The sequence below is a fragment of the Urocitellus parryii genome, chromosome 12, assembly GCF_045843805.1.
Source record: "Urocitellus parryii isolate mUroPar1 chromosome 12, mUroPar1.hap1, whole genome shotgun sequence".
Classification (NCBI taxonomy): domain Eukaryota; kingdom Metazoa; phylum Chordata; class Mammalia; order Rodentia; family Sciuridae; genus Urocitellus; species Urocitellus parryii.
The window spans coordinates 8,835,904-8,980,082 of NC_135542.1; the positions used below are offsets into that span (position 1 = coordinate 8,835,904).

At 39.6% G+C, this 144,179-nt stretch overlaps 2 protein-coding genes across 3 annotated transcripts; one reads left to right on the plus strand and one right to left on the minus strand.

Moving 5' to 3' along the window:
• Nucleotides 1-9,401: 9,401 nt before the first annotated feature.
• On the minus strand, nt 9,402-10,275 carry LOC113198566 (small ribosomal subunit protein eS4, X isoform-like). The gene has a single exon (XM_026411333.2). The coding sequence runs from the start codon at nt 10,256-10,258 to the stop codon at nt 9,524-9,526; it is 735 nt and encodes a 244-aa protein (XP_026267118.2). The 5' UTR covers nt 10,259-10,275; the 3' UTR covers nt 9,402-9,523.
• A 26,188-nt stretch (nt 10,276-36,463) lies between these two features.
• On the plus strand, nt 36,464-93,511 carry Mrps9 (mitochondrial ribosomal protein S9). 2 transcript variants are annotated; one of them, XM_026411343.2, is made up of 11 exons: nt 36,464-36,627; nt 47,495-47,674; nt 63,936-63,998; nt 64,083-64,113; nt 72,116-72,195; nt 82,735-82,820; nt 83,588-83,663; nt 86,021-86,189; nt 87,076-87,184; nt 90,885-91,054; nt 93,288-93,468. In XM_026411343.2, the coding sequence occupies exons 1-11, from the start codon at nt 36,493-36,495 to the stop codon at nt 93,377-93,379; spliced, it is 1,191 nt and encodes a 396-aa protein (XP_026267128.2). In that variant the 5' UTR covers nt 36,464-36,492; the 3' UTR covers nt 93,380-93,468. The 2 variants fall into 2 exon arrangements, with proteins under 2 accessions (XP_026267128.2, XP_026267129.2); XM_026411344.2 differs by lacking the exon at nt 90,885-91,054 and having other exon boundaries at nt 93,288-93,511.
• The last annotated feature ends 50,668 nt before the right edge of the window (nt 93,512-144,179 follow it).

A 144,179-nucleotide genomic window follows, 5' to 3' on the forward strand; every position in this document is an offset into this window, starting at 1 on the left:
GGTGCTGGCGTGTCTGGTGGAGCCCAAGCTGAGTTGGTGACATGGGTGTTGTGAGAAGGATCCTAAAGTCCATGCAGCTGAGCACACCCAAGGTGGGGTCAAAAGGCATCGGAGGCAAATACTCCTCTCCTTCTTTCTGCTCTAGGTAAATGTTCTCTGTGAGCATCCTGTGTGCAAGGTGCTTCCTGAGGAGGAAAATACCAAGAAGAGGACAGTGTTCCTGCACAACCACTCCCCACCAAAAAAAAAAAAAAAAAAGCATCATATTGGGAAGGCAAGATATGTACTTATGCAAAGATAACTAACAATATGAGCTAACACAGTGAAAAGATATGTCACTGCAAATAATGAGTGCAGAAATACTTGCATTTATTCTTTTGCATATTCAAAAACATTTATTGAGTGTCTATTATCTAGCAGGCAAAGGGGGATTTGAAGATTCATGGTTTCAGAGATCTTAGAGCACAGTCATGCTTTCCATTAACATTTGAAATCATTAGGTGCTTTTAAAACATCTCAGTTAGAATTTATATAATATTTGTACAATAAGATCTAGATTCACTTCTCTTGAAGAGTGTAAAGAGGTGGTTTTTCAAGAATATCCATGAGTGAATGAATGTTAATTCTTCCTTGAAATACTTAATATCTGGTTGGGAAAAACCCAGGATGATATTTTGTGGGTATGAATAATATTGTAAGTGTGTCTCACTGGCAGCCATCCTTAGAACCATCCCAACTGAGTAGGGGAAGGGAATGGGGAAAGAGACAAGAAGGCTGATTTGGAATCTCTGGTCCTCCACTTACCAGCTATATGATCTTGGGCCAATCCTAATCTTGTGGATCTCAATGTCCTTGTGTACAATATGGACATATGTCACACCTGTTTCAAAGGAATTGCATTATAATAACACCTTGCAACTGTATAAACCATTTTACAGTAAAAAATCCCTTCCCAACATTTAGACCAATGCATTTTGTATAACACTTGATCCTCCCAACCATGAAAGAAATGAATATTAGAAAGAAAGTGCTTTGTAAATTTTGAGGTCCATTAGGTTATTAAGAGGCTCTTTTAAAGTCAAAATAATAAGTAATCTAATTTAACAGCAACATGATGTCTTGCACTTATAAATCATTTTTTAGAGTGCACAAATTTAGATGTGGATCCAGGTCCCCATGTGGACAAGGAAGACAGCATATGGCAGAGGTGGGCCCTGCAGTCTTCACCCACTAGATCCATGCTCCAAGTTCCACATCCACCACTCCATTCACCTGCTGAATGTATATTAGCACTTTGAATTTAAACTGTGAATTTCTTCCTTGCATCTTAATTCTGCCTTTACTGGCATTCCTTTATAAAACATGACAACATTCTTATGAAAAAGTAATAATTTTTCCTCTTCATGCTTTATAGTTTTAAAACAGAAGACTGTTGGGAATTCCTTGAAATTTCAGAGCAAATTATTGGCACAGGCAGAAGGGGGAAAGACCCAAGACAAACAAACAAAATTCCTTTCCACCAGATCACATTGCCAACTGACTCTAATGGCATCATTGAAATTCCACTGTGAAATCAAGCTACATAAAATTAAGAATTCTATACTTATAAAGAGCTTGGGAAAATTAAGACACATTTCTCACTACATTTCAAAACTTCCTAAATGCAAGAAATTATATTTTATAAAAAAGGTTTAGCTCATTTTTCATTCAGTGGGTATTAAAAGTAGGACAACAAATTGATACAATCAAGCCATCGACTCAAAAATACAATCTCTCGTGCCTCTCAGGTTTTGCAGACACACTGCATGGGCCCCCTTAATTACCCTTTGACACCTAGGAGAGCAAGGGTTTAATGCAAATAACTAGCTTTCTTTCTGAAGAAAACAATGTTTACTTTACATTTCAAGCTGCAGTATAATACGAAGGTTATATTTGCAGCAATAATCCTTCTACACATTCTGACTTCTTTTTTTTAATGTTGGAGAGGGTTTTAAGAGCAGTCACATATTTATCCTTTACTGGTACAAAAAAAGTCTCACTGGGCATGGTAGCCCACATCTATAACCCCAGTGGCTTGGGAGGCTGAGGCAGGAGGATGGCAAGTTCAAAGCCAGCCTTAGCAACAGCAAGGCACTGAGCAACTCAGGGAGACCTTGTCTCTAAATAACATACAAAATAGGGCTGGGGAGGTGGCTCAGTGGTTGAGTGCCCCTGAGTTCAATACCCAGCACTCCCACCCTCCTCAAAAAAGGGTTTTCAGTTCAGGCAGAGGAAATGAAGAAATTTTTGCTTCTGTTTACCCATCCATTCATTTATATAATAATTGAATGCCTACTCTGCAATCTAGGCACTGGGGATGCAGCTGTGGGAAAGATAACTTTGTCTCATGCCTTATATTCTCACTGGAGGTGAGACCATAAATATCACTAATAAGCCCATAATCAGAAGGATAAATGTTTTGGGTAGCAATGAAATGGAGAAGGAGGAAAAGAGCTGGGGTCGTCCTTTAAATAATGTGGTCCAGAAAAACCTCACGGAGAGGGAGGCATTTGAACACATTCTGGGGGTAAGGTGGCTGCACTAGTGTCTGTGACCAGCTGTGACTATCTAGTGCAAAAAGAACACAGGAAGGAAAAGGGGGTGAAGGAAGAAGCCCGACTTGGGGGTAAGTCTAGAATGTTTCAAGAATCGCACAAGAACAATGGAGCCTCACCGGAGCCGAGGAGCGTGACAGGCCTCCAAGAGGAGAGGTGATGCAGGCGCACGATTCAGGGGCGACCAGTCCTGCGGGGCTTTGCCAGTGCTCAGAGTGAGATGGGAATCACTAGGAGATTTTGATTAGAGGAATGACATGATCCCACTGACATTTTACGATAGTAAGAATGCCAGCAGGGATGTCACTTGGGAGGTTATGGCCACAATCCAGATGAGACAAGAAAGTGGCTTGAACCAGGGCGGGTAAGCAGTGGGCATGGTGAGAAATCGGAGGATTCTAGATCTGTTTTCAAGATAGGCGCAACAGAGTTCATGATGGGTTGAATCTGGAGTGTGAGACGGGGGCAGGGGTGCAGGTCAAGGATGACTCTGGTTTTGGTTTGTGCACTGAAAGTCACAGTTGCTGATAAGAGACAGAGTGGGGCTGGACTGGAGCTGTGGGAGGAGCAGACATCATTAATTCTAATGGCACATTAGAGATGTCTACTAGACACCCAGGTGGGGGGACAAGTAGAGAGCTGGGCTTACCCGTCTGTAATTCAGAGGGGTCATCAGGATTGGAGATTTAATCCCAGAGGCTCAGGAGGCTGAGGCAGGAGGATCACAAGTTCCAAGCCAGCCTCAGCAAACTTAGTGAGGCCCTAAACAACTCAGTGAGACCCTATCTCTAAATAAAATATGAAAAGGGCTGGGGATGTGGTTCAGTGGTTAAACGCCTCTGGGTTTAATCCTGGGGACCAAAAACAAAACAACAAAACAAAACAGCATGAGATTACCAAGGGAGTGCTAAGCAGGTTGACAAGTACAGGGCGGTCCCAGGGTCACATCTGCACACTCCAACATGAAGAAGGGAGATGAGAAAAAACAGGAACAAGGAGGAAAAAGAAAAACCCTAGGAACCTGTGAGCTGGAAGCCGTACAAAGAATGGACAGGTCACCTGTGATAAGTACTGCTACTAATAGGTCAAAGGAAGCAACCACTGAAAATGAATACTGTGTCCAGCCACGCGGAAGTCACTGTTAGCCTCATCGATAGAGTGAGCTTAAAGCAGGACAGAAGACCATTAAGAAAGCTTGAAAGAAGCCTGAGAAACAGTGGGCAACAAGAGGCAATGCTGTCCATGTATGTTCTTCCTTCAGCTGGAAGACTGTGTGTATTTGAATTTAGATCTTCAATCACTATGAAGTGTTACTATGTTACTATGTTATGGCCAGAGCAGAAATGTGACCTTGAAATATATATATATAACAATGTACATTATATGTAACATATGACAGATATGATTTTTAAAAAACAATTTACCCAATCCTGTCGTCTACTCAGATACAAGTGTAGATAAGATTCAGCCAAGTACCGTTAAAACCTAAATCCAAAGGGTCACGTTTCCATCGCCATCTTCTATCACATTATCTTGCTATTTCAGCAATGATATTGGTGATTACATATTGGCCACCTGCCTAAATGCTGGTTTGAATCTATAATTTAAATACATATTATAGTAAATAGCATCATTGTGCAAAAGCCAAGAGGTATTTAGTGGTTGGTGTTTTCTACCTTTCCAAAACACAAAGAAGCTCTTTTTGGTCTCCAGGATGCAGGTGTAATGTTGGGAAATGCCATGAAAATTCCACGGGTGCACTTGCCTGGGAAAAAATAGCTAATTTTTTAAGTTATAAAAACATGCTTGCTCTTCCATCTGAGTGGGTGGATGGAAATGGGTAGAAAAAAAAATATACCGTTTCCAGCTGATCTGTTTATGTAGTAAAACCTTGAAAACATTTCAAAATAAACAGTCCTAAATAGTTAGACTAATTTAAATTTTGCTCTGAAATGTTTATGGGACTTACTTATTGTTTTGCATTGAACCTTGACCTGTACATATGAAAATTAGATTAAACCCATTTCAGTACATTTAAAATTTATCTTTTCAAAGAGTCACTTGCTATGGATACGCGGTCAGGAAAAACTCAAATAGCTTCTTAAAATCTTAAGTGCAATGAATTTGGGGCAATAAAAAAAATTTAGAAAACATGAATGGGAAATGGTAATTGGGCCACATATATACCTCCCCTGCCACACTGAGTGTCAGACAAATGTGGATTATTATAGAGAACCTGCACACAGTATCTGGAGTTGAACTTGACTTCACAGTGTCTACTACTGCAAAAATGGTTTCAGTTACAGCTGGAGCTGTTTACAGAAAGCTATTTCAGTTTTCCTGCACTCAAATTAAACAGTTGTAGAATGGAGTGCTTTCAAACAGAAATGAAAAGGCCTATTTATTTGATATCATGAGCCAAACAGAAAAGATAAAAGTACCGTTAATTACCCAAATGTCTAGTTTCACTCCCAGGTCCAAGTGTGATGCTCTGTATGTTCTTACTGGTGGTCAAAGAGGTTCATGGTCTCTCTTATAGACTGACGTAGCCGTTGCTGATTCCCTACTTCTGCTACTTGGCTTGTTCTTCTAGGGCATTGACAAGAGGTATTTAAATCCTAAAGCACCATAGTAGATTCCTAAAGGAGCCACTTATTTGCAACTCTTCTTATTTCCCTACCAATTAAATCTGGGCTGCCCTGTGACCTGCTTTGCACAATAGATAGCAGCAGAAGTGACATTGTGTGTGTTTAAGCCAGGTGTCATGAGTTGGTTCCCGTTTCCAGTTTTTTCTCCATTCCCAGAGCATCAGCGTCATCTTAGGTCCTCTGAAATACCGACAACCAATTGGCTGACATCTCTCTTGACAGGCCCAAGTGCCCTCACCACACCAGGACAGGCAGTACAGCACACACAGCAATAGCAAAGAGGTGGTATCACGACTCTCTTGCTTTCCCATAGATTTCTCATTCATTTGGGATGGGTCATAAGAGACCAGGCTCAACAGGTGTGGCCCAGCTGACACCTGGAGGCCATCAGCTAGGTGGACATGCAGGTCCCTTTCTACAGTACAGCTCTATTTCATCAAGACTGGTTACTCACCACTCAATAGCAATCTCAACAATGAGGCCCAGTTTCCAGGACAGCTGGGTAGTCTTAGGTTGAATTCCACAAGTATCTTTCAACATATTCCTAAGTTAGCAGTATTGTAAAGGGGGCTCAATCAAAGGTCGTCTAGCTAAATAAAGGAAGTCAGAGGAGGGCCACATGGCCAGCTGTTCACCTCTTCTTCTAGCATCTCAATGGCATGCAATGACATAAACTGATAGCTGTCAAATGTTCAGAATTGGGCTGTGCAATCTGAATCTGTTTCAATCTGAACTCTAGGATATACATGAGAATGAGACACTAGCAAAATAAAAATGATCAATGCCTGAGGTCTAGGGAAATATACATACCCTGCTCATGGTAAAAAGCAATTCTTGGCTGGTTCTTCTTCTACAAAGAAAAGTTTAATATATATAAACATATATTACATATTAATTAATATCATTATATATTAGTTATGTAACAATTATATAATATATAATATCAATTATATGTTCTATATTAATATAATAAATATTACATATTAACCATTATTATTATATATTAATTAATATATATTAAACTTTTCTTTGTATATGTATATATACACACATATGTATATATATATGTGTGTGTGTGTGTGTCTATACATACTTTTTATTGCTCATCAGGCAATATAGAGCATCTTCCAAAAAGACAGAAGGAAAGCCTATATCTGAAAATGACTAACTATAGAAATCAGAAGAAAGATTAACTAATGATTGTGCATCTTTCTTAATGTGAAAAAAAAAACAATTGTGTTCTCCATGACACAAGAAAAAATGAAATAAAATGCTGTGTCAAAATGAACAGAAAGCTGGGAGCGATAAGAAAGTGTTAAAGGAAATTACAAAACCAATAGCGCACCTATAACTCTGATGTAAAAGTGGTGGCAAAAAGGGCAAGGGTGGCCCTTTCCTCCTCAAAAATCACCCTCGATCATTAAGAGAATAAGACACAGAAGCAAACCCATTTTCAGTGAGCCTAGAGGACATCTGTAACCTGAACACAGCACAGAGAGCAGGGTTGCAACAGTGGGAAGGACAAGCTGAATTATTGCACTAGAGGGATGCCCCAGCAGCAGGTCTCTCGGGATCTGGGCTGAGCTCCCCTGCCCTGAAGCTACCCTCCCTCAGCCTGAAACTCTCTCTTTGGCCATGGGGACTCTGAAATCACACCATTCCTGCTGGAGCCTGCCAACAGAGGGTGCTACAGGGAGAAGTGGACCGGTTCAAGGTGGCAGGCAGTTCCTTCCACCAGCAGCAAGGGGTTCCAGGAAGAGTTAGTTCTTGTTTCCAGTTTGTCCTACATCCCAAGAGCAGCAGCCTGATCTTAGCCCTTCTGGAATACCAGCAACCACTGGTTGACATCCCTCCTCACAGGTCATGGTTCCTCCTGACCCCCACCAAGCTGCCAGGTTCTGGTGATCTCAAATGCCCCCCACCCACCGCCTTTATTTCTCCCGTACCAGGAGTGGCAGCCTCCTCCTATTAACTCCGTGTTAATTCTGTGGACTCTTTTGCACTTTCTACTCCACAACAACTGTTCAATAATTTCTTACATTAATTTTGATTGAGTAAAATTACTGTTGGGGTTTAATTTTCCTGACTGCACCTTGACTTATAAGAAAATCACCATCCTTAGAAGGAAGGAGCACGTCCTGAGAAGCAAAATTAATAATTCCCAAGGACCAGTGGATGAAATTTCCCAGGGAGAAGTCACATCTAAGAGAACATTCAATATACAAGGTTCAGTCCCAGGAATTCTTGCCATCCCGGGAACAACCCTGCCCGTGCCCTGACTTGTACCTCCTAGAGATAATTAGTCCAGGGTTCATCTCATTCAAAGGTGATCAGAAATCCAAGGTGAACTTGATATCAATTATATGCAGATACATACTATATCCCAGATAAGAAAACAAGAGCATAAAAGTATTAATTCATCAGAGCATGGGAGCCATAGCAAAGGGTGAGGTGAAAGGGTACACAGTGAGCCTGTACAGCATTCCCAGAAAACAGCAGGGAGAAGCAGAAAGATGAGGGGCTTTGACCCACGCCAGACAAGCAGGTATCTGTGTAGATTGTTAAACGAATTAGACTAGACTGGGGTTATTGGGGTTGGAGTAATTTTTTATTTGCATTGCTTTTAAGAATTGAATGTGAGAACTATCAAATTTCAATTAGGCTTAAAGGAAAATTGCAGACCAAGAGCCTTGGCCCCTTACCACAAGAGAATTCAAGACATCTATTTACTGGTAAATTAAAGAGTTAGAAGAATCTCAGGGCAAGCTATCAGTACCAACAGTACTTATAAATGGCATTAGTCTGAAATACACACATTTTATTTGTTTTAGAAAGTATATGTTAAAAGCTTACATCAAATCATAATTAAAAAAGACAAACTCTTAAAAAACCAAATAGAGGTATTTTGGACTAGTCAGAGGGGAGTGAAGTAGGGAGAGGGAATAGGGGTAGGAAGGACAGTAGGATGAATCAGACATTATGACCCTATGTGCATATATGACTACATGACTGTGTGACTCTACATCATGCACAACCAGAAGAATGATAAGTTATACTCCCTTTATGTATGATATGTCAAGATGCATTCTAGTGTCATGTGTAACTAATTAGAACAAAATTTTTAAAATAATATAAACCAGAATACTGTCTCTTGGACATGATAAAGAATATCTGACTTAAAACAATGACCAACACCACATCTCCACTAATTGCCCAAGAGATGAATAGATCGTTGCCATTGACAGATGATTTATCCTCATTTGAGAGGAAAACAGAATATACTAAACAACCCTTCCAAATGAATTCCCAGACCATAAGAATTTGAGGTAAGTATAGTATCAGACATGGATTGCCTGTGTCCATACATGAATACACGTGAAAGTCCACATAGTGTACAATTACAGGAGTGGGAGCTTGATTATGTATAATAGGTCAAAATACACTCTATTGTCATGTAGATCTAAAAGGAACAGATAAAAAAAAGTGAAAAAAATAAAATGAGCATAGCAGTATTAGTACAAAAATTTTCCCTTCCTTTTTGTTGTTCTTATTTGTATCAGGGATTGAACCCCTGAGCCATATCCTCAGTTGTTGAGAGCCACAGCCAAAGGGGCCCCAGCAAACTTCCAGCTGCCAGCAAACTTCCAGCTGCCAGCTGATGATTGGCTCATAGCGGCCCCAGCAAACTTCTAGCTGCCAGCTGATTGGCTCCTCTGCTGTGATGCTCATTGGGCTGTCTCCCCGCCCTTTCAGACCACGGAGCTGCTCATTGGGGGACTTTTTTTGGCTCCGCCCACAAGACCCAGCCACTCGACTCTAGAGCAGAAGGAGTGGGGGAGGTTGAGAGGCTTGTGGGGAAGCCAGTGGTGGCAGTTGGGCTCTGAGAGTTTTTCCTGAGGAGCTGTTTTGTTTGGCGTGTGTGGTTCTAAAAATAAAGTTTGTTTCTTTTAACAAGTGGCTCCTGAATTGTGCCCAGCCAGACTGCGGCACTCAGTCCTTTTTATTTTTTATTTTGAAACAGGATCTTATTAAATTGCTGAGGCTAGCCTTGAATTTGCAGTCCTCCTGCCTCAGCCTCTCTAGAGGCTGGGATTACAAGCATGTGCCACTGCACCCAGCTCTCTTTATTTTTTTATTTTTTTTTTCAATTCATCCTGCTATATTTTCTTTAATTAAGTACAAAGACCTCTACTCTCTAGGCATATCACCTATAGACCATTTATTTCACCCACTGCTCTGTTTGGCAGCCAGTCTCTTGTCTCTTTCTTCAGCAATGGTGAGTCAGATTCCTTTTCCTCGGGGAAGAGAAATCCATGGTTTGTTGCCTTTGCCAATAACAAAAACGTTGGAGAGCCGGGTGGCAAAGCTGTTGCCATGGGCATCTTTCACATGAACCACGTCAAAAGAGCCAGGATGTCTCTCTCTGTTGGTAATCACACCAATTCTTCCCAAGTTAGCACCTCCGGTCACCATACACAGGTTACCAGTGTCAAACTTATTGAAGTCAGTAATCTTGCCAGTCTCCAAATCAATCTGAATGGTATCATTCACCTTGATTAGGGGATCAGGGTATCGAATGGTTCGAGCATCATGAGTCACCAGATGAGGGATTCCTTTTGTGCCCACAAATATCTTTCTCACTTTGCACAACTTGTACTTGGCCTCCTCAGGTGTAATGCGATGAACAGCAAAACGACCCTTGGTGTCATAGATCAGACGGAAATTCTCTCCAGTCTTATCAATGCTGATGACATCCATAAAACCGGCAGGGTAGGTGATATCGGTTCGGACTTTCCCATCAATCTTGATGAAGCGTTGCATGCAAATCTTTTTTACTTCATCTCCTGTCAGGGCATACTTAAGTCTGTTCCTTAGAAAAATGATGAGAGGAAGACATTCTCTCAGCTTGTGGGGACCAGTGGATGGACGAGGAGCAAACACACCAGTCAACTTATCCAGCATCCAGTGTTTTGGAGCTGCTACCCGCTTCAGATGCTTCTTGGGACCACGAGCCATGGCTGCTCTAGGCACGGAAAGAGCCCAGCTCTCTTTAAAATTGTCCAATTTTGCTATCCTGTATTTAGAAGCAGTGTTTTACTATCTATCCTGAGAACTCTTACAAACTGAGGTCTTGGAATTATTCTACCTGAAGACTTCCATGTTTCTTTTATTCTTCAAAATATATTATTAAATTCCTTTGAATAACAAGCAAATATTAAAAGAAAAATCGAGTAGTCAAGATATTGTTTAAAAATGGTAACTGCTGGGCTGCGGTTGTGGCTCAGCAGTAGAGCGCTTGCCTCGCTGGGTTTGACCCTCAGCACCACATAGAAATAAATAAATAAAATAGAGGTATTGTGTCCTTCTAAAACTAAAAGATATATATTTTTTAAAAATGGTAACTGCCGACGTAAGGAACTTGAATATTAGAACAGATTGCACTAGAGGAGGATCATGAGCAGACCAGACCAACCCATCTCCCTGTAGGGCATCAGGATGTAATAAAAAGCTAACTTCCAGATAGCAGGGATGCCAACATGAAAGGTGAAAGCAGAGGGGGCAAGCATTTGGGGAAAGCTGATAATGACTGAAAATTCTTAAAACTTGCAGACACAAAGCAAGTCACAAAGGGCCAAAGATGGACTTCTCCATAGTGCCCCTGGAATCCTGCAGACAGCAGGGAGACTCTAGAGACCCAAGGAGGGTCGCCAAACGGGTCTGCACAAGATGTAAAGAGGGGTAGTTCCTGCCTCTGAGAGACACTGCCATGGTTTGGACATGGTTTCTCCCCCAGAACTCACACAGAAGCTCGATCCTCCAAATTTTATGCTATTGTTAGTAAGAGGGTTAAACCTTAATCCAACTGTGGTGACCTTCTAAGGAGGGGGAAAGAGACCACACAGAGAGACACATGGGCTCCTACCATGATGGAGCGAGTACCTCAAAAGAGCCCAAGCCATGTTGTTGGAACCTTGTGCCTCCAGAACTATAAGCCAAAATAAATCTTTTTTTTCTTTATAAAATAGCCTGCCTCCAGTACCTCTTTATAGTAACTAAAAGCTGGAGAAGAGAAAGGAAAGAAGTGGGGATAGAAGGTAATAGTGGACAGTGAGAAGGTCTGAGGCTCAAGACTATGCAATAGATGCAGCCAGAAGAAATCTCCCAGGAGGGAAATAATCAAAGAATCTGCAAAGGCAATTTTCAAAATTTGATTTAAGGCAATATACCTGGCTAGAATGTAAACTTCTCTTCCATGCATTTCCCAGCTTCCCACAGGATGGTAATGAAATATTTCACTCTTCTGAATGTGTTTTATGAGAGAGAGACAAAAATAAATAAATAATTTGTGGAAGAGGCTGAGTGTAATATTTGGGATTGGACCAGAGGTGCCCTGATGAAACAAGGAATCTGGAGACAGAAGGTGAGCCAAAGGAGATGAGCCCCCAGGAATTTGTAGAAACCTTGGAAGACAGAGGAGGTTGGTTGGACTTGCACAAAATTCTGAGCCAAGCCCATCTGGATGGGCAGGGCCTGGGAGACTCCATTCCAGCCGACATCTGGGTTCCCCAGCACTCCGCGTCCAGGACAAAGGCACTCTCTCCAGGGCAGCCTCTGCACCGGGGCTCTTCCCAGATGGTCCCTCTGACAAATGCTTCTCTACCTCTGGGTTCTCAGACCTGACTCAGTTTCCCGTATTCCTCCTCCTCTCATCCCCATTAGCAGGTCCTGATTCCCTCCTCTGGAGAATCCCCACATGTCCCACCAGCTCCCTAAGCATATCTCTTCTGATTTCCCCAGGCCACTGACTCACAGGGGCATCTCTACTACACACATAGTTTCACTTTAAGTTTCCACAGTTACCCTGAACTCCAGGGGCCTGAACATCTATCTGCAAGTCCTTCATGAATTTAGAAAGAAGGGAGACTTTGTTGTCGTGTTTTGCAAAACTTTCCAAACTTTTTCCGTAAAATTTAATAGCCATTTTAGATTCTGCAGGCCATCTGACCTCTGTTACAGCTATTCAGTTCTGCCGTTATGGCCTGAAAGTGACCATGCACAATATATAAACCAATGGACATGGGTGAGCACCAGTAACGTTAGATTTGCAAAAGGCTGGATTTAGTCCACAGGTCTTTGTTTGCTAACTCCCATTCTAAACAAGCATTTGACAAAGCGAATACCAGCCCCCTACAACGTGAAGTACAGTGAAGGCCTATGGGCAGCTGAATCTGGCTACCATCAGCCTGATCTTCCCGTGGAGGCCCAAATCTTTCCCCAAGCTTTTGTGGACTTTGAGTTTTCTTGAGGTGATTTTTCACTCTGAGATTCTGCTTTTGCATGGGCTGCCTCTGCTCTGTATAAGCTCCACCCTGACTTATGCACAGAAACCATTTACTGATTTATGCTCTCCCAAAGCTATTTGCACTACATTTCTGTGAGTGTATTCATGGGTGGGGGCTATCAAAACAAAACACCAAGAGCTGCTTGGCTAACACGACAGAAGTGTGTGTTCCCAGCATTCTAGGAGCTGAAGGTGCAGGGATCAGCAGCTTTGAGGTCTTGCTCCTGGGTGTGGAGACGCCATCTTCTCCCTGTGTTAGACCAGGATGCAAGAAAAGACCACTGACTCCAATTAAAATCAAATTAAAGCAAGCTTATTATTTTGACCCACCAGGCTGCCTCTCCCACCAAAAAACAAGACAGCAGCTGCAGCTTTCCTGCAGCCCAGCTTATAGCCCAGAAAGTGACACAAAGCTGGGTTACAGATAACAAAACTCTGACAAGCATCACACAAAGGCTAGTGTACATTTTTGCTGGCCCCGACGTCAGAATTTATGAAGGTCATTAGAGCCTCAGAAAGGGTTGGTATGTGGCCAGGGAAGGCCAAGATTGATAAGGCATCACTAAAGTTTCACAGAGGGCTGCTATCTGGTCAGAAAGCCAGGAATGGGTGAGTTCAAGGCACGGGCAGGCATTCCAGCAAGTTCAGAATTTGCAGTCATTGATAGTAAAGCCGAAATTGGCTTTTCATGGCTTTGTGGCAAAATGGCTCCCAATTTTAAGAGAAAAATCAGGCTGGGTCTATCACCTGTACCTTCCCCTAGTTGCTCTGCTGTGTGTTTCTTCATTCTGTTCTCTTCTTAGAAGAACACCGGCTGTGTTGGACTTGGAGTCCACCCGAAGGACTTCATTTTAATTTAATTACCTGTTTAAAGACCGTTTCTCCAAATATAATCACATTCTGAGGAACCGACAGGTAGGACTTCAGCATTCCTTCTATACACACTTGGGAGAAGCACAATTCAGCCCATCCCAGTCTCTATAAAGACTGTGTCTATAGGAAGGGGCCGTCATATATACCATGTAGGAAAACTTCCAATTCGCTTGTCGAACGCCTTTTTGCCCCATGCTCCCACTGTGAGCTTTAGTACATTTCCATATCCCAAGTAGTATCCAGATTTCTACCATCGAGCCAGCAAGGCGTTTGTCTACCTCCCTTCTCAAATCTTGACCTCCCCCTCTCTCTCGATTACACTCACACAGTATTGGCTGACCTTGAGGTCCAGCACATGGGCAATTCATGGATCATCCTTATGTGATGAAGACCTAATGACAACTCTGGGCACCGAAGCTTGGGTGAGCACTTCTGGTTGGCCATCCTCTATGCATATCGTCATGTGCCAATGACCAAAGGCTGAAGCGTCCTGACCACACAGAGAGAAGACAATGGACTCTCCATATTTTGTACCTTTCTGGACTCTGTTCCCTGGCGGATTCTTGTCTGTATCCATTCCTGGTAATAAACTATAACCATGAGTATAACAGCTTTTACTCAGTTCCATGAATCTTCCTAGAAATTACTGAACACCCGAGAGTTGTTTCAAGAACCCCCTGAACTTGTGCTTGTTATTGGAAGTGCGGGTAAGAGAGTGTGGCTAAAACTTTTTGTGTGTCATGACACTCGTACTTCTTTTAGGTCAGCTCAGAAAGAATTAGTCACAAGGGTTTTGAAAGAGGATACTCAAAATAATGAAAGGATACTATTAGAAATTGAGATGCAATAATTTTTTTTGGTACATCTGAAGGGAAAGAGAGTCCTCTGGCTTCCCTAACCCCTAGATTCAGAAACAGCATCATTGGTTATCATGAGATCAGAAGCTAAAATGTTCCAAACAAAGTGTAACCAATGTGTAACTCAGAGATCAAAACTGGTTATTTCAGAAAAAATCAATAAAATCAATTAATCTCTAACCATGTTGATCAAAACAAAAATATAGAAGACACAAAAACCAGTATCAGTGGGAAAAAAAGATGAGACAATCATCATAGACCCTAAGGTAGGGAATAATGTAAAAAAAAACTTATTTTCAAGAATAGTGCCAAGTAAATTTAGCAGGAAAAAGATCATCTTTTCACCACATGGTGCTAGAACAATTAGACAGCCATATGCACACAAAAAAGTTATCCTGTACTTCAGACCATATAAAAATTAGCTTGAAATGGATCATAATATAAAAACAAGACCAAAAATGAAAAAGTATCCAGAATAAAAAACAAGGCAAAACCACGGTAACCTTTGATTCAGCAAAATGTTATGACACAGAGTATGAACTCTAAAAAATCAAAACAGTAGAAAATTTTAAAACTTTTGCTCTTAAAAAAATAATGTAAAAATTAAAAAGTCAAGTCACATGCCTGAAGAAATTTTTCAAAAAATATGAAGTTGTATGTAGAATATATCAAGAATGCATACAACTCAAGAATATGAAAGTAAGTCAATTTTTTAAATGGGCAATTTTTAATTTATGTAGATACTCAGCCAAGTAAGATATACACATGATAAATAAGCATCCATCCATCCATCTATCTATCTATCTATCTATCATCTAATCTGTAAAACATAGTTTTTGGAAAAGCTCATTTTAAATGAAAGTTTCTTTCAAGATAGTCGAAGAGCCAGTGGTTCTTTGGCTCTGAAGGTAACATGTAGTTTCAGTATTCAGTATTCAGTATTGACGTGTAGTTAAGTATTCAAAACATTTTTCTTTTTGAGGTATTGAAGATTGAGTCCAAGGATGCTCTGATACTGAGCTAGGTTCCCCGGTCCTTTTTCTTTTTTTGAGACAGGGTCTCACTAAGTTTCTTAGGGCCTCGCTAAGTTACTGAGGCAGGCCTCAAACTGAGATCCTCCTGCCTTAGCCTCTGGATCCCTGGGATTATAGGCAAGCACAGCCACACTCAGCCTCAAAGCATTATAATATAAAGTTTCTCCTTTTAGTTATGTAAGAATTTCATGCTCAAGTAAAACATATGCAATATACAGGAAGAAGTAAACATCTCCCATACTCATGCTGTACTAAATAATTACCATGAATATCTGGGTGTTTACTTGCAGCATTTTAATGCATTCCTGAACATAGTGATGACAAAATACATAGAAAGTTTTGCTTCAAATGAAGAACATCTTTATGCCCAGCAAAGTAATTAATTAAGTGACCTGGAGAATTACATCTACTCAAGTAGAAGAGATTTATCAGGGTATTATAGAAAAATCATCACCTACCACAATGAGTTTTTTTTTTTGTGTGTGTGTGTGTGTGTGTGATGTAGGAATTCATTTTATTTTTCTACCTGATATCATTCTCATATGGATGTTTGTTTAGATGGACAAAGGACAGAAACCAAAGCAATATTAGTTATATACAATATTGAACATTAACTTAATAATAATTACATTAAGGTGCTTCATTTAAAGCTAGTGGAGCTAATGGAGAAGTAAGCATTAGCAAGTCTTGTTTGGAGACTTAGAAAGCTTCCTGAGAGTCAACTTTTAGGTTGAAAAGGTTTTTCTATGGGAATGTGTGCATTTGATGAATGCTAATTACATGGTACCAAATCTTCTTTAGCCAATCCGTTTGCAGCTGTTATCCAAGTTATTTTGTAAATGTCTGAAGCAGCTGTCAACATTCTGTGGGGGAGGCTCTTCAATCAATGGATTGACAGAAATGCAATACTAAGATTTTTCTGAGCAGAAGGCAAGAGAACATAATATACATCTATTTAGTGATGTAGCCAGCAATGAAATAGAACGATTGATACTGCCATTGTATTTTAAAGCTTTAAGAAGAATTTTCATGCTCATGGGCATGGAAAAGATATTATAAGAACACACTCCTTGGGTGGGAGAACCAAAAAGTCAAATGGGGCGTTCAAGTGTCCTAAGGATACAAACAAAAGCAATCTTATTTCCCATCAATAAGAGTGCTTCTAGTGGTATATAGTAACGTTGTAAATCATATTTTAATTAAAATTTTAGTGCATGTTGATGTTATTTGTTTATTGTCTCAATAAAACATTTTTTAACAGATGACATATGGACATTTTGCTTAATTTCTCCCTCTCTCTTCTCTCTATAAAATTCTTTACTAAATTTAATTGTCAAGAAAGTCATCAGACTGACAGCTTTGGGAAATGGAACCTTTTATTCAGTGCCACATCTTGGAACTTGAAAGTTCCCCTTGTTAGTCAGTTTTCTGTCACTGTGACAAAATACCTGAGAAAATGGACTCAGAAAAGGAAAGGTTTACTTTAGCTCACAGGTTTAGAAATTTCAGTCTTTGGTCACTTGGCTTCTGGGCCTGTGGTGAGGCAGAACATGGTGGGAGGGAGCATGTGGTAGTACAAAGCTGCTAATCTCATGGAGGCTGGGGAGCAGAGAGAGAGAGAGAGAGAGAGAGAAAAAACAGGAAGGGCCCAGGGACAAGATATAGCCTCCAAGGGTACATCCCTGAGGACCTACTTCTGCCAACTGGGTTCTACCTTCCAAGTTCCCACCATCTCCCAACAGCCCACTACATTTTCAAACCATGAAGGTATTAAACCATTGATGAGATCATAGCCCTTGGGATCCAATCACCTCTCAGAGGCCCTCAAAGGCCCATATGAACACTGCTGCATTTGGGGTCAAGACTTCATCACATGAACTTTTGGGGGACACTTCCTATCCAAACCCCAACATCCCCCAGAGGTTCATGTCTTACAGGCTTGGTCTCCAGGGTGAGGTACTGGGAAGTGGTGAAGTCTTTAGGAAGGAGGTCCTAGTGGGAGAGCTTCAGGTCAGTGAGGGCCTGCCCCTGAAGGGGACAGAGGGGCCCTGACCCTTTCCTCTCTCTCTTTTTTCTTCCTGGCCATGAGGTAAGTGCTCCCTCAAAGATGTGCTGCCTTCCCACAGGCCCCAAATGACAGGCCCATCCCGTCATGGAATCGAGCCTCCAAAATTGTGAGCCCCAACAAACCTCTTTTCTTTCTAGGTTGATTAACTCAGATGTTTGCTACAGCAATGGGGAGCTAATGCACTTAGCCTCAGAATCAGTGCATTCAGCAAAGAACTGTCAATGTGCTGCTGTTGGCCTTGATTCTGCATGAGAGACCACTTCCTAGAGAAAGCTTAGGTTGATCTAGTATTTACTTCTTGGCTCAGGTTGCAGCCTGAAGTGGAAAACAATCATCTGTTAGAGCAACACTCAAACAGAAACTAAACTGAATCCACTGTGTCTTTCCATCTGCAAGTGGTCCCCAAATGATTCTTGAAATACCATGACCTACTTAGAGTAATCCAATATTTTTCTTGCAAAAACAGAGAAAAATCTCATCTGTTCTGGTTTCTCGTGTAACCATGTCCCTGCATGGGCAGTCAGAACTTGTCACACTCCAGTAACCAAAAGATGGAATCAGGGTGTGTAACTTTGGTAGAGTCAGCCTGGTTGAAACTCTTTCTGATGACCAAATATATGAAAACATTTTGCTTTTGATACTGTTGTCTAATAGATGGAAAAGTCAATTGTTGTGGCATAAATTGTCCCTGGGCAATTTTTAAAAGCATACAACATAATCTTTTAGCTTTCAAATGAAGATTTAAACTAGAAGATCCTCTTTGTTGACTTTAAGAATAATCATTGGTGAATATGTTTAGTTACTTCTTCACAATTAATGTTTCATTTGCTATTTTCTCTTTCCTCCTCTAACTAACTGACTTCCAGGGTTAGTTACTTCATAGGACTATCAACAAACCATGACCCACTTTGGGTCCCCAAAAGGAGATCTCGAGACAGGACACATTATAAGTGATCAATTCAGAAAGTGCTCCCAGGAGAAATCAATGAGGGAGTGAGAAAAGCAGGATAGGCAAGGGGGGAAGGCCAAGAAAAGTTGTGATCTCAGACAAAGTTCCCTGGATAGAAGATTCATTTTGATCTGACTCTTGAGTTTCACCTGAGTTTTCCTCAGCTGGAGGCCAGAGAGCTGGGATTTCGTGGGCTGCATCCATTGGCTACTGGCTAAGTGCTGGCCAGTGAGGGATGGAAACTCCCAGGCATTTCCTGCTTTCTGTGCCTGTACACATAGTGGCTCCAATAGACACTGGGCAGACCTCCAAAAAAGACACAGGTGTAGACAGGAGAAGCAAAATCAGAGGGCATAGGAGGGGTACAAAGGAATAAGAGAGATTCAACAGAACCAGGCTGAACCCTAACTGTGCCCACAAACATGTATGTGTGGCATATGACAATATGCCTGGAATCATAAAGTATGGATGAACACTCACAAGGAAATCAGGAGCTCTATCCTAACAGAAGCTAAAAGTCTGAGCAGTCTATTCTGAGTCGCCTTAGAGAATGTATAGACCAGAGACTCCTATTCCTATTAGGATCACCTGGGGGAACATTTCGAAAATCCTAAAGCTGGCCATACCCCAGACCAAACAGAATCTCTGGACCTGGGACCAGGCATATGCTTTTCAACATGGAGCCAGTGCTGTTACCAGCTTAGTGCATTCTTCTCTCCATCAGAAGAATCAGATATCAAAGGCATCACTCTGATGGGAACCAGACTCTTTTCTTGGCACTTCTTGGTAGAGCAGAAGGGAGACAGCATGGATCAAGAGAGCGTTCAGGGGTTCTCAGGACAAAGAAGAGGGCTGTTTGCACACATGTGAAAGGGTGTTAGGGATGGACTCGAGTTTAGGAATGATTATTGACTTTAGGTACATGCTTTTCTTTTCCTGAGGAAGCACTTCAACTTCAAGGGAGGAGTAGTGAGTTGGTCGTCCTGGTCATTCTTGGACCAAAAGTTACATCTCAGATTGATGCTGCTCTTGCATAAACATGCTTGCCTTTTAATAAGGTTGAGTTGCTAAAGCTGTTAAGAGAACACACGGGGTGGGGGTGAAGAGAACACAAATCATGTGATTAACAAGTTAAGGGTCCTGGGAAGTTGCTGTTTTAGGTGGCTCCCAACAGCGTCCCTTCATGTCCTCTGTCCTTGGAGAGTCATGGTGAGGGTGTCCTGGCTTTAATGATGCACCTGGTTCCTAGGCTGGTCGGACTGAGAGTGGGTGAGTGAGGCACACACCAAGCTTCTGGTGTCTGACAAACTGTGAGTTTAGGTGGAAAACAGGAAAAAGCACACAGCATCTTTTAATGGCTGCCAGGCCGTGAGTCAAAGCCCAGGAGTGCATTTGCCCTTTTCAGTGGGGGTGGCTGACTGTGCCACTGTTAAGAAACTTTATCATACAGCACAGTCACAATATTGACAGCATTTGCAAAAAGATGTGGTTGTTTTTATTTTTTTTAAATGAAAGTTTATTCTTAAATTTACAACAGATTCCAAGACAATGGTTCTTTGTAGATCTAGGTGGCAAACATTTTGGCAGGGACTCGGATGTTTAAGAAGGAATCGTCACCATTCAGTCACCATCATCTCAGGTACAGGAACGGCTTTCTTTTTGCCGGATTTCTTAATTCCTGGGGTCCTTCTGGGTAGCCTTCACTTCTACCTCCTCAAGTTTGGGTGCTCCTCTTTTGTTTCTGCTCGATGGCCTCAGCTTCCTCATTCCTCTCCTTGGCCTGTCTCAGGGGACTCTTCTTGCACCTTCCTGGCCAGACGTGGTGCCTGCGCCTGCCACCCCCTTCCACTTGTCCTTCTTAAAATGGTCTGTAATCTATAAAATGAAACATATCATATGTTTGAGAGTCTATGTCCATACGATTCATAACGTATTAATGCAGGAAAGTATGATCCATGCAAAGGAATATAAAACCCAAACCAAAAATCATCCCTAAGAAAATCAGATGGCAGAACTTCACCAGGCAAGGAATTAACAACTGTTTCAAAGATGCTCAGAGAATTGAGGAAAGGTGTGGAGAAGCACAAGAAAAGAATACATGAGTGTTCTGGTCTGGATCTGTAACGTCCACAGGGCCCATGTGCTAAGGACTTGCTCCCCAGCCAGTAGCTCATTTGGGAGGTGGTGGAGCCTGAGGAAGGTGGGAACTCGTGGGAGAGTCAGGTCAGTGGGGGGTGCCCTTGCAGGGGGGATTGGAAGGTGAACTCTGTGCTCTTCTTTTGCTTCCCAGCTGCCATGAGGTAAACTTTTGTTCTATCACATGCCCCCCCCCCCCGCCGCATGATGCACTATGCCCCCACAGGCCCAAAGGCAAGGAGGACCAGCAACAATGGGCTGAAACCATGGGCCAAAATGAAACTTTCCTCCTTGTAAGTTGATGATCTTAGAAATTTTGTCCCGACTCTGAAACACTAACATAAGAAACAAAGTGAAAATAATGATAAGGAAATAGAAAGCCTTGAAGAATGAAAAATAAAAAGAAATTCTGGAGTTAAAAAGGACCATAACTGAAATGAAAAATACACTAGAGGAATTGAAAGGATAGAAGCAAAAAGCAAAAAGAATCAATGAACCTGAAGAAAGGCCCATTGAAATGAGCAAGTCTGAACAACAGAAAGAAAAGGGAATAAAGAAAAATGAAGAGAGGCTGAGGGAACTATAAGACCCCCTTAAGCACACCAGCATATGAATTACCAGGGTCTTAAAGGAAGGAAAGAGATTGGGGGAGAGAGATCATTCAAAGGAATAATGAACAAAAATTTCTCAGATTTGATGAAAGGCGTAAATATAAATGTCCAAGAAACCCAATGAACTCCAAATAGGACAAACACAAACAGGACCATGCCACAACAGATAGTCATGTGAATCTTGAGAGCAGCAGGATAGAAGTACTTTGTCAAATATAAGGATTCTTGATAAGACTGTGAACATATTTCTCATCAGAAAACTTGAAGGTCAGAGGGCAGTGAACTAGTAAGTGCTGAAAGAGAGACCTTCAATTGAAATTCAGCAAAGTGAGACAGAAAGTAAGACATACCCAGGTCATCCAAAAGCTGAGTGAGTTCATGATCATCAGACTTGCTTTGTAAGAACTGATAAAGGAGCACTGCAGGTAGAGATAAAGGACACTAGACAGTTTTTGAAGTCACATAAAGAAATACAGATAAGTACATGAACAATTATAAAAAGCAAATCATATTGCAAGGCCAGTTTGTAATTCTGCTGTTTGTTTCCTACTTAATTTGGGACTGATATTTGAAAAAATAATTATTAGTTGAAAAGTTGATATTATCGTAAGAGTGGTTTGTAAATCTACATTTTGTTTTCTATGTAATTGAAGAGACTAAGGCATAAAAATCACAATTGTTGATTTGTTTTTGTACAAATAATGTAAAAACATATAACTTTGTGACATTAGTAAATGAAAGGGGTAGAGATTAAGACATTAAGGGAACAGAGCTTTATTTGTTACTGAAGTTAACCTAGCATGAATTTAAATCAGTGTGATGACTTTAGCATATTAAAACATGAGAACCACAAAGAAAATACCTATAGAGTGTACAAAAGAGGAAATAAAGGTATTAAATATTTCACTGCAAAAAAATCAACAAAAAAGACAGCAATGTGAGAAATGGGAAAAAATCCAATAAATAAATAGCAAAATGACTGAAGTCTCTCTTTATTAGTAATTACTTTGAATGTAAATGGACTACACTCTAATCAAAATGCAGAACTTGGCAGAATGCATAAAAATAAAATGATCCAATGATATACTATTTATAAAATAATCACTTTAGATCTAGAAACACTAATAGGTTGACAGTGAAAGTCTGGAAAAAGATATTCTGTGGAAATAGTAATTGTGTTAGTCAGCTTTCCATTACTGTATTAAACACACAAGATAATCTGATTATAAAGAGAAAAGGTTTATTTTGGGTTACAGTTCTGGATGTTGGCTTGTTGCTTTTGGCCTATAGCAAGGCAATGCATTTTGGCATAAGCATGTGGTGGAATAGGCTGCTTATCTCATGGTGGCTAAAAGCAAAACAAGAGAGACCAGAGTTTCACAATCCCCTTCAAGAGCAAGCCCCCAGTGGAAACCTCCCACAAGGACCCACATCTTAATGGTTCTGTTGCCTCCCAACAGCACCAAACTAAAGACTAAGTCTTAGCACATGGGACTTTCAGGGACATTCCAGATCCAAACTGGACCATTAATCACACAGCATCATTATTTATAGTATCTAAAACATGGAAGCAACCCAATGGTCCATCAATCAAGGAACAAGCAAAATCTGATACATACTTACAATGGAATATTATTCAGCCTTTAAAAGGAAGAAAATTCTGCACATGCTACAACATGGTTGAACCCTGAGGATATGGTGCATTAAGGGAAATAAACAAGTCACAAAAATACAAATACTGTTTGATTCTCCTTATGTAAGGTCCTCGAGTATTCAAATCCATAGAGACAGAAAGTAGAATGATAGTGGCCAGAGGCTGGGAGGAGAGGGACTGGAGAGTTACTGTTTAATGTTCAGTTTTGATTTTGCAAGATAAAAGAATTCTGGGAAAGGATGGTGGTGACGGTTGAAAAGCAGAAGAATGTACTTAACACTACTGGGCTATGCACTTAATGTTTAAGACAGTAAACTTTATGTTATCTCTATTTTATCACAATTAAAGAAAAAGAACAGAGACATTAATATTAAGCAAAGAGAAAAAAAGGTTTTTGTGGGAGGATAGTGGACCAACAAAGGAAAAGCCAATGAAAGGGTGGAAGAGACATCTCAGCCAACTGGTTGTCTAAATTTTTATTTCCTTCCTCTTATTCTAAATTTGGAGGACAAACTTGATCCTTCCCTGGCCAAAGGAGCATTTCGAGAAATCTAGAAACCAATACTTAGAGCAAATTACGTGCGTGTGGTGATAAAGTATCTCAAAAACTATTAAAAGAATTTTCTCATGCTTTTTAGGATTGTTAGATTTACTCCGTTTGTGGGTGTGTGCATCTATGTGTGAAAAAATCAAGAACATTTAAGAAACTTGAGGTAATTTGGTTTTCACAACCAGTTTAGCTGGATAACATTTTCAAGTATTTAATTATCATTGTGTTTAATATGTGAGTTCTCCTCACCTTTTTTTTTTTTTTTTTTTGTACTGGGGATTGAACCCAGGGATGCCACATCCTCAGCACTTTTTTACATTTTATTTTGAGGCAGGGTTTAAGTAAGTTCCTTAGGGTCTCACTATGTTGCCAAGGCTGGTCTTGAACTTGTGATTCTACTGCCTCAGCCTCCCAAGCTGCTACGACTACATGCATGTGACACCAAGCCTGGTTCCACTGTTTTGTTTTGTTTTGGTTTTGGTGTTAAAATAACCTTTCCATTGTTAACATTTACTTTTTTAGCATTTAAAATATGCAAAACTGTATATTGAAACTTAACACTGTTTCTGGTATGCTTAAAATCTAATTTTCTCAGAATCAAATAAGGTAAAAATATGTAAAAATACCTTGAAAAACATAAATTATTGAATAAATATAAGGTAAGATTTTTGGTTTAGGTATAGTTTATAAGTCCAATTTTTTACAAAAAAAAAAACTTACCAAAAGAAAATTTGTAAAGTAAAACATGGAGTTGTACATAATGTGCAATAAATTCACTTTAATTCCTAAAAGGTACCGATCTTTGGGTACTTTAATTAAATAATAATTTCTATAGTTCATTTATAGAAATTCACAGACCTGGGTCTGCATGCAAAATAAAATGTAGGTTTCTACAAATAGCTAAACAGAAGAGGAAACACCAAAAAATTCCTTTAAGCAACTTTTTTGAATAAGTAGAAAAACCCACATTATGAAAATGGTAACAAAAGAAGGAGGCATTTACCAAATAACTAGCAGATCTCCTTATCATCCTTTGCCCCACCTCACAGAAACAGAGCCACATCAAGGACACGCTGTTTGGAGAACTGTCATAATAATATTGTTCTCAGATTAATCATGCTGTATTTGTCATGCTTCAGGAGCTAAGATGCTTTTTCTAAGCTCAGAAGGAAGGTGTCTTCTGAGGGTTAAAAGTTTGTGTTGGTGCTTTCCCATACAATAAAGAGATAAGGCTTTGGGTGTAGCTCAGTGGTATAGCTCTTGCCTAACTTGTGCAGAGACCTGAGTTCAATCATCAGCACCTCAAAGGGAAAAAACAGGAGAGATGGACCCATCAGACAACCACACAGGTTCTGTGATGCTCAGTCCTACACGGAGTTAATGAAGTATCAAAGTCTAAATAGAAGGTGCATGTACGTACTCACTCATCCACCATTTAGAAACAGGAAATCAAATGGCCAATTATAAGTGAAAATATCTATACAACGTAAGTGGAGAATAAACAGTATATGAAGGTCCACCACTGAAAGATGGCGGAGATAGGAGAAACACATGTTTTATGTCATCACTCTATTGACCAAGCATTTATTGATTGTTTCCTATGTGTCAGGCATAGTAGTGAGCTGAGGATACAATATGGACAAAGAGGACATTGACCCTGCCCTCAAAGTTTTTCAAAAGAGACCTCAAGTCATCTCATCTAACTATCTAATGGATGCTTAAGCCCTTGTTGCAATATCCCCGTGAAATGTTTATTGAAAAAACTCTGAATTGGCTTCCTGGACATCCATTCCAATTTCCCTTCCTCAATGAACATTTGAGTTCCAGGTTCCAGGTACTGGGTACTATGGGGAAAACTGTGAGGAATAGAGAGCAATGGGCAAAACATTTTTTCCCCTTAACTTTTATTTAACATAGAAGTTTCAAATCACTTGCTTGGAATTAACATTTTTGCTGTGAGACTTTAGCAAGTATTTTATCCCTTAGATAATTTCACATACAAAAGAAATAAAATAACCTCAAGGTTAAGATGATTAAAAGAGAAAATGTTCAAAAATCTTAACAATATCATTAAACAGATACAACCTCATGTTTATACACAATAGAAAATTTCTGTTCAACTTCACCTCTCATCAGGGAAACGCAACATAAAACCACAATGAAATATCACTTCAAACCTTTGAGAATGACTATGACCAAGAAAGAGAAATGTAATGGTTGGTGAGGATGTGCAGAAAAGGGAGCCCTTACACTCCAATAGAGGGAATTAGTACACCACTGTGGAAAACCATGTGAAGTTTCCTCAAAGAAGGTAAAAGCAAGAACAATTATGTAACCAGAAACCTCACCACAACATATATATCCAAAGGAAAAAAGATCAATATGTTGAAGAGACACCTGCATCCACCTGCAGCACCATTCGCAATAGCCAAGATGGAAGCAACCTAAGTGTCCATCACTTAATGAATGGAAAAAGAAAACGTGATGCTACTCAGATTTAAACAAGAAGGAAAGCCTGTCATTATTGTGATAACATGGGTAAATCCAGAGGATTTAATGCCAAAACGTTTTAAAAATTACTTTTCTTCTATGCCACTAAAGACAAAGAGTTAGAGTTCTGGGTATTATTTAGTTTCTGCTAATATATAGAGACACTCGTATTAGACTTGAATTTGAAACTGGATCTAATGAATTTCAGAACAGATAGGCAGAGTGCAAGATATCTACTTGGCCGGTTCAGTCAATGAAGTTTGGGGATGTGTTCCCAAAGTTCAGCTACAGCTAGATCCACCTTCCCTTTCATTGATGTTGTAGGCTAATTAATACCTGGTAATGAATCTTTTTCTACTGAAACCAGTCAGAGTTGTCTCTGTTTTCTACAACTGACCACACAAACCGAGATAATGTTGTGAACCCAATGGTTTTGTCCGCTGTTTAGCGGGGATCACTCTCTCCAAGACTAGCAAGGAGTGCATCTACAATACTGATTTCTATTCGTGTGATCACAATAAGCACCAAAAAAAAAAAAAAAAACCATGAAGGCCAAAATTCTATAGCTTTTCTCATGACCTGATTTTCCAATGTGTGCATGTACGTGTGTGTCTATCTTTTAAAATCTAGAAGTCATGTTAATGCGATAAACTGCACAAACTTGTTGAATTTCTAAATTGAGCTCTTGATTTTGACAACATAAAAAGCATATTGCACTGATTAGATAAAGAATTATAAAGAATATGAATATTTGATGCCCTGAGGTCAGCAATCTATATCCCAAATGTGTTGGACATATCATTAAATGATAGGAAAACATGGATTTATTATATAAGCATATATATTTCGAAGCTTCAAAGGTCATCAGAATACAACTGTAACACTTGGTTGAAAAAGTGATAGGCTTATTTCAGGAAATCTATATTCCCCAGGATAAAATGTTCCTTTGAATTTAAAGTCAAAATAGCAACGTGCAGGTGTTTACAATTTAATCACAGCAAACTCTATTCATAAAGAGATGAGATAGTTTAATCATACACCAGGCTATGATGTGCTCGTCGAAATTGGACACAATTTCAGATATCAAATATGATACCTGATTTTAGAAAACACTTGGAAAATGGGCCAGGAATGTTCTTTTCGTGCAAACAGACAAGGTATCATGCAAATGCTTAAGAGTCATTTAAGGATATTAAAGAATAATTTTTAATCACATGATTTGATAAATTGAGAGAGAAAATTCTACTTTGTAGGTATTATAAAACAGGGTAGGTTAATTACCTTCAGAGAGAGTTTAGAAGTAGTTCTGCATAAGAGTAAAAAAACTGAATTAGATCATTTATTTTGATTTGCAACTCTATATAATGGTTAAGAAACAAAACCATCTTGATCCATTTGGCAAGAGGCAAGGTTTCCCCTTTTGTTTCTTAAATTGCTCTGTGATACTTTTGTGACTTATTATGGTCTTCCTAGAATTATCATATTCATGTAAATATCTTTTTCCCCTATATGGTTATAAGCCCCTGAAAGGTAGTATCATCTTAATGCCCTGATGCTTCTTGTCATCAGAACATTGTGAAACATCAATAAATAGTATTTGATAAGGATAAAATAGATTCTGTGTAGATTAAATTCTTACTTTAATTCTTAAAATGCCAAAAGTCAACTTTCTAGCTGGGCAGTAAAGCCAGGATTTCCCATGACTCCAAATCAGGAACTATCCAGTAGCTGGCTGATCTTTCTAGAGTCCTAGATCCTAGCTCTGAGTAAGATTCTATTCTGAGTAAGCAAAATCTGAGCAGTTGTGTGAGGTCCATGTCTGTATCAGGAAGTATATCATATGTCAAATGTGTGCACACAGCACTCATTGTAGGTGACATAGAAAGCAAAACTGTAATATGAACTTGGGGACAGCCTTATATAGGACACTGGGGTGGAGGCAGTGGAAGAAGTGCTACAGGGTGATGTATGATGGACTGAAAGCATCCCAGTTTACATTTCACACATAGACTCCCCAAACACTGGGCAGGCCAAAGAAAACATACCTGATTGAGGGCCAGTTTTTGACTTCTTAAAAGCAACTGGGACCTGGGCAAGGTGGCACATGCTTGGAATCCCAGCAGCTCAGGAGGCTGAGGCAGGAGGATTTTGAGTTCAAAGACAGCCTCAGCAACTTAGCAAGGCCCTAAGCAACTCAGTGAGATCCTGTCTCTAAATAAAATACAAAAAAGAGGTGTGGATGGGGATGTGGCTCAGTGGTTATATGCCCCTGGATTCATCCCCTGTACCCACCCCCTCCTCCCAAAATAAAGCAACTGGGACAAATATAATCTCGTGTCCTTATACAGGAGAGGGATAGAGGATACTCTGACAGCAGTGAGCTGAGCTGCCTGGGTTTGGGTGGTGAAGCCAAAAGACAAGTGATCGTGGGTCCCTAAAAAGAAGGGTAACAGTGAACAGATGCTGTGGATAAAGGTCATAAAACACACTTGGTAAAGACAGGGTGTTAAAGAGGATATTGGTCAAGTTTTGCATGCTCCAGTGCCATCACATGCTGTCTGGCTCCACCTCTTCCTAGTTTCTTTTTAATATTAATATAATTTTAAAAATATATATTTTAGATGTTGATGGACTTTATTTTTTTCATTTATTTATACAGGATGCTGAGAATTGAACCCAGTGCCTCACACATACTAGGCAAGGGCTGTACCACTGAGTCAAACTCCAGCCCCTAGTTTGGGGATCTTAAGTAGCTTATTTAACATTAACATTTCTGTACCAATAGCATACCAAAAGTATAGAGATAGTATTATGATTAAAAGAGATAAAACTTTCAAGCTACTTAGAACAGTGCTCAATTAATTCCACATTATATAATCCCTTTTAAAGTTTGCAATGTTATATATAATGGGCGTTTATGTGCCTATGTACACATAATTCATGTAATTTTCCTTTTATTTCTTAGACTTGTGCCTCCTGGCCCTTCTAAATCCCCACCTTTTTTTTCTGATAGAGACACACATACCATGCTTTTATCTTTGCTTCCTTAAAAGATTAAGAATGAAAATTACACTTCAGAACCCTTCTCACTTTTCAGGTCTGGATCACAATCTTCTCGTACTCATTTACATTTTCAGGCAGCATCAGCTTTGAGGCAATGCACTTTTTAAGTTGCCGCCCTGCTGTGTAAAGTGGTACTTCTTCTATTTGTCCTAAAATAGTCTCTTTCATGCCTCAAGGATTTTCCCTTTGGTTCTTGTTTCCTGGAATTTGATTATTAAGTTGGTATTTATTTTTGCCATACTCCTAGTGATTGTATTGAATTCAATATACCCATTCTTTTTACTATTATTATTATTATTTTATATTCTGAAAGTCCTAATGTCCTAAACGTGCCCAGCCTATAGCCTCAGTCATTTAGTTCTCTTTTGTTTGATCTTCTTTACCTCCTCTCAGCATCCATCACAGGGAAGTCTCAACGGGTATTTGGTGAAAGAAATACCCGTTGAGACTGGGAGTGTAGCTCAATGGTAGAGCACTTGCTCAGCATGTGCAAGGTCCTGGGTTCTATGCCCATCACTGAGGAAAACAAAACAAAAACAAAAACTACCCATGATGCCACACAGAACAATTTTTTATACATTGTTATTTCAAATTTCAAATAGAGGAACCACAATGAATCCTGCCACCTTACTGCAATAACTACTTTTATTGTCTACATGTAATTTTTTAAAATGACAAAAAACCTGTGCAAAAACACTATAAACAGGTTCAAAGAAGCACTGGCCCTAAGCCCATTGTCCCTGAAATCGTGCACATTGGAAGACATTTTCAATGCACAGCAAATGGTGTGATTGATCCACCTTTATGTTCCATGTAAATTTGTTTTATTTTTGATAACTAAGCCTGGAGAAATGATGCTTGAAGCATCACAACAGCTTTGACTGACAGCTCCCTAAGTGTGCTGTCTTTTTTAAAGCAAACATAATTGACAGCTCATAGGTAAAGAGCATATGTGGATGGATTTAGTCCACATCGAACACAGTGAAGAACGTCAAAGAAGATACTTGTTCTGTTATTTATTAAGATTCAATTAATACAGTAAAAATGTATGCATTTTGGAAAAATAGATTTACTTGTAACCTGAGAAAGATTTTGCTTTTAAGCTTGATTGATCTACAGCAAGGAAATACTGAAATTACTTCCCACTTTACCATTTCAGAGAAATTTACATTGCTCATTTTCTTACTGTATATAATGTTTATTTAACTGAGAGTGGTCTAAATAATTAGAGATTTTTCAAATTGTAGATTTAAATACCACTCAAAATTTCTTTTTTGAAAACCTGCCTATTGTGAATAAAGTTAAAAATATGTGCACATTAAAAAGGAGAATACTGCAATTACATTTCTAGGTTTATGACCAAAAGAATGGAAAGCAGAGACTTAAAAAGATATTTATACACCTATCTTTACAACAGAATTAGTCATAATAACCAAAAAGTGGAAACACCCCAAGTGTCCATCAACAGATGAATGGATAAACAAAGTGTGGTATATATATATACTGTAATACTACTATTCAGCTTCAAGGAAATTCTGACACATGCCGCCACATAGATGAATCTTAAGCACATTGTGCTAAGTGAAATAAGATAGCTATAAAAATGACAAATATTGCTTGATTCCCTTATGAGGTCCCTATAGTCGTCAAATTCACAGAGACAGAAAGTAAAATGGTGGCTTCCGAGATGTTGTGGGGAGAAAGGAATTTGGAATTAGGTCCAATGGGTATGAAGCTTCAATTTGAAAGAATGACATAGTTCTGGAGGTGGATGGTGGTGATGGGTACACAGTGAGAATGTCTTCAATGCCACTGAATTGTGCACTGAAAAATGATTAAAATGGTCAAGTTAATGTTATGCAGTTTCAAAATAATAATAGTAGTAATCATGAGGATGATGATCTACAGGAACCTGCCAGATGAACAATATGTAAACGGGCACTGCCAGTGGATCAAGTGTAATGGAATTTGACCTATTTCTAAATAGCATATGGCAAACTCAAAACAACAACAAAAAGAATCCCTGAGGGATGTATGTGCAGCCTTGTGTCCAGATAGAATAGATCTGGATTATGATCCAGGAATTTACATCTCTGACATACTGTCATTTTCTGTGTACTATATAATGAATTACTCACACTTTAGTGGCTTAAAACAATACTATTTATCTCTCATAGTGTTCTGGACCAAGAGCCAGTGGCTCTGGTGCAGGATCTGTCCTGAGGCGACAGTCAAGATGTGGCAAGAGCCATCGAAAGGCCTGGCTGGAGGAGTGACTTCCAGGATGGCCCATCTGCATGGCTGTTAGCGAGAGACTCAGTTCATGTAGGTGGGCTATCCAGGGGCTGTCTCGGGATGCAACATCCCAGTTCTCCCAGAAAGGGCCTTTTGAGAAAGATAGACAGCAAGCAGGAAGCCATGGGATCTTTTGTGATTGGAATCCAATGTTGTACACCAAGACTCCCACTGAATTATCTGCTTCCAAGGCAGGTCGTGAAATCCGGCCTACTCTCAAAAGGGATGGTTCTGCCTTTAGAAGAAAGGAGTATCCAAAAGCTGTTGGGCATTTGAAAGCCAATACATTACGTATATTCCTGGAATGGCTGTAAAAATGTTCCATAAACGGAGGGGTTTAAGCCACAGAAATCTTTATTGTCTCACATTTCAAGAGGCTGCAAGTCCAAGATCAAGGGGTCAGCAAGGTTGGTTTCTTTGAGAGCTGTGAGAAAGACTGTTCTGGGCCTCTGTCCTCTGATAAGCTGTAGGCTTTCCCTAGCTGGCAGATGGCTGTCTTCTCCCTGTGTCTTCACATTGTTTTCTCTATGGGTCTGCCTCTGTTCCAAATTCCATTTTTTTTTTCCAAATTCCATTTTTTAAATAAGGACTAGCATCATATTGAATTAAGCCACATCCTCATACCTCAGTTTAACATGATGGCTTCTCTAAAAACCCTATTTCCAAGTAAGGTCACATGAGGAGGTACATGGCATCTGGACTTTAACCACTTTTTTGAAGAATGTGATTCAACTCAATTCAACCAGGGAAGGCTCCACATTGTTGAGAACCCACTGGTTACACCCATGAGAAATGTAGGGAGCCCATCAGCTAAATATCAAACCATTAAATATCAAAGAGCCAGGCCGTGGCAGGGCTTGGTTGAGAACTCTGCTTTCATGAACCACCCTGTTTGGTCATCTTTGATCCTCTGCTCTCTGTTGATCCCAGTTATCTGTGGAACCCAGTAGACGTGTACAATTTTTTTTTCCTGGGCTAAGGATTTTTACATTGATCCGCAAGGCCCTGCCATTCCTGAGACACTTTCTAGGAATCCTTTGAAGATGGAGGGCATCAATTTTCTGAGGACGACATGTAGTATTTAAGCCATACACACTGGGCAGGAGGAGAAGAGAGTAGTGATGAGAGGTGGCAAGAAAGCAGAGAGAGGAATAAGAAAATGAAGTATAAGGAATTTGGGGGGAAAATAACAATTAAGGCAATTTACATACCAGCCACAGCCAACCACCCCTTTCAGTGTGAGTCAGGGTGAGACAGAAGATGAAAATAAATTCTTCATGTCACATGTAAAATCATCCCTCTTTGCATCCAGGCCCTGCTTTAGATACCCAAACGCCTGGATGCTCAAATCCCTTATATAAAATAATGTAGTATTTGCACACAGCCTGTATACATCCTCCCATATCCCATAAGTCATCTCCAGATTACTTATAATACATAATACAATATAAATTCTATAACTGTTGCACTGTATTAAGGAATAATAACAGAAAAAAATGTTCATGTTCCATACAGATGAAATTTTTAAAAAAGCTATTTCTGATCTATAGTTGGTTTCATCCATGGATATGAAACCCACAGATATAGAAGCCAAGTGTATACTTCTCAGGCCTAACAACTGACTTCTGTGACTAATAAAATAAGTGGTCAAAAATATTTGAGGTTGGTTTGAGACTTATCCCCTTCCATTTTCTTTGGGGACCTATTTAATTTGGGGCCTTTCTCCCTTCTTCCACTATTTGGGTGAGGGCAGGGGAGGAGGAAGCACTAGGAAGGTGGGGTTTTAAGAATGCCTGGATTGGGCATCAGTGGGATGTTCTTTTGTCAGCCACAGCCAGAGGAGTCTGTATCAGTATTATTTCACCACCAAACTCATAGTTTTCCTTCTACTTAAAAGGTGATTTCTTAACCACTTTTAAAGCAGTAAAGATTTTGTAAAAACTAAATATAATATTCTACCTGTGTACTTCCTCCACCAATTCTGAGCCCCAAAATACCATTAAAGAGATGGTATCAACCGTCATAAAGGATCAGATTACTACACTTCTACTATGGGAACTGAAGTCTTAAATCTTAAAGAGCCAGCATTTGGCTTGCTGGAAGCAAACAAGATCTGTTGCTATAGGATACAGGTGATAGACAGGTTACAGATTGTTGGGAACCCTAGGCTGGGCTTGAGGTGACAGTGAAAGCCAGAGGGAGTCTACAGAGGTGCATCAGAGGCCTGGGGGTTGACAGGATGGGGATTCAAGCTCAGAACATTTGCTTTAACAGATCAACTCTATTTTATATGTTGTATATACTGGTTACACATAAAAGGTGTGCATGTGCGTGTGTGTGTGTGGGTGTGTGTGTATAAGTCCAACTGCAGACACAATGCATATGTAGAGTTTCAAGAATAGTAATAAAACATCTACAGATGGAGAACGCTGGCATGAACACTGCCCTCCTCTGTGTTTGCTCATGTTCTCCCTTCCCTGCCTCTCAGGGGTATTTACTATCCTGAATTTTTTATTTACCATTCTCTTATTTTTCTTTATGGTTGTATTACCTAGTGGTTAAACTCTTATGCATCTTGCTGGGTCTTGCCTGTTTTTGGACTTTATGTGAATAGGGTCATATTTTGTGTATGCATATGTGAATCTTATTTTTTTCCTCCACCTGGTGAAACTCATCCATAGTCATATGTGTAGTTGCAATCCATTTGTTGTCATTACCATATGGTGCTCTCTTATCCATCCTCCTATCAACAGATAGATTATTTTTGTTATTACAAAAACGTTGCTATGGGGGCTGTAATAAGCCAGGCCTGAGCACTCTCCACACTGGCTCTGAGACTCCCCTCCTCCTCCTTTTCAGTTTGGTTTCCTATCTGTCCATGACACAGGGAAGCAGAACCTTCTGATAGAGACTGGGATTAATAACTGAATGAAAAGGCTCTGCTTTTTCTCAGTCGCCTGTAACTGGTGCTGTCCCTCCCCATCAAAGGGTTGGCCTTCTCCTTGGTATTGCTCTCTTCTTCCTGTGGGCAGCCCCCACATACCTGCTACTCCCCAGGAGCTGAGAGCCAGGGCCCTCTTATATATGCCTCCTAATGCAGTGCATAAGAATACATGCAGGTTATATATCTAGGCATTTAGTTGATGGATTGTTGGGTGTGCTCATCTTAATTTTAGTAGGTCACTGACTAGTTGGATCATTTCATTAAGATTTTATCAATTTATACACCAGCAGTATCTAACAGAGCCTCCTACTCCACATCTCAACAACACTTGATGTTTGTCCAACATTTTGACTCCCTTGATATTTATATTACTTCAGAACCAAATTTCACATTGTACATGACCCTATTGTATTAGAATTTTGGTATCTAGGATGATGATCCATGCCTATGACATAAGAGGTGCTCAATAAATGAGAGAAAAATGAAAGGAATCCAAGTCTTAGATATCTGGTAAACCAGGGTATGTGTGTGTGTGTGTGTGTGTGTGTGTGTGTGTGTGTATTCTGATCTTTCCTTCTATTCTCCAAATTACATACCCATCATCAATCTATAATAACGTATTTGTTCACAAACTTGAGACTACACAGGAAATTCAAGGCAGCAGTATAAGAGTTGCCCATAGAGGTGGGCAATGTACTATATTTACTTTACTGATTACAGTAAAAGACTATAACATAAATTTTAGAAAAATAAAAGGAAAATACACAATTCGTCACCCTAATGTCAGTCAGAACTACATTCTCATATGCTCTAACATCAATTTTTTAATGGTTTAAGTTCTGCTTTTGTATACTTATTTAGTGTTTTCTATTTGGTTAATTTTCCGCCATTAACATTTCATTCTTTTAAAAAAATGTTGCAATATATAGGGAACTGATATTTAAATGTACCTATTTCAGTGAGCTATAAAGTCTTGGTTCCCAAATGTTAGTTCATGGACCTCTGCCATTTTCTAAAGAAATTTTCATTAGGTTAAAAGGTTATAAAAAAAAAAGAAAACTAGGATGAGTTCGTCATACAAGTAAATGTATTACATTTAAAGGATCGCTCTTTATTCTGAAATTATTCCATTTCTATTTTTAAATTTTTTGTTGTTGTTGTAGATGGACAGAATACTTTTTATTTTTATATGGTGCTGCTGAGGATTGAACCTGGTGCCTCACACATGCTAGGCAAGCGCTCTGCCACTGAGCTACAAGCCCAGCCACCCCACTTCTACTTTTTCAATGTTAAAATTTTTGTGCTTTGGGAGATGATACTTATAAGTAGATGGCATGTATTTGCTGGACCACTTTATATGATTTCAGATTTTCTGTGAATGTGTATGTTTTAATTTTACTACTCCTTCAAATCTAGATATTTGGAAGTCCTTTTAGAATGGCTTACTAAATCACTTGATTTGTATTTGATAGAAAGTACCCGGGGAGTTACTGTCAAAAGCGCACAAGTTTCAAAAAACGAGGCATATGGGCTGGGGTTATGGCTCAGTGGTACAGTGCTCGCCTAGAACGTGTGAGGCACTGGGTTCGATTCTCAGCATCACATAAAAATAAATAAATAAAATGTATTGTGTCCATCTACAACTTTAAAAAAATAAAAAGCAAGGCAGACTCATCTCTACTCGACAACTACTCACTTCTGACTGGTTTCATTGAGGCTCAGTACCAATGCTATAAGGAACCCTCTGCAAAGACTAAGGCAGTGTTTGCTCTCAGTCTGTGTTATAACAGTGTGGGAGTGAGTGCCAGGGAACCTAGATTGGTTGGGCAGTTGCTGGAGAAGGGTCTTTACCTGGATCCTGAAAAATGCGGAGAGTTGGGAGCCGAAAGCCCATTCTTGCAAGGCAGACAGGAACCAAGACTGGGGGTGAGCAAAGGGCTGCGGTGGGGCCCCCGGGTGTTGGAGAATGAACTCCCACCAAAAGAAGGCAGGCTCGGCAGCTACAAAGGGTGCCTAAACGCGAGGTGCAGGCAGAGCCAGCTCGAGGTGCAGCAATGGGCCTGGGAAGAAAGACGGATTGAGGAGTCACGCGGAAGTCAGCACCAAAAAGAACAGGAGAGCCCCTGGACTTGAGCACCTGAAGAGGCCAAGGGGCCAAAGTAAACATCGACTAGCCACTCCCACGAAGGGGTGGAGTCAGACACGCCCCGCGGGCTCACGCACCCAATCAACCGCGAGCCTTCTCGGGCAGCAGGACACGCCCCCGCGGCAAATGCCGGTGAAGCTCCTCCTCGCGAGAGCCGGGGAACCCGGCGCCCATCCGCGCCTGCGCAGGCCCCAGGCCCCGCCCCTCGCCCCTCCTGCCGGGGTCTCCTACCGGCAACATGGCAGCTCCCTGCGTGTCCTGCGGTGGGACGCTTTCCTACCGCCTCTTTCTCGTGGGTAGGGTTAGCCTCGCCCGGAGGCAGGGACTTTGGCAAACCGCGGCGGCCGGTTTACAGACAGGTGCCAGATCCCAGGTAAGGCCTGGGAGAACTGGAGAAGGTGGGAATGTGAGGAGGTGCCACCGGCGCTGCCACCCGCGGCGTCTCTCGTGTCCCCAAGTGGGGGCTTTAGGGTCTTGGATATTTCGTAGAGCCTGAGTTTAGGACTGGGGAGGTGGGTCTCGGCTGGTAGCGGTCCCTCTGGAGGTTGCTTGGGGTATTTGGGAGTGCAGTAAAGCAAAGTTACCTTCAGACGGAGCGGGAGCGAGCCCTCCTTGACTTGCCGAAGAGCCGAGGTTCTGTGTTCTGTTGGGTCCAGAGGGGAGGAGGGCCCCACCACAAGAGAATGGAAACTGGACTCTTGCAGTGGCCTGGAAGACTAAATGGAGAAAGTCACACTGTGGGGAGAACAGCAACTTTTATTTAAAAGTGTCTTGCAACTGCAGTTTGATTTCTCAAATTTCCCCACACCTTGTCTTTGGAGAGACAGAGGCCAGAATTTGTACCTTCACTTAATTCGGAGAGTGGTGGGGAACTGTCATGCTAGCTAGCTGGTTCGCTGACTATGCTAGTTCACTGACAGAGCGTCCCAGGAGAAGGAACCAGATTTAAAAGGAAAGAAACGAATTTATTTTTGGATATAATCGTGTTTTAGGTATCTGTGGCATTTCCAATTGGAGATTTTCACAAGGCCTATAGATATGCCTGTCTATAACCCAGGAGAACTGACTTAGAAGTCCCTTGTTACCTTGTAGAGGGACAGATAGTAGCCTAAAGGACAAACAAATCAGGAATTGGCCCCAGGAGATTGAGAATGTGCTTTCAAATAAGTAGGAGTAAATCAGTGGTGTCATGGAAAGCAAGACAATGTTTGAAAGAGATAAAGTACCAAATATTGCAGAAAAGCCAAATACTGTGTCCCAAAATCTATTTTGAAAAAAAATACTATTTTTTGTATATTCTTTGTATTCTAGCTTAAATAAATCAGTTCATTCATTTATCCATCAAACTTTAAAAAAAATTATATTGGAAAATATGCTGGAAATTTAAATTATTCATGCATGTCTTGAGTCTGTCTTTCCTGTTTGTACATAAATATGTTTGAAAGGGACCCTAGCATACAGAACATTTGTTTTTGACAATGTGTATGTAGGAGATGGGAACTTTCTTTACCTTCCCCACAACTGTAAACAGTCTCCTTCTATGTATTTTCTCATGTTTTTAAAATCATGTATTAGTATGTATATCAGATCACATTCCACTTTTTTGCTTTTCTAACACGTGGTAGAAATTCCATTAGGTCACTTACATCTGTAAAACATTTTTAATTGCTGAATTATATTCTGATATGAATGTATTAAAGTTAATGTAACAATTGGCGGGCATTGACTCTTTCACTTTGTTCCCACAGGTTTGCAGTAAATATCCTGGTCTGGTCTTTAGGTTCTGATACTTTTATTTCTGTGGTAGAGATTTCCACTTGTGAGGTTATTATACGAAGGATGCATACATCTTAAATTCTAATGGATTTTTCCATTTAGATGTACAAAAAGGCTATAGTGGTTCACATTTTATAATTATGAGAATGTCTCTTTTCTACTTACATCAAGATCAATTGATTGAGTGAGTGGAATGAGATGGGTGAAGACTGATTTCTCCTAATTTTGATCTCCCTGACCACTCTTGAAACATAACTCCCCCCACCCCCATGGCAGATATTTACTGATCACATCACCTGAGGTAACCAAAATATAATCCAGTAATTACCTGAAAGTAGCAATCTTAGCACTTTCAAGGAATGGCTCTGAGGAGGCTGTGTCTCAGAATTCCTGAACACTACCACAGCATATGTTTTACCACATGGGGTACAGCTAAGATATAACTGAAAAGCTTAACTGACCCCTTTAGATCCTTAATGATTCCATGTATATAGTTAAAGCCATTTTTAAAGCTATTTTTTTCTGTTATTGAGTTCATATGTCTTAAATATTAATATTTTAAATATTCATATTAAGAAGTACCTATTGCCATGTTAAATATTAATAGCTATGTTAATAAAATTTTTAATTTTTACTCACTTCATGAGTGACTAAAATACTTAATGCTCTCCCATTTTCTTTTCCCCGAATTTGGGCCATAACCTGTTAATTATGAAATCTCAGAAGTTCAGACAACTTGAAAGGAGTAGAGAAAATAGAATAATTTATAATTAAAGTGCATCTTATACAGTTAAATATTTTTGCATTTTGTATATGTGCATTAGTATGTACTAGGTGGTTGATTATAAATATTTACATAACTAGGTCACAGTCAAAAAGTTTGAGAAACATTCATACAGCAAGAAAAAAAGAAAAGTTTTATTAAACTGCAACTCCTGGGTTCTTAGTTTTGACCCTCACTGGCTGACTTCATCTTGCTCACCAATCTAGTAGAATGTGTTTCATATGATACCTTAGTACAGTAGCAAATAATCTGAGTCTCCCAAATTTTGGGTCAAGTAAGTTAATTTTATGAATGGCCAAACTTTTCAGATAATATGTCCGTGAATGTAATGTGAGATTGACAGAGATCAATCCAGAAGAGCACAGAAGTGCAGTGCCTAATGCAGACAAGAGCTGTAAAGGATAGAGACTGTATGGGCAGCATCCCAGAGCAAGTGGTGATAGCAACGTGGAGCCATTTGCAGCTATTAGGTGATAGCAAAGTGGAGCCATTTGTAGCTATTAGTAATGAAAAAATGGAGGTATTCTGCTCTAGAAATGTGAATAGATGCATAAAGGCATAGAGATGTGTAGAATAATAGTGGATTCTGGCAATAACTAATATTTGGTTATAGCTTAGTTTTGGTTACTGAACCAGGCTATGCATTATACCTAATCATTGCAAGAAGAGTTTTGCAAAAGAGAGGTGATTCACCGGGCAGCCAAGGAAGTAAAGCATCTCCCTAGGATAAGGAGATAAAGAAGCAGAGTAGTCTGAGGTTTGGGGAAACTTATTAGAGGTAGGGTATAGTGAAATAATCAGTGGTCTATGTATGCTTAATCAAGATCATGGCTCTTCATAGGATACATGTTCAAAAAATGGCGGAGTTGGAATGCTCTCAGGGTAGAGTTTTGGCCCTCTAATGTCAAAAGTTGACCTCTTAGATACTTGTATAGGTCCAAGGGAAGGATGGGTGGTTTCAACCCATTGGAGCTGCGTCCAAGTTTTGAAAAACAACTTAGGTAACTATTACCATTGTGAGCCTGGTCAGTTATCTATAGAGAGCTAATGGGAATATATTGCTTAGCAGTGTGACCTCCAAATTGGTGATAAAAGCAAGTGAAGCTAGAGAGTTTTATGCAGGCTTTCTCTTAATTTCAATGGTAACAAAAGGATTAGAAAGTTGGGCAGGGGACAGAGGTGATCTGCTTTGCTATGCTAAAGTACTTGAATTTTTTTTTTTAACCTATGACAAATGAAAATAGCTCTGGCATTATTATAAGCAGTGGACAGTTCTGTTTCATGATGTTCTACAAAGATTACCCGTGAATTCTTAAATCCTCTGTGACTGTAATAACAGTAGTGCTAATTTAACTTTCTATGTATTTATGATTTTTGTGAATAAGAAAAAACAGTAACAAGTTGCTGTTTTGAAATTATTGCTAGGATATTAGTAGGGTTTTTCTCTTAATTTTTATTTTCTGTACACTTGCTTAATGCTTAAACTTTCTGTTTTTAACCAAGCCAATATGCACTTATTGATTTGAATTGTCTGCCAGAGAAGAATGATCAATGATATTTGATGGCTTAGCTTTTGTTTTTGATTTTACTGTAAATACTATAAACATATTTCTGCCTTTTGTCTGAAGTATATTCTTTTTTTTTTTTTTAATCTTTGATGGATTCTGGAAGTTATTACATTCTGTAATTATCACAGTACCCTTTGGTCTACAATAAAGGCTTAGTAACTTTTTTTTGATAAATGTCTAAAAAATGTTTTGAAAAACAAATTTTAAAATTGACTTTCATTTTTATCAAATGCAGTTGTATAAAATGCAACTCTGTAAATTACTTATGACCTCCCCCCCCAATAATTGTTGAAAAAAAATCTATATGTATTTGATCCTAGTTTATTAGCAATGGAAAAGAAAACCCCTTGGGTGGGATAAGTTGCTCATTTTGGGATCCCATCTTGTCTTCATAATGATAGAATTTAATGTGATCCTCATTGTTTTAATTATTAAAATACCTCAACACTAAAATTTTCCTTAGGTAGCAATTTATAAATTTTTTATTTAAAGAAAACTTGATAACATATGTTATTATCATCTCCATTTCTCTTTCCCTTGTAAAACAAGATAAGTAAACTTCCTTTTATTGTGCTTCATTATTGTAATTAAGATGATGAAGTAATTATTTAGAAGCTTAAAACAACAGACATTTGTCATCCCACGGTTTCTGGGCATGCAGAGCTCCAAGTCTACCTTACTTACTCTTTGTGTCAAGGGTCTCTCATAAGACTGAAGTCATCTGTTTGCTGTAGCTACAGTCATCTCAAGTCTCCACTGAGGGAGAATCCACTTTTGAGTTCTTACTGTAGTCATTATCAGGATTTGAATTCCTGCAAAGTTTGGTCCTGGTTCTTTGCCAGCTGTTGGTCAGAGTTCTCCCCCAATTCTTGCCCACATGGTCTCTGTAGCACAGCTTGCCACATTTGGCTCCATCAGGTTGGTCAAGAGAGGTGAGCAAGCGAAAACTGTCTTTTTCTAACCTAACCTCAGAAGTGACATCCATGTTCTTAATTGATTCCACTCGTCTGAATCAATGTAGGAGGTCCACCCTGCTCTTGAGAGAGAAGGCCATTACACAAGACATCAACGTCAGCAGAATCAACATCAGCAGATCATGGGGAGCTGTCTTGAAAGTTGCCCATGGCAGCAGAAGACCCACATATACCTCTTTTGTTGATGTCTGAGCGTCTTATGTATTTGCAGTTTTACCCTGAAGTAGTTTTGTAAAACTCTTGAAAGTAAAAATATAATACCCATGTATCACCACTACAATTCCTAGTACAGTGTCTTAAAAGTAGCTCAAAAGATGTTCATTGTTTCTTAAATACCTGGCCTGGGTGCCGTAGTAAACCTGTAGTCCCCGCACTTGAGAAGCTGAGGTAGGTCACTTGAGCCCAAGAGTTCAAGGCCAGCCTGGGAAACATAATGAGACCCTTTCTCAAAAAACAATGTGAATATTTCTTATGTATGGGCATATATGTGTATATATGTAAATACTTGCTATATTATTCTTTTTTTTCAAGTAGGGTTGAGACATCTTTATTATGTTTTATGTTTTTTTCTGGCAATAGTCGTATTTTAACATAACTCAGTTCTGCCCTACAGTTATTTCTCTTAAAATGTAGCACAGAGCCTGGCCCTTGGTAGTTGCTCAAATTTGTTAAGTGAACTTATAAAATAGTTTATTTTTTAGAGTTTTATTATGAAAAATTTCAAGCATATACAAAATATAATGAGCCCATGTATCTGTGAATTTCTACAGTTATTAAGATTTTCCCAGTCTTATTTCACCTCTATGTGCATCTTTCCCCAACACTACCTCCTGGAGGCACTTATGTAAATGTCAAACATTGTGTTATTTTACTTGTACTTGAATATTCATCTCTACTGGATAAAGATTTTTAAAAACATAACTTCCATGCTACTACCATATCTTAACATAACGAGTGGTAATTTCTTTTTTTTTTTTAAAGAGAGAGAGAGAATTTTTTTTTTTAGTTTTCGGCAGACACAACATTTTTGTTTGTATGTGGTGCTGAGAATCGAACCCGGGCCGCACGCATGCCAGGCGAGCGCGCCACCGCTTGAGCCACATCCCCAGCCCAAGTGGTAATTTCTTAATGTCATCCCTTATCCATTCCATGTTCAAATTTTCCTGATTGTCCCAATAAGAACTTTTTATAGTTAAATTGTTTTAATCATTATTCAGAGTCCGCTTATGTTATTTAATCTGTAAGTATGTTAAGTCACTTAATTTACAGTAGTTTGGGAATGAATATAAATGGTGAATTTTTTTCAGCAATGTAGTGGATTTCCTAGTTTGTTTAACCTAGCATCCATTTCCCTTTCATAATAGCACCTTAGTTTCCTCAGGAAAAATTAGATCTTTCCCATTAAATGTAATACAGAACTACAATCTGAGGCGCCTAACCCAAGGTAGTCGCATTAGATGCTCCCTCCCTTGAGATCTTGGGTATAGCAACAAGATAGTTTGACTCTCATTTTATCTTAATAGCCACATTTTATTAAAGAGAACTTGTGGTAAAGATCACTGGAATTCCTGCTTTGCGGCTGCCAGAGAGATTCCATAGGCCCTGCCTGTTTTCAAGCATTGTTCTGTGGGCTCCTAAATAGCCTTTTAAGAAAAGTCCCTTCCGCTTAGGTAAACCAAAGTCTGTTTCATTTGCTTTCATCCAGGGACCTAATTTATACAAGTAACTCGTAACACTCTCTTGGAGACCATAGAGTCTTCCTATTCACATTTTCCCTTATCTGACTTTAGGCTTTACCTTTTTAAAATTTCTTCAAAGTTTGTTGTTTTTTGTTTGTTTGTTGTTGTTGTTGTTGTTTTTTTGCCTTTCTATTCAAATTAGCAGCACATTCTTCTTTGTTCCATTTTATCCAATTAAACCGAAAGGAAACTCCTTAATACTGCTGTAATACCATTGAAGTAGTGTTAAGCTGGCATCTGGCCAAACTTGGGACATCACTGCTGTCAAGATGTGTCTGCATCCTTGGCAGCCTGCTTTATTGAAATTATAGTTGTCTGACCCACTGATTATTTTTAAAAAGAAACAAATCTGTCAGGTCGTATCTGTACTATTCCACCCTCAAAAGTCTGATGAAAATTCTCTTATCATAGCTTTTTAGCTGGAAATGGAATATAGAAAATTTTGTTGGGAATTATTCAGTTGGAAAGTAAATTTTCTCCAGGAATTCTTGGTATGTTTGGCTAAACATCTTGTTTCTTCACTCTCTCTGTTTCTTATTTAATGGATTGTACCAATGAATAATGAGCTCCTTTAAATGTAAATATTTTTGTATGACTTCCTTGCTGGAATAATTCATAACATTTAATAAATATATTCAGTAGCCTGGTACTAATGCTGTGATAATTTTGTAAATTTAACAAATATATGAATTTCCAGGATATCATATTCTTTTTAATTAATTTTTTATTTATATATGACAGCAGAATGCATTACAATTCTTATTATACATATAGAGCACAATTTTTCATATCTCTGGTTGTATACAAAGTATATTCGCACAAATTTGTGTTTTCATACATGTACTTTGGTTAATAATGTCCATCACATTCCACCATCATTAGGATGTCATATTCTTAAGCAGTGTGTATGTCTTTGAAAAAGATCCTAAAGAGCTTTTATGAAAAATAGTAAGTAAGGTCAATTTTAAAGCCCTTTCTAAATGAATGATAAAAATCCTTGTGAATATATTTCCACCTTACTTATGTTAAAAGTAGAGAAGCTACCATGTAGTGTTACAAACTCCAGAGAACAGAGATAGATGTAAACTTTTAAATCAAGTGAAGAAACAAATCTTCAAGTCAGTGATCATCTGTTTTGCTTGAGGAGATGCTAAAATGTAGGAACCAAAGAAGAGAAAATGGAGAGATAGAGAAAGAAAATACAAAGGCATATTTGTTTAATAAAATAAAATAGAAGAATTACAGTACTCTCCAACCCCCATCCACAGTTTTGTTTTTTCTCTAGTTGCCTTTGTTCATGTTCAACTGTAGTCCAAATATTTGTCTTAACTCTCTCAAGAGAGACCGTGTTCACTTAACTTTTATTACAGCATATGGTTTTATAATTGTTCTATTTTGTTATTAGTTGTTGTAATCTCTTACTGTGCCTAATTTATAAATTAAACTTTATCAAAAGTATGTAAATACATGAAATAAAGTGTATATAGGGATCTGTTCTACCCATGATTTCAGGCTTGCACTTTGAAGTCTTGGAATATATCCTCTAACAACTGTGTTTTACCACAGCTATGCTCACTGTGAAAGATACCATTAAAAGGATTTTAGAAGGGAAAAGACAAGAAGATATGATTAAAAGAAAATCTTGAGGCTTGAGTTTTGAAGATAGTGATACAAAAAACAAAAATTCACAGTGGCTGCTGTAAGCAGAATTGACACTGCAGAAAGGAGTAAGAATTCTACTGTCCCAAGTGCAGAATCAAGGGACAATAAATCAGAGAGAAACTGATATGAATGGAGAACACAACAGTGGATCATTGCCATGGGTGGAGAGTAATTTGGTGAGAAGTCAGTGGTATTGTTTTCTTTCCAGAGTTGAGAGTAAAAGTACCTTTAAATGTTTTACTCAGAGATACACTAGCAAAACAGAGCAGGCTGTATCTTATTCAGATTGCTAGATAAAAGAGATTAAAAACAAAAGGCAAACCCAGATCCTTCCATATAGTGAAAGAAAGAAAATAGGGAAAAAGTATGAAAAATATAAAGGTAAGATGACTGAATAGCTAAACCCACATATTTTCATCTATTAAAGATTTAGATTGTCAAACAGAACCTAAATTTTAAATGAAAAGCATGGGCAATGTTATCTCAGGGACATGTAAGTAGGTAGTGGAAAGGATTACAGTTTTATGATACAACAGAATTTAATTCAAGGTAAAAATGATTTCATGGGAGTGGAAAAACTTTGTAATGCTTAACTGTACAATCTGCCCTAAGATGTAACTCTCGGAACTGAATAGTGTATTGAATGTACTATTGAGACATACAGAAAAAATCTACAGGAAAGGAAAAGATAACTGACAAAATATTGTATGGTTCTAGATTCCTTTTTCTTGCTACACTTTAAACCACTGTATCATTGCTCTTTGAATATGAAATATTCAGTCCATTAAATCTATCACCTTTTGCTCTCAGTGGACCATCTCATCTCCTACTTCTCAAAGAAAATAGTGGCCACATAAGACAAGTAACTTTACTTTTCTGATTCCTTCCCTCATATGTAAATGATTTTGTTCATGTAATAGAAGAGACAATTCTCATTCTAATACCAATGCCTGCCATCTTCCCACCGCTAATGGTGTCTGCTTCGTGTCTCCTTCGGGTTTTAACATAACCTGTACCTGTATCTCAGATCTTTCCCGTGTGCCCATGCTCAGAGCCATCTGCCCTTTGGGATATCCACCAGATATCTCAAACAACATTCCTAAAATTGAACTCCTCACTTTCCTCCTGATCTTGCTGTTCTTCTACAATCCTTTACTTCAGTGACAGAGCCGTGTTCACTGGGAGGCTCATTTCTCCTAAGGTCTATGGGTGGTGATGGCTGGGGATTGTGATGGTAACCTAAAACAGTGTCTTAAGGAATTTGTTTGAATTGTGGGTTCACTTGTTTTATGAGTGGATTGTTTTAGCCTTGGGCAAAAATATTTTGTCGTATTATTTATAAAACCAGCAGCATAATCATAGTTTGTCAATGAAACATTTGGGAGAATTACCTCTAGTGTATGGCTGTTATTTTTTTGGACCCAGTTTATATCTTTGACAGATTCTTGGGTCAACAAAGCATTTTCTCTTCGCTGTGAATATGAGAAGCAGCATCCTCTTGCTCACAGAAGACATGGAATCATAACAAAAACAAATACCAGAAAACCCCTGTACTCCTGTAAATACATGAGATGATTAAACTACTAAAGTAAGGAGTTGATGGCAGTGGGGATCAGAGGTATAAAAACAAGACCTGTCTGTAAAAGAGTAGGCTGACTATAGGAGCCCCCTTATCCACAGGGGATGCATTGCAGATCCCCAGTGGATTACTGAGACCAAAGATAGTACTGAAATCTGTACTGTTTTTTCCTATAACATGTATATTTCAGAGAAAGTTTAATAAATAAATTAGGTACAGAAAGCAATTAGCGATAATAAATAATAAAATAGAATAATTATAATAATATACTATAATAAAAGTATAAATATAATATCAGTGTGGTCTCAAAATATCTTTTTGTACTGTATTGTCTTTCAACTGCTAGGATAACAAATCAAGGAAAGCAAAACCATGCCATGGGTATAGGAAGCCACCATATACACAAGCAAGTTGTGGTCTTGTTTTTATTCATTGATAATAACAGTGTATCTTTATATAGCACTGTAAAAATTATAATTCTTGATCAATTACATATTGAAAAGGGAGAATTCCTCTGTGCTCTCCAGAGGGAAAATAAAGTTTTGTGCAATTTGAAATCTCTCTTTTTGACCCATGAAAGAATAGAAAGATCCTTTTTTAAAAAACTCTTTTGAAGCATTTAAAAACATAAGTTTACCATTAATTGGATGTCATAATATTTTTCCTGTATTTTTTTCTTATATTTCCTGTTATAACTATAGTGACATTACTGCTGTAGAGTCATCTGACTTTAGTATTCTCAGAGGAAGGGGAAAGCTATGGGAAGGATGGATGTTTATGATAAATAAGGATATGTAGCATACCACTTAAGTATTTTAAATGTTCTGAAATGCTAGTAGTTTAATCTGCTTCACAGATAAGCTTTTGAGCAAGATCGGTTTTTACCATCTTACTTGTTTGCTTGCTTTGTCATATTGGGGATTGAACCTGGGGCCTCCTGCATGTGAGGCAAATGCTGTAGCTCTGTATTCCAGAGCTGTATTCCCCAGTCCTCCTTTCTTAAGGAGCCCTCTTACTTGTTTCTGGACTCCTTGCCAGCTGAGTATGATAGTTTTAAAAAAGTCAACTGTTTAGATATCCTCTTTTATTTAGAGATGCTGGCCTGTTGGATCAGTTTAATTTAAAATATTTTTTCTTTCCATTTACATTTTCTGTTAGATATTAAGGTTAATACATACCACAGTTGTAACGACAAAGAAAAGTGTTCCAGCCTCAAGACGTGAAACATACACAGAGGACTTTATTAAAAAGCAGATTGAAGAGTTCAACATAGGAAAGAGACACTTGGCCAACATGATGGGAGAAGATCCAGAAACTTTTACCCAAGAGGATATTGACGTAAGTACAGTTAACTCAGTTGGAAAAGTAATTGCTGTAGAGTTTTAGACATTTACAGCACTTTTCTTCAGCATGAGCCCCTTAGCTCTCTGTAAATTTTAATCAAACTGTCAGAGTAAGGAAAAATGTCACTGTACCTTGCAAGTTGGAACCATGATTTCAAAGAGAGATGCCACTGTGTACTTGAAGCATCACAAAGTATAGTGTATTTTAGATTTTAACCAGAAATGGATACTTTTCCTGATTCAAGGTCAGAGGACCTGGACTTCTATGGATGCTTATATACCATTTGAAAATGTTTTCAAATGGTACTCTTAGGCTCTGCTTTCTGACAAAAATGATAAAATAGATGGTAATATTTTTAAAATGAAAGCATGTTGCAGGTGTTTTGACAATTAAGGTCAGAATTCAGTTCCTTCTGTGCTCTTGAATTACTATATTCCTGATAAAAATAGTAATAGTTAATAATACTTTTGTGTTAGAAATTCCAAAGTAACTAGCTGAGGAATTTAAATTTAACAGCTTTAAGATTGTGCTGATTTTTAAAAAGTAACATCTGACATCTCCTAATGTTTTGTATTTAACTGAAAATGACATCTTCATATAGATGTCACATTTTTATATGCTTTTTAAATATAGTAATGTTTTGCTGAATGACCAATGTATGTTTTGAGAAATGCTTCCTTAAGTGGTTTTGTGGTTTTGTGAACATCATAGAATGTACTTATATTAAGAGGATAACTATGTCACTAGCCCATGTAATCTTATGTGATCATCACGACTGAAACAGTTATTAGGTGACATGATTGTATATAGTTGTCCTTTGTTATCCTGGGGGCTTAGCTCCAGGATATCCATGGATACCAAAGTCTATGAATGATCAGCTGTCATATTAAGTGGTGTAATATTTTCATAAGACCTGCATATATTTTCCAGTATATTTTAAATCTTCTCTAGATTACCTATATAATATCTAGTACAATATAAATGCTATGTAAGTAATTGTCATACTGCATTATTTAGGGAATAATGGCAAGAAAAAGTCTGCATATGTTTAGTATAGGTGCAGTTTCTCTTTTTTTAAATATTTTCAATCTGTGGTTATTGAATCCACGAATGGAGAGTACACAGACATAATTATCATTTTTAATGAATTAGTTTAATTCCCATTTTTAAGTATACATTTTCTGTTTGTAAATGGTTCTGAAGTATATTTTTAATGTCTCAGATCAACATTTTTATCTTAAAAACTTTCTATTGCCCTTTTAGGTCTTAGTGATTCAAGTTGTAGACCTTGTAACTGCTGTCCTCTTTATTAATCTTTTGATAATATGGATTATATTAATAAAACTATTTTTAATACACTTTAATTTTATCCTAGGTAGTATGGGTTAAGTATGGTTGCTTGCTGCATTTTTTTAAAAAAAGGAACCTGAGGCACAGAAAGACTTAGCATTCTGTGTAAATAAGTATGCAAAAATGGAGGAGCTGTAAGATTTTAAACTTTAAAGTTCTTTTTTCATATCTGCCTCATTTCATAGATCATGGTCACCTGAAAATATCCATAATTTTTAACTAAGATATCTGTATACTCAAAAAATTATTATTTTCAAGAGAATTAGAAGAAAAAACCCACAAAAATTAGGTATCTATGTAGTCAAAAAATATGAGTTTTTAAGAACTGAAGAAAAGGTCAAAAATAAGATTTTATTCTTCCCCATGTCCCCTTTTAAAAGACAGATTAGTGAGCAATTTGGCACAAATTGTCATACTGCAGTTTTTTTCTAAATAGGAACGTAATCTCTGCTTCCCTAGTTATTTGTCCTGAGATAACTAACATTTTTGCTGTTTCCTTTTTTGGGTGGTAGCGGCTGGGTTAAGACATAATTCATGAATCATTTAGGGTGTACGATTTACTGGTTTTTAATTTAGTCACAGAGTTGTACAGCCATGACTGTAATCAAACTTCTGAATATTTTCATTATCCCAAAATGAAACTTCCTACTCTTTAGTGTGCTGTACTTCTTCCCATCCCCCAACTCTAGGCAGCTATACTTTCTACATTTTGTCTGTATAGATTTGCCTATTCTGGCTATTTCTTATAAATAGAATCTATCCATCCATTTGTGGTCTTCTGTGACTGGCCTCTTTCCCAAAGCATGTTTTTAATATTTATCCATGGTGTAGCTTATATCAGTATTTATTAATTTTTGTTCCTGAGTAATTTTCTTTTTTTTTAAATTCACTTAAAAATTCCATTTTAATAGAGTAGGAGATAAGTAATAAATATCATACACTATTTTTAAAAAGTTTTACAATTGAAATATTTGAACAAATATAACTAAGTATATTTTAGATTCCACCTGTCTCAGTCTCCTGAGTCACTGGGATTATGGACATACTCTGCCATACCTGGCTACATATTCAATTTTCATGTCAGAAAATTTTAAAAAAGAAAAGTTGTTCTTGAGTAATTTTCTATTAAAAATTCAGTCATCAGCTGAGTGGCATATGGATTGTTTCTGTTTTAGCTGATTGTGAATAATGTTGCTATGAACATGAGTGCTATGAATATCAAGTTTTTAGGTAGGCATGTTTTTAGTTCTCTTTAGTATACACCTAAGAAACTATTGCTAATCCAAGGTCATGAAGATTTGCCCTTGGGTTCTTCTAAGAGTTTTACAGTTTTAGTTATTGCATTTAGGTTTTGATCCATTTTGAAGTAATTTTTGTATATAGTGTGAGGTAGGGGTCCAACTTTATTTTTTTACATGTGGATATTCAGTTGTCCCAGAATCATTTGTTGAAAAGACTTGTTTCCCCCATGGAATTCTTTTATCTCTGTGTGTCAGCTTTTTGTTTCTGTGAACAAAATAGCTGACAAGAACATCTTAGAGGAAAAGTTTATTTGGGGCTCACAGTTTCAGAGATTGAATTCATGGTCAGCCAACTCCATGGCTCTCAGCCTGTTGACGCAGAACAGCATGGCAAAGTGGGTGGTGGAGGAAGGCTGCTCAGTTTATTGTGCCAAGAAGTAGAGAGAGAAAGCAGGTGCCAGGGACAAAATATAAGCCCCAGTGACCTACTTCTTCCTGTAGTTATCAACCTAGTACAGTGTAGTTCTTTCAAATTATTAATCTGTCAAATGGATTAATCCACTAATTAGGTTACAGCTCTCATAATCTAATCATTTCACCTCTGAATATTCTTTCATCATCTCACACATGAACTTTCAGAGGATAGGTCATGTTCAAACCATAACAGTCATCCTTATCAAAACCCAATTGACCGTAAATATTACGGTTTATTTCTGGACTTATAGTTTTTTCCCTTTATCTATTTATCCTTATGCCAGTAACTACTGTTTTGATTACCATAGCTTGGTAGTAAGTTTTGAAATTGTGAAGTGAACATACTCCTATTTGATTCTTTTTTTTTTCCCCAACATAATTCTGACTGTTCTGTGCCTCTTGAATTTCTGTATGCAGTTTTAGGGTTGGCTTATTAATTTCCGCAAAGAGCCAGGTAGAACTTTAACAGGGACTCTGGTAAATCTTTAGATCACTTTTGTGAGTGATGCCATCTTCATGCTAAGTTCTAATCTATGAGATGAGATGCTCTTCTGTTTTCATTTATATCTTTAATTTCTCTCAGTGATGCTTTGTAGTTTTCATGGTTTGACACTTCTTTTGTTAAATTAATTCCTAAGCTTTAGTTTCTTTAAAAAAAAATCCTACTATAAAATAGAATTGATTTTCTAATCTGGATTCTCCATTGAAAGGGTGCACAGTTGTTTTTTTGTATATATTTTGTGTGATTTTGTTTATCACTCATGAATCGAGAACCTTGCTGAATTCATTCATTAATTCCCATAGTTTTTAAATGGATTTTCTAGATTTCCACATACAACATATTGTCACTGGCAAATAGTCCAGTTTTACTTCTTTCTTTCCATCTGGATCCCTTTTCTTTCACTCTTTTTCCTCACCTAATATCCCTGGCTAGAACCTCCAACAATATTGAACAGAGATAGCTAGAACAGACATTCTCAATTCGTTCTGCTCTCGAGCAAAAGCATCCATATTCATTCACAGTTAAATGTGAGGATGGTGGCCACAGGATTTTGTGTGGGTGAATGTATCAGCTTCAGGAAGTTCCTTTTCATACCTAGTTTGTTGAACTTTTTTTTCTGGTGGTGGTGGTTGAGTGTTTTATCATCAAGGGGTGTTAAATGTTGTCAAATATCTTTTCTGCTTTTTTACAATCATGATTTTTATCCTTTATTCTGTTGGTGTGGTGTATCACATTTAATTTTTGAATGTTAAACCAACCTTGTGCTTATGAGATAAATTTCCTTTGGTCAGCTTACATAGTACTTTTTATATATTTCTAGATTTGGTTTGCTACCATTTTGTTAAGGATTTTTGCATCTAATCAATATAGTTTTCTTAGAATGTCTTTGTCTGATTTGATATCAGAGTAATATTGGCCTCATAGAATAAGTTGGGAAATACTCTTTTCTATATTTGGAAGAGATTATAAAGAGTGGATATTAATTATTTTATAAATATTTGGTTCAATTCACTGGTGAAAGCCATCTGGGCCCAGGCTTGTCTTTGTAGGTAATTTTGTTTTTGTTTTTTACTTTTTTACTGTTTGATTTTTTAAAATGGCATTGCTGTCTCCTTGTGGCCTCTGTGTCCTTGAGTAACATTTTGCACTTCCAGCTGAGTTTGCCACTGAAGTGTTTTTGAACAGCTTTTAACTATCTTTTTGGATTTACATCAGGTGTATTTAGCTTACTGAGAAAAAGAATCAGTCAGTGGTTTTGTAATTCTATCTGAAAGGACAAACCTTTTCACACTGTACATATTTAAATGAATTGCGTTGTTTGAAATGGCAAGTACATGGCTTGGCTGTTTACTCAGAATATTATTTTGGGATGTTAAAATTATTCTTATAGGGGCTTAGTTTATACAGAGTAGACATGGCCTATAATTTAGTTCAATCACCTAGTTACAAGTCTAGGGTTACTTTACTTGTCACATAGGTAAATTAAGTGCCATTGTGTTTAGATTAAATCATTAGTTATTTTATATATTTTAGAAACCCCCTTTTTCCATACTGCTTATCTAATTGCCAAAATAACAAGGGCCAAAACCACTTATGAAATGTATTTAGACAAAAATATTTAAGATTTAGAACAAATCATTTCATATATTAAAATGGTCTTGAATATTTTTCATTAAAAGGTGTTGACTACCTTACGTTGGTGACTTCATCTAGAGAATCCTTTTAATGCTATATAGAGAAATCTAAAAGGATCCTCCTTTTAGAGAAATCTAAAAGGATCATGTGAGTACATGATCATTCAATCAAGTAGAAACAAATTTTTGATAATATATTTAGTTCTGGTCCTCAAAATATGAAATTGTCCTCCAAAGAAGAGATACTTAACATCACTAGATAAATGTGCATGGTGACAATTAGTCTGTATTTTTAAAATACATGTACATTTGGTGAAGATACTGATATCATTTTGTCATTGTTCAATAAAATTTTCTCATAGTTTTAGCTAAGTAATGAATTAATACAAAAAAACCTGGTGCTCCTTTAGAATATATATCTTTTCTAAAATGAAATTGAATTTTTTTATGAAGAATATTGAATGCAGAAGTTGTAAAAGTTTGTTATTAAATTTTTTTCTATTTTTTTGGTTTATTTTGCTTTGTTTTGATAAATTTATTGTAGCTGAAGTGATGGTGTTGAAAGCTGCAGTACCTGGGAATAGATGATTCTGTGTCACTAACTAGCTTTGTAATGTTAAGCATATTCACAGCTTTCTGTCACTTGATTTTCTAATCTCTGAAATAATACCTGATTGCCTGCCCCGAAATAAAACCAAGGAGCATGAGATTAATGCAATGTGTTATTGTTTTCATTGCTATCAGTATTAATAAATACAATCTACCATAACTGGAGTCATTCACTGTTTTCTCTAATTGTCTTTGTCACACGAATCCTCCATGCCACCTGAGACTGAATGTTGGGAGAATCATCTGAAATACTGTTGAGCGTATTGATTTATCATGGTTGATTTAAAGGTTAGGTTGATACTGTGTCTCACCTCCTTTGGTATCTGGACGCTCATATGGAAGTGAGTGTTCGCCATTTTCGTTGACACTGGGTTACCATTCTGCTGCACTAGACTTTGCTGCAAGTGATTGATTGGCCTTACTGAGTCTCACTTTTTATATCAGTTAACTTTTTTGGCATTTTATTAATTTTAGCAGATTCCCTTTAGCATCTGAGTAGATATAAAAGTAGACAGTGGCAACCAACTCTTGCCAGAGCATTTTTTAATTATCTGCCCATTGTGGTTTTTATTTATGTTTCTGGAATTATATTTGTAAAAAGAGCTTGACTGTATATGTAAGCTGAAAGAGAGAAAATATAACTGATGGATCTTATGTAGTATTTCCATGTTAAAAATGCTTAGTTATTTATGATAACTAATTTTTAAACAGTTTTAAGCTCCCATTGCAATTACTGTTACAGTGCTTTCATATAATGTTTGACTTTTTTATATAATTTTTTTATTTATTTATGACAGCAGATGCCTTACAATTCTTATTACATATATAGAGCATAATTTTTTATATCTCTTGTTGTATACACAGTATATTAATGTTTGTTTTTTAATATATAAATTAAAAATAGGTACCATCAGTTTTCTCTTACTCAGTATGATCAGGAAATTAGATATTTCACCAAGTGAGTTTTCTAGACAAGAGGAAATTATTTTTAGTTATTATTTGTAATGAAATCTACCACCACATACTGAAAATTTTCTGTGTGTGTGTGTGTGTGTGTGTGTGTGTGTGTGTGTGTGAGAGAGAGAGAGAGAGAGAGAGAGAGAGAGAGAGAGAGAGATGCTATCAAGGAGCCACGTTTAATCTTTATAAAAATGTTATGAGGTGGGTTTTGTCATTGTTCTTAGTTGTTGAAGACAGCAAAGCTGTATAAGATCTTTCTGTAGCCTAAGAATGTATTCTTTCCACACTTTGAAAGATTAAGTTTTGGGATAATATTTTCCAAAATAAATTGGTACTCTCCCTAACCTTTTTTTGGTAGAGTTTGGTGGCTGTAATTTAACTCTATAGCGCCTTCTGAGTTTCCTTTTCAGTGTGGTTGTTAACCCCTGACTGGCTCAGAGTACATGTTTGCCCTGTACTCTCTTCCTGATTCCTGTCAGGATGTCATGTGTCTGTGTGTCTGCCTCTAGCTGCTCTCACCTGCCTGCCAACCTCCTGGCATAACTAAACTTGTTAGATATGTGAATTAAAACTAAGAGTCATTAGCTGTCATTGAGGACCTGTACTTCCTTCCTAAGTAAAATCCGTGAATTCATGTCAGCTATTTTAGCTCCTCATTGGACTTTCTCTTTGATTTCTAGGTTTTACAACTTTATTTCAGAGGATTGAGTTTGAATAGAAATTTGGCCTCACCAAATAATTTGTATGTGAATATTATACCCAGTTAATCCTACATGCTAATGTTTCCTTAATTTAATAAAGCATTCTAAAGTATAGAGTTGTGGATTGGTGAAGCAAAAAGAAATATAGTGGTTACAGTTTTGGTACAAAATTAATTCTGTGTGTCACTGTTGTACTTAAAGTTACATCATCTAGAAGACTTATTATTATTACCAAGGCTACAGTACTGTGTGTTTGCTGAAATGTTTATAGAATTACTTTGCTATAGTTAATGCTCAATCTTTTTGTTACATTTATGTGAAAAAAAATTGTAGTTGGTATGATAGATAATTAAAAGGAAATTAGTCATTGGCAGGAATGGGTGTTCTCTTATTTCAAAATAGTAGTTTCATTTCTGCCTAACTTTTAAAATCATACTGAAAAGAAACAAATTGCTATTGGTCTTACCCACTAACAACTAAGATGGTGGCATGCTGAAAGTACTTTAAATGTGTGGTAATGTATTGAAAATAGACAAATTAATGCTATGGTTCGCAATTCCTGTTCTGTAAACCTTTCACAGGTTACCAAACATTGATCGGTGTGTAAAAAATATTTTTGGCTATAACAGTATTCATCATTGTTAAGAGGAATCTGTCAGATGGAACATTGAACTGAATGGATTTTGTTAAGCAGTGGAAAGTGGTTAAAATGAAGAATCTGTAAAGAGCTAAGTCCATGAGTGCAGAACAGGAAAGACAGAAGCAGTTTTCCTTCTTGATCCCCAGGTAAAAAGATGGTCAAGTGAGGTGCAGCCAGGGCCTATGGAACTTTGTGGAGATGGGAACACTTTGCTGCACTAGAGCAGACACAGAGTAACAGTTGACTGACAGTTTGTTTAATGAATCTCTTAATTTTTCATGTGTATAAAAAATTATTTTACTCAGAATCATGCTGTAAACACAGAAAAGTTGAGGGCCACTGATATTTACACTTTCCTTTTTGAATTAAGCATGTAGTAGTTATAACTTTTTAGTTGGAGACATTTCACTTATATTACATCCTATGAATACAGATCTGCACTTGCATTTAGTAATGACTATTTGGGAATTAAAAGTTAAGTTCTACATTACTATTAAAATTTCAGGGAAAAAGCCAGCAAATTGATATATAACACTGCTGAAGTCTACCAATTACTTTTTAATTGGTATTATAGACCTCATTCTGAAACCAGAATGTTTTATTCTCCTAAGTGTGAATATGCCGTATGAAGTTTCTCTAATTGATTTGCTGTGCCCATTCCATTTGATGTATCATTTTTCACAATATTTCATAATTTGTGCTCACTTCTAATGAACAGAGTCGTTAGGACAGGCATGTCTAAGTACAACTGACAGCTAACATTAGGTGCCAGATGCAGTTTATAAAGCTATGTAGAACTGTAGAGAACAGTTTAAATAAATTAGCACCTGTACATTAGTCTCACTTGCTGGTAATTTATAAGCGAATCAGTAGAGATGACATTTAGGTAAGTCATTGATCAAGTTAACAGCTGCAAACCCACTGCCCAGCTGGGATATCTAATTAATAGAGATTGCATTCCTGACCCAGTGCTTCTCTTGGGTTGAGCCTACAGTCCTTTTATACTTTGACTTCATCCTAAGAATATAGTCAAATACTTTGCCTTCATTTTAAAAAACTCTTAAATTATCAGTATTCCGATTAAAACCTAAACAGCAAAAAATAACAGCAGCAACAGAAAGCACAAGCATGTTTACTAGCAAGTTTAGCTTTATTCCATTACTTAGATTAATTTTTAAAGCTTTATATTTAATAGCATCTTTTTAAAAATATTTGTTTTTTAGGTATAGATGGACACACTACCTTTATTTAATTCATTTTTTTTTTTTAATGTGGTGCTGAGGATCAAACCCAGGGCTCCGCCCGTGCTTCTCGAGCGCTCCACCACTGAGCCATAAGCCCAGCCCCTTAGCATCTTTTTTTAAATGTTTTTTAGTTGTAGGTAGACACAATATCTCCATTTTATTTTTATGTGGTGCTGAAGATCAAACCCAGTTCCCCACTTGTGCTAGGCGAGCATTCTACCACAGAGCCACAACCCCAGCCCATTTTAGATGAAATTTTTAAAACTTATATTTCTTTCTTTTTTGTCAGCAGTGTTTTAAGCATACTTGTCATACTTAACATTAAATATATATTCCATTTTTTTTTTAAGAAGAAGGAGGAGGAGAAGGAGAAGAAATTTTTATTTGTTTGAAGAAGGAGGAGGAGGAGGGGGAAAGGGAGGGGGAAGGGGAGAAGAAATTTCTATTTATTTATTTATTTATTTTTTGTGGCCAACTGGCCATTGAAATGAAACCATACGTGTGACACTTTCTCAAAATGAGACATTAATTGAGAAAACCTAAGGGCTTTGCCAAGTAAATTCCATACAAATTTTAAAACTTAGTATAAGAAATGCTAAGCTAGAACTTATTCCAGTTCCTTAGATTTTCTTGGGATATAACTTAAAATTAAAAGATTAAGGAATCAACAGCCTTAAATCAGGGAATAGGACAGTGGTTTGGGTACCTTTTCAGGTACTCGGACCTGAGTTTTGATGGTGTTTGAACACCAGTGTGTGTATGAATCCACTCCAAAGTTATGGTTCTTATCCTGAGAAAACATTTCTTGAAACACAGTTGTTAAGTCTTTAAACAAAGACTTTTTGGCTAGCAGTCTTGTTTCAAAGCTTCTTGAAGAGTCATTTAAATGAGTCTTAACACAAGCACTTTTTTTTTAAATTTAGTGCTTCCTATTTCTCAGTAAGTAATAATTTTTCATGTCGGTTGTTTAGAAGGGAAAGAGCCCTTATTTCAGGTAATTGTGAAATTTCTATTAGTTCTCTCATTGTTGGCAAGTTTGGTCCACAATTTGAAAGCGAAATGCCAGTATTTCTCTAGTTCTAAAATACTTGAGGGACAAGGCCACTTGCTGCTGGTGAGTGCCTACACACAGTGGGAACTCAAGAACATTAACTCTGGACAGAGAGCTTCACATCCACAGAGAATAGTTTTCTCACCACCTTCCTCCTGTGGTTTTCTGGTTGGCTAAATTTCACCTATCAAAATATTTAAACTTGGCATTCTTTATCATGCCATTATGGATGCTTCAAGAAAACTGCTCAAAAGGAATGAAGTATTCCAACACTTCTTTGCTTTCATGTTTCTCATTTTCTTTTCTTGTCCTTCTGAACCTTTCCCAACCAAATCTTTGCCCTAAGTTTTTTTTTGTGAAATAACCTACTCCCATCCATTTTTGTTACTTGTTCTTTATCATAATTACCTTATTGAATAAGGTGGTGAGTTTGGTGTGAATTTTATAGGTTAATCTTAATGTTTTTCTGTTGAAGTAAGGAAGTGCATTTCTAGTTACTGTGTAAGATGTTCTCTTCAATGAAGTGTTTTCTTAAGTGGAATAAAAACTGTCGCGTTGAAGAATAAGAATGAAATTGTCTACCATCTGCAGGGAGAGCTTGGGGAAGTCCCTGGAGCTGGTGGTTTTTGAGAGAAACTGATTAAAGAAACCAAGACCATCAGTGGAGGTGGAGGTGGAGGTAGAGAGGGAAATTTAAATACTATATTTGGAAGGACTTGAGCAAATACCTTTCTACTAAAATAAACATCAAGCCTAATAGACCAGCTGAGAGGCCAGCAAAACTAACATATAAGGATGTGTGCCACTGAACTGGTTTCCCCTAGCCTGGCTATAATTAGGTCTCTTGTCATCCTGGTTAGGAAGGCAAAATCCTAATATTTATTGTAGGGTAAGAAGGTAAATTGAGGGGCTAGGGCTGTGGCTTAGCGATAGAGCACTTGCCTGGCATGTGTGAGGCACTGGTTTCGATTCCCAGCACCACATATAAATAAATAGATAGATAGATAGATAGATAGATAGATAGATAGATAGATAAATAGACAAGTAAATAGACAAATAAATAGATAAATAAATAGAATCAGTCAACAACTAAAGAAATATTAAAAAGAAAAAAGGCAAATTGAGAGGAAAACTTAACAGTCTAGAACTTTGTGGTTGTCATTAGCTATGTGCGATTATTTTAATTATGATTTATTATTAAATTGAAATTTTATTATTTCAATTATACTGGCCATATATGTGCACAGTAAGCCACATGGGCTACTGGCTATCATTGTACAGCACATGTTCATCACCAGAGAAAGTTCTGTTGGACTCTGTTGGCTAGAATGTTGCTCCTTCATTTTTTCCCAAATAAGAATTTGTATTTTTGTCTTGTATTATTTAAGAGAAATAGAATACTTGGAAGTATAAGCAATATTGGTCTACTGTTTTGTTTTTATATTATCTTTCATTGAAACAATCCAAAATATCTGAAGAGTAGTTTCGAAAACATTTCACAATACTATAAAGGAGTAAATAGAAATTTTAAAATTGATAAAACTTTAAATAATGCTAAGGCAGTTGACAGTTGGAAATTGGAGCTTGGGAAATAGATTTGGCCTCTATCTGCTTGAGAGAAAGAGACTCAAAGATGGAACTCTGGGGGAACCAGTAATTGTGAGACCAGAGTTCTGTTTAGAAGAGATTAAGAAAGAGTTTTCAGGCAGGTAGGTGGGAAATGCGACTGCAAGGGAGAGAGGAGACAGAAACCTCACATGAAGAGACCTGAAAGTAGGTTGTGGGGTTTGAAAGAGGCCTTGGTGACCATGAGAAACCAGTTGCTGGACTGGAGTTAGTGTGAGGCTAAATTGAAGTCTGTGGATAAAGGGGTAGTTCAGGGAGTGGGTGGATGCTCCTAAGAATAGAAATATTAGATGACTTGTTCACATGAACGTTATTTGAGGTCACTGACAAATATGGCAGCCATAGGTACTGAAAGGACCAAATGGGAGCATTAGCCCTTTGTAATTGAAGTAAGTAATGCAGAAATTGAAGGCCAGGGCAGCTTGGGGAGAGGATGGCATGGCCAGATGGTGTGGGCCTTCAAAGAGGATGGTGCTGGCTGACATGGCAGAGTCATATGTGAGCACAGAGAAGTAACTGAGGTCCCAGGCTTGACAGGTGAGGCTGCTTTTGATCTAGGTCTGCAAAGACAAATGTGACTGTATAAAACGAGAAGGAGAATGATGGTGTGCTAGGTGTCTAGAAAGGAAGAACTGGCTGATTAAAAAGGAATGAGAGTATCACTCAAACAGGTAACTGAGGCCCCTCTTTTGTACCCTCTTTTGTACCCTCTTGTGTAGCCTGGATATGGTTCTGTCATAAGTCCTATGTATTTTATTATGCCATAATATTGTATGTATTATATTACAGTAAACTCAAACAGAGATTATGTGTATGTCATCTCCAATGGTAGAATGAGGTTGGGAGCCGTATCTTGTTCTAAACTAAACTAGCGGAGCGCCTAGAATTCAGGTGGAGTTAATTTGTTGAATAAAATAATTTCTTTAGGAGTTTTTTTTTTTTAATTTTACTACCAAATAGCTGGATGTCCTTGACATCAGTGAAAAAGTGCATCTATTATCTAAGAAAATTAGATTGATTCCTTGATGAGAGAAGAGCACATTCCAAAATTAAATTTGGGAAGTTCAAGTTTTGGCTTTGCCATTTATTTCAGTGTGATTTTGGACTAACTTTTAAGCTGCTTTTTCATCTGTAGAACAAATCTGTGAATACATGACTTTTATTATATGTCTTAATATGGTGAATAATGTACTTTATGTAAACTAAAAATGCTTGTTTATTAACATTTATCAAAAGCCTGCTTTGTGTTGTGCTTTTATAAATATCTTACTTAATCATTTAGTCCCTATGACAAGCAGATAAATGTTGATCTCCTTATAAACAAAACCACTAGGAGTGGTTGTATTTGAAAACATGGTTATAATAAGACACAATAAAAATTAGATTTTTATTTAATCTTCTCTTATTCACCACTCTTCTGAATTCTGCAGTGTAGTGAAAGTAAAGATTTGCCTATTATAGTTCATAATACTTGGCCTCAAAATATATCTGAAAGCTGTTCAACTCAATATTCACATTCAAAATTCTTTTTGTTCTTTATACATTTACTATTTATTTCAAAAGGGAATTCATCTTTTTGCATTTTAACAACTGTGTTAACAGGGAGTTAAGTGGACCCAGAAGGTAACAAAAATCATCTTTTTATTAAAGTCAGGTAGTGCATTACTTTAGAGTTTGCAGAACTGTGGAATGCACAAAGGAAACAAACGGAAGTAATAGGTCAGTTATGTTAGTATTAGTCCACGCATACACTGAACAAACGGCAGGTGGCATGTTGGAACTCATCTTTCCTATTTTGTACGTTTTGTTATCTGGTTTACAAACAGCTTGTTTATTTTATTTTCCGTTTCTTCATTCCATTTGCTTTCATCCTTGGTTTTTCATTCTTTTTACTGCATTTGTGATTGCTTTTTATCTATCTGTCATATCTAATGCTTTTCCACAGTATTTGATACAATACCTCGTACTGCAGTGTATAATATGGTGAAGGATTTTAAATTAATAAAGATATGTTAATTTACTTTTAGCTTTACTTTTTTTTTTTTTTAAGGCAAAGCCACCTTTCCTGATTCTTTCAGTTGAATTTCAGAATACGTTCAGCAAATTCTTTGTGGTCTTATTTTCATTTTTTAAAAACAGATTGCTGTAAGTCCTCAATATTGTTTGCACTACATAGTTAACATTCGGATTCTACCAATCAGCTTCCTCATGCCTTTTCTGAGAAATGAGAAATTCAACTATGAGAATGAGAAATGAGAAATTCAACTATGGGATGGAATTCTTAAATTTTCATTAAACTCTAGGATTTTAGTCAGTGGTGCCAGTGACAGTTTGATCCTCATTTGAGAATCATTTGGCGTGTCTTACTTGTGATTTTGGTGAGCTTACCATCAGTTGTGCTTAGTCTTCTGTGCAGTATGCTATTCTGATCCAAGCCTTGGAGTCAGCAGCCTTTTGGCCAAGATGCTGACCACCTAGAGCTGCTGTATGAAACTGTGAGAATAAGCTCCGAGACTAGCCCAGAGGTGCTCTAGGCTGGGTTGCCTTTGGGAAGGTCTTGCACATTTTTTAAAATTTTAACATCTTTCCACCTTTCTATTTTGAAACTTTTCAGTGTCTGGGAAATTTTAATATTTCAGTGACTGCAAACATGTAGATGAGCGTGTGCCCTTCACATGGATTTGTCAGTTAACGTTTTGCTGTATTTCCTTTTTCTGTACATGTAAAATTCTTTTTGAGTAATCCATTGAAAATTTCAGATTTAAACTTAACCTGTAAATGCATCAGCATATATTTATAACCCCTAAAGACTTCATCATCTGATAGTAGCATCACATCTCATGTAATCATGACAATTCTGTGATGTTTTATATAGTATATATTTAAATTTCCCCACTTTACCCCTAAAACATCTTTACAGCCGTCTAGTTGTTTTTATAACCTAGACCTCTTGTTTTGTAAAACTGTTCTGCATTCTGGTCTTCCCATTGCTTCTTCTCATGATCAGACTTAGAATGGACAGAGAGTACTGTTTAGACTATGTAAATGGCATCTACTTCTCATTGCATCAGCCCAAGGTTTTTGTGGTCTGTTTATCCCCCTGTTGATGATGGTATGAATGATTTCTTGGTTAATTAAGGTGGTGACCACTCAATCGCTTGTAAAAGTATCTTTTCCCCTTTATAACTAGTAAGTAATCTGTAGGGTGATATTTTGAGTCTTTGTGAATTTTCTATTCCCCAGTAAATTTTCAGCCAGGACTTTAACATCTGATGATCCTTTCCTGAGATGGAAGACTAACTTGAAAGTTTTAAAATGTTGATTTTTCTACTTTTGTCATTCCTTCTACTTTTAGTGTTATTGTTTTATAAAGCAGTTTTCTTCTTCTCCCTGTGTATGTGTGTGCACGCGCGCGCGCATACACACCCGTGCACCCAGACTTAAATGTATAAACACCTACATATCAAATGTGTTACAAGGCATTGTCCTTTTTTTTTTTATTTTTAATGTTCAAATTGTCCCACCTTTGGCCATTGGGAGCCTACTGCAGCTGACTCCTGTGTCCTTTTGAGCACTTTTTTATTTTCTGAACAGGAACATGTCTCATGCTTATTTTGTACCTTGCCATGGGCCTGCAACCAGCCATTTCTGCAAGATTGAGTTCCTTATGCTGGGAAATTATATTTGAGGGGTCATGGTGAATGAGACCTAGAGCCTAGTCTTTGCTATTTGCGTGATCCCTGGGATTTGGAATGATTGCCCTTGAGTATATTACGACAGAAGTTATAGAAGAGCACCTCTAATTTTCCTTTACAAATGAAGGATTTGTGCTCTCATATTCAAGGGGTTAAATTTGAAGCTATTATTTGAAAATTGTCAATAACCAGTATAATAGTTATAATGGGTATATAGTAATTTTTCTAGCCCATTCAAAAAAAATTATGCAACAAGAATGCAAATGGAACTCTAGTCCAATGATTGGTTTATAGTGAGAAATCAATAGCTATTAGTTTTTTTTTTTTTTTTTTTTTTTTTTTTAGTTGTTGATGGACCTTTGATTGATTGATTTATATGTGGTGCTGAGAATCAAACCCAGTACCTCACACGTGCTAGGCAAGTGCTCTACCACTGAGCTATGATCCCAGCCCTCAATAGCTATTATTTATAAGGCCAACTTGTTTTTTTATAACAGTTGTTAACTAACCTTTGTTTGTTACTTTCAGAGAGCTATTGTCTACCTATTTCCAAGTGGTTTGTTTGAGAAGCGAGCCAGGCCAATAATGAAGGTAGTTATCTTAATTTTTAAAAAAATTTAATTTGATTTTTTATGTTACAATAATTATCTAATACACTTTTAATTTATTTTCTAGCATCCTGAACAGATTTTTCCAAAGCAAAGAGGTAAGTTTGCTCAAGAATAAAATTATTTCTTTCTTTATTACACTGTTGGGTAATAAAGAATGTTGGGTAATAAAAAATGTCAGCAGTTATTCACTCATTGTAGAGTAGCCCTTCTTTGCTTTGGTAGTCATGAAAGAGGCTACAACATATTTTATAACTGATAATGAATGGCTGGGGTTTGCAACTTATTTCTTTTTATCGAATCATATTAAAATTAGACCAGGTTAGAGTTTAAGCCTATACTAATGTCACACTAGTTATTTGTATTTTAATATGCCTTTTTGAGGAAAGTGTGATACATATCTCCTAAAAACTCATTTAACTTTTGTTTATATGAAGCCTTTCTAGTTCTTCTCTTTCTCCTTTCTTTCTTTTTCTTTTTTTTTTTCTTTCAGTACTGGGGATAGAACCCAGGGCCTCACGCATGCTAGACAAGCGTACTACCACTGAGCTACATCCCCAACCCCTTTTCTTCATTTGGAAGCACATTTTCACTAAATATATTTTATCTTCCACAGCACTTTAATGGTGTAATTTCATTGCCTTGTCTTGGCATTGTTTCTGATCAACAGTTAGCCATCATTCCTATCATGTCCCCTCTTTTCTGTGGCTTCTTTTAAGATTTTTCTCTTTTAAATCTGTTTAAACAAAAATCTTTAAAGCACAAGAACCTTTAAGGTTGTCTGGGAATTGAATAGTATATTTACTATCCATTAAAAGTCTCTTATCCATCATAGACTGGTGGTGCTTGTTAATTTAAAAGTGAGTATTAATGCTACAAATGACTTCTTTAAAAAACATTCAGAATATCAACACGTTTATTCATCAGTCTCTTGATGTATGTTCCTGGAAGATTTTTTGAGTATGTATGTGTTCCTCTCTGTTCCTTTTGAATATCTGTGCCACTTATGTACCATCACCATTTTTCAATTTTGATTTCCTTAGAATGGAATAAAAGAAAAAACTTCCTAAGAAATCCCAGTGCAGCATATATCTATATTTCCACAATTTTTTCCTTTAAGCCACATTAAAGTCCAACACAACACTTTTTTTCAACTTGCGGTTGAGTCTTTCTAAAGCGTTCAACTAGTTTTCACAGAAGCAGCTACTATATTTTCAGTTTGTACTCATAGTTTGTCTGTTTATGTAATATTTAATTCATGTACAGTAATTATAGAAATAAGTGCAGCTGTAATAAATGGTTTGGGGATAAACACAACTGACTCTTAGTAAGCATGTAACTCCACAGCAGAAATGTGTGGAGGTAACAGAGAAGGGCCTGGGAGCCACCCGCTGAGTGCGCAATTCCAAGGCAGCATTAGTCGATATGTTTAGTGTTAATTAAACGGAAGTTGGTAAGAGAGGAGGCATTTCTATAGAAAATTTGTTTTACATTATGTTTCTGCTAAGTCTTACATCTTCAGAACTAGGCTTTCTGTTCTGCTTTACTTCACTCTTTGAAATTGCTTTACTTTCATCCTTTTTACAAATATTCCAAATCTTTTTATAAATGTTCTGTCTTTCCTATTCAATTCTCAAACATGATTGATTATATATAGTATCAATTTAATAATCTCTTTTGAGGAAATAAATGAAGGCTATAGTAAAAGCATCCACCAATTTTAAAGGTACAGCTCAGTTTTATAATATAACCTTATGCACAAGGCATAGTAATTTACACCCAGTGGCTTTTCCATAAATGTCTGTAAAAGTGATTTCCCCTGCCTCTTTTTTTTTTTTTTTAACTGGCTCCTCAATTTTTCAACCTCTCAGGCTCCCCACCAATGCCTCTTCTTTGTTCTCCATACCTCTACTGGTTGTGTCTTTCCTAATACATCTCTCCTCCTGAATTTCCTTTGTTCCTTCAAATCGTATCAGCTTTTCAGTATTAGAAGTTCATTGTTACTGGCAGCTGGAATGTAACAACTGAAACTTCTGTGTATCCTTTCAAGGCACCCATGTGTTATTTTGAAAATACATCAGAGCTAGTAGGATTATTTTGCATTTCAGTTAACTGTATTTAAGCAGTACTTCTTTAGGATTAGCGAGGTAGTTTGATGCTTACCCCCCTACCTCCTTATTTTGTTATACTTTGTAAATATAGGTGAAACTGATTTTTGTGTGTGTGTGTGTGTAGTTTAAAAAAATAACTGAACTTTAGATTTGGATAGATAATAGCACTTACAGTGTACTACCTCTTCCCTTATTAAAAAACAGAAACTTCTGGATGAAGTTAGCATAGAAATTCTGCTTAACAAGTGCTAAGAATATTGGGAAAATGAAGATGTATAACAGGTTGATGGCAGAACTTAATATTAGACAATATGGTATTCAAAGAGGGTGAGGAGTGGTTTATTGAGACAAGAATGTTAATTTATATTGTTAAAAACCTATTATCCATTAAGTAGATTTGACGACCATGAACATTTTTGCACCAAACATTTAACACTGAAATGTTGTAAAGCAAAAGCTGTTAACTAAGGCTATAAAGAATTTGAAAACATAGCATGATTTTATAGCTACAGATAGAAATACAAAGAATACTTTTTCTATGCAGATGTCTATGAAATATTAATAGAATTCTAATGTATTGGGTCATAGGAAACTAACAAAATCCAAAAAGTAGAAATCGTATCAGTTAGATTTTTTTGACTTAAAAATCAATAAAACTGAATCGCTGTTGGGTTAGACCGAATGAAAATTGAAATTATAGACTATTTAGGAATACATGACAATGAGAATTGTTCCTGTCCAATCCTATGGGATGTAGACTTTATCATGCAGGACAATCATATATTATTAGTAATTAAGAGAGACTGAAAATAAATGAACTAAGTATTCAATTCAGGAAGCCAATAAGAGAAAAACTAAATGGGTGAACATAATGAAGAAATTTAAAAGAAGATTTGTAATAAATAAAACCAAATAGTTCTTTGAAAAAAATCAATAAAATCAACCAATTACTGGCAAATCTGAACAGGAAAGAAACAAAACATAAGAGAACAATATTTTTTGTTGTTGCAGTGCTGGGAATTAAACCCAGGGCTTCATGCATGCTAGGCAAATGCTGTACCACTGAGCTATATCTCCAGGCCAGTATTAAAAATTTTAAGTAATAACATTCAGGGGATATTTTTTAAAATATAAGATTGTTATAAGTAACTTCTTATAACGTCTAGTTATATGAAAAAATCTTCTAAATAATAGCAATAGCTAGTAGCATTTACTGAAATTTAGAGTAAGCCAGGCATAGTTTGAATTAACTCAAAGCCTTGACAGCAGTTTTATAAACACATAATATTATTTCCCTACTTTTTAGATGTAGAAATTAAAATACATTAAATGAACTTCCCAAGGACACAAAATCAGGAAGTGGCCTACTTGTAGGTAGGCCCAGGTGGTGGTGACTCCAGGACTCCAGGGTATAAATGTGTGATTACTACCCTCCTCCACTCAGGTGGCCTGGAGAGTAGTATAATTGCTACAGTTGCCTTAATCAGGAAGATGCTGGTGAGACTAAAAGTCAGGAGAAGTCAGAGGTCATCAGAAGTCTAATAGAAGAAGTAGAGGCTCTGAAGATCTCATTGGAGAGTTCTACCATACCTCAAAGGAGCGGGCAGCTTTTTATTGTGTAAATTATTACAGAGCAGGGAAAAAAGCTTCCAAATTCACTTTAAAGTTCACGTAATTATAAATTTGAACACAAATTATATAAAAAGGAAGCTAGATAAAATACCAGAAAACCAAGTAAAGCATTTTACTAATAGAATATACCAAAATATTTTTTCTTAGGAATAGAAGTATAGTTTAACATTAGGAAATTATTAATGTGATTCTCTGTGTTGAGTCAAAGGGAAAATATTTTCATAGAGGAAAAAAGTCTACTGACAAATTAAACTTTTTTTTGTTGTTAAAAAATAATATTTAAAAATAATATTTTTTTTGTTAAAACCAGAAACCTTCTTTGAAAAAGACTGTTGTGAGAAACAGAAACATATCAAATTTTAAAACATATTACTAGATTCCATTACATTCAATAATAAGACAGATAAACCTGTACTTACCTCTGTATCCAATATTCTTTTGGAAGTCTTAACTTCCAAAGTGTGACTTTAAAAAGCACGGATAAAAAGAATCTCAAAGAAATTAGTGAAATCAGTTGTTACTCATATATGCTATGATTGCTCACTGAGAAAACAAAAAAAATAACCTAACATTGATATTAGTATAATATCATTATTGAACCATTAAAATTTTGAATTTTTGTGAAAAAAATTTGATGATGCCCTTTTATAAAAGCATGCCACAATATAAAGGCGTATACTATCTATACTATATAAACATAAAGAGTGAAATGCCTATCATGTGGATTTACATGAGCACCCTGCAAGTTGATGACATCATGGTGGCCAAAATCACACTGAAAGAAATCAGTGTGGAATGGGGTATAATTATGCTCTAGGTAACCTGATGGTCTTATTGATAGCAAATTAATTGCCCTCTTTCTCTGACTTTATGTATTTTGGCACACCCACATAATGCCCACCTGACAAAACCCTGGCTGAAGGAAAAGCAACTGAAATTGCTTGGTAGATGTTGCAATAATACAAGCCAGTGTGCCTCTGACCTCATCAGGAGAGCTGGGGTGCTTTGAAGATGATCCCTACTCCTCTGAAGCAATTGCAGTTAAAGTATTTTTACAATGGTTTGCCATTAGGGTGTTCATTCAGATAATGTTTTCCTAATAAAGATTACAGACTTTAACCACTTTTTAAACCTTTAAAATATTTAAAACAAAATGGAGTATTATTTTCTACATTTTTCTTTACTAATTATTTGGATTTTTCCTTTGATATTGGGAAAGGCAGATACTACAGTATGGAAAATATATTGCTCTAGTGTGAGTGAAAGACTTATTAGTGGGAAGCAAACACATCTCATTTACATATATTTTAAAAATCGAATCCCAGGTATACAAATATATATTTACATATAGACACATTCCTGTGTGTGCCTTTTAATCCATGTAATTGAATGTTAAAAAAATAGATTGTATCCAGAAGATACCTGAGTTGGGTTAAGACTTTAATAAAGTCTTTATGTGCTTTTGGAATTAAGGAATTCAGACTCTAGAACAGAATGAAATAAAGTGGCAAGTAGAAGATAAATATATATCCGTCATTATTTTTGAATGCTATAATATGCCCTTGAGTCACACAAAAAAGCAAAGGGTAAAGAAGATAAATTATCTATTTCGAATGTAAAAATTTATTTTTGATAAAAAAGACACTGGAAAATTTGAAACATGACAGAGACCTGCTATCTAAATTATTCTTTTAAATTAACAACAAGAAGAAAATCTGAGTAGAAAAATTGGCAAAAGAAAACAACTCATAAGAGTAACCAGTAAATATTTTAAAATACCAGAGAACAGAAATAATGTCTTGTAAAACAATAGCAAGAGGCTGTTTTATCACCCAAGAGATTAGAAACTGTAAATATTATGTGTCAACAAAAAATTGGAAACAATCTAAATGTTCATCTTGGAGTGGCTAAATAAATTGTCAGAATCATAGCAGCCATATGTATAGGTTATACAAGGAATGAGATATTAGCACAGGTGAAACATTGAGCTTGAAAAGCAATTGAAAATGGTGTAGTGGAAATTTTTTTTAATAGGCAAATAATACTCTGCTTCATGCATCTGTACATATATAAGTATGTACAGTATCTAGGACAATAAATTCTGTTCTTGCCTCTAGCCAAAGAATTCTAATATTTAATTTTTATAAGAACAGTCAGTGTACTACTTGTGAAATTAAAGTTACCTATTTTGAAATCTATTATTTATTAGATTATCTATTATATATACTTTTATCTGTTATAGATATCTAATGAAAGAAGGCAGTATCAAAAGCAACAATAGGTAAACTAATTACAAGTACAGGTAAAATGTGCAAGATATATGAGATTTATATAAAAAATTATAAAGCAGTTAAAGATCATATATAAAAACCTGGATAGTTGGGAAAAATGTTACATGTTCTGAAGGGAAAGCAGTATTCCAAAGTTCCTACTTTCAGATTAACAAATTACCAGACAAAGTCTTGGATGGATTTTGGGGAAACTTTTCAAGTTTAAAGGCACAAGAAGCAGTGAACAGTGTTTGATGAGAAAAGTGAAGGGAGTTCACTCCATCTGGTGTCAAAACGTAGTGAAAAAATGATGACTAAAATGGTGGTCGTGGCACAGAACAGATGAACCAGTAAGATGGTAGAATAGTGAGCCCCAGAGTATGTTTATGCCAGATTGTAAATTCTAAGATATATTTTTTGAATTATAATGGTTCTGACCACAGGATGCAGTTTTCAATTAATGTAAGCTCTGACACATGCTGCAATTTAACATTTTTCTTTTTCTTTGCAGTATATAAAACCATATGATGAGTTGTCTTAAAATATGTGACAACTTGTGTTCAATGAAATTAAGTATGTGTGTATATACGCACCCATGTGTATTGTGAAATCAAGTGTGTGTGCTTACATGCTCCCATATACACACATGATGAAGTCCAACTCAAATGTCTGCCCAGGCTTAGCAGTAGAATGTTGTATAATGTTGTCTTTTTTTTGTCACTTTCTGGCTTATAACAGTACACTGAAAATCCATTGCATAATAAAGGTACAGATATTAGAAAACATGTAGGATTTCATGAGATCTATAAAATGATGTTGGAAAAGTATTTAAATTATCCATAAGACTTTGACAAATAAGAATTACGTTTTTAACTTTCAATGTAAATACTCGGTTGACTTTTTTTTCCCACTATTCATTATGACATTTTGGTTACTCAATTTTAGATGAATTTACTTAAAGTGGTCAGTCTAATATTAATCATACTTAGAAAAGAAAGATCCTACATGTTACAGGTACTATTTCAGCAGAAAAGTGTATACTGTCCAAAAAACTGTACAGGGATAAAGGACTCTTTAATAGACAAAATAATACTTGGCTTTCTTGTTTCAAAAACATAAATTTCAAATAGATCAAATATCTGAATGTGAAATCAAACAAAAAATCCAGAGGAAAATTGTTTAGAGAGTCCAAAGCCTCTTGCAGCATGCAGGGAGCGAGGAAGCCAAGATATTACAGTGGCTTCTAGCCCTCCAAAAGTCCACTGGATGTATCAGTAGATACTCAGTGAATCCGTGGTAATAAAACGTCATAATAAAGGAGGCAGTTAGGGCAGAAGCATCTGGAGAGGTACCTTATGGGATCAATAATGAACAAAATAGCCAAGAAACACTGCCAAAGAGAAAAATCAACAAATTTTGTTTGGTGGTTAGTAGATATGAATGACTATCTGCATTGCAAAAGGAATTAAACTTAATTCCTTCTGTTGTAGATATTTCAAATTCTCAGAGGTGGATAAGCATGGGGTTCGAATAAATGATGTGCCACAGAAATTAAGTTATTTAGTTTTTAATTTGTTATATGAATGCTCATTTCAAATTCTATGAATATACTGCATTATTATCTATCGGTTTTCCTTTTGAAGAAAGCAGGAGGGCATTGTATTCTGTTTTGTTTTTGCAGTGTTGGTCCTTTTCTAGGGCCTTGTGCATGCTAGGCAAAACGCTCTACCACTGAACTACTTCCCTAGCCAAACCTACAATTTGTTGTTGTTGTTGTTGTTCTAACAGATGATTATGATTTGGGCTATTGTTGATTGTGTTTTTATTTAAAAGAAATTACAGATATTTTCATGGTGAAATATTTTATCAAATATAAGCATAGTTTTGTTAATAAAATGAAATATTAAATACTCTAAGCATTTGCATAATAAGTATGCTAAATATATGAATTCTAAATTCTAATAATATGTTAGTTATTTTAAAAGTTAATCAGAATTATAAATCTGTCTTCTAATTGCAATTAAATATCAGCTGTGTGGTCAGTATCTGTGTGTATTTTAATTTGTTTTCATCTGGCTTTTACTTAGCAATCCAATGGGGAGAAGATGGTCGTCCATTTCATTTTCTCTTCTATACTGGCAAACAGTCATATTATTCATTAATGCATGTAAGTATATTTTATTTATGACAAGTAATATGAACTGTAGGCTACAAAACTAATTATAGTAGAGGTATCTCAGTTTCAGAACATACCTAGTACTTCATAATGGACAAAAATAAGACTTCTGGAGGCAAGATAGTATACTGATGAAAGATTTGACATTATTTGACTTTTGTTAAAGGTATGCTTTATAAAACATATCAGAATGGTTTGTCCTTAAAATGCAGAAATATTCAACTTAATATTAGTGCCCATGTGTGCCTTGCTGATAAGGTGAGAGGACAGTGCCAGCAGGGACCACAAGGCATCTACCTTGAGTCAGTTATCTTCTGCTTTGTTTCTGTTATTCTTTAAAATTTTTGCGTCTTATACTTTAATACGGTGTCTTGAGTCAAGATTTCTGGTCCTCAAATAACCTAAGAAATGCTTTTATTATACTTTAACTTCCAACTGCTTTGGAGTGTACTGTGAACAGTTTTTGTTTTGTTTTCCGAGCTGTGTTTGATAGTGTGCAAATTTGGGAGAATTCCCCAGAATGACCAAATGCCAATATCCGGTTTTAGACAGCAGTATCTTTTCTATTTTTAAAACATGATATCGAATTCTACTTTACCCATTATATGATTTTTTAAAAAATTACAGAAATATTTATGGGGTTTCCCACATCCACAGTAAGATCTCAGTGGCTTGAATGAATGCACACATTTACTCTGCTTTTTAGACTTATCTGGTGTTTATTTGTGCTCCACAAACCCAAAGGACAAAATTCCCACTTGTCAGGTACATTTATTTCTTGGGGAAATAAAAGAAAACCTTCTTTTCGCTTTTTGTTGACCTTGGGCAAATGAGCTTCTTGCCCTGGCAGAAATGAAATGAATGATAAATGTAGAGTGTGTCTTTGCTGAGTAATGGAGCTGTGGCTCTGGCTTCCACTGAGGTTCTCTCCCGCACAGCCTGAGGCTGCCCGAGGACCCCTGCTGTTCATTTAAATAGGTATGTCAAATCTGCCTCCAAACGCTGCTGGTTTGATCTGTGGTAATATTTGTGAAGGTTCCATATGGACTTGAGCCCCCTGCAGTGCTAAGAAATAATGTACAACGCTTCATGGTGCAGACGCAAATTTTCTCTGAAAAGGGATGCAATGCTGCGTTTTAGCTGTCGGAGGGGATGATGGAGCTGACGCGCTAGGCCTGTCAACTTGTTACACGGATGGGTTGCACGCAGCGAAGCTGTGGAAAATCTGTGCCTTTTAACTTTTCTACTTAATCACGGTTGTAGCATTGCCTTTAGACTGTATGCTACATTAATTCTCTTCCTGCCTTCTGCCTTTCATCCCAAGTTTCACGGAAAAAAGTAAAGCATGCAGGTCTTATAGAGGAGCCTTATCAAACAGCTGTCATCTGACAAGCCATTTGCATTTGTTTTGGCTGAAACTGAGCAACCCAAGGGCGAGATATTTTGCTGCATTCCATCATAATGAAGAAATTACACATTGTATAAGAGGTCTGACTTTATTTTTAGTTGCTTATGTGCTTTAAAAGGTACTGCTACAGAAATGGATCGGTTTTTCAGTGGATAGAATCTTACTGAACTCTGAATAAAATGTCAAATTACATCTGACTGATAAATATTCCTTCTTTCTGAGTAATATAGGTTGTGTTACAAATGGCAGAATACTTTAAGCCTTTATGTTTCAGTTCAACTCAGGAATTCCTAGATGTTTGCCAATATCTTTAGTATCATGGCTGGCAAATGTCATTAATTACAACTGCAGACACATCAGTCTCATCTAAGGCATACAAATCACTGTCATCTGAAGTACTGTAACTTTGAAATAGAGACTGAATGTTCACTGTTGGACTTACAGAAGCACTTTTGTGGTAGAGTCAGACACTGCATATAAAGTCTCACTATAAAACTTGGAACCCTTTCGAGAGCTTTCTCTCTCCTTTGTTCTGCCTTCTCCTCCCCTGCTCTCCCTGGAGTGCTCACTGTGAGTGCTCACTGTGTATCCCCACCAGGAGAAAGGAAGTAGCCCAAGCAGACTGGCAGGTTTTAAAGACTTAGAAATGAATCTTTGTTGCTACCATTTATTTTTGTTGATGAATTTTCTTCCTCTGTGACAGGGTAAAAGACACTAAGCCAGGCAGTTTTTTTCCCCAGGTCTTTGACCAGCTGTAATTGCATGAGGCATGGCAGTCAGTGGCCATGCTTTTTGACAAGGAAACAGATCTGGAGCCTGTGTGCAGCTGTGTGAGGAGACCTTTCTGAGGTCGATTAACCTTTCTCATCTTCTGTAATCGTGCCAAGTCTTCTCTTTAGGATTTGGTGGCTGTTTGCATATTAAGTGCATATGCTACTTTATAACAACTAATTAAAGATAGCCCTGATGCAGCTTACAATTAAGGATGATATACAGTGCTTTAGTCAATTGACCTATATTTTGTCCATCTAGGTTTTATGGAGAATTGAGAGGTTTTTGAGGAAAGATGTTGATAAGAAACGTGTAATTTATTGCTCCTGGCCAGAAATGAGGCATAATAGGAAAGAATAAAGTGAAGGGACATTTGCCAATCCATGGGGTTCTCACACTTTGTCACATTCTAAAGGTTCATTCGTAGGTCAGTTGGGACTCCCTTTTTCCTATGGATGTAATGACCTGTGTTTCTTCATGTCCCTGGGAAATAATATGCTGTTTTATAGTTTGATTAATAAGACATACATAAGTAATGAAAAAGTATTTTTAAAATTTCCATTGTTTCTTAAATAATAAAAAAGTATTTTAAGAAGAAATAAGGGACATCCTGAGTTTCTCAGAGTAGTGTTAAATACCATAAAGGGGACTCCACGCTTGAAATTTACTGGGCTGCTTTTCACCCAGAATAGATGGCTTCCCGTTTCCTTAATGGCCATTTAACCATTAGAACTTATGTGCTTTTCAGACATGATCTAGGGCTCTTCAGTGTAGGTTGGTTTCAGTAACAGAAGGAAAAAAGAGGAAGAATAAAAGAAGTTTCTTAAAATAACTGAGGAGAGGAAAGAATTTTAAAGAGGATATAGATGTTTGTACAAAAAAGAAAATGCCATACAACAGAATGACTGAGTTGTGACTAGCCTATGCCTAGATTAAAAATAAGACCCTGCATGCACAGTTAAGGGGAATAGACAAAGGGCTAGGTCAGGAGAGTTCAGTGTGACACATCCACTAAGTGTAAAAACCCATGGATTGGCAAGTTTTCCTTCACTTTGTGTTTCACTATCATGTTTCAATTCTGGGCAGGAACAATACATTTCATGCCCTGTGGGTTCATGGCGGTAACCCTACCAGGCTGTCTATTGCCCACAACAGCTTGAGCCTGTCCAGGACAACCAAACTGACAGTGAAGGGTAGAGTAGACTATATTCCCGGTCAAGGCATTTACAACCTCCGTAGTCACCATTTATTTTTTGTAGGTCTGTTAATGTTAAGAAAAAATTTGATTCAGGTTTACATACATATTTTACCAATATATGTTTTTGAAAAAAAGTTAAAATTCTCACTAACGGTGATTTGAAAATTGTTTTAGTCAGTGTTCCATTGATGTAACAAAATACCTGAGATAATCAACTTCAAAAGAATCAAGGTTTATTTTGACTCACAGTTTTGGAGGTCTCAGTTTGTATTTGGTTGGCCCATGTTTTGGGGCCTTTGGCAAGGGGAACAAATAGCAGATGAAAGTGAAAGGCAGAGACTGGGGTCCCACAATCGCCTTCTAGGCCAAACCCCCAATAACTGGAAGATCTCCCACTAGGCCCCACCTAAAGATTCTACCACCTTCCAGTAACACTACCTGGGGACCACGCCTTTACACAGGGGCATTTGGGGGAAACTCGCCCAAACATAGCAAAACCCATTTGAAACCTATGGGAGGTGATTATTTGACCAGGAAGTGGGAGCCCTTTTGTAAAATATAATGTATTAAGGCATGTATGTGATTATGGCTTTCCTCGGAACACTGGCTATGAAATACTCTTCAAGGAGGAGTCTGTTGTAGAATCAGCTTGGGAATGTTGCAGTTGTGTAGTGGAGAGCTCTAGTAAGGGGACAGCTAGCAGGTGCATGCTCTGTCAAGGCCATGAGTAAAGAAATCTGCTGCTCAGAGTAGACCAGGGAGCCCTTTGTGCCCAAGACACCTTTTACTATCCCATGAAACTGCTGGGGTAAGGCTATGCAAAATGTTGGAAACTCTCAATAAGTCTTCAGTGTAGGCAGTACTGAGACACATTTTCTCAGTTTCAGGCCTGGTTCAGCCCCAGTACAATAAGCATCTCAGAAGTTTTGTGTAAGCTTACCTCTCCCTGGTCTTTAATAAAGGAGGTATACAACTCCAAAACCTGCGCTGGGGATTTTGTATCATACGAGAAACTTCATTTAGATTTTAGGGCTAATCTTATAGCAAACACTGGAATATTTTCAAAGTATTTCTTTCAAAGGAAATTACGTGGCCACTGATGTACCAAGCAATTGTGTAAAATGATGGACTAAATAGTTTATTCTGTACTTGAACTACTGTGTCGAATTGGAAAACAAAAGTTTAAAATCTGAAAGAAAACCAAGTAATTCTAATCCGTGTAATTTGTGCATAAACAGGGCTCATTTGCCTTGTGCAAAAAACTTCCTGCCTCACTCATAGATGTTCCAGTTCATGTTAAATGATTTAAGTGACCTGAGAGCTTAGAGTCCAAAACAGCAGCCCCAAGAACTAGGCACTCTTCTGTGTGGTGGTTCCAGTAGGTCAAATACCTGAAGATGGACTATCCTTTCTGGGTTTAGATGTTTCTAGATCCTCTTTGTGACCTTGTGATGAATATTTTAAACTCTTGGATATAATGCTGTTATCTTTAAAACTAGAATTAAAAAACTGAACCTTCTCACAGTGAGCTATTGTAAAATAACTATTTTACAACTATGTTAAGTGCTTATTTTTAAAAAGCTGCAGACTGGTGCTAAAGTATGTCTGCATGCTGTTTTAAGACTTCTTGACAGCAGGAGTTAATTCAGTAATTAATTCAGCAGTAGAAATTGCTGTTCTAGAGGTATCTTTAATGTACATTTTCCTCACATATGAATAATTGCCATTGTATATCTTGTGTGCTCCAAGTGTAACAGGAAAATTAATTTTTTAAAACATGGAGTCAACTTATTATTATTGCCTTTATGTTGATTTTAATCAGATTACTTCTTTTGTAATGGTACAATTATTATTATAAAGCATGATTTTAATTTAAAAAGTAGAAATATAGTATCTGAGTTCTTTTCCAAGCACGTGGATGCCATCACTCCTGGCAGTGCATATCCCCAGGGACCTTTTTCATGTGACCTGTTTCTGAGATATTTCCTTTATTTGTTGAGTTGCATGATGTGGAAACATGCACCATGTTGTATTCACCAAGGAATAGCTGGGATCTGTAGTATAAGTATGTCACTTGGGAACTTGAGGTACATAGCAGACTCCTCTCTGAACTATATTTATATTTATTTCAATGGAGTTTGGATATGCCATGGCCAACAAAAACAATGAGAGAGCAATAGTTACTTAAGAAATTGATTTTCTGTAATTGTAATAAGCACAAACTTTAAGTTACTTGAACTAGTATCAAAAATGGCAGTTGCTATTAGCTTGTTACTATTTATTTTGTGTACCAGCATACAGTTGACTTCCTGTGCCCCCTCAACCATGAACTGTTACTTGTTTACCCTTCCTAAAATTGGAATTTATACATGATTAATATGACCAAAACAGACTTTAGGACACTAAAAATTATATTGCTCATGTTCTCGGAAGGGTTTAGTTTTAAGCATTTCTTTTCTGCAACCTGAGCATCTGGTATTTTCAAATTAGGCACCTTCTAAATTTGACTCATACATTATGGAAATCTGATGACACGAGGGGTGGATAGGCTTGCTTTGATTTTATGAAATATTAATCATAGCTGTGATTAATGATTCAGCATTTCACATCTGGGTTATTCCTGTCATATTTGGAAATTACACTATTGAATGCAGTATATAAACTTAGTGTAGGTGGGGTCATTCTAATTCTCTAGTGTCCCTTAAAAATTAAGTGGAAACTTAACAATATACCAGAAGCTACCAGTGATAATCTGTGATGTTGACAGTTCCTGGCATATTTTATACCCTCAAGGATTTTTTGATGTAAATGAGAATGCATCTCTTCAGGGAGTTGAAGAATCTACTTTCCAGAGAACTGTTGTTTCTAACAAAGGTAGAATCTCAAAAGTGGTTTTATTATACAGAAGAGAAAGAATAAATAGAAGTGGCACACCAGTAAAATTGTTCAGATTATTAGATTCTTAAAAGCCATACCTCACCCCTGCTGCAAGCATTCTTGACCGTTGCTATGGGTAAGGCCCTACGCTGAGTGCCTGACCTACAATGATATGTGTATATATTTTCTTATTTAAAAGAGTGTATGTAGCTTGTAGTGTAGCTCAATGACAGAAAGTGTGGTTGGCATGGGTTAAAATCCTGGGTTAAATCCCTAGTCCCCAATCCCCACAGGAAAGAAGTGAATGGAGAGGGTTAATGAGCACTGTGTATTTTGGGTGGAGGGATTATAATTGTCAAGTTGTAAGCTGTTGCCTTACATGAATGGGACTTACTGTGTTTGAATGAAATTTGATATGTATTTTTCATGGATTGTTTTCTCTTCCACATTTTTTGTGATTATTTTACTTACACCATTTGTAAATTATCATGAATATAAATATAACACTAGAAAGAAATGACATCGTGAAAGAATGTTTCCAGAAAAATATAAACTAATGAAGATTGCTTAAAAGTCATAAGTGAAGCCTACACTTGGACTTGAAACTTACGAGGAAGTTCAGTTGTTGTTATAGTTGTCATGATTACTCCAGAAAATTAAGGAAACCCTTTCAAGCAGAGGAGGTTATCTTATTTCTGTAGTTGATGTTCTCATAAGTTCATATACCCAAAGCTAGATTTGAAAGCATCCCAGCTCTGACCTGTGGACTCTCTGCATCTCAGGACTGTGGACCAGGTAGCTTCGAGGTGTGCTGCTGTCCCTTTACAGGAGCACCCAGGTATAGAAGTCTGGGGGGCGAATTATAGAATTTTGTTCTAAGTTGAATGACAGGTCCTCTTCTAGATGTGGACTGTTGACTTAAGAATGAGTTCTTTTTTACGTGTATCCTTAGCTGCTATAGCTGATGGATTTGTGCGTGAGAAGTAGCACTAGGGCAGTCACACTTACTTTCTTTGGGCACTAGGATCAAGTTAATTCTATTTGTCACTCTGCTGTTGTGTTGAACCTGACTCCATTGTTCACACATCTCAGCTTGTACCCCTTAGATGCTCACTGGAACCCACCCTAGGTCTGGTAAGGCCTGAGAATTTACATTTCCAACCAGGTTGGGTGTGGATGCTGCTGCCTCTGGTGTGGGTATTGAGCCTGTGGAAATACTGAGCTGGAGCAGTGGATTCCCTTCAGTTTGAGTCATGTGTGCCCACTGTCTAGCTCACCCTATTTTGTAGCTTCTAAGTGCAACTTTTTTCCTTTTTCTCTGCTTTTTCTTTTCTCTTCTGAACCATCAATTCTACTATTTTTACTGGGGAGAAAAAAAACTGAATCTCTCCAGTCAAAAGTTTTACATTCTTATTCATCGAGAAGTCCTGCCCATTGGGTATAATCTCAACTTTTCTTGACTGTATTTACTTGAAGAAACTGACTCTTAATAATTACATCGTTTTTTTTTTCTTTTTAGCATTCTTTTTGCCAATGAGAAAACCAGATTCTCAAAAAGAAAAAAAGACTGCAAAATGGAGATAGTGCCAAATTGCAAGCATTAGTTAATATGACAGTGGCAAAGAGACATTTTAAAACAAACCCTCAGCAACATTATGAGGTCGTATTGCAGTCTACCCAAAACCCACAAAAATTGCTTCCTAGCACTTGAAATTATTTAGACTATTTGAGATACAGATGGATACCTCTGTCTGTAACAGGGTGTGTCTCCTGACTTTAGGTAATGATATTGGAAGTTAACATGATTAGTATATTAAAAATTAAAAGAATCATTTTTATTATCTCCAGCTCATCCTCCCCACCTACCTCTGCCTCCGCCCCCAAAGCTCATGATCAATCCCAAGGCCTTGCACATGGCTAGGGAAGCACTGTACCACTGATGTCCCCAACCCCTAGCTTATCCTTTTAAAATGTCTGCCTATTCACGAAATACTAATGTAGTAGGTTATATAGAGATTATAAGTGAATAAATGTGAACATAATTCAGTATGAGTCCTCAAAAAATTGTTTGCTCAGTCAAAAATGTTAGGAAACCATTGTGTTATTCTGCTTGTTGTAAACTCATTGCCTGGGAAATATATTTCATTGATAACCCTATTGCGGTATTATTGCTTTTTTACAAATTGTAACTTTTTCTCCCATTGCGGATTTTTTTGATGATGAGAAAGATGCCTTTAAATTGTCATTATTTCCAGAACATGATTGTTTACATTAGAAAACCAGGAGTATATGCATTTCATTTTTTATAACTAGAGCTTTATAGTTATACATAGTATTTGCATTCATCTAGACAAAAATCATACACCCATAGAATTTGATTTCAGTTCCTGATCCCCCTTTTCCATCCCTCCTCTCCTCTGTTCTCTTCCCTCTACTCTGCTGGGCTTCCTTTTACTAATATATTTACTTATATTTGATTGGTTTTTTTTTTTACTTTGAACATAAACATGAAATTCCCTGTGGTGTTTCTATATATGCATATAAAGTGATCTTTTGAAGAGTTCATTCTTCATTGCCTCCCCCTTCCCATCTCTCCACTCTGCCTCTTGGTCTTCTACAATGCTGTCCCTATATCTCTATGACCTCCTGTCTTTCCTTCCTCCTTTCCTTTACTCTAGCTTCCACATATGAGATTTTTGACCTTTGAGTTCCTGATTCTGGCTTATTTCACTTAGCATGATATTATCCATTTCCATCCATTTATCAGCAAATTCCATAATTTCATTTTTATGGCTGAGTAGAACTCCATTGTATATATATGCCCAAATTTCTTAATTCATTCATCTATTGATGAGTACTTAGGTTGATTCCATAATTTGGCTGTTGTGAATTGTGTTGCTGTAAGCATTGAGGTGGCTGAATTGCTATAGTATGCAGATATTAGTTCTTTGGAGAAAGTAACAAGGAGTGGGATAGCTGGGTCATATGGCAGTTCCATCCCTAGTGTTTTGAGAGGGATGCTTTCCAGAGAGGTTGTACTTATTCTACAATCCCACCAACAATGTAAAGGTGTACCTTTTTCCCCCATCCTTGCCAGAGTTATTACTATTTTCTTGATTGTTGCCATTCTGACTGCAGTAAGATGAAATATTAGCATAGTTTTGATTTACATTACCCTGATTACTAGAAATATGTTTGATGGCCATTTGTGTTTCTTCTTTTGAGAAGTTTCTGTTTAGTTCTTTTGCCCACTTATTGCCCACTTACTGACTGGATTATTTGCTTTTTTGGGGTGTTGGGTTTTTTTTGAGTTCCTTATGTATTCTGGACATTAATTTACTATTGTTGGAGGAGTGACTGGCAAAGTTTTTCTCCAATTCTGTAGGCTCTGTTTTTATGCTCTTAATCATTTCCTTTGCTATGCAGAAGATTTTAATGTGATGTCACCCATTGATTTATTCTTGGTTTTAGTTCTTGTGTTTTGAGGGTCTTGTTAAGGAAATCAGTGCCAACACCAATATGATGGAGTATTGACCCTACGATCTCTTCTAGCCGTTGCAAGGTTTCTGGTCTAACTCCTAATTTGACTTTTATGCAAGGTGAGAAGTAGGGATTAATTTCATTTTGTTACATGTAGCTATCCAGTTTTAAAATCTTCCATTGCAGTTTAATAAGTGACACATATTCACAGTCTTTGTTTAAAAAGTAAAGTAATAAAAGAAAATCAAATAATGGAAAATAAATATAATAGAAATTTACTTTTAAGGTATAAACTACATGGGGTGTGTTAAATACTATATAAAATTAAATGTTATATAAGTAGTTCAGCTATAAATGCTCTAAATTACTGGTTGTTCTCTAAGTTGAAAGTACATAGTACAAATAAATAAATAAAGTACGTATTAGTATATAAACGATGGTTTTTCTTAAAGAAAATTTTTATCCTGTTTGTGAAACTCCTAAGAAAAATGACTCACAGGGTTCTTGTTGTTTCAGCCATCCTCACTGAGTGGAGTTGTAAATTCTTTAAAGTTATTTTTAAATCCACTTAAAGTGTGCTGTGATATGTACTAAATTCTCATTCACACTACTCTATCATCTTTTAGTTTGGATGAGAAACAGTTTTATTCAAAAGCATTTTCATTTTATTTACTCTGCAGCTAGACAAGACGTCACATCAAAATAAGGAGTACTCACAGAGAAAAAATACAAACTATATCATAAGTAATAATGTACCATCTCTCTTATTTTAACTTGTATATTTTATTTGCTATAGGAAGTATACGGAAAGCTACTCCAGATAGAAAAACGTCAAAATCAGTTGCGAGCCAAAGATCTGCTTCCAGACAAAAAGGAAGTGAAGTAAGTTCTTGTCTTGCATTAGAGCATATGTAGATTTTGAACTCTACATGCTACTTATTGATGTATCTAAAGCCTAAAATTTAGGATTCCATGTAATAGGTTATTTATATTTAGGAAGAAGCAAATATTGAGGTTATTTTTCTGCCACTTCAAGATTTACATATTAAATTACTGTGTTTGGATTTGATGTCCTTAGAAATTTTATGTGTATGGCTGCACATTTATTCAGCATTTGTGTGCTTTCTGATTTTTTTCTTTTGTAAGGTATTTCAAGGCTTGTACTTCCATTTGATCCATCAGCCTGTACAACCAATGTTAAATTTTGGCCTAGCTATTCATGTTTCTTCTTTTGTAAAAGACAGATTTCTGAACACACCTTAAGCTGTGTGTTCCTAGTCTTTTATTTGGACTTTATTACTACTTTTGTTCATAGATGGGTTAACTTTGTGCCTATAACATCTTCAGAATAAATTATATAGGCACAGTTTTAATCTTTTCAGAATTCTGATGGCTTTCAGGTAAGTTTCATGGTGGCATATTTATTTAACTCTTCAGACAAAACATTTGGTGGTGTTAGAACCTTTTCCAAACTAGATTGAGGAAACAGAATAGTATTTCTGAAAAGTGGTTTCCTTGGATGAACATACTACTATATAATATGAAAATTTGTTTTCAGATCATGAATTGCTCTTATAGGTGAGATCTTTTGTGATATAACACTGATTGCATGGTTAATTAAAAAGAGAATATATGTGATATTTTAACAGAGATCTGATTGGCAGCAGATGGCTGATTAAGGAGGAACTAGAAGAAATGTTAGTGGAAAAACTGTCAGATCAAGATGTGAGTAATTAATCTTTTCAATTTAAGGAGACCTGTGTCATAAGAATGCAGACAATTGCTGTATTAAGGATCCTAATAGTAATAGTCCTTAGAAGCAGGTGTGCCTTGGACAATTTTTCTCTTTGAAATGTATTCCTTGTCAATTTCTGCCATGGAGGAGAGCCTTATCTGTGGTAAGGAAGTGCCATGTCCAGTCTCCAGCTCCTCCTCTTATAAGTGCCCTCATGTCCTCTGCCAGTTGTTATAGAGGACTGTAGCAGATGTCATTTTTGTCTCCTTGAGTGAGACCGGTAGCTAATTTTACAAGCTAATGATGAGTGAACAGAGCCATTGCAGGTTAAGTAGAAAAGGAATGTCGCACATGGAATTTGCAGATTCCTGGCTCATCACATGGGCAGCGTCTGAAAGGTCAGTGGTTTTCACCTTGGGATCTCTAAACCACATGTGTCATAGTCCCTTGGAGTGTTCTTTACAACTGCAGTGTCCCTAGGCCTTACCCTCAACCTGGGGCAGATCTCGAGGGGGTCACCCAAAAATCTATCTCATTGACACACTCCCCAGGTGAAACTTTTGCCCTATGAAGTTTGGGACCCTTTCATTCTTCCTTAGACCTTAATTGCAGTCTTATTTTGTTAATGTTCTAACATAGCCTGACGTGATCAGAAGTAGCTTGATGTTTGTAAACATTTGATGTTCTGAATTTTTTGACTCTCTGTTAGATTCAAGCGGAGATAAATCTCACAAATCCTCCCAAGAAAGATTATGTTCTTCCATGGCAGTGGCTGGCATTGTTAGTGTCTGCCACCATGTAGATTCTAAGTCACGTTCTTCGGTTGCTCTTTTTCTTTTTTAGCATATTGTAGACATTAATGATTTGGAAAAGTTGCAACTTCCTTAAACAAGGTGTCAGACATTTGGTTAGTGGTAGATCTGGAGTTGATTTCTAACATCCTAACTGCCAAATATCGCTACACTTGAATCAAATTGAAAAATCTCTTTGCTTCTTCATCAAATGCATCATTCCATTATTTCTTTTGTTTTCTAACTGCTTTGATTGTTTTAAAATTCAGGTATTTTTTTCCCATTTTGGAACTATTCCAAGGATTAATACATTCATGCAATTATGAAAATAAAACAAATAGTATGTGGTAATCTTTTATACTTTTGGGATACTGAATATATAGAAGAAATCCTGAAGTTTGTGATTGGCATCAAACCAATCAGTGACTTCTTAAACTTTAAGCTTATAAAAGTAAGGCTTTTATACCTGTAAGTGACCCTTTGCAGTTTAAAGAATGGTCATCAGGAGTGTGTGAGATGGAATTCTTAGAACAAAGGACACAGGCCAGTGAGTGGAGGGGAGAATGGAGCTCTGTCAGGCCCAGGACCACAGGTGGCTTAAGTATTTTCACCCTTCCTTGGAAATTTGCCTTTTCTGTTATTAAATCATAAAAAAGCTGTATTTGAAGAAGTTTCTTTAACATTAATTTTACCAAATTCCTCAATACTTTAAATTATTATTGACAAATTTTCACTATAAAGGCAAATGGTGACAAAATTGAGTATGATTTTTTTAGGGTTAGCAAAAAAAAAGTTATCAAAAACTGGGATTCACAATCCATATTAACTAAGGATCTCAAGTATTAGTTGTTTCCTTCTCCATAAACACTTTAGAATGATTATTCTGGCTTCTAATTTTAAGGGGTTAATACCAAGTTGTTTACTTTCTAATCACATGTTCAAGAACTATTAAAAAAAATGCACAGAGTAGCAAGGATAATTTATTTCAAGAGGTTGCCCTTTAAGTCAAGTATCTCTTGAATTTTTAAATAGCTTGATTGTTCAGTTTTAAAGGAAATCATAAACATTAAAGTAACACAGCTTGAACAGCCAAAAATATATTTGCCAAATGTATTATGAAATATAATTTAAGAGGTACATTTTCTCAAAATCAGACTCTTTCCATTTTACTATACATAACTTACTGAAAATTATTTCTAATGTTTCTTTTGATACAGTTATAATAAAAGAGTGGAAATTACACTTGAAGATCTTCTAAATATTTTTTTGAAAATTAATTTAAATCTAAATTTCATAATTATAATCCAGAGAAACTGATTTTTCTTTGAGTGATAAATCTCTTTGTTTCTCAAAAGAAAAAAACTTAGCACTAAAGATACACAGGAGAAGTGATGCATCTGCATGCTGTTTTAAAAGCAGCATGAAGATGCCGAAGTGTCATCCTGTCAAAATTCATCAAGAAAAGCAACATTGGAAAGATCAAGTATATAAAAATAGAAAAAATCTAGCAAATGCAATTACACTTGCATCTTCTAATGAATTTTTATTGTCTGCAGTATATGCAGTTCATTCGGCTGCTAGAAAAGTTATTGACATTGCAGTGTGAGCCTGCTGAAGAAGAATTTGTGCAGAAGTTTCGCAGAAGTGTAGCTATTCAATCAAAAAAACAGCTGATTGAACCTGTGCAGTATGACGAGCAAGGAAGGGCCTTCAGCGCAAGTGAAGGTAATGACATTCCATGGAGAGAAAATGAATTTGGCGAAGACTGAGAAGCTCTAATTATTTTCATTTGCTATTGCTCTGTGGTATCCATTTGATTTGCTTTTGCTACTGCTACGTTGGATTTCCTAATTTCAAGATTCTGTTGAAGTTTTCAAAATCTTACAGTTTAACTAAATCTTACAGTGCCCCAAGAAGAAGAGTGAATACATACCTACCCAGTCGAGTCGTTATGTTCATATTTTCAACTGGAAGAATCAATAAGATGTTTATAATAAAGGTTTCTTCTCAAAAACTAAAAAATGCTCAGTGAAATACATGTCAGATGAAAAAACTGTGTAACATGAAAACTTGACCCTCTACTCGCAGTTTTGTTGTATATGTACAGACATTTGACACGATCTGTCTTGTAAGAATTGACCTACTAGATTATATTTTGCAGCTCTCAAAAATTTAACATTATCCCTTTGTCATTTTCAACTATTGTACTGAATGAAATGTGACCTTTCCTGAGGATTCCTTTCTTTTCTACCATTTACATGTTATTACGGTATTCACATATTTTAAAGAATTTATATTATGAGGTATATTCCTATTAATTATAAGTGAACGTTAGGTAAATTGCTTTTTTAAATAAGATAACTGAATTGACTGTGTTGACTGTTGAAACTAAAATAATTGCAATGTTCTAAAAGAAAAGTGAAGATCACAATCACCCCACAGAAAACACTTACCTGTCTTCCTTTTGTTTTACTTACAGTAGTTGTAGAACGTTCCTAAAAACAGTGTTATAGATTGCTCTTCCAGGAAAATTAAGTTTAATGTAGTTTTGTCTTATTTCAAGGCCCAGGTTTTTAAGATGTATACTAATAGGAACTTTAAATTTTTAAAGGTAAAAGAAAGACTGCAAAAGCAGAAGCACTTGTTTATGAACATGGAAGTGGAAGAATAACAGTGAATGGAACCGATTACCTGCTGTACTTTCCAATCACACAGGACAGGTTTGATTTTTATTTAGCTTGTTGTGTAAAGAAAATATGCTCTAGAATATGTCATTATCGATTAAGAAGCCTTGTTGTTTTCTAATTCTGTTTGATTGTGTCTCTTTACTAACATATCAAACTAGCCAAATGGACACTGTTTATTTTTCTGTAAGCAGATTTTTGAAAAAGCATCTCTGTAAATCCTCCTTAATTGACTCTTGCCCCTCTGTTAGATCATGCTGGAATTTAAGTCGTCTTAAATCTTAAATAGATCTTACATTCTGAAATGCAGGTCATGCCAAAACATAAGCAAAGCAGGTTCCCATCTTCTGGTTTGCGGGTAGCTGCACACAAAGCAACACAGCAACCCCAGAAACTGACCTTGGCTCCTGTACGTGCCTTCAGCCACGGGTAGGGAAAAGTACCAGCACATCACTTGTGGTTTATGTTTGTTTTTCCTGACCACAAATACTAGAAAAAGTCAGCTTTATTTTTTTGGATTTTTTTCCCGTTAAAAGAAGTTGATTATACATATATTGAGCAAGCAAAGAAGCCTGTTTCTGTGAGATACAAAATGTTTATAAGTTAAAATAAGAGCTCATCAGCTTTGCTTAGTTTTCAGTGCTAAATATGGCAGTCATATTTTTTAAACTTTGTATTCCATTCATCATAAATAGATATTACAGTTTTTCTGATCCCTAAATGTACTCCTCTTAGAGCTCTCTGAGTGTCCCTATATAAAGGCCTCTTCTTGAGACGGTGATTATTTTTTCAGTAGTTACTGTCATTATCCATGAGTAACAGAAATTCCATGATTAGTTCCTCCTTCCTAATCCTTTTCCTATTTCCTGAATGTACTGTGGCAGTACATTAAGGTCAAAAGAGTGAAGCTTCTCTGATCCCAGTGCTCACGTAAGGAAAAGGGGACTGTTCTAACATGGTGTAAGCTTCTGGACAGAATGATTATTACCTCAGGAATGTATGTTGGTTATGTTTGTGTGCCTGCGTCAAGAAACGGCCCACTCTGAACTCTATTTAATATCAGTTAAACTAACGCTGCAGTCGTCCTCACAGGGAAAGGGTGGGGGAAGTTCTCATTTCCCTGAGGAAAACCCAGAGACCCTTACTGCTGGGTATGGGGATTTCAGCCCTGGGAGCCACAAGGAGGAATGGCATTTGACTGTTACTTGAATTCAGATATGACTCATGATGATTTAGTAGCATTTCCCAACTATGGCTTGGTCTCACAATTATATTACCTCCTCAGAGCTTATTCTTCAATTTGAATCGGCAAATAACAAATAAATAAGGATTGTCTCTGTGCCTAGTCTTGTTCTGGGCATGATGAAGACAACTGCTGTTTTCAGTGTGATTCCTGTCATCAAGAACTTGGGTTGGGAGCCTCAGGCTAGTCTTGGTGGGATCAAGCCCCCAAGCCTTCTCACCAACTTAAGTGGTTGTAGGGATTTGGTGGTGGCCCCACCTGCCATGGACTGGCCATCCTGTCGTAGGAGTGAGTGGCACAGGTGCTTACTTAGTCAGCAACAAAGTGACCTCTGACCAGTAGGAAGACCACAGAGTCAAGAGCCAGGAATCTTGATTCTGTTCCTGGTTCTTATCTCTGTGACCTTAGCCTTTACCACAAGCGTGTGTGACTCTGTGCCTGGTAGTGTGGGATGCTTTCAGCAAAGGCCTGTGCTCTGTTAGGCAGCCGGGCCAGAGGCACTTTACCTAGTCATCGCTACAGATGAAACAGTTTCCTCACACCGTGCCAACCATGTAAGAGAGGAGACAAATTAGCATTTTAATCAATTACTGAAAAATAAAAGACTACTTATTTGATGCCAGAAGAGTAGGATTCAGATGGTATGTAAACAAGAAAATCATTTATTTTATTTATTATTTTAAAAATTATGCTGACTGACAAAGAATAAAGTAAATGTGATTCTCAGGATTTCATCTGTGATCCTGAGAGACGATGGATTGTGAAATAACTTCATGCCATGTAACTGTATTTACGTGTGCTAGTTTGCAGTCCAAGATAGTTAAAATTGATAGCAGTATAACCATCATTTTCAGTTGTTAACCCTATAGGGATTTTTTTCATCTTTACACAAAATTGTCATTGTACCACAGAATCCCACCACTTTCCAGCTGCCCAGATTCTTTATGGTTCTTTCTTACCTTGACCACTCCGGCTCCATTACTGATATATCTCTGAAATCTGTGTTTTCTGAATTTTAATCTCTTTATAAGTGTTTGTTGTTAGGTAATCTTAAAATTTTAGAAAGTAAGGACAGGTGTCTAAGCTCTCAGACACATGGCTGACCAGGAGCTTTACTTAATCTGCAAACCCCGTTTACCTGTTGCGGGGTGCAGCCACCTCCCCCAGTGTGTGCACATGACAATCCCATAGATTCCGTCTTGGCTTCTGTTTCCTCCTGGGAAAATGCAGTGGTAGAGTTGAATTATCAGTTTCTAAATTTTGTTTAGGTATGATCATATGGATACTACTTTAATACGACTATTTCCATAATATGGCTAGTTTGGATTTGGTTGCTTTGAAGCCTTTTTTAAAAAGGCAGTATAGATTTGTGTGTTTTGTTGTCTGAGGGGTTGTGTCATCCTGTATAGTATTATTACAAATCCAGTTTGCTATGGCCTTGGAGGGTTGTTGGTAGCCCATCTGCCTGGGGTTATTCTGCTCTTAAAATGTAAAAGGTGGCATTTGAATACTTGCCACGTGCATCTCTCAGCTTAACTGTTGAATAAGTTTGATTTGAGGTCTAAAGCTGCTGTGTCGGGCAGAAAAAGCAAATGCAGTATAAATGGACTTTCCTAAATAAAAATTCTGGGATGACAGTGGAACTAGCTCTGTGGTGGAGTACTTGCCTGACATACTTACGCAGGACCCTGGGTTCGATCCCTAGCACCGTGAAAAAAAAATTAAAATTCAGCAGAGATATTAAGGCAAAAGAACAAAATCAGAGTCCTTGGCAAAGATGGTGGTGAACATCAGACCTGGCACATAAGTGGTTTTCGGTAAATGCTCATTCAGTTGAGCAAAGAAGCTGCAGGCCTTTTCCTTGCCATACTCTCTGTGGTGTTGGCTTAGGACCACGTGGGCATCACTGTTCCCAGGGAGCAGGCCAGACTGTGGCTGTACAGCTTAGTGAACTGCCATTGGACTGTGTGTTCTTTTTGTGGAGGAAGAGTTTTAAATGTTATTTCGTTGACTTTAAAAAGTAACCATGTCAAGTTAAGCAGTATACATTATGCAAATACATTATAGTATACTTGACTTAGAAAATCCAAATGGCATTTGATGATTGCTTGGTTAGGCCTATTAATTTTATATCTGATCATTGAATCTAGAGAGGGTAGATTCAGTTGATTAATGCAGTCTCCCAACTTCAAGACTTTACGAGGTTATTTTCACGCCTCACGAAGTTCTCATGAGACAAAGGAAACCAATAACCAGTAAAAGAGTGTATTGCCATACTCTGTAAGTGCATTGCTATATACAAAGAGAGAGAGAGAGAGAGAGAGAGAGAGAGAGAGAAACCTTACAATCTTGGTGTGATGAATTGATTGACAAGAAGTTTGAAAGGTGACATTGGCATGCAACAGTTTTTAGAAACATTCAGAATGCCAACAGTGTATGTAGTCCTGTATCTTTATAGTGGAATTAACTGGGTTTATTTGTGGTGTGCTTTAGAGAACAGTTGATGTTCCCTTTTCACTTCCTTGACCGCCTTGGAAAACACGACGTGACCTGCACAGTCTCAGGGGGCGGGAGGTCAGCGCAGGCAGGAGCAATACGCTTGGCAATGGCAAAAGCCCTGTGCAGCTTCGTCACCGAGGATGAGGTCGAGTGGATGAGACAAGGTATGCATTTGGGTGGGATACTGTGCTGTCCCCTCTACCTACAGGTATTTCCTGAGTCTTGTCCTGGTGACCTGAAATCTGGGAGAGAATACTTGGTTCACCATGCAATCTTACAGTTTGCCAGCTGCTCCTTTCAAGCTCCAGAGTTGTACAGTATTTTTCAGGTTTGATTTCTACAAAGGGAACTTGAATTAGAACAAGAAAAGGGGGGCACACTCCCTGTGATGTCTGCTAAAATATCCAGTCCAGAGGTTGGGAAGGTTGACTTTGGCTTTAAGATAGATTGCTTATTTTTCTCTTACCATAGAAATTTGTAATTTGCTTGGTTAATGATAAAGCACTTTAGGCATTTCTGTCCAAGATTAATGGAGATTTTAATTTTTTCCATTATGATGTTAATGTGAATTTTTTTTACTCCACTGGGTATGGCCCTGTCACTTGAGCAAGAATCTTTGCACTGTGGGGAGAAGAATGTACACTTGATTCTTTCATTGGGGTACTACCTGGCATTCATAATAAATCTAAGGTTTGAGCCAAAGGTTGTCTTTGCATTGAGAGGATCCAGTGCTGTGTGTCCTGTGGCCTGCTGCACAGCCCCATGCGAGTTGCTTGGTTCACAGCCCCTCTCTGCCAGGGAAGGTGATCTGCCTGCTCTCTGCCTTCCAGCATCCGCCTCTGGGATCCAGGATGGGCACGGCCTGTGGCTTTGGCTACTTAATTTTTTGTCTTTTGAAAATCCATTTGCTGTATCACATCAGTTACCCTTCCATTGATTGACATATTGCCTTTCTAGTGTCTGATGTATTCTGCTGTCTGTCTTATTCTCTACTATCCCCCCTCCCCTCCCCTCCCCTCCCCTCCCCTCCCCTTTTCTCTCTCTACCCCTTCTACTGTAAATAAAAAAAAAAGAAAATCCATTTGCTTGTAAACAACTTGCCATTATATGGATTTATTGTCTTCTCATTATCTACTACTATGAAATAATTTGATAGGATATGACTTAACTAGTCTGGACTCCTCTACATATCTGAAAGTAATAAAGCATTATTACTAGGAATTTAAACTAGAACTTAGACCTTATCAGTATTTTGGGCAAAATATTCCATGTGTGCCCTTTAAGTACAAGTAAGTGCAAAAGATTATTGGGTATATAATAAGCTTTCTTTAGCTATCTAGCCATTAAAATACCACTGATAAAATACCTGTGCTGAGCTGGGGCTGTGTGGCTCAGTGGTAGAGCACTCGCCTAGCACGTGTGAGGCACTGGGTTCAATCCTCAGCACCACATAAAAATAAAATAAAGATATTGTGTCCACTTACAACTAAAAAATAAATATTTAAAAAAATACCTATGGCCTGTATCAAATGACTAGAAGTGCTAGTGTTGAAAGAGCAAAAAAGATGAAAGAAAAACCTTGGTCTATTTCTTTGTTTACAAAAGCAGCTCCCAGGGGTTCTCCTCATGGTATTCTGGGAATCGGGGTTTTTGCTCACATACCAAGGCTCCAGCCACTGCTGGGGTGCTTCCATGTGGACCATCTGCTGAGAGTAACTCGGTGATTGTCTGGAAACATAATTGGTCCTGAGGATTAAGGGAGAGGCAGCTTCCAATTTAAACTGACTTCATCCTTCTAGAATAAACTACCTGGCACAGAGTACAACTCCAAAAATGGTTATTTAGGTTCTGAGACAAAGTATCAAGGACTATAATTTTCACAAAAATTATCATAACACACAGTTTTTTCCTCATGTTTGGCAAATCCTGTTTGTACACGTTTGTTCACGTACGTACACTGCTGAGTTGTATTCTCCATGGGCTTCCTCACACCTCACCGTGCAAGGCAATTCCTCCCTACCTCTTGCCTCCATTGAGACTCTCACCTCAGCACTAACAGGTGTGCACGGGGAGGCCCTGGGGGTGAACAGCAAGCGCCCACAGAGAGTAGTTTCATCTGAGTTGAACAAGTTTAAAAACCAAAAAGGAGTCATAATTCTCTGCAAAGCAGTCTCAACATCACTGATGTTTGTCTCAGAAACTGAAAAAATATCCCAGGAGAACGAAGGCAGACAGCTGTCCCGAGGCTCTCCAGGGCTGCTCAGTTATTGGGGTCTGGCTGCTTTCCTGTGGGTCTTTCTGACAGCAGTTCCGTGGATTCTTGTGGGTCACCTACTTTTCTGCCGGACAGCCTGTATTTTCACAAAGCTCACAAAGGCTTCTCTCTCCCTGCTGCAGCTGGACTACTTACTACAGATCCTCGTGTCAGGGAGCGGAAGAAGCCAGGCCAAGAGGGAGCCCGCAGGAAGTTTACCTGGAAGAAGCGCTGAAGGCTGGGGAAGGGGCGGGAGGGCCCGGTGTGGGGGGAACAGGCTCGATCCGCATCTGCCAGCCAACGTGAGGGCAGCACTGCCAGAGATTTGAGTTGTGAGATGATTTTTTTTTTAAAGCTGCTTTGTAAAGTTTACGATTAATAAATAAGTTGTAAAAAAAAAAAAAGGATGCTTACTTCATTCTTCTACTTAAACTTTTTCAAAAGATAGTTTTAGAAGCATAATTCATAAAATCTTGGCATATTAGACTTGAAAGGAACATTCAGCAAAATCTAGTCAAGTTACCTCATTTTGCAGATGAGAAGGCTCAGTTTCAAAGATTAAGCAGCCTACCAGAGCCAAACCATTGCTAATTTAATGCTAGACCTAGCCTAGAACTCATTTTGCCTGATTCTGTTGTTTTCCCACACAGCAGTTGTTACAATGTTCTTTTGAAATTGAGAGGTGAGAGTGATGTTCAGAAGAATGAGGTCACTTAGGTGCCTGTGCCAGGAGCTTAGCGAGTGGGAGAGAGCTGAGCTGCCAGCATGGAGGCTGGTGAAGGACACAGGTGAGCCTTGATCACCCACTGCTACAGAGGGAACAAAGGCTAAACTCATTTTTGAATCAGTTTTGTATGGAAAGTTTTAAAAATAATCTTTTATATGTATTTAAGGTGTAAGATACCATGCTTTGTTATACATAGTGAGATGACTACTGTAGTCAAGGAAATTAACATACCCATCATCTCAAATATCTCCCTTCCTTTTGCAGAAAGATCACCTAAAATCTCTTCTCATGGCAAATTTCTAGTGTGATACAATATTATTAATCATCATATTGTACATTAGACTCCTAGACTATTTCACATAACTGCTATTTTATATCCTTTGACCAATATCTTCTCATTCCCCCCCCCCCCAATTTGGTAACCACTCTTTTAAGATTTTGCTCCTTTGTCCACACAGGTCACAGTCCGTTCCCAGCCCTTGATTCCCTTCCTTTTCAGACACCCCAGCTATCTTTGGTGGAAATGCCTTGTTATGATTTGGGTGTGAGGTGTTCCCCAAAATCATGTGTGAAACAAGCCAGGAAGTTCAGACAAAAAATGATTGGGTTGTGAGAGCCTTAACCCAATCAGTGAATTAATCCCCTGATAGGGATTAACTGAATGGAACTGAAGGCAGGTAGGGCGTGGCTGGAGGAGGTGGGCATTGGGGCTGTGGCTTTGGGGTATACGTTTTGTAATTGAAGAGTGGAGTGTCTGTCTCTTTTTCCTGATCATCATGTGAGCTGTTTCCCTCTGCCACACTCTTCTGCCATGATGTTCAGCCTTACCTTGAGCCCTGAGGAATGGAGCTGGCTCTCTAAGGACTGAGACCTCTGAAACCATGAGCCCTCAAATAAACTTTTCTTCCACTAAAGTTGTTCTGGTTGGGTCTTTTAATCACAGCAGTGCAAAAGCTGACTAAAACATGCCTATTGGGCAGTATTTCCTGTGTTCACACATTGGGAAAACCACCCAGGACTATTTTTTAAAATGATCATTGGATCAGATGATTGTCTCCAGATAGCAGCAAGACTCCTACTCTGTGCCAAGTCCTGTTGTAAATATTTTAAAAATAAGAACTCTTCCAAGGGACTAGGGGTGTAGCTTCTTGCTCAGTGGGAGGGCACAGGCTTAGCTGTGTGAGTCCCTGGGTTCAGCCCCTAGCACCCAACAGAGACAATGTATTCAGTCCTCCCTGCAACCCTGTGTGGTAGATACTGAGAAAATCAGCCCTCAGGGAGGTTAAGCAGCTTGTCCTAAGTCATACGTCCAGAGAGTGCCCAAGCCAGGTGGACACCTGAAACCTGGTCCTAGAGCTGGTGCTCTGAGCCTCTGTTGGGGGACACCATCAGGAGATCATGGTAGGAGGCCTGGGCTGACGTGTTCTGCCACTTGGTTTGGTACAGTTCAGAAGACCTGATTGAGAGGGCAGGATTTACGCCTCATCCTAAAGGATGGGTGAGTACTGATTAATTAGCATTTATACTCGGCTCTGCAACTAGAGTCCTCCTCTCACCCAGGGAGGCAATGTCATACCAGTCCATTAGGAAGGGATCGTCATGAGGACAGTGAGTGGCCCATGTGAAGATGAGAAGGTTCCAAGAGAGGGAACTTGAGACTGCAGTGTTGACTGAGGTCAGAGTGAGGCGACTGCACTGCTCAGTGGACCGAGTTAGCCCAGCCATTGCCGTTGCCCAGTATCACGACTACTTACTCCCTCTTATACTCCCCAAGTGTCCTGGTTGGAATAATAAAGCATATATAGGGAAACTGTAGCTGTCAGAGGTCTGCAGAACATTGACATACTTTCTAGAGTTTACATATGTGTTTCTGGGCATAGGTCCAGGCTAACAGGGACCGACATAGGGTCCATGCTTACATGAGACGAGCAGACAGATCCATCCCTAGCAGAAATAAAACCACTAGAAAGTGAGTCTGGCTTTCATGGACAGCACCAAATTCAGCAGGTGAAGTGGGGCAGATGTCAACAGGATACTATGGTGACAGGGCTTGCACTAGGTGCGCTAGCTGAGGTCATGCAATGACCTTTACCTGAAGCTGGGAGGCAGATCCATGAGGGTCCACGTTATCATGCTTCACAAGTGTGATGCACATGCTATGTATTATGGAAATTTCATAAAAGGCCAGCTGAGGCTGTATGTGGGTGTTTTAGAACACAGGCTCTGGAATTCGGGTGTGAACTCAGACACATTGGCCTCCTTAATCCTCAGTGGCTCATTTGTGAAGTGGGGAGAGAGCAGCATGTCTCCAAGGACTGCCAGGATTCAGTGACATCAGTGTGAACACCTTGCCCGTCAGAAGTGCCCTGGACATGCTGGTTAGGAGACTCATCAACAAATCTCTCTTGAACCTCTGCCACTGGGTTCAACAAAAGTGCAGAGTTATCCAAGAGTTTGGTAAAGTAAAGGAATAGAGGAGGTGGTGTAAACAAGTGGTTTCCTTGAAAATGAGTGACAAAGTCAGTTGGCACGTTATTCTCCTTCCTTAGCACTAAGCTCACTGACTGACTATTCAGAAAAAACAAAACACACACGAACGAGACAAACTTTGGGGTAATTCGATGTTGTAGACACCATGTTTCCTGTTGTAGACACCATGTTGCCTGTGAAATGTGTTGGCCAGCCCTATTCAGGAAGCCTCTCAATCATTGAGTGGCTTCAGCCCCTTACATGCAGCTATACTCCACAAGGAACTCACAGATATTTATGAGTAAGATCCTTATGTTATAGTATATGAATATGGATGTTAAGCAGAAAATAGAAGCAAGGAAAAAATAATGATAATCTCACAGAAATGATTATTAACTTTTTTGGTGAATAACTTTATAGGTACAGAAATTTTTCTTCTTATTTTAAGCCTTTGGTTAAAAAACTTCTTACTCCATAAACCCCTCACTACAAGTTGAAAGTAATCTTTGAATACTAAGCTATAAAAACCATGAAACTTCAACAGAGTGAGCAAAACCTTACCAAAGAACTTTTGTCATTTCACAAAAAGTTTATTATACATAATAACTTGGGTGCCAAATGTTAAAGACTGGTGTTTGGAGGTGAAGTCATCAGTGGTCTGAACACGTTTAATTAATCTACGTGGTGTCCCTGTACGATGTGTGTTCAGAAAATGGCAGCAGGATCATGATCTGCAGGGGGAGTTTCCAGCCCTCTGACATCAGATCACCCACGAGACAGACACCTGTGCAGGCTCAAGTGAGGAGGCAGTGGTTTCCACAAAATGGTCTTCAAATCTTTAAAAAGTAACATAGGTAACCATGAGCATTGTGACCCACCCATCAGAGGTGTCTCCTACCGAGCTGGTTGGAGATTAGTCACCTGTTTCTCAGCTGCGTGACCTCCGGAATTAGTGATTCTTAAAGTCAACTAAAAGCAAGTAACCAACAGGAAGCAAGGACTCAAGAATCAGAGAAGTACCAAGGGTCCATTGGTGTAAACGAGACCAGGCCAGCTGTGCCTCTTGGCTGGTCAGTATCTGTTAGGATTCTACCCTCCATCAAGGAACCTTGGAGACAGAGGTCTTATTCTTTGTTATATTCTTGGGATAGATCTCAGGTCCTTGAGATGCTTCTGAGCTGTCAAGGATACATATGGACAATTATAAGCCCTTCTTAGTAAACGTTGAGTGAAGGTTATAGGATATCCAGCAAGAGCTTGGTTTTACAATCACTTTTCATCGTGTCACTTAAGCTTTAACAAAAGTCAGAACCACTTTTGGAGTGTCTATGAAAACGGCGGGAGAATTTCAGAATTTATTTCTTTGAAATTTGTACTTGATTGTACTTCTCCTAAAAAAGATTGAAACATCTCCAGGGGAGCCTGCTTACCAGCGTGAGGTCTTCTGTCCGTGTCAAGAATGAAAGACTCATCCCAAACCTCCATGATTGTGCCTAACCTCACTGCAAACCTCCTCCACCCAGGCCCCATCGTTTCTCTAGTGGCATAACTGTTCCCTCACAGTGTCCCTCACTAATCAGTCGACTTCCTCCTTTGTAATTTCAGAATATTGCTTCTTTGAAGTGAGGGGAGGAGATGGTGGGAGGAAGGTGGTCTTTCATGGTGGTGGTTAATAGATAAGGCAAGGAGGCTGAATATTACATTTTCAGTTCAATTCTATTAGGTTACATTAGGACTCTTGGTTATAGGTTGCGAAAGCCCAACTTGGACTATCTTTAAGCTGAAAAAGGGAATTGGGAAGTTCTCAGGGTGTCCAGCATTCCCGAGAGAAGATCTGGACCACCTGCTACTGGAAGAGGAGTCCTGCCCAGGTCTCAGGGGTGGCCTGTCCCAGTGTCCTCACTCCACCCTGTCTGCCTCCTTCCCTTCTATGCAGAATTGCTCATTCAGCTCTCACATTTCCACACCTGAGGTTCCCAGGGTTCTTCCCAAAGATGTCAGGGGCTGGGGATGTAGCTCAGTGGGAGAACACTTGCCCAGCATGTGCAAGGTGAGGCAAATTTAACCCCCAGTACTGCCAAAAAAGGAAAAGAAAAAAAAATCTAAAAGATGCCAGAAATCTCTCACTGAGCTGACTCTAGGAGCCGGGACGGGACGTGTTGGAATGGTGGCAGCTGTCACTGAAATCTGGTTCCAATGGGAGAAGGGACAATTCCCACAACATAAGGACCCTTTTCCCCAAAGGTGGCAGGTTGCACCAGATAAAGAACTGTGACTTCTCCCTGCCCAGGCTGTCCGTGGGCTGTATTAAAAGAGAGATTTTAGGCCTGTAGAATGTGATCTGAGCCTTCTCCAAGCCATAGTTGTCGGGACCTTGACCAGACTGCTCCGCCTTCCTCTGCATCTCGCCAGGCTCATTGCACCCTCCCACCATGATGCTTTGGACCCTACCCTGCAGCTGGGTTGCTGCCTCCTTGCTGGGCCCTCAGACCCACCCACCCCACCTCCTCCTGTCTTCTGTTGAGCAGGTATTAGGGTGGTTCCTCTGGTCTGTTGGGGGGGGTGCAGTTTCCCATTAGACCGAAACAAGGCAGGGGTAGAGTTGTGCCATCTTTAGTCCCCGGGCTCTGGCACACGGAAGGCACAGAAATAAAGATGTGCCTAGTAGCTGAAGAGCCTCATTACTGATTCCCCATAAAAACATTCAAATTATTGAGAAGGTGGCAGTCGGCCTGCCTGCCTGCCTGCCTGGTGCAGTCCGGGTTCTTCTCTCAGTCAGGACATATTTGCTGACAACTCCTTTGGGTCCAGTAGCAGGGGGTTACAAAAAGTAGTTAAGTTGGAGTTTTTGTCCTCAGAGCTTCCAAGTCTAATTAGAGAAACTCAACAAACAGGGAGAAAACAATTAGGAGGCAATGAAGTCCTGACTGTGGGGTGCTGACTGAGTGGGAGCCAGAATGACTCCCAGCTGGGGGAGGTGTCCTTGCAGTGGGTGGGGGAACGTCCTCACCTGTCACATGAGCTGGGAGCAGGTGATGAGCTCAGGGCCCAGGCTGGGAGAGGCCTGGCATAACCCTGGCACATAAAGATGCTCAAGACGTCACGCTCTTCATATCTTCCCTGAGCCTCATCTTTCCCATCTGAAAAATGGAGACCATGCTGCCCACCCCCGCAAGCCTGAGGACCACCCGGGAACATAAGTGAAGCCGCTGGCAGAGTTTCCCACACTGGACAGGCCCCTAGTAAATAGATGCTACCAGCCTTGGCTAAAAACCCAAAACTGCCTGAAGGAGAACGCGAACCCTGGCCCACAGGTAGTGCTTGTTCAGAGAGGGGGTGACGCGGATGTCCCTGGTCCCAAGGGCCCCTCCTGTAGCTCCACCCAGGCCTTTTCTTCCCAAGAGAAGAACCAACTGGGAAACCATACTAACTTGTTGATGTCCCCTCTTTGAGGGGTCCTGCAGGGTCACCCCCCCCCCTTGCCTTGTCTCGCACAGCGCTTTGTGGGCTGAGTCAGCTGTGGCCGCTCATGAAGCCAATGGGTGCTCTTTTGATAGACATCTTTGTAGCAAATAAAGACTGACCAAGCCAGGGGCACGGTGCACACCATCCATATTTCTGTCTTCTTTCAGGAGAAGATGAATCTAAATAACACAAAAATTCCAGTGCCCTGGAATCAGCACATGTAAGCATTTCTGTGTCATGATATTGAGGAGTTTGAGAAACCCCGACCATTTGTCCATGGATTGGTGGTGGTCGCGGGGGTGGGGTTGTGTCAAGAATTCCTCTTCAGTTCATTACTATGATGGGACACATTCCTAGATTTTATTGTCAAACTTTATCCCATCTTATTTAATTTCTGATTTTCCTACCCTTACCTTTAAAACCTACCTTGTGGACCAGGTGCTGTGGTGTGCATGTGTCATCCCAGGAGGCTGAATAAGACATCCCTTGTGGACCAGGTGCTGTGGTGTGCATGTGTCATCCCAGGAGGCTGAATAAGACGTCCCTTGTGGACCAGGTGCTGTGGTGTGCATGTGTCATCCCAGGAGGCTGAATAAGACGTCCCTTGTGGACCAGGTGCTGTGGTATGCATGTGTCGTCACAGGAGGCTGAATTGGGAGGATTCCTTGAACCCACAAGCTTGGCGCCAGCTTGGGCAGTGTAGCAAGACCATATCTCTTTAAAAAATCAAACAAAAACACCGTCTAAAAAGCATTATGGATGAATTTAAATAAAATCCCAGGACAGAATAAGTGTCTCTAACTGCCTGTGAGACCTCTCCATCTGAGGGCTTCCCCTGCCCAAAGTGACCAAGTGACCCCCGTCCCTCCCTGTCCTGGCAGCCCTCCTACCCAGCCTGTTTCCTGCTCATGAAAGGATGTCTCGGTGCCTTCATCTCCACATGCAGCTCCTCCAAGACTGCTCTGCTGACTGACAGAAATCTTCTCGGGTTTCTTAGGTCTCAGAGGATGTGGCCAAAGAATTCAGAGATCTATAATAAGCCTGAGGACCACCCCGAGAACGTGCAGAGTAAACTCCAAAGCAGATCACTAACTAGTGCTGGTAGATCCCCCAACATGCTAGAACTCAAACATGGCTCACGTGAGAATGGAAGTCAAAATGTCCCATTGTGCAGGAAGCCTGACTCCATGCTAGAGGTTGGCAGGTGACAAGAGTGGCTTGGTAGTCAATATCAGGTGTCTTTCATTTCTAGCACTCCTAGGATGTGGCTATTGCCCATTTTGTTCTCAAACTAAAGTCTTTTAGAATATTCTGAAACCATTTGGTTAACTTCTGAACTCCAGAAGTATAATAACAATAACCTACTTGTAGCTTAGTAAATCTGCTTGTATCCTTTAGGTTGAAAAATTAAGTAAAAAGTTTTTTAACATCAGAGATTTATTTCCTATTCTATACTCTCAATTTAGCCAGGAAAAAAATCCCTAATCTCCATCTGAAGGGGTTGGGGACTTCAAGAGGGACTGGGTATAACTCAGTCTTAGCCTTGCTCAGGGATAGGCTAATTGGTCGTGACTACGGGGAGCTCAGTCCTATAGGGCTCAAGGTTCAAATTCAGCCAGACAGGAAGGAGCCCTGCCGGATTCAAGATCCTGGCTGGGTGGGGCAAAGACGGCAACGGAGGAGTCTGACCACTCACAGGTCACACATGGTGAAGCAGGGTAAGACCTGTCCAGATCAGGGAGCCAGACCTCTCGCCACATCAGGGTGCATGTTCCCCTAATTAGCATCTCTATCTTTCATTTGCCCAGCAAACAGTTGCTGACCACTACTATACGCATTCTTGGGCTAGATGCTAAGGAGTTCAGGAGGCAGGGGGAGGGGATGGAGAAGCAGGTGAAAGTTCAGCCCTCACTGGGCTCTGATTCCTGCCAGGGAAACCAACCTTAAACTCAGTCAAGGACTTAGTGTTCCACCTGGTGGGTGTTGTGGTGTAAACTAATCAATAAAATCAGTAAGAGTGTAAGTTATAGGTTATAGATTAGTAAAAAAAAATATAGATTATAGAAATAAGATTTCGATAAGTGAGATGACAGTTATAAAGCCCAAACTGTCATAGACAGACCTGAGACTCCATTTTGCTGCCTTCTATAAATAAACTGTTACAAGAGCTGTTTCTGAGAAACTGAAATGAAAGCTGTTTTCTCTACTTTGTACCTCACCAGGATATGGTGGTCTTGGTGACCCAAGACTTTGAAGTAGATTCTTGCCCCTGCTGACCACCTGTTCAAACCCAAGATGGGATTGCTGAGTTGCTCTGCCAACTGCGTTTTAGCTTCTATGACGGGCTTGCTTGCATGACACTATGGAAAGTCCCTGAGCTGTCCTTTTCATCCTTAAGTTCCCAAGACACAGGCCAGGAAATTGCTGTTGTCCCACAGAACTTGAGTCTCTAACGGTGGGTGACAGTCCCTGGCCAGGTAAATAAATGCTCTTTGATTTGCATTTGGACTTAGAGTGTTTTCTGAACACATGGGAAGTGCCATGAAGCAGGGAAGGGGACGATAGTTGCAACCTAAATCGATGAGGCAAGAGAGACTGAAGGGGTGACCTGCAGGGCCTGGCACTTACTTCAAGCTGTGGCTCTTCTTGGAGTGAGAGGGAGCTCGTGGGTGTTATCTGAGCAGAGGATCGCCCTTGTCCATGTGAAGTTGCCACTTCAGGGGGTCAGGATAGACACAGGGAGGCCAGGCAGCGGCCACGGCACCAGGCCAGGTGACAGGAGGGTGGCATGTACCAGACTGCTAGCCATGGAGGTAGAGAGGTGAGGACAGACTCTGAATTTTGAAAGCTCTATTTATTTGAAAGTCAATTCTAAATCAAATGGAAGTATTCTAGATTTATCTGAAGTTACCCTATGACCCTCTCCTGTTCCTTGACCAAGATTTCCCCAAAGCACCATTTAATTAACCTTATAACTCATATTGTCATCAAGGCTAATCCTGCCTGAGAACAGGGAAAACTGTGAAAATCGATAACCAGAAGGTGAAAGACAAGTGGATAAGAAGGAATGGGGCGCCTGCACTGAGTTCTCTCCATCCCCATTCTCAAAGCCAAGTACACCCGAGTGTCACCCAGAGGCTTGCTGACCCCGCCTGGGCTGTTCGGGTGATCTGAGAGAAGGCCTGAGAACGTGCATTCCTGGCCAGTTCCCAGTTTCTGCTGCTGCTGCTGCGTGTCCAGGGACCCCACGTGGAGAACCACCGATAGGATAGGAACAGCATCATTAAAGGTCTCAAGTGGAGGGGAATTTAGGAATCATTTCATCCAGCTGTTGCAAGCAAATGTGTCCCTGGGTAGCAACATAAATGCCTGGACCAGTGACAGACTAAAAAGCCTTGGAGTGGAAAAAAAAAAACAAAACATGTTTTAATCCAGACAGCCTACATTTCCATGAAAATTTTGAATTTGGATTTGGGGTCCCACTGATGTGCAACCCCTGATACCTGTCCCCTATGTCCTTTAACAGAGCCATACACCAGAGCCCAAGGAGCCTGTGGTTACCTTAATTGCCTTGAAAACACTCAGAATTTTTCATTCAACCTGCTAAAGTGACCAAATATTGACCAGTCTTCATTCATGAATTGTGTGGAGTAGGCGATTCATTTGATGTGAATAAAGGCGGATGGTAACTATTCCTCTTCCATTAAAAAAAAAATGCATGTGTTGTGTGCTTGTATTTGACTTTTAAAATACACGTGTGTGTGGATATCTCTAGGCAATAAGATTATGGATACTTTTTACTTTCTTCTCTCTTCCTTTCCATGTGGTTAGAATTTTTAAAAGCTGGTTCATAATTTTTATGTGGCTTGAATTTGTTTAAAGCACATTTATAACTTTTAAGAGAAGAAAATGCAGTAGTTCCTTAGATGGTTCCAGGCATAGTTACCTGAGGTCAACCATAATCTGAAACTATTCAATGGAAAATCTCAGAAATGAACAATTACTGAGTTTTAAATTGCATGTTTTCTGAGCTCCACGGTGAAATCTCACAGTGAACCATTATGTCCTGTCTGGTACATGAATCATCTCTTCGTCCAGTGTATCTGCACTCTCCATGCGACCTTCCCATTAGTTAGTTAGCAACCTTCTTAGTTACCAGATAGACTGTCATGGTATAGCAGTGTTTGTGTTTCAAGTAACCCTTATTTTACTTAATAATGGCCCCAAAATCAATAGCAATGATACTGGGGGTTCAGATATGCCAAAGAGAAGTGATAAAGTGCTTCTTTGAAAACGACAATATATTTTGAGGGGGAGGCTTAACTCTTATTACAGCTTGTTGTTTTAATTGTTCTATTTTATTATTAGTTATTATGGTTATTCTCTTACTGTGTCTACTTTATAAATTGGTTTATCAGAGGTATGTATGTTTAGGAAGTTTATGAATATATAGGGTATCAGGCATCCATGGGGGGTCTTGGAACATATTCCCTATGGATAATGGGGAAGGGGGTAATATACACTGATTTTTCTACGTGAAAATAAAAGCAGCCAAATTTCTAACTATTAGTACCCTTTTTTGACCACAAGATGGAGTAGTGTACAACCGAATAAGCAACACAAGGAAGAGACAGGAGGGAGACAGGAGTCCTGCCCCTTCCTGGATTTAATCTAGGTGATTCATGTGCATTTAATGCCTCTTGAAAACATCAGGCTAATTCATTACCTTTTTAAAATCCACCTATTGTAGATGAATTTCTAAACTCTGATTGATTTTTCTCATGCTTACATTTGAACCTATAATTATCTCACCTATTAATTTGATTCCTTTCAATGAAAGGTAAATCGTTAGAGAAGCCAAAATTAGGATACTTTAGCAGCAGCTTTTTGCAATGAAGGAAAATTCCTGAGAGTGGAAGTTTGAGATCCACTGCTTCTATATCAAGCTGCCCTGTCTCCAACATAGAACGGTGACCTCTTGACTTCAAGTTGTCATTTCAAATGTGTATGGGCATCAGTGTTTTGGGTTTTTTTTTTTTTTTTGGAGAGGGGGTTACTGGGGATTGAACTCAGAGACACTCGACCACTGAGCCACATCCCCAGCCTTATTTTGTATTTTATTTAGAGACAGGGTCTCACTGAGTTGCTTAGGACCTCACCATTGCTGAGGCTGGCTTTGAACTCACGATCCTCCTGCCTTACCCTCCAGAGCCGCAAGATTTACAGGTGTGTGCCACTGCGCCCGGCCGCACCAATGTTTTGAATCACTAATAAGCTTTCTAAATGTTAGTGTGCCAAAAAAATGAGAAAAAATAGAAGGAGTAATAATTTAAAAATAGATGCAAGCAAGCCGGATATGGTGGTGCATACCTGTAATTCTAGTGACTCTGGAGGCTGAGGCAAGAAGTTCACAAGTACGAGGTCGCAGGACTCCACAATTTAGCTAGACCTTGTCTCTTATTAGACATCAGTATTGGAGAAAAAGTTCAGTGATCTCTTATTTATTTTTGAGGTGCTGGGGATTGAACTTGGGACCTGACACGTGCTGGGCAAACACTCTATTACTGAGCTATATCCCCAGCCTTAGCTAATAAGATATTGTTCTATTTTTGTTGTTATTCTAACCAGAATTTTAGCATTATGATTCCAAATGAGTTTACCAATTGGAGAAAAAAATTGTCTCCTATAATCTCACCATTATGCCCAGTCAACAGCCAATCATGTGAAATGATATTTCACATAGTTGCCATTAGAGTATACACACGATTTTAAAACTGATTTTCCGTTTACAAACATAGCCATGTTTCTGTGTAGCTATAAACTTCATAATTACAATTTTAATGACCTCATAATATTCTATCCATTGAGCATATGTTCCATAATTTTCTTAACCAGTTTCCATACCGTTAGCCACATAGGCTTTTTAAAAATAATACTGTAAATAATGCGTCGGGAGCAGATTCAATGTAGGCATTTAAAAAATTTATCCTTCGGATATGTCGACAAACTTCACTAAAACAGAATTCAAGAAAAGTGGAGGTTTTATTTCAAAAAAAGTAACGAAGAAGTCTGCAAACCAGGAAGACTGCTGCCTTCCGTAGAAGGTGCTCTCCAAAGGAGCAGCGGTCAGCGCGGACCCACCTGGAGCTCCCGCCGCGTGGGCTTAAGAGACTGAAGGGGAGGCCAAGCGTGCTCAGTCCTGATTGGTCGGGTTTATGTAAATGAAGCCCATCATGCCCATTTCTGATTGGTTGACAGTTACCTGGCTTGCAGGTCCTCCATCATTCATTTCATTTCTGCAGCAAAAGGTGTCTTTCTAGAGACCATTTTGGTAGTGGAAGCGGGACATTCCTGGACAGAAGCCGCAAAGCTCAGTTGTCATTTTTGTAAGAACACAGAGCAGTGTGTGACTCCACAGTCAGCGAACGGTCCCAGGCTCCTTTCTGAATCTGAGGTTCCCATTAGTCACTTGGGACCCTTCTTGGAGACTCCGTTTTTCTTAAAGTTCACAACCAAATTGCCCAAACAACCAAGTCCATAGGCACCAAACAAATGACTGTTCAAAAGGATTCTGCCATTTCCAGCACGTGAGTGTCCCTGCTTCACCGTGTCAAGATGGGCACTGAGAGTTTTCATTTTCAAAATGCGTGAGCCTGTGCCTGTGGGCCTCCTCCCCTCCTCGGGCCTCCCAGGCGGGTGGGAGTGGGTCCTGCCCCCCCTCCACTCCACATGCCCTCAGCCCTCGGGAGTTGGTCCCACTAACTACTGCCCCCGGTGTCCATCTCTCTAGAGACTCCCATACCTTGATGGAAGGAAGGTGAACCCTGTCAGAATCCAAATGGAATCACTTGTGTCAACCCTAAAAAGAAGAGGTAAGTAAAGCCAAAATGAAGAAAGCGTTCTTCTGCATGATTGCCTGATGATAACGATTGCAAAGGGCTGCCAGAAGAAGGGCCTTGCACAAAGCCCACTGCAATCTTATACCAAAAAAAAACAAACCACCTTCCATAAGGACATCCGCCCAGTGAGTGCCTCTTCAGCCTCAGGCTGGTGCCACTGGGTTGTGATTCACTGTGGCCAAGGGTTATGGTTTCAGAACTTCTGAGGTATTCCTCCTCGTTTTTTCTTTAAAAATTCCCTTTGCAGTATGGAGATTCTTTAGAAAGTTTGGAATGGGATCACCATTTGACCCAGCTGTCCCATTCTTTGGTGTACCCAAAGGACTTAAAATCAGCATACTACAATGACACAGCCACATCAATGTTTATAGCAGCTCAACTCACAATAGCTGAACTATGGAACCAATCAAGATGTCCTTCAATGGATGAATGGATAAAGAAACTGTGATTGATATATATATATATATATATATATATATATATATATATATATATATATACACATATATGCAAAGGAATATTACTCAGCCTTAAAGAAGAATGATATTGGGGCATTTGCAGGTAAATGGATGGAGCTAGAGAATATAATGCTAAGTGAAATAAGCCAATCCCCCCAAAAACTAAAGGCCAAATGTTTTCTGATATGTGGCTGCTGATCCATAATGGGAATAGGCTAGGAAAGAATGGAGGAACTTTGGATTGGGCAGAAGGGAGTGAAGGGAGGGGAGGAAGTGTGTGTGGGGGGGATAATGGTGGAATGAGACAGACATTATCACCCTATGCACATGTATTTATTGCGTGAACGGTGTGACTCTATATTGTGTACAGCTAGAGAGAGGATAAGTTGTGCTCCATTGTGTCCAGAGAGTCAAGATGCATTCTGCTGTCATGTGTAACTAATTAGAACAGATAATAATAGTAAAAAATTCCCCTTTCCTTGATGTCTTTGAATATGGCCATAGTTACTATGACCTGTGTATTCCCATTGCAATGTTCTGTTAGTCTCAAATAAGTATCATTCTCTGAAGAATCTCTGGCCTTTTTTTAAAGATTGACACCCACATACAATCCATTCTGGCCTTGCTGCCTCATCCTGAGGGCGCTGGCTCAGGTTCTCCAGCTCTTCCTCAGGTCACCGATGAGGTCAACTGCACGAGTCGTTGGGCACCTTCCATTCCATTTAATCTGATGCCTGTGAGGAGGCATTTGAGATCAAGCTTCTGGAAGCTTCCCCATCTTGGCATCCACGCTCTCTGACCCTTCGGACATTTCCTTTCAAATGTGTGTTGTCCCCTCTCTGTTGACGCAGCCCTGACCATCCATGTTCTCCAGAATGAGAACACAGTGGGTCCTCAACTCCTCTCTCTGTGCTTTCCTATCAGTCCTGAGATTCACAGTCCTCAGTGTGCGCTCCCTCCCGACTTTGTGACTCCCGGGTTCCGGGTTCCAGTTTCCACCTCTCCCTTTCATTCTACCCACAGGATCCAGGCCAAGCCTATCTACTTTCAAGATTCGAATTTTCCATCATGTCTCCCAATCTGTGACTCCAGCCAGATCTTTCCATAGTCTGACTCATTTTGTGGTCCCTATTGTGGTCATCTTTCTCTGAATGCCCTGTAGGCATCTCAGACTCAGCATGGACCAAACAGAATCACCACTTCCCTCCTCCCACCCTGCAGCTTCCTCGGGTTCTCTTAGTGAATGACCCCACTCTCCACCAGGTGACCAAGTTCAGACTGTCCATCACCCCAGACCCCGTCCCCTCCCTCACATCCACAGTTACTACTGGGAGCTTGTCCATCTCTGTTTGCCCCATTGAAACTCAACTCTCACCCCTCATGTCTTTTCCTTCCTGTTTCCTGACTCCGTTCTTGGCTCTCATCACCTCCTGCCTGGATCCTTCCAATGGTGCACCCAACAGCCTCCTTTCATGAGCTCTCTCCTCTGGTCCCCCAGGAGAAGGGACGTCAGGTGGAAGTGGAGGCTCTGCAATCTTCTGGATTCAGTTCCAGGCTCTGTCTTCTACCAGCTATGACCTTGGGCAGTTTCTTTAACTTCTTTTAGGCCTCCATTTGCTCATCTGAAAGATGGAGATAAAAACAGCATCTACCTCTGAAGAGTAGGTATGAGGCTGGGGTGGCTGGGAGGATTACGTGAGTGGTGCATGTCAGACACCAAGGACCGTTAACAGTACCTCCATTCCTGTGATGGAAGAACCTGACAAGAGCAACTTAGAGGAGGAAAGGTCACCTGTGTCTCAGGTCACTTGAAGTCTCAGTCCATAGACGGCTGACTTCCCTGCTCTGGGCCCACGGTGAGACAGCTCATCATGGTGGGAGTTGTGACGGAAGGAAGCTGCTCCCTCATCGCAGCCAGGAAGCAGGGGCCCTTCCAAGACATGCCCTTGGTGACCTACCTTCTCCAGCCACACTCCACCTGACTACAAGGATCACCCATTCCATTCAAACTAGGGTGGACTGGTTAAGTTACAGCTCTCACAATCCAATCATGTCACCTCCAAACAACTATCTGCTCAAAGCCCTTTAGTCTAGACAGATTGTGTGTGTGTGTGTGTGTGTGTGTGTGTGTGTGTGTGTGTATGCATGGAACCCAGAGCCTCACACATGTTACATCCCCAGACCTTAAATTTTTAATTGTTCATATTTATGGGGTAAGGTGTGGTAATTTGATAGACACACATAATATGTCATGATAAAATCAGGGTAATTAACATTTCCTTCTTAAGCATTTAATATTTATTTGTGTTAGAAACTTTCAAATATTTCTGTTTCTCTGGAAAATATATAATACATTGTTGTAAACTAAAGTCACCCTACTATGCTGTAGAGCAGCAGTATTTATTCCTCCTGTCTAACTATACTTTGGGGTACCCATTAGCTGGCCTCCTTTCAATTTCCCCCTACCCTTCCTGGCCTCTAGTGACCACTTTTCTATCCTCCACTTTGATGACATTAACTTTTTTAGCTTCCACATATGAGTAAAAATATGTGATATCTGCTTTTTGTGCCTGGATTACTTAACACAATGTCTTCCAGTTCCATCCATGTTTCCACAAATGATAGGATTTCATTTATTATTTTTTGGTACCAGGAATTGAACTCAGGGGCACTCAACCACTGAGCCACATCCCCAGCCCTATTTTGTATTTTATTTAGAAACAGGGTCTCACTGAGTTGCTTAGGGCCTCTCTAAATTGCTGAGGCTGGCTTTGTACTGCGATTCTCCTGCGGCATCCTCCTGTGCCACTGGGAATACAGGCGTGTGCCACCACACCTGGCAAGATTTTATTCTTATGGCTGACTGATATCCCAGTGTGTTGCGTGTATCTATCTCTATATATGTAAGTGTGTATCTATCCATCCATCCATCCCATTTTCTTTACCCATTCATGGTAAAAAATCTGACTTACGTTCTATTTTCATGATGGACATCTCGACTGATTCCATAATTTGGTTATCATGAATAATACCGCAGGCACAAGGGAAGACAAGCATCTCACTGACATACTCATTTGATTTCCATTGGATATATGTATATACACAGTACTAGGATCCTTGGATTATAAGTTAGTTCTACTTTTAGTTTTTTAATGAAACTCCATACTGTTTTCCACAATGGCTGTACTAATAATTTACATTCCCAACAGTATAAAAGAGTTTCCATTTTTCTATATTTTCAACAACATTTTTTAGCCTTTTTTATTATAGCCATTCTAACCAGAGTGTGACATCCTATTTTGATTTTGATTTGCCTTTTAAAATTATTATTATTGCAGTGCTGGGGATTGAACTCAAAGCCTCACACATAACCAGCCAATGCTCTGCCACTGAGCTACATCCCCAGTACTGCCCATTTCCAAAATCAGATAATTTGATCTTTTTACTGTTGAGTTTTTGAGTTCCTTATATATTCTGGATATTAATCCCTTTTTGGATAAGTAGCTTGCAAATATTTTCTCTCCCACTTCAGGTCGTCTCTTTAGTCTGCTGATAACTTCACTCACTGTGCAGGGATTTCTTAGTTTGATATAATCCCATTCATCTGTTTTTGCTTTTGTCCTTGTGCTTGTGGGGTCTTATCCAAAATAATTATTGTCTATACCTATGTCTTAAAGTATTTCCTCTATATTTTCTTCTAGTAGTTTCAGTATCAGATCTTACATTTAGGTCTTTGATTCATTTTAGTTGATTTTTGTATTTAATGAAAGATGAGACCTAATTAATTCTTCTTCCTATGGATGAACAGTTTTGCAGCACCATTTTTAAATATTTTAATTGGTACATTGTAGTTGAACACAATTGATAAGATTTGTTGTTATATATTCATGAGTGCATACAATTATCAATATAATTAATCAATATAATTCCCCAATATTTTACCTTTCTCCCACCCACTGGTCCCTTTCCTCTACTTTACTGATCTCCATTCAATTGTCATACCCCCCCCCCCCCATCTTTCTTTCCCTTTTTCCTCCCTGCATCTGCATAGGAGAGAAAGCATATGATTCTTGACCTTCTGAGTTTGGCTTATTTCTCTTAACATAATGGTCTCCAGTTCCATCCATGCTCTTGCAAAAACCATAATTTTATTCTTGCTTGTGGTTGAACAAAAGTCCATTGTGTATATACACCACATTTTCTTTATCCATTCATCCATTTATGGACACCTAGGTTGGTTCCATAGTTTGGTGATGGTGAATTGTGCTGCTATAAACATGGGTATGCATGGATCACTGCAGTACAATGACTTTAATTCTTTAGGATAAATATTGAGGAGGGGTGTAACTGGGTCATAGGGTGGTTTCATTCCTTGTCTTTAGAGGGAAGAACCTCAAAACACGATTTTCATGATGCCTGTGCTAATTTACTATCCCACCAACAGTATAAAAGTTCTTTTTTCTCCACGTCCTCTCCAGCACTTACTATTTGTATTGTTGGTGACTGCCATTTTAACCGGAGTGAGAGGAAATCTCAGGGTAGTTTTGATTTGCATTTTCCTAATTACTTAGGAAGTTGAACACTTTTTTTCATATATTTATTGGCCACTTGTATTTCTTCTTTTGAGAAGTTTATGTTTAGTTCATTTCCTCATTTATTAATTACTTGGGGTTTTGGTGTTTTTTTTTTGTTTGTTTGTATGTATTCTGGATATTAATCATCTGTCAGAAAAGTAGCTAGTAAAGATGTTCTCCCATGCTATAGGTTCTCTCTTCACATTCTTAATTGTTTCTTTTGCTGTAGAGAAGCTTTTTAATTTGATTCGATCCTATTTATTAACTCTTGGCATTATTTCCTGAGCTTAGGAATCCTACTGAGAAAGTCACTGCCTTTGCCTGTATGTTGGAGTCTTGACCCCACGTTTTCTTTTAGGAGTTACATAGTTCTGCTCTAATTCCTAGGTCTTTAATCCATTTTGAGTTGACTTTGTACAGAGTGAGAGATGAGTCTCATCTCATTTTTCTATATGTGGATAAACAGTTTTCCCAGCGCCATTTGTTAAAAAGGCTGTGTTTTCTTCCATGTGTGCCTTTTGCACCTTTGTCAGGGATCAGATGACTCGAGATGCACGGGTTTGTGTCTGTGTCTTCTATTCTGTACCACTGGTCCATGTGTCCGTTTTTATGCCAGTATACCACGTAGTTTTTGTTACTATAGTTCTGTAGTATAATCTGAAGTTAGGTGTTCTGATACTTCCAACATTGCTTTTTTGACTTATAATTGCTCTGGCTAGTCTGAATATTTTGTTCTTCCAAATGAATTTTAGGACTTCTTTTTTTCTAGTTCTTTGACGAAGATCATTGGTGTTTTGATGGGGATCCCCTAGAATCTGCATACTGCTCTTGGCAGTCTGGCCATTGCGACACATCGATCCTGCCCGTCCTTGAACATGGGAGGTCTGTCATCTCCTGTCTCCTCTTCCGTGGTTTCCTTCAGGGTTCTGTAGTTTACATCGTAGAGGTCTTTTGCCTCCTTGGTTAGATTTATTTATGGTTTCTTTTTTATTTTATGTTTTGATGCTATTGTGAATGGGACTCTTTTCCTGATTTTTTTCTCAGTAGATTCAGTTTATTCTCAGTAGATTCTCAGTATATAGTAAAAGTATTGATTTTTATGTTGATTTATAACCTGCTACTTTTCCAGCACCTTATTAAAAACAACAAACAAATATTTTCACACCCATGTTCAGGGCAGCTTGATTCACAAGAGAAAAGGGGAAAACAACCCAAATGTTCATCAAGGGATGAATGGATAAATGAGAAGTGGTCTTTCCATGAAATGGAATATTATTTGCTCCTTAAAAGGGAGGGAATGCTGACACATGTAGCCATAGGGATCAAACTGGAGGACATTGTGCTGAGAGGAGCAACCACAAAAGAACAAAAAATATTATGTGATTCCACTTATATGAAGTACCTAGAGTCACACAGCAAGTTGGTGGTACAGGCAAAATAAGGATCCTGGCTCCCTGCCGCCAGACTCCTGGTATTGCATAGAAGTGACCATGGCATCCACGAAGAGCATGTGGTGAGTCAGGAATGAAAGCAGATGTGGACATGCCAAAGCCACTGGCAGGTGCTGGGAACCACGGTCTCTCAGGGCAATTACCATGGCTCCAAGAGACACGCCCATTGTTTTATTGGTTCGGTCCCTCATACTCATTCATCTTGCAGAAGCCACTTTCATGATCAACCGGGAGGCAGCACAGGATGAGTTCAGATCTAGACTGCCTGGTTTGTGTCCCAATCCAGCCACCTGCTGGTCTGATCTCGAGCAGATTATTTGCCTCCCTGTGCCTCACTGTCCTTATCTGTAAAATGGCAGAACGATACTTTTAAAGCCATGGAGTAGTTCTAAGGAACAAATTAACTTAGTGTATACAAAATGCTCAGAGCAGTGTGTGACACCTAAGAAGTCTTTGATTCAGCTTTAAAATGCAGATGAAATATCTCTGATTCTGAAAGGAGTAAGTCTGTGTGAGGCCCTTCACCCTCCAACTCCTGTATGGCTGAGCAGCAATGACCATGAGAGTATTTACGTGTCAGCCAAAGAGGTTTCCTAGAATGGAGAAGTTTGGGGTTGCAGGAGGTTTCAGCTCATCTCCATGCTCAGGTGTCTCTGCACTTGAAATTAACCAAGATTAAATGAATGCAAGGTTCCAAATAATATTTTGATAGTATGCACAGAAGGTAGCAAGGCTTGTGTAAAAACATTAGCATAAGTAGAATGTAAAGTTTATGGGTTTTTTTAATGAGAGAGGCAAGAAATGAAGCCGAGTGGTAATTTGTGGCAATTCATCGAGATGATAAGAGGTCAGAGGATGTCCTCAGGGAGGAAGTGTGCTGCTCTTGCCCTCTGCATTTAAACCAGATGGGTTTCTCCCTACTTCTATTTCTGAAAAGCCATTTCAGGTGTCAGAAAATCTTCTTGGAATATTAATAAACTAAATAGAAAACTTCCCTTCTTACACAGGAACTTGTCTTGATTATCCACTAATTTGCATTATCTATAAAACAGGAAGGAATTTCATAAAAGGCATTTTGTAACTACTGGTTTTATTTGTTAAGTATCAGGAGGTTATTTTTGAAAGTACCGATGAAGCTAGTTATTTTTTATTTTTATTTTTTTCCTGTAACTTGGATCTTTTGCTCCAATGTGAGAACAAGCAAATCTTCTCTGAACATTCCTGTACATGCTTTTGTGTTTTAGTTTTTATTTCTCTGGGATAAATGCCCCAAAATGCAATTCCTGGGTTTCATGGACGTTGCAGGTTTAGTTTTGTAAGGAATTGCTGGACTGTTTCTCAGAGTGACTGCCATTGTACTTCCACATCAACAAAACTTAGAGATGTAGCTTTTCTGCATCCTTATTAGCAGTTGGTCTTGCCATTATTTTTTATCCTAGACATTCTGATAGGTGTGCAGTGGTTTCTTATTGTGGTTTTAACTTGCATTTCCCTCACGGTGAATGATGTTGAGCATCTTCTCAGATGCTTACTGGGCACCTGTGTATCCTCCTCAGTGAAGGTATGTCATATCTCCATTTTCTGATTTGATTTTTTTTAACTGTTTGGTGTTTGAGAGTTCTTTATGTATTCTAGATACTAGTCCTTTATAGGGTATCAATTTGAAAATATTTTCTGCCAAAATGTAGCTTATCTTTTCACCCTCTTCCTAGGATCTTTCACAGAGAGAAAGTTTTTTGTTTTTTTTTTTTTCATTGAAGTCAAGTTTTCCTTTCAGAGATTGCCCTTTTGGTTCTGAGATTGGACACCAACTCCTAATCCTAGGCCCGGAAGATATTTCTTCTATATTTTCCCAAGTTTTATATTTTGATATTTTGTATTCTTTTAAGCCTGTGATCCATTTTATATTAATTCCAGTTGTCTAAGGTTTAATATTTTAGTCAAGGTCCATTATTTTTATTTATTTACTAATTTATAAATATTTATACTTATTTATTTACTTATAAATATTACCTGTGGGTGCTAGTAGCAAACTTCACACAAAGAAATCAACCCTGATTTCTAAGTACTGTTATTTATTTTAAAAGGAGCCAGGACTCACGGGAGAAGGGGCTGGTTTGTCGAGAGAAGGGAATGTACAAAGTGGACCTGGTTAACCACACGTCCACTATGACCCAACAGTCCCACTCCTGGATTTTTAACTCCAATCAAGAAAAACCATGTCCACACACACACACTTGCTTGTGTGCAATCATACAGTAGCTCTGCTCCCACAGAGCTCATACTGCCAACAACCCAAACGACAGTCAAAAGATGAATGGATGAACAAACTGGTATCACCTCCAGTGTAGACCCCTCAGAAATAAGAAGAGAGCAACCACAATCTATCCAATGCACGGTCAGGCTCAAAACCATGGAGTGAAAACATAAGAGACACAAGAGAACCCATGCTGTGGGATTCCACTGATAGAAAATTTGGGAAAGACAAAATAATCAATGATAATAAAAAAGATCATGGGGCCAGGGTGGAGACTCACCAAAAAGGCCACAAAGAAAGGTGGAAACATGATGGGCATCCAATGTCATGATAGTGGTCACACACGGACATCTTTGTTAAAACTTACTGAACTCCGCTGGGTGGAATCAGCAGGTTTTAGTCTCTGTAAATGATACTGTAGTTTATTTGACTTTAAAAAAACATGATGAAAGGGGAGAGTCAAAAGGACAAGGAAGCCACATGGGAGGGCGCTATAGTTTGCATCTGGAATGTCCCGAAAGTCCCATGCGTTAAAAGACATGGTCCCCAGATTGGTGCTGTGGAGAGGTGGTAGAGACAATAAGAGGTGCACTTAGTAGGAGGTCTCCTGATTCCTGGGGTGTTGTGATTTAGATATGAGGTGTCCCCTCCAAAGCTCATATGTGAGACTTTGTAAAATGTTCAGAAGTGAAGTGACCAGATCATGAGAGCCGTGACTAAACTGATGAAATGGATGAACTGGCCGGTCACTGTAGGCAGGCAGGGTGTGACTGGAGGGAGTAGTCACAGGAGGCATCTCTTTGGGGTTTACGTTTTGTGCATGGTGAGCAGAGTTCTCTCCTTTCTTCCTGGTTTCCAGGTCTTGGGCTGCTTCTCTCCACCACACCCTTCTACCATGATGTTCTCCCTCACCTGGGGTCCAGAGCTAAGGAGTCGTTGACCATGGACTGAGCCTCTGGACTGTGATCCAACTATACTTCTCCTCCCATAAGCTGTTCTCATCAGATCTTCTCATCACAGCAACAAAAGAGCTCTCTAAAACAGGAGGTGTGCCCTCAAAGGATACCTTCCTCTTCCCCTCTATCACATGCTCCCTGCCAGGATATATCATAGCACCCAAAACAATGGGGCCGACCAACCATGGACTGAAACCTCCAAAACTGTGAACCAAAAGAAAGTGTTTTTCTTTATAAGTTGATTGCCTAAGGTATTTGTTACAGCAATGGAAAGCTGACTAACACAAAGTCTTGCACTAATCAAAATGAGATAATTTGAGCATCAAAAACATGACTATAAAGTAATTAAAAAATAAACCTAGTGGGCCATGTATAGTAAGATAGAGATGGAGACAGAGAGAGAGAGAAGTCTGTCTTTCTGTAGGAATCCATATCTACAAAGTAAGCTGGTAAAGAGAAGCAAGGAAATGATTATTGGAGAACTCAGAGGCTGTGGAAGTTTGGCCTATGGGCATATTCTATCTCTTGATCTAGGTGGTGATTCTATCCACAGTTCACTTTGGAATTATTTGTTAAAGTGCCCATATGAATTTGTATTTCATAATAAGGAGAAGAGCATCCACATTCAGAGAAGAAGCTAAAACCTAAGTAGCCCATTTTAAAAATGCTATTTCAATTCACTGATTCCATTTCTCCAATCCAAGCACCTATGACATTTGACAAGTGGAGATGTATGTGTAATTAAAAAATAGAACTAATTCTTGCAAAAATGTTATTGAGAAAGTCATTTTTTACAAATGCATTTTTAGGGCTTCTTAGAGAACCCAAAGTGAGCAATATCAGGTTGTCAGAAGAGAATTAGCTCTGTAATAAATTCTCTCTCTTCATTTTAGAAGGTTCTGAAAATTCCTCAAGCTATAAAATGTCGACTCTTCTCTAAAAATGGAAAGAGGAAACGAAATGGAGAATCTCCTTAATTTAAATTAACACCCAGCTAACTTGGGGTCTTACGTAAGTTGGCTTTCTGTAGCTCATTCTGAAAATATTAATGAAGTTATCAAAAGAAATTTGATTTTCATAGAAAAGGAATTTGATTAGGGCCTGGAGGAGCACTGATTAGAATCTAATGCATGAGAGGTCGGTGTCAGGGGCTCCAGCAGGTACTGCCTGGGGCTAACTGATGAGCACCATTTGTTCGTTTTTGCCTCCTTTCTTCCTTTCCACACTGTCTGTACTCCCCCATCATTACCTCGATAATAAAAGGCCACATGATAAAAACTGAAAATAACAGGCAGATTCCATCTCTCCTAGACCAGTCTTAGGTGAAACCTTTTCATCTTCAGAAGGATTTGCTTCTTCTTCTTCTTCATTTTAACACATGATTCTGCTTTGCCCAGAAAATCATTTTGTCTCAGACAACTCTTATTTATTCATTCTTGTGGATGAAAGCAGAAGCCTGGGTCATGCAGAATGATACAAATCCAGAAACCTTTTATATTTGACTTTCAAATGTGGGTTTGCACTTACATTTGATTATGCATGTGTTTAATATTCTGAAAATTCATTTCAGGCAGAAAAAGTGCCTATCTGAAAAAACCCAAAAAAACAAAAAAACTTAGATGCTATTCTGGGTCCTGAACACCACTTCTTAGCTAACATCTAGCCCCAGAGAACAGGTGCAGGACTACTCAATAGAAGACAGGTAAAAAAAAGTTCCTTGACCCCCTCACTCTCGCCTCGACTTCTCATACTCTTCCTTGAAGCAGGAGAAGCCGGTGCTTCCCAGTGCTTCCTGGGTGCTGTGCATGTCCCACTTACCATCTTAGATGCAAACATATTTGCATTAATATCTGGGAAGGTGTCTTTGCCTTCTAGAAGATTGCTGCTCACCAGTCTAAAGATTAGCTTTTCTCGTCTCTCTTTCTTGGCTAATTCAGTTGTTACTACAGGTCTCCACCTTCTAAAAGGAAAGATTATACATCAGGACATGAGGATCCTGGGCAGATGCCCTGGATTCCATCCACAACCATTATCATATTCATAACTAATCTGTTCACCCTCATAGGCAAATGGGGTCAAACCAACAGAGGCACAAACAAGTAGTCCAACTGCAAAACCCTCTCTTTGTGATTCGTCAGCTAATTAAAAGAACAAGTCAACATTCACATGGCAAATACCACTGTGGTCCTTCCCAGTGTCCTACTTCCAAATCCCATGATGGAAACCGCAAAGCCGCTGCTGACTTCCTCAGTTTTCTGTGTAGCAAAATTTTGTGTTTTCTTTTGTTTGTTTGTTTGTTGTTTTAACTACCAGAAGAGAGCAGAAGGATATTGGCAGAAAAGTGGTATGGTCAGATTTTTCCTTGCTGAAGGGTCAAATTTTACACACTGTTAACTGAAATGTGAATGGAAAAGAGGAACAAAAGGGAAGAGAGAGAGAGACAGAAAAGGGTGGATAAGGAAGAGGAAGGAAGAGAAGAGGAAGGGGGAGAGGAAGGGAGGGAGGGAGGGAAAGGAAGGAAGCCCATGAAGCTATAAGGACACAGACACACACAAGGAAATGCTGTGAAGACACAGAAAAGATGGACATCTCTAAGCCAAGAAGAAAGACTTCAGACGAAGCCAATTCTGCTAGCACCTTGATTTTTGGACTTCTAGCCTCTAGGATTGTAAGAAAATAAATTTCTGATAGAGGATAGACACAGCCTCTCTCTATCCTGTGGTTTCTGCCATTGCTGTCTAGAAGTTCCAGGCATGAGGGGACACGGGTAAGGGTGGGCCCACTCCAAGCCTACCCTTCCTCTTGGCATCTGATTGTGGTCGTGCCCTCTCTTCTGCCATCCCTACTCCCCCCATCCCCCACCCCCACCCCAGGCTCCCCGTTGGTCCTCTCAGTGAGTAATCTGTGGCTGCTTCTCTGGGTTCTCAGCAGACTGAGCTCAGAACCCTGCATTGGCTCTAGATGTGCAAAGGAATGTTTTGAAACAGAAGAAAATTTAAAAACCGAATCTTTTCTTTCCCACTGCAGCTGAATTTAAAAGAATGCATTCCTGTGTTGGACTTAAAATATCTCATTTGTCATGCAAACTCAGCAGATACTCCTTTATCTAGGTCTTGCAATCTCCTTCTCAAGCTCTGACTGCCACGGATTCAATGCAAGGAGAGCCCACATCATCTCAAGGAAGAAAAACAACAGCAGTTTAATATCAGGAAAGCATTCTGCCTGTGGCATTCTGCAGAAAGCTCACTCAGGCTGCAGACAGGAAATGAATTAAACATGGACAAGACAGGAGGGAGAGGGGCCACTTAGGATGCTCTTGCAAAAGTCCAGGCAAAGCATGATGATAAATGTAAGGTGGGGAAATGGAGTTGGAAAGGGGAAAGTTAAAGAAATATTTAGATACCAATATGAAGATTCTAAGGCTCTCCCGTCAGTTGTTTCCTGCAGGAAGAGCTAGCTTGTACACGAAGTGAGGGAGCAGGTTGAGGGGCAGGGATGGGGTAGACCAGAAGGCAAGAAACCCGAGACCAGATCAGGTGAAGCCCATCAGCATTAGACTTAATGTGCTGGCTCCGTGGTGTTCTAGAAGCCAAGGCTGGGATTGAGCTCCAGGTATAAGAAGTTCATTAGAGATTTCTGTAGGCTGACTTGTTCCAGGGACAGACAGGTGCAAATGGTGGGAACAAAAGACTAAGAGAATCATTCTATGACATGGGCCCACCGGGCTGACCCCCACATATTTTCTTTCCCAGAAGCGATTTGCCTGCAGCCCTGCCTGGCCTAAGTGGACAGGAGATGTCACCTTCCTCAGCAAATTACCTGTTACCTGCAGTAGAAAATGCAGGCCCAACATCATGTTGATGAGAGGAACCCAGGTTACCCTAAAGGAGAACTCTGTGACCCTCTTGATAGACCAGATCCTGAAACTCAGAGGGATAAGAATGATTCCTCCTAACCATAAAACCTGTAAGAATTCGTGGTTAAAAATCCCATGAGAGCCAGTCAGCAGGGGCCAAGGTGACCTAGAGCTGCCATGGCAGTGGGGATTTGAAAGTCTGAAGTCACCCTGCTGTCCGTCAAAAGCCAAGAGGTGGACCTGGGCTGACCTCTCTGGAAACTTCTCTGGGACCCCCAATAAAACTGGAGCTCAAGAGAGGCCCACTGTTCCTCTCCTTTCCCAGAGGACCCACTCTCTCCCTTGAGTGTCTCTCCCTTCAGTAGACTCTGTTACTCTGAGTGACAGGTCTGAAATGGTTCTGACTTGATGGCAAAAGAACGGAGTTGAAGGGGAGGGGTCCTTGTGTTGCCTCAGTTTCCTGGAAGGCCTCAGCTCTCTAACAATATGATTGGTGTCCTTCTACAAAAAAGGAAATTAGGACACAGACACACACAAAGGGAAAGATGGACTTCTATACGCCAAGGAGAAAGGCTTCAGAAGAAGCCAAACCTGCTAGCACTTTCACCTTGGATTTATAGCCTCTGGGATGGTAAAAATATATATAAATTTCTGCTATTTAAGCCACCCAGTCTGTGGTACTTTGTTATAGCAGCTCATGCTGACTAATACAGTGATCAATACCTGTGAAAGGAACAGGAGGAGTAAGAATTAAGCAGAGAGGGAGGTGAAACTGCATTCAAGACCCCGAAGCGGTAGCTAATCTGGAAGGATTGTCCTGTAGAGCACAAGAGTGGCTGTGCCTTCTTAGGCCACCTTACTCAATCACCAGATGGAGGGAGGCAGCTTTCATGCCCACATGGCCTCAGGCCAGGCAGCTCTGCATCTGCAGAGGACCCTGAAGGAGCTGATGGATGGAGGCTGTTTGCTGCACAGGCTGCGCACACAGTGCAGGATATTGCCTTGGAGGAGGCAGCGCATCTGCATGCCCATCACATTCACCCCTCACCCTGCTCAGGTAGGTGTAGTTCCTCCAGGATTTCAGTGGACTTCACCTCTCTCCCCGAGAGGAAACCAATCTGTGATACAACCAGTGGATCCCACAGTCGTAGACATGTCTCCTCTACTGTAACATAGGTCCCGCTTGTCTGATGCTATGTAGGATCTGTTTTCACAAGTCCTAGTGCTCGACAGCATGGCAGGGTGACTATAGATCACAGTAACCTGTTACATGTTTTATGAAGAATTAGAAAAGAGGAGCTGAAAGCCTCCAAATCCAAAGAAATTATAATAAGAAAGAAATGCTAATTGTCTGATTTGATCAGTACACATGTGTACAGGTATTAAAATATCCCACTCTACCCCCAAAAGTGTGTACAATGACTACATGTTGAAATGTTTTTTAAAGAAAAATAGACAGTTTTATTATTATTCGGATTATGTTAAGGCCAACAAATCTAGAACCAGCTGCTGGAGAAAAGACAGTTCACTGCAATTTCCAAGAGAAAGGGGCATGGCACAGTGCAGTGGGGGGCGGGTACACAGAGAAGCATCAGGACTGGACATTGGGTATAGGGAAGGGCAGGGAACAGGAGCAAAAGCCATTATTGCAGCTTCCACAGGAAGGAATGGGTGAGGCAAAGTAGGCAGGCTTGGAATTGGCTGGCTAGAATAATTTCAGGGGTCTCTGGAGTGTAAGAGTAGTCGCTAGGTGTCACGTACCTGGCCCCAGGGTGATTAAGGCAGAGTATAAGAACCTGGTAGAGAAGGTGCTCGGAGATATGGCTCTGGATTGGTCAGTTTGCATTTGAAAGTTACACTCATGGATGGGTTATTTACTATGTCTAAGAACTGGCTCGCATTAAGAGAGACTGTTTTCTCAGGGATAGCCCCAGATGGGAAAACATCAAAATACAAATACAGGATTGATAAAGAATCACATGCCAGTGAATCAAACATTATGGGAGCCTTTGCATGGTGTTGAGGGCACCTGAACAGAAAATGCAAACTCATTCCCAGAATGAATGGAATCATCTTGCCACCGAGTGACCCCTTAAACTCTTTTTGAGTAGTGGTGCCATATTGGAGGTTTACTTTGGTCTCTTGTTTCTGGCAGGTCAGATATCCACCAGAGACAGTAGCAAAATCAGTTTTAGTAAATGGGAGTCTCTGCTGTACCCACGTGTAGCCTCCCTCTCTGATAAGATATGGTGGCCACTTAATTCATGTGCTCACCCTGCCAGCACTGGGACGGTTACTGATAGACACCCATTGCCATCAAATGTTTGAGTCATTTTGTCTATTTGGTTGTTTACTGTGATGGTTGTGGGAGAATTTTGTCCCACCTCCTCTCAGGGACACTTGGTAATACTTACAACATTTGTTTGTCACATGTGGGAAGTTGCCGGTAGCCTCCAGTTGCTGCTAGACATCCTCTGATGCAAAGGACAGTCCTCCAGAGCCAGGAATTATTAGCCCCAAATGTCAATAACGTTGACCATTGAGCGCCTCTTCCGTGATGGATATACACTTGTGTAGGATATCTTGTCTTACAAGTATCTTCTCTCTTCACAATCCCTCCCATCCGTCCATCCACATGACTTTACCCAGACCTTTTTGTGCTTGATCTTCCAACCTTATCCTTCTGCACTCTTGACTAGTCAAGTCCACAATTCACCACTGCCCACAAGTTTGTGTGTATTCTAAATGTGTGACTTCCCTTTTCACACAGTCAGTGATCGGGTGTACTGCCCAAAGACCTGATCTTTGGGAAGGTTTTGCCTTGCCACTGTCTTTCAAGGTCCCCGTTGAAAGTAGTGTGCTTACTGTCCATTTGCAGTTTCCATGTATATGCCAACCCAGCCCATCTCTGTACCACCTCCAGGCTTTCTCTTCCTCCTCCTTTTGTTGCAAAAGACTTCCACACCCGTGCGCATACACATACCCACATACACATACCCACATAGCCAGAGATGTGAGCTGAAATTAGGGGAATCGGGAGCACCAAAGTGTGGGATTCCTGTCCATGCAGATTGCTGGCTCTCTAGTCCTGATCCTGCTCAACCCTGCAGCTAACAATTTTATCTAAGATCTTACAAATGGTTGCTCTCAAGTCCACCCAATCTTATGACATGGAGGGACTGTCAGGACTCAACTCATGAGAAGCAGTGCCCTCTACTGGTCACTTGCTATCTGTGGTCAGAAAACATGACTCTCACAGGACATGGCAGCATAGCAGAAGTCATTTTTCCAAAGCTGTGTTCCTCTCCACTGCAGATAGTGTCTTAAATCATTCTATGTTGCTACAACAGAATATCTCAGACTGAATAATTTTTAAGGAAAAGAAATTTCTTCCACACTGCTGTGGAGGGCTGGGAAGTGCAATATCAAGGGGCCTAGTGTTTGGGGAGGGCCGTCTGGATGCGTCATTACAAGGCAGAGGGCACCACATGGTGAGACAGAGCGAGTGCACTAGCGAGAGTCTTTCTTCCTCTTTTCATTAAGCCATTAATCCTGTCATGGAAGACTCCTCCTCATACCTCCTCTAACCCTGAATGCTTCTCAAATACCCCCTCCAAATGTCACCAATAGGTAAGTTTGGAGATTAAGATTCCAGTGCACAAACTTTCAGGGGACAAATTCAAACCATAGCTGACAGGATGGCCCTGCTACTGAACCTGATGATAGGATTTCTCCACTGTGGCTTCTCACAAACTCAACATGTTACCTTTTCCTACTGCTGATACCACAGGATCCTAATGGCATGAATGCTTCTCCTGAAGCCTAGAACCAATGCAGAGCCTTTTCCTGTCCTGGGTCCCACTCACATGTGGGAGGCATTTATATGTCTATGACATAGGCTGCCTCTCAAGATTCAAGAGGTCCACCACCTTCTTCATCATCAAAGGTGTAAAATGGAATGATTTATCCTTCATTCTGAAGGGCATGTCTCTATCCACAGAGACCTTAAAGTATTTTAGGGATGGGCCAGCCCTTGAGTCTTTGCAGAGTTGCTCTCACCCTCTGGAGTACACTTCCTCTCCAAGGCCTCCGGGGTGCTATGTAGTATTGGACAGCCTACCAGGCAGGTCCCTAAGCCACATGCTGGGTGCTTAATTAAACAGAAGTGGGGAGATGCTAAGAGCCATAGCCAAGTAGGAATGACCCATGGCATTTTTGGTTGAAAGGTGACCCCAGCAAGCCATTGAGATGATAATGGTTATGTTAAGATGTGCATTCAATTGGAGATTAGACTCCTGCTGTCTGCCTCAGCCTGGCCTGCTACTTTGGGGCCTGCTACTTTGGAGCTCTCACGGGACTCCCAGAGAGTTCCCATTGGTTGGGGAAGTGTGGTAGGAGGGAATTCCGGAGGAGGGATTTCCTGTTGGTGTGGTGTGTCCCGGGAGAATGCCTCGTGATTCTGTGATTCGAGGGAGTTTTGGAAATAAAGTTTGTTCCTTCTTGAGTGGCTCGTGATTTTGTGCCCAGCCAGACTGCGGCAGTGCTAGCCACCTCTTGCTTATGTAGCCTACTCAACATACTGTCATCTCCAGGTAGCTCAGAGATCTTCAGACAACGTGACAACAGAGAGTGAGTGAGTTGGCATAACCTTAGGGAAAAACTGTGTAAATTGTTATCTGTTTGCAAACTATTTCTGATCCTCCTTTTCAGACCGTCTAAGTTGCTAAGGTTGGCCTCTATTCTGTGACCCTCCTGCCTCAGCCTTGAGAGTCCCTAGGATTACAGGCTTCCACTACTGTACCTGACTAGTTCAAAATCTCCCCATTTCATGATTCTTAATTACACTTGTAAAGCCCCTTTTGCCACATACTGTAAAATAATCAAGATTCCAGAGATTAGGAAGTAGACATCTTTGGTACCTATGATTCTGTGTCCCATACCCACTGTCAGGATTTTTATGGTAATCTGTTCTTTGAATCAGGCTACTTTTATTTCAAAATTGTTGGGCCCATTCATCAAGTTTGAGTGATTTCCAGTTGGGTCACAGTGTGGTAGTGACCAGCCGGCTGAAGGCTGCTTTTCACTCAGTGTTCGGCCTCCTCAGCTTCAGTCAAGAAGGAGAACAGATGCCATTTATAATGTGCTTCACTGATATGAGCGAGGAATGGCTTCTGACCACTTTGCATCTCATCAACTATTCTCTATCACTTTGTTGTGAGAGGTACAGCAGTTTACCCTTCCACAACTTTGCTTTTCATGGTTTCAGTTACAGATAGTCAATTGCAGTGACAGTTCAGTTGTATCTCTGCCCAAACTGTAAATATTAAATGAGCAATTCATAAGTTTTTAATTGTGCACTGTTCTGAGTAGCATGAAGAAATTTTATGCAATCCATCCTCATTTGGGATGTTAATCATCCCCTTGTCCAGTGTATCCACACTGTATACATTATTCACCCGTTAGTCACTCCACCTCTGTCTCAGTTATCAGCTTGTCTGTCATAGCACTGCAGACCTTGCTTTTAAGTAAACTTACATAGTGGCCTAATTCTGCCTCAAAGTGCCTGTGTCACCTCCCTCCATCTCACCATGTAGTCATCACATCATCTCACATCATTACAAGAAGAGAAAGGATGAGTATAGTACATTTTGAGAGACCACATTCCCATAACTTTTATTGTAGCATATCTGTGTAACCATTTTAGTCTTCATTATTATTATTTTTATCTGTACTGTGCTTGATTTATGGTAAACTTTATCACAAGCATGTATGCATAGAGAAAGTGTAATGTCTGTACACAGAATATCTTCAGACATTCACAGGGGAGATTTTGTAACACATCCCCCAAAGATAAGAGGAGAACTTTTCATTGTCCTCATTTTTAGATGAAGAGACTAAGATTCAAAAGAGTCAAAGTAAATTGTTTCTGGTTACTAGCTAATAAATGTGCAGACCTGGAACTTACCACCTTACTCTGTGTGACACAAAACCCCATTCTTTCTACTCCATTATGCTGATAACCCTTGAAGAGAAGGTAATCCCTTTTATCTGAAGTCATGGCATTAACACAGGACACTCCTGTGCAAACACCCTCTCATTTCATTGATACAGCAACCCAAAGAGTGAATCAATATGTTTTTGAATGATGAACCAAATGGAGATGTCCTCTAAAGGATCAGCAGAAGCTCTAATTTACATTCCGCTAAAATTTCCACTTTCTGTAAAAAGATTAAAAAAAAAAAAAGAACAGAAAAAAAAATCTGTCCACCGAGTCACGTTAGCAGATCTGTGGCTTGTTTCATGGGAGCAAAATGGTGTGTTTGTTAATGGCTGTCGTTACAAAATGCGTCCTGGGGTCATTATTCATAATGGGCAGCAACGGAAAGCAGTAACGAAGCTGGCATGCAGCAAGAAGCCACGTAAAATTTTAATTGGGAGGCATTTTCTGGATTTTGATTTTAAATGCCCTGTTGTTATAAAGGGAAAGCAGCTTTCAAGAAAGATAGGCATTATTATAGAGGTGAGGATTCAGAACTGTGTGAGTCGTTGGCTGGAGACACAAGAGAAAGGGAAGCTAGCCAAATCTCTTCTCCTTGACACTTAAATTGCATCATCATCAATAATAACATCAAATTATACACCACCTGAGAACAACTGACTGTTTAGCACACATATAACATGAGTAGAAAAATACAGGTTAGTATTCCTGCTCTACGATCAACTCAAAAGAACCTGTCTGGCACCTGTTTTGTGTTGGACATGGTACGGGGCCTATGGAAACAGAAGGAATGCCCTTGACACAGTGATCATGGCATTCAATGGTGTGAGATCCAGCATCGCTGGGCAGGACAGGCCCAGGGCTCTGCCAGAACTCAGAATTGGCAATCATGCAGGAGAGGCAGAAGACCAGGAGTCCTGTAGGGGCGGGATTCACAGAGAGTGGAGAAGAGTTGAATGAACAAAAGCAAGAGCCATGAAAGGTTTAGGGCAGAGAATCTGCCTTAATCAGGACTCTATTGAGAAGCAGAAGCAAGAGAATACTAGAGATTCACAGGCCAAGATTGATTCTGAGGAACTGGCTAATGTGATTATGGAAGCTGAGAAGGCTCATAATCCGCCATTTGCAAGCTGGAGACCCTGAAGCCAGTGGTTTGATGGCCATCAAAGCCTAAGGACCTAAGAACGAGGGGAATGAATGGTGTTAGTGCTAGTCTGAGTCCAAAGGCTCAGGACTTGGAGTGCCAATGTCCAAGCACAAGAGAAGATGGATGTCTTAGCTCAAGGGAGAGAATAAATTTTCCCATTCTCCATCCTTTTGTTCAGTTTGGGCCCTTAATAGACTGAAAGATTACCAGGCATGGCGCCATCTTCTCCACTCAGTCTGCTGATTCAGATGCTTATCTCTGTTACACACATTGCACCAGAAGCAGTGCTCTCCCAGGTGTCTGGGAATCCCTTAGCCCAGTCAAGTTGACACATAAGAGTAACCATCACAGAAACTATCTAAAAATTATTATTGATTGTGTAATTTTTCAAATTGCAGATGTTGACCCATTACCAGGTTGTGAAATTAGATTAATTCAGTGGATTTTGAAAAAAATTAATAGAACAGAATCGAAAAAAATAATTAAGACTACACGGCACCTAGTGAGACCTGGGGTTGTTTCACGAGCATTTGCATAGGGTTTGCTTTTGTGCCTGGGTCATGATGTGAAATGTATTTCTCATTGTAGGTGACAAACCAAACAAGGTGGCAAAATCCTGATGCAAGGAAAGCTGTTGTGGACTCACTGTCAAACCATGGGAACTGTTAATCAAATTTGTTACACAGAGAGAGTTTTCTCGAAACAGAAGTGACCTAGTGATATGGTCGAGATCAGGAGCCCTTTTTCTGAGATGTGCCACAGAATAAGTGTGCCTGGTACACAGTACCATCAACGATGACCTGCACTTGTGGATGCCACTCTAAGACTTCCGTGTCTGACACTCTTAATAACTCCCCTATGAAGAAACTACTGTTGTTATACTTATTATACAGATGGGGACATGAAGCGTAAAGTGTCACAAGCCAGCCATGGGCTGCGTGTGTGAGCTATGTGCACTTGAGCATATGAGAGAACTGGACTGACGTTGCCAACTGATTGGGCGTGTGACATACATGTCCTTTTCGCTCACGCTGTCTACAATCCCCACACAGCACTTGAGATGGGTGTGGCTTTCCAAGATGTCAGTCAATCTGCTGACCACAAGACGTCACCAAGCAACCCCCTAAAACCCAATCCCTTGCCTTATTTGGGTGGAACTTTCTCGAATGTCTTCTCCCCAGTAAATAGGAGGGTTTCAGGCATGGTCTCTCTCTTTTGCCTGCCTCTCAGGCCTCCTTTGTGGGAGCTGAGGTCACTATACTCCTAAAAAGGTCTTTTCTGTCTCTGTGTGGTTATTTAGTAGCCATCCCCATTCACCTGAAGTGACCCTGACTGATTCAGTTGTGTGTCACAGCAGTAAAGGACATCACTCTCCCAGAGCCACAGAGCTAGGAAAGGTCAAGTACAGCTTGAAATTCAGCATAGCCCCAAGCTTCATGTTTGGAGCACTTCCCATTGACCCCTGCTAAGACTGTAAGTTCTTTGAAGGCAAATTCTATCTGGGATATGTTTGTTGTTTTTAAAATACTTTTCTGTTATCTATTGCTGCATCATAACTACCCAAACTTAATGGCATTAAACAACCTCTTTATTAAGTGCACAGATTTTGGGAAGGAGGGATGAGGAATCTGGACAGGGTGCCAAGGAGGGGACATCTCTTCTTTACAGTGCGTGAGGTGTCAGCTGGGAAGACTCCAGGAGCTGGAGGTAACTTGGAGGCAGGTCCCTGAACTAATCAGAAGGCATCTTCCTCATACACCTGGTGCCTAGGCTGAGTGCTGCCAGGTCTGGGGAACACCTGGAAGGTAAGCATTCCAAGAAAGCCACCCCAAAGCTGCACACTTTTCCCTATCTGGCCCCCAAATATCACATATTGACTCTGCTACCCTTCTGCATTGGTCAGCCCATCCAGATCATGAGGAAGGGACACAGTCCTCACCTGCTGGTGTTTCAACCCCCTCCCCTTATGATACTGTCACTTTGCTTGGTTTCTAACTGGTGCACACAAGCTCCTGTGCCATCAGGCAGCTGGATTTCTTTTGATGTGGGAGAGTGAGGCTTGAGTTCCTTGTGATGCATAGGGCACTTTGTGGTTAATAATCTGCTGTTCATTACAATGATCTGTAGCCTCTATAATAGTAAATGAGCTGGAACCACAGATATATTTACTGCCTTCATTTAGTTGCTAGCATTAGGCTTATTTGAAAGTATTTTCTCTCCACTTGGACTGAATTTCTTTTATCTAAGCTTATCTTCAATGTCAATAAGTCCAGCACTCCCAACAGCTGGAAGTCCAGATATTACACATCTTCCTTCCATTAATCTCCTGTAAGTTGATCTTTACAACCATCCAGCCCATTCATCACAGAAAGCTGTCCTTTCTCATTTGTATGGTCTTCCATTTAGCTAAACCAAACTCTATTTCTTTATCCAGATGAAAGTTCTTTGTCATTTTAATAGTTTATGGAGTTCTCTCTCAGAGCTGGCAGCAGACTATCAGATGGTCCAGAAAGAACAAATGGGTGCTAATAATGTTCTTTGTTATGCTGCATCTTAACCCATCACTAGGGCTTGTTGGTGACATTTTTTTTCCAGGAACAATCACCAGGTCTGAGTATCCCCAAAACATTCCAGGTTCTGTAAGAAGACCTATAATTTGGCAGTTCTCTCATGAATAGAATTAGACACTGTATTTCTCTCGTTTCCCTTATTCTACAAAAGCCAAAGACTGGATTGTATCAACGAACACCATCCCTAATTGATGCCAAGTGCATCAAAAGTCTTTAAAAAATCAATGTAATTCATATTATGAGATAGGAAAGGAAAAGGGAGTTAAAAGAGGAAAAGGAAGGGGGAGAGAAGGGAGAAGGAAATGGGGAGGCAGAGAGAAAAGAGAAAAGATGGTTGTTATGGTTAAAATCTTAAATATTCCCCAAAGGTCCATGTGCTAAAGGATTGGTCCCCAGCCTGTGGCACTTCTGGGAGGTGGTAAAACATTTAGGAGGTGGGGCCTAGTGGGAGGAAGCTAGGTCATTAGGACGTGCCCTTTAGGAGGTGGGGCCTAGTGGGAGGAAGCTAGGTCATTAGGACATGCCTTTAGAAGAAGGGACCTAGTGGGAAGAACTGAGGTCATTAGGACATGCCCTTTAGGAGGTGGAGCCTAGTTGGAGGAAGTGAGGTCATTATAACATGCCCTTTAGGAGGTGGGGCCTAGTGGTGATACCGCTGGTTATTGGTGACGAATCCTGCGTCCCCACTTGTTTGAACATTAGAGAAGCACACAGAGGCAAGCATATGAAGCAGGGTTTATTTAAAAAGGGGTAACACAGACTTCTCCCACAAGGGAGAAGGGGACCATAGCTGGCATCATGGTATCCCCAGAAGCAAAGTATTCTGCCCTTTATATATTCCTAGGCTTCCTTTGTTCTCCTGCCTTTTCCCCCTTATCCTTATCCTTCCAGAGGAGTGACTGGGCTCAGGAATGCTCGGTGGGGTGACCAAAAGTGGGAAACAAGTGGGCTGAAGGGGGAAGAGCAGGATGGAGCAGCCAAGGACACATTAACTACCTTATAGCTTATAGGGAGGGGAAATTCCTTGATCAGGTTACATTGGAAGCATGTTGGAGCAGGGGCAGGTTCTTGATAAGGATGGAGGAGGGGCTCTGAAGGAATTAATATTTTAATCCCTCAGGGGACAATCTCCAACACCAGACTCACTCAAAATCGGCCTTGATCGATGTGACTCGATTTACCTATCGACACTGACTGCCTGTCTGATTCTGGCTTCAGTGGGAGGAAGCTAGGCCATTAGGACGTGCCCTTGAGGGGGGTTAGTGGTCCTGCCCATCTTGTCTCTTTGCTTCCAGCCCCATGACCACGACCTACGAACAGCTTCTCACGGTGAGGTTCTGCTTCACCACAGGCCCCAAAGCAAAGGAACCAAGTGCCCATGAACTGAGTCCTCCCCAAGCTGTGAGCCAACACAAACCTTTCCTCTTTTAAATTAGTATTCTAAGGTATTGTGTCAGAGTAACATAAAGCAGACTGACACAATGTTTCTCTTTAGGAAAAGGTCACCAAAATCCATAAGCACACCAGGGCAGGGGACCATACTTCCCATTTCAGGAATGAGAATGGAACCATCAGAAGAACTGGAGTGTCATTATCAACACTCAGGATGCCCAGTCCCAGGGCATGCCTCCCTAGGCCCTGACCCCCTGCCCCCAGGGAAGGGGAGCAAGGAAGCAAGTTTGAGTCACCCGAGCTAGCTGCTGGGCTTGTGACAGGACATAGAAATGATGGCCTGGGACAAACCCCTTGGGGAGGATGCTCTATGATGTGTGTGACTTGCAGGAAGCACTGTCTGTACCAACACCAGGTCAGGAAATGATGAGGGCCTGATGAGGAAATCTCAGGCTGTGGGTGAGGATTCCAGCTCAGTCTGCTGCTTACAGTCTGGATGGGCCAATGCGGCACACACAGCCGCGGACAGCACTCATCAGCCATGCAGAGCAGGTCTCGGGTCTCAGACAGGGGAGACTGCCCTCTGCCTGAGGCTGTCAGGGACGGCTTCGCCAGGCGCAGTGCTGGAGCAGGGAGGAGAGGGGCGTCAGTCCATGAGCTGAGACCACTCTGGCCATGCAGGGTAGACAGGGAAAGAGGCTTCCCTTCGTCCCCTCAGAGATCACTTCCTGAAGTCATGCCAATAAGGAACTCCACAGTATTTAAGAATTCCACCAAGCCCTGCCAATAAGCATCTGCACTTCCCTCCCGGTGCCTCTGCAGAGAGAGGAGAGCCATTGTGTCTTAGGTATGCTCTGTTTCTACTGCAACAGGAAGCAGGTAAGAGCCTTTTCTGTCTACTTAGAGTAAGGCTGAGATTGTTCAGGGGGCAGTGAACCCTCTGGGTTTAGGGGGTATGAGCACTGGGAATACCCTGAGCACCTTCCCAACCTGTCTGGGCCAGGCACTACATGTGCATATATGCTTCCTGGCAGCATTGATGGACAGACTCCATTCACAACCCAATTTTTTTCCCCATTGAGAAAACTGAGGCACAGCGTTGCCAAGTAACTTTTCCAAAGTCACTCAGCTAGCAAGAGACAGAGAACTGAAAGGGAGGCAGGCAGTCTGAGTCTAGAGCCACCCTCTTGACTGCCTGTTACCTCTTACTGATGCTTGCAAAGCTGCTCACTGACACACATGCCTTGACTCTTCCCCTGAAAAAGTTCAAATGCTTTAAGTATCATGTGCCCTGTGCACAGCCTGAGTCTCTTCATTCTAGAAAACTGTTCTTCTGAGGTGCAGTTAAGAATCCATTTCTATCCCACACCTGCACAGGACTTAGAAACAGAATGAGGCCCAGCATTCCAGAATTAATCTCTGCAATGCTTGGGCCCCAGGACTCTGAGCAAACCAGTGGGAAACCAGCTCTTCTGGTGGGTACCAGACCCTCCGGATCTCACTCCCAGGACTCTTAGGGGCTGCCAGGGACCCCTCAGCCCACCTCTGTAGTTTGTAACCTGCACTTGGATTCAGACAGCTGGTGAGAACTGAACTGAATTCCTTTTGGAATTGAAATAAAAATTCTGTGCAGGCACTTTTCTGGAAGGATGGGCTTCAGTCAAAGCTGTCAATGGGTCTGGGACACAGTAACAACTGTCACTTCATGGATCAATGTTCTCTAGTTCATGGTCTGTCAGGGACCGCAGGCCAGCAACAGTTTTGCATAATTCTTGACAGCCAAATCCTTGACAGTTTTGGACAAAATTAAGGTCCCCACCAAAGCCAAGCAATACAGGTAGATCTCTAAACACGGACCCGGAAAATAGTGAGTGTTCAGTGAACAACTAGTTAATAAATAATGGCCAGATGATATTAAGGAATTGTTCCTAATTTTGCCAAGTGGGAAAAATGATAGTATGATCCTGTTTTGAAAAAAAGTCCTATGCCTCTTTGTTGGGGAAGAGAGGAAAAGACAGAAGAATGGAAGGTGTTCCACAGTCTTTGAAGCTGGAGATGAGCACTATTGGCTCATTACTTTTGATTCTTAAAAATTCCATAAGAAAATCAAAACTGCTCTTCATACCCAGATGCAAATGACTGAACCAAGTGTTATTTTTCCTAAGTTTCCTAAGAAAAGAAGCCCATTTTTGCGGGTTCAGATAGAATAGCATGTGGAATTGCCTGTGCTAGTCCCCCAATCTTGACCCATCCCTTGATGTCCAGGGCCAGGAAAACAGGTAGAATACATTGGCTCCCAAGGGTCTCAGGACCCCAGCGCTCTCCTCTCAGCTTGCCTCTCCTTAGCCCTGCCTCTTGGGCACTCAACCTTCCAGGTCTCAGTTTTGCTGTTCTTAGAATGGTTGGCTCCTCTGAAGCAGAGGTGTGCAGGTGCCCCAAGAGGAGGTAGGTGGGAGGCCTCTCCGAGCTGGGCAGGTGAGCCTGGGATTCTAGCATTTTCATGAGATTGCTCGCGGACGCTTGGGTGGGTGGAGACGATCACGATTAAGAAGGAACACAGGCACACACGCACATACACACACGGACACACGCACACACGCACCGCCCTCCCTTCTTCCTTCCAGTCCTCTTCCTTTCACCCCGCCCTCTGGGGGGCGGTGCCCTGGTCCCTGGGGAGGTCCCCTGGTTGGGGGCTCTGGAGGATTGCGCCTAACGGGGTGGCGGGTTGCCGAAGGAGGATTTGGGCTCCGGCTGCTGCAGCCTGGTGGCCAGCACCGCTGGGCCCCTCCTCTGCGCCGCCCTCGCCACTGCCACCGCCGCCGCCACCTCCTCCTGTCACTCCTCCTCTTCCTCGTCCTCCCCATCCTCCTCCTGGTCCCCAGCAGCCGCGGCTCGGGGAGCATCCGGCAGCGCAGCGGTCGCGCACCCTTTGTCTCTGGCCGCCGTGCGCGGGGCCCAGCGCAGGCGTAAGTGATGGGTGGCCGGGTGGCAGGGGGCTCGGCGGGGAGCGGGCCGGGGTCGCGGGCGCTCCCTGCAGGGGATGCTGGGCGGGCTGTATCCTCCGGATTCGCGCCACTTGGGGTGCCGGGCGGTGGCGGCGCGCGGGGGCATGGGGCGCGCGGAGGGGCCACCGCTGAGAGGCGCGCGGGGCGCGGAGCCGCGAGCTGCGGCCAGCCGGGCCGCGGAGGGGCTGCAGGCTCGTAGGGCGCCGCAGCCGCGCATCCGCGGACGTGCGGCTTGGGTGCAAATCCTGTTTCTCTGGGCGCAGGCCACGCGGGGACGGAGGAGGCAGAGAGGACGGGCAGTCATGGAGAAACGGGAGAGAGGAGCCGGCCGAGCGTCACCGCCACCACCATCACCATCACCACCATCACCACCATCCCCGACCGCCGCCCATCCCACCCCCAGCCTCATCGCCCATCTCATCTCCCGTGCAATGCCAACTTATCTGACACTGTCCTTGTCATCGGGTAATACTCTGAAAAAAATTATGGAGTGAGCCAAATTAGGAATAAGTACCTCTGCTGTGCGCCATTCATCTTGGGGTTGCCCCTTACCTACCTCAGTTTTCCCATCAGGAAAAGGGACCCTGCGAGGCTTCATCCCTCAGTCAGACCAAGAAGGTTTGGTGGCTTTCAGATTTTCTAAGGCTGGCGCTGGAAGAGACCTAGATGTAACAACTCTGTTGGTAATAATGATGAAGATGATGGTAATGTCCTCATTAGATTAGATAATTGGGAGTTTAAAAACTTTCTCTCTGATCTTTGGGTGTCAAAAAATACCAATAGTAAATCAAAAATAAGAAAAGTCAAACTTCCACTACACTATTGCTCAATAGAAGCAAAAAGATCCTTTTGTAGGAAAACCATTCCAGAAAACTGAGGGCAGTAACTTTGATCTGATGTGTGGAAAACGCTGTTTAGTGAAAAGTGATTGTGTGGTGCTCATTATTTTGGATGCGTACAGTGTCCCTGGGTGTTTTTCACCCTACCTGGAAAATGTTTTGATTACTGCATTTCAAAACTGGCTGTCACCTTTGGAAGGGACTGCTGACCAGTCATCTCCACAGAGATTTCAGGAATGTTAGGAAGTCCTGGCATGGGAACCTTCTTTAGAAAAGCAAAACACAGAAAACAAGCTTCTAAACCCACCACCTTTCTCTAGAAAATGAACCCTGAATTTCCATGTTTTATGTTTTGTTCTAAGAAAGACTACTAGACCATTCTGAATTTCTTGACAAGATGGGAATTTTTTCTTCCCCCCAAATCACCATATCATGTCTCCTCATGAATAGGACTGTAAAGGCCCACATGGCATAGTTTGCCTGATGTCTTCATTTCTTCAGTGCAGAAAACAATAAGTGATAATATTAAAAATAGTGTGGACCCAGCTGACTGCAGTTGTCATTACCATAGTTTAAGATCTCAGATGTTGAAGTATAATTACACATCATTAACTCAAACCTCCCTAATTTGTGAAGCAGGATTTTAAAATAGTATATGTAATTTTGTGGAAAATGACTTTGAAGTAATTTCTTTTCCTAAAAATATTTCAGGGCCTCAAGTTTAAGTAAGGAGTAGTCAATCTAAAATAATCACATTTCAGACACAGATTCAAATAATAACTTCACTATGTTTTAAATTCCAGATCTTTGGGATATATTTAGCACCTAAGAAAGCTTTATGTCTTTGATTGTATCTTAGTTCATCCTGACTGGAGTTGCTATAATAAAATCATACGGTGATTTACAGACTGTAGAAACATATTGCTCACGGTTCTAGAGTCCAGGATGGCAGTGTCTGGGGAGGGTTTGCTCCACTTTGTAGATGGCACCTTTTCAGTGTCTTCACATGGCACCATGGACAAGAGGCTTCCTTGGGCCTCTAATTTTTGAGACAGTCTCCCTTTGTTGTTCAGGTTGATCTCAAACTCATCATCCTCCTGCCTCTGCCTCCTGAGTAATTGTTACTACAGAGGCATGACTTCTGGCTATGGGCCTCCTTTATAAGGGTGCTAATCCCATTCTTGAAGGTGAGCTGTCATGACATAATTCCTTTCTAAACACCCACCTCTTAATCCTACTGCAGGGGGGAAAGGGCTAAAATAGAATTTTGGAGGCACACAAACATTCAGACCATAGCAAGTTGTCATTGAGTTTTATTGTTGTTGTTGTTTATATAAGAATTGGACCCAGGGGCACTTAATCACTGAGCCACATCCCCAGCCCTTTCTGAAATATTTAGAGACAAGGTCTCACTGAGTTGCTTAGAACCTCACTAGGTTGCTAAGGCTGGCTTTGAACTTGCAATCCTCCTGCCTCAGCCTCCTAGGTCACTGGGATTACAGGCATATGCCACCCTGCCTGGCTATTGAGTTCTATTATTATTATGTCCCACATGAATGATTTTAGCCCATGTTATTTTTTATATCTCCATATAAATTATACTATAATTTAAAATTATTCATTCATTTTGGCTTGTTTTATTTTTTTGGTAGTGCTGGGAATGAAACCCACGGCCTCATACATGCTGTACCATGGAGCTAATCGCCCATCCTTCATTTGGTTTTATTGAGGTATTAGCTACATACACAAAATGCATAATTCTTCATGTACAGCTTGAATAATTTTTACCTGTGTATATATCCTCCTATAACCTCTGAGCACAAAAGGGGCAGAATATTTCCATCATTCTAGAATATTCCTTAATGAGCCTTCCCTGTTAGTATCCTTCAGACATAACCACTACTTAACTTCTATTAACATATAAATTTTGTAAAATAATTTCTAAATAACGTTTCACATTTTGACCCATTAAGTTAGTTGGCCTCATCCTTCAGCGTTTCTGACTGAGTCCTCTCCTGGGCCGGTGACTGCAGACGTGAACTTGTCCTGCGTACGTGCGTGGCACTAATTAAACAAGCAAGGGCAAAACCTGGCGCAGAGGCGGAGGGTCTGAGGAACCAGGGAGGCCTTAGCTAAACCAGTTTGGTTTTGTTTGATGGGGTAACTGGAAGACTTATGGAATTTTTAAGATTGGAAAATGAAAAATGGGTAGACGTTAGCCAGGTAAAACATGGGTTAAGAGGAGAAGGGTAGCACTACTCCAGGTGGAACATCTTTTATCACGGCTCAGAAATAAAAGCATGGAGTACAGAGGACGAGGAACAGAGAATGAGTTGAGGATGCTCCGTGTGGGGGCTGAGGACTGCGGCAGGAGGAGGGACCATCACAAAGACCCAAGGCCCTGCTGAGGGGCAGGGCTGTGCTCTAAGAGCGAGGGGACTGACACGGTGGGCCTGGGGGAGAGAGCCCAACACTGGCTGGATGCTGGTGGACCAGGGTTGCAGGAGGACCTGCGTGGAGGTTGTATGGGTGTGCAGATGATGGACGGGCACCTTGCCTAGGCGTAGCAATGGGAATGGAGTGAAGATTTAGAAGGCAAAATGAACAAATCTCTGAGGGGCAGGTTCAAGGTCATTCTTTGGTCTTAGGAGATGGATGGGTAATACCTTTGGAAATATGGAGGAAGAATCAGATTGATATTATTTGATTTTTTTTAATTTTAAAATTTTTTAAAATTGCTGATAATTGTGTATATCAAGGGAATGCAGTGTGATAATTCAGTCAATTAATATAATGTTCAATGATCACGATGATTAGATATTTGCTTTGGGAGCATTTGAGTTCCTCTCCTCTAGCTTTTCATAAATATCTAAGGGACTGTCATGAATTAGAGTCATCCTACTGTGCTAGCAAACACTAGAATTTATTCCTCTTATTTAACTGCAGTTTGGTACCCATTCTGCAGCCTCCCTTCCTTTCCTCTGATCCATCCCTCTGTGAAGACATTTTGGTCACGAGCGAGCATACAGAACACTTAGGTAGAAATATCTAATAGGAAGTCGGAACAAATGTTGGTTGTGCATGTTCCACATGCCAGGCATGCTCTGTCGTTTGGAATGCAGTCACGAAGAAGACCATAAACCCTGCCATGGTGAATCACACAGCCCGGAGCCACAGTCTAGGGAACCACCAGGTTAACATGAAAAGTGAAGACTTCAGTGAATAAGATCGCTCAGATTTCAGTAAAAGCAGTGGCCTAGGACAAGATCCCAAGGAGCCCCAAGAGATAAGAAGGAACTGAGAATGGTTAACAGGGACAGCAAGAGAGGCTGGGCTTCAGAGGTGGAGGGAGAGGTCTCTAGTGTCACACACAGCTGAGAAGTTAAAGAAACTGAGGTCTAGAGATGATCTAATGTGAGGCTTTTCAAAGTGGGTTCTCCAGACCAGCAGTAGCAGCATCAACCCTGGAACTTGTTAGAAATGCAAATTCTTGAGCTCCAACCCAGGCTAACTTCATCTGAAACTCTGGGGGTGGGACCCAGTAATCTGTGTTGTAACAGTCCTTCTAGGGAATTTTGATGCACACTAGAGTTTGAAAATCACAGCTCCATTACATTAATTGATCAAGAAGTCATTGGTGACTGGGAAATTTGGTGAATGTATTTTCGTAGAGGTTAAACCCAGTTTGAGAATTAAAAAAAAAAAAAAAAAGAAAATCTTCAGCAGGAATGTTAAAGCTTTTTAGTTTTTCAGTTTTGATTAAGAAATTTCAAATGTTTTACTTTCTTTTGCATGGTTGGCTTTCTTTTTCTTCTATTTTACCAGCTATTTGATCATTGATTCATATTTTGTTTCACTCCATTTTGACTTTTGAAGTCTGTTTTTTTTCTTATCTACTTTGAAACACAGGGTCTCAACACAGGGCACCTGCATCATTGATCTGGTTCACCACCTTTGACTCTGAAATTGAGGAACTGAAATACCAAAACAGAGAGCAATCATGAAGATAAGTGAATCTCAGCCGCCTGAGAAAACACCCAGATAGTTAAGTTAGCTCTTCCAAAAAGTTGCAAGACTCTATTAGGGATAGATTTCTAACAATTTGAAAACTCGTTATTCATGAGAAATAATTGGAAGTGTGCCCTTTTCATCTCAAGTGATCCAACAATTATTGTATTTCTGATGTACTTATGAAGGAAAAGACTCTTATTAACTAGGTCTTTTCCTGATCCTTTTGTTGATGGCCTCCCTATATCTTCTTGCAGTTGATAGGAAGAATTAGAGCATATTGCTTTGTTTTGCTATCACCATGGTAAAATAAATGGTAATTGAAGAGAAACTGATAACAGATATTACTTCTATTGCTATCCATGCTCAAAGTGAAAACTTGGCTGTTTATAAGAATAAAATCTGGTAGGCAGTCCAGCACACTCTCTAGCAACACACACACAAAGAAGGTCCCCAAAGGTTGAGTGAATAGATGGGGGGGGTGGGAGGGAGGGTGCATGGATGGATGGGTACATGAATAGACAAAGAATGGATGGATCAATGGATGGATAGATTAATGAGTGGGTGGACGTATGGATGAGGAGATAAAAGGATAGATGTGAATATAGGTATGGAAGGGCACATGAAAGAATGGATAGGTGGGTGAATGAGTGGATGGATGAGTAGGTGGAGGAATCAGTGCACAAGGGGGTGGATGTCTGGACGGGAAAAAAAAGTTGGTGGAGGAGTGGATAAAAAGATGGTGTTGGAGAGTTCTGCCTGAAGAGGGAAAGGCAGTGTTTTGTTTTAAATATATTGTTTCTCTTGAGAAGGGTAAAGTGAGCTGAGCTGAAAATGTAAAGGTTTTAGAGATGCTACCACTCATTTCTAATGTCATGTTATATTAGTTCTCTAGCATCTCTTACTCCTCCTGTGGGTTCTGAGATCAGGACCAGATGGTATAATGACCATAAGCATGCTGTTGAAACTGCAAAGGGCCATCGGAATGTCAACAGTTTTGTTACACGTGATTAGATAATGAAGTGTAGTTTGGGGGTGCTTTTGCTCTTCTTTGGGGATATCCTGGGAATGCTATCTCTGTACAAGACATTGGCAAGCTCTCTTCATTGAGGAAGAGACTACTCCTGTCTGCAATGGGTGATGCAGTTATATTGGCTGAATGAATATGGTGTTGTTCTATTTATGGTTTGTGGGTTGGAAGCACACATTACCAGAATGTCAAATCTGCCATTTATTGATTAAAGCAAGATGAAAATATACAGAGTTAAATGTGATACAAAGAGAAATACTAGACAAATTATAGCACAGGTGAGAGTTAACTCTCTATGGCAAAAGTTGTGAAGGCAGTGGACACCAATAGGACTAACTTCTGGTCACCTCAAGCTTAATGTATCCAAGAGTGAGGTGCATAAATGTGACCTGAAGTTAATTGCGAATATATCATGAGAAATATGTTTTATGAGCCAAGGACAAGCCAGGGGCACACTATTTCCACTGACCTGACGTGCTGCCTGCCCCCGAGATGGCCAGCTGGTGTCTTTACTGACAGGAGAGTGCTGTCGCAGCATTGTCTGTGCAAGCTGACTCTCCTAAATAGGTGTTGGTATTGCCACTCTTATGGATGAGGAAGGAGGAGAAGTACTCCCTGTTGAGACCTGCTGTGGTTTGGATGTGGTCAGTCTCCCAAGGATTCATATGCCAGAAGCTTGATCTCCACTATGGGATGTTAGGAAGTGATGGGACCTTAAGAGGAGGGTCCTAGTAGGAGGCTGTGAGACCAGCTCCTCCCCTCTCTCTGGCTGCCTGCGTTGCCCTGAGATCTTTCCCTATCATACACACCATTGTGGTACCATCCACCATGAGGTCCTCACCAGAATCAACCTAATGCTGGCCCCATACTTTTGAATCTTCAGAACTGTGAGCTAACCAAACCTATTTTCTCCGTAAAGTACCCAGTCTCGGGTATTTTGTTATACTAACATAAAATAGACTAACACAAAACCACAGAAGAAAGAACTCAATTCAGATGTTTTGGCAAGTCAAGTTTTCTTTTCACTTGAGAACGTCTCATAATAAAGCCTTCAGTAAATTGTAGATCATAGCCCAGAAGTGTCAGCCTGTGAATCTTGTTTACATGTTGATTCCTTTGAAGAAACTTCAAATAGGTGGAAATGGGATCATAACTTGCCAGTTGACAGCAAAAACTTCAAGTCGGTGGAAATGGGATCCTAACTTGCCAGTTGACACCCAATGCACACAATACTCAAAAAATACAGTGTGCTCCCCACCCCAAGTGCTGTTGATTCTGGCACAAGTGTGCGAGTCTCCTACTCAAACTTGAGTTGCATATTAAAGCAAATTTGAACTTTGAGCTAGCACCTCTGGGTTGCATTCATGGGGTACATTCTTCAATTGGGGGCCTCAAAAGTGTGAAGGCATGAAGCTTTTTAGCAAAGAAAGAGTTGACATTTTCAGGAGTGTCATCTATACTAAGTCCCTGTAAAACTTACTCTTCTAGCTAATTCACAGGAAGAAAACAGATGCATTCATTTATAATCAATGTATTCATACTTCTTACAAGCATTTGTGGAATGCCTATGACACTGCAAGAAGCCATATAGAAATAAGGAAGTTTGGTTCCAATAACCCTTTTTCTTTATATCCACTTAATTTTTTACCAAAAAAAGAAAAAAAGAAAAAGAATTAAGATGAAAATTAGTTAATGAAGAAACAGAATTTTTGAAACTGTAGGAATATTGACAAGAGTACCCTTTTGACTTTCATGCTCATTATCAGCTTCAAACACTCAATTCTGTTTCAAAATTGCTTCTCTGCTCTGGGGATTTTGGTAAGAATTTCCTTTGCTAATGTCACAGAGGTCTTCAAGAAGCCTGATGCTAGGAATTTTGTTTGGGATTTGACAACTGACTGTATTTCCCAAGACAGAAGGCCTCGTGATTACCGTTTAAACCAGGTCACAACACTTTCTGTGGAAGACTGTCTCCAGTCTAGGTGACTAGTTCACGGAAAGTGCATGAACTTTGAAACAGGACTCCTGAGTTCTAGAAAAATCATATTCTTGAGTGCACAGAGTACAGGTTTGCATCTGAAGCTTGGTGAGGCCATTCAATATGCTGATTGACTCAGATTATTTTCCCCTCTGTGCCTCAGTTTCCTCATCTATAAATTGAGGTTATCATAGAGACTTGCAGGGACATTGCAGGGGTCGACTAACACTTAAATGGAAGAATTCCCATATATCAGGAACCATATTAGACATTTCTTTATATTTCATTAAACATTTTCATTATTTTACTTGATCCTTACAATACTCTATGAAGGAAGCATAATGCTTAGCCCCAGCTTGCAGATGAGGTTACGTGCTGTACTGTCAGTGTCTAGAACAAGCAGACCCTCAGCCAATTCAGGATCCACAGGTCTAGTCTTTCCAGACAGTCAGCTGTCTGTATGCTCAGCTTCCCGGGGCTTCCGTCTCCTCATGAAGTGGTGAAGGCAGTGGATCCTGCCCTACCATTGGGCAGTAGGTTCCTGGGGGACATTCACATGAAATTTTGTCTAAGAAAGCATTTCATGATGGCGACCTGCTCTGGCCATGTGTGTAGCCAAGGTATTCCAGGTTGGTGGGGCCACTGACTGCACAGTTAGAACCAGGCAGGGGGCCTGCACTGAGGGCCCGACAGGAAGGCAGAGACACCCCTAGAGAGGGTCTTTCTGTGCTTCTCTCTCTGGTCTCAGATCCACATCTAGTGCTCGGGCTCCTCACCAGCTGAAACTTTGGATGACTCTGTTAAGCAAGAGCTTTGCATTCCAGGGGAGGACCGGAGCCCAGATGGGGACAAGAAAGAACGTGATCTTGGATGAGCGATTGGCTGCTTAGTGACGACTGTTTCTCTCTTTGGATGCTCAAGTGTGGAGCATATTTCTTGAAAGGATTCTTCCATCTGCATGTCTGCTTCCTGCCAAGTGGCCACCGGGCTGGGTGACGGGCTGCACTTCCTCATTGCTCTTTCCCTGTTCTAATCACAAGCGGAGTGGGATGTGCCACGGGGATGCCGTTCAGGTTGGGCTCAGATCCCAGTGGTGGCAGGGAGCATTTTTTTTTTTTATTGGGCAATTATTGGACAGAGTGGAAAGGAGGAAGAACCCTGGCTGTCTTTCTGGGATTCAGGAATGAGGATCAGAAGGGATGAGTGGAGAGATGAGATCACATTCTTGTGACCAATGGCTCCAGTCTCTCCCTTTCTTCAGGAAGGAGAAGAGAAGAGAAAGGCCACCTGGTTGATTTGGGCTGTGATTGTGCTAATGTTCAACACACTGGGGGACAAGTACGTTCCTGTGAATCTGAGCCTGGGTTCCATGAGTCCTGATTGGAGTCTGGCTCCCAGTTGTACTGTGAGAACTTTTGCCTTTTAGTGCAAAAGCTGTCAACACTGCCTGGGTTTCTTACATGTAGCTCAGAACAACAACAACAACAACAACAACAACAAATATATATATATATATATAACCACTGGTAGGAGAAAGTTTATGACTTATGTGATGTTCTCCATGTGATTTATGACAGAACTAAAATCGAGCTTGAAATGAAAATGGACCAAACTCAAAACAATTCACCTTATCCATGGTGAGTCAAATTTTCATTTGTGCACTTGCTAATTTTTCTTCTGTGCTCTATCCAAGGAATGAAATGAATATAAGACAAATTGGGGGGGCTTGGGGTGTGGCTTAGTGGTTGAGCACTTGCCTAGCCTACAAGAGGCCCTGGGTTCTGTTACCAGTGCTACAATTAAAAGTGAAAAAGCAAAACAGTCTCAAACATTTTACCTTGACCTTCAAGTGCAAGGACATGCAGTGAACGTCCATGGGACACTTCAGCACACAGAAACCTTGGCCTCCACCTCAGCAGGTTTAACTAACAAAGCCAACTTGACAGGCAGAGAACT

What these genes read in the sequence shown, in the direction of transcription:
- LOC113198566 (XM_026411333.2), bottom strand. Translation starts at nt 10,258, where the DNA reads ATGGCTCGTGGTCCCAAGAAGCATCTGAAGCGGGTAGCAGCTCCAAAA.
- Mrps9 (XM_026411343.2), top strand. Translation starts at nt 36,493, where the DNA reads ATGGCAGCTCCCTGCGTGTCCTGCGGTGGGACGCTTTCCTACCGCCTC. An exon ending in GAGCCAGGCCAATAATGAAG is followed by an intron (nt 63,999 to 64,082) that starts GTAGTTATCTTA and finishes TTTATTTTCTAG; the next exon opens with CATCCTGAACAGATTTTTCC. An exon ending in TTTCCAATCACACAGGACAG is followed by an intron (nt 87,185 to 90,884) that starts GTTTGATTTTTA and finishes GGTGTGCTTTAG; the next exon opens with AGAACAGTTGATGTTCCCTT.